General features: G+C 42.3%; 1 protein-coding gene across 1 annotated transcript; it reads right to left on the bottom strand.

The window, feature by feature from the left end:
* Positions 1-54,724: 54,724 nt before the first annotated feature.
* On the bottom strand, positions 54,725-114,243 carry LOC147419046 (uncharacterized). Its single transcript, XM_086505699.1, has 4 exons — positions 113,719-114,243; positions 57,122-57,388; positions 56,965-57,052; positions 54,725-54,964 (listed from the first exon to the last, which is right to left on the bottom strand). Exons 1-4 carry the CDS (start codon positions 114,122-114,124, stop codon positions 54,949-54,951), a joined length of 777 nt encoding a protein of 258 aa, XP_086361825.1. The 5' UTR covers positions 114,125-114,243; the 3' UTR covers positions 54,725-54,948.
* Positions 114,244-136,023: the final 21,780 nt, after the last annotated feature.

The raw sequence follows: 136,023 nt of genomic DNA on the forward strand, positions 1-136,023 counted from the left end.
CTAATCCTTGCCCCATGCACGCCATCACCTTCCATGCCCTTGTTTCTTGATGCATTTACACATGGTAGTCCCTATATGTCCCCTCCTCTCATGAGCATCCGTGCTAACGAGACTAGGGCAAGCTAACAACCAAGCTAAGAACCTCCCTCTTTGGTGTTGCTAGCTTTACGAGGAAATTGGTCAAATCTTATGAGCAAAAGGACCCATACTCTCACATTGTGACCCTTCTCAACTACCTACATCTTGCTTCTCAATATTTTGTAGGGTTCATGGCTTCTTTGCCTACTCTATGCTTGGTTATACAACACTATAAGGCCCGTCGACCCATACCATAAGGCCTTTATAGGCAAGGTTTGATCACTCTCTAGTTATGTCCTTATCTCACAGCTTTTAAGATATGGCTAGTGCAATGTGTTCAAGAGGGGACGCTTTGAAGCATCCAAGAGATTAATATCCAAGAAGCTTTTCATGGATTGTTGTAATAGACAAATATGATAATTCATTTTTTGATATTTTCATGGAGTTAAGTGTTTCAAGTTATGATTCAGGAGTTTTAGAGTCCATAGGAAAAGTCAAATTTTGATTTAAAAATTTCCAAAACAAATTTCACCTTGTTTAGTAGCTATTTTGCAATAGGTTTTGAGAAATTGAAGATTTTTTGTATAAGTGAAATATTTTGTTTTTTTATGTAGTTTTTCTCTTTGAGAATTTTTGTTTCTATGATTTTCATGTTTGTTTGGTGCTCTAAACATGAGTCATTGCATAGATTGACGTGTTTTGAGGCTATTTTTGAATCGTCCATTAGATTCTGAGAAATGAATCATGAATTTCTTTTGTAGACCATCTCACAATAGTTGTTAAGCTTCCAAAGATAAATATCTAATATCTCACAAGCTAATTCTCAATCTTTGCTCTTTTTTAGTTATAGGCCTCCAAATAGGGCGATTTTCAACCTTTTATCTTTCTCTTGAGTATATGCCTTTTGGTTGCGGATGTGTTTTGGCTATTTTTGGTAGGTGATTGATGTGTGAGCGGTGTACCTATTTATGGGGCTAATTTTGGAGCTCATATGAAACTGCCTTTTAACAACAAAACCACATGTTACTGGTGAGACTCTTATGTGATTGTTAGCAGCAAGCTAACACGGACATCATTTTTCAGAGTTTCTTTGTAAAACATTTATCGGCTACAAGCTTCCAGATTGTATCAGCCAATCAACACCCAGCTTTGGTAGAACTCCAGGATATTAGTTTTGACCACCAGAAAACCTTGGCTAAGGTATAAAAGAAAATTCTTATAAGTTTTTGGAGAAGAAATACACAGCATGAGCTAACGACGCTCACTTCTCTCCTTCTTGCGCTTCCTACTCCCTCTCTGGTTGTCACATTGCGATTGCGTTTGTTGCATTGCAACCGCAGGTAAGAGCTCTACACATTGACGTAAGCCATTCACAGTATTTCGTAGCTTTTGGCGTCGCCTAATTTCATCATAACTAAGAATTTATACTTTTAAATCAAAAACTAAGCATAGGTGGGATATTGGGGTATCATTGCTAAGCATTTAGATACATTTTGGGTAAAAAACAACTAGGTTAAAAATCCACTGCTGTTAATAATCGCGATTTTGGAACTTGACCTAAAGTGGTGTTTGAGACCATAAGCATGTGTGCTTAGGTCATATAAACATGTCCTAGAAGTTTCGTTATGTTTGGATGTCATTTGATGCTGTAAACAGATGTGATTTGTTTGTCGATGAGCGATTGGCTTTTGGTGATTTCAGTCACTTGACTGTAGCTTGAGTTAGATGCGAGTTTTTAGTTGTTTTTCGAGAGATTGACAACCTCTTGTAGCCTCTATACACTAGTCGAGACAGCTTCATCCCATGGTTTAACAAATTAATCGTGGTTCTCGCTAATACTGCAATAAGATAGGATGGTGAGGTTAGACACGCGTCCCACATTTGGCACCGTTGCCAGGGATCAAAGAGACCTAAACTAAGGAAAAACAAAAACGTCTTGTGTAGTTGTCCTTTAACTTCCTCTAGGTTCACCTAGAGTTCAAAACTTTCTTTTAAAAACCGCATAGCTTAAGATTGTCGTCTTTTGCTGTGTGCAGAGGTAGCTTGGAAGTAATCGTACTTGCTGAGTACCTTTAGGATTGTAGAATTGTAGATATAGATTAGGATTTGGAGAATGATTGTACTGACTTTTTGAATCTTGAGTATAAATTGGGAGAAAATTTATCCAAACTTGTTGAAATTTGATTCATAGGCTTATGTTGATGTGATAAATATGTGTACATGTTCAGTTGACCAAAAATTTACAAAAATTTATCAAACGTAAATAATCGCGATTATTTATATTTGTCCTATTTTTAAACTTTTTTAACCAAGTCAGCATACCACTAGTTTTACTATGTTATAATAAGCCCACAAACCAAATTTGGTAAGATTTGGATCACTGGATTGAAAATTGTGACTACAATTACAAAGTTAATTTGCGGACAGATAATTGATGACCATTTTACCAAAAAAATATCCAAACTTGATGAAAATTGTCTAGTGACCTTAACTTAAGGTGCTTAATAGATCTGTGTCAAAGTTAGGGCAAAAACTTGCAAAAATATAGATAGAGTAAATAATCGCGATTATTTACATGTGCTTCAAAACTTGACGGTTTTGCAAATTTGAGTATACCACATGGTCAAGCACATCAAGTAGACCTCACAAATCAATTTTGGTGAAATTTGGATCCCAAAAGTAAGACTTAAGCCAGATTCTCGAAATCCGAGTTTGCGAACACCAAACAGTTGATAAACTTAATCATATTTTGTCCAAACCTGTTGAAACTTGTCCAGGGACTCTAACAAGTTGTATACTTGCCAAACCAATCAAAAAAGTGCAAAAAACTAACAAAAGTAAATAATCGTGATTATTTACTTTTGCTATCTAGAGATATCAATTTTAGCTTTTGAACTTATACAGTGATAGACCAACATAACATAATGCCACAGGGCAATTTTGGGCTCAATCGGATCAAAATTGATACATGTACACTTAGTTTTCAGGTTGCAGATCAAACCTGTGATTTTTTGCTAAAGTCAAATTTGAAAGTGAAATTTTGACTCTCATAGCTCGATTTGAAGTGATACACAGAGACCAATTACGAGAGTTAGCAAAAACTCTACTATATTTATAGAAGAATAGCTAACTTGATCAAATTTATACAGGAATCGGGTTGCAGACGAGGAATCAGTGGCTTGACAAAAAGTTGCAATTGAATCAAGTGAAAATTGACGACAAGTCAATCCAAAGGTGAGTACTCTATCCAGGGCTTCATAAGTCTATATGAACCTTAGATCTGGTCGTGTACTAGGAAATCAAGGCATACTCGGAGAAACCTCCATGTTAAGCCCACTAGCCTATTCTGAATCAATTTGGAGTTCAAAATCTCAGGTTTCCTTTATATCTACTGTTTCAGAGACCTAAAGCCAAAATCTGGTACCATTTTCACCCTGTGCATCCAAATGAGCCCATATTTCACTCAGAGCATGTATTTGGTATATACTTCAAGTCTATAAAGCCAAGTTTGCAAAAAGTTGAAAAGTTTTCTTAGTTGTAAATAATCTCGATTATTTACTTTGATTGTAAATATTTGTTTTGACCATACAGTTTTGTTCCTTGCATGTTTTTATGCATCTTTGCTTGTTCAAAAATTGATTTGAAGAAAATTGGACCAAATTATCAGCATTTCAGCCTAAAGGAAATTTTAGAGAAAATTCCAACAAATCTCCTAACTTTGCACTCTATTCATAGATCAAGAGCCATGCAAGCAGCGGAGAGGGCCAAGAAGAAGCTCAACCAAAAAGAGAAACTACAGGAACTTCCCACTTATCAACTAGACCCCGAGTCAGTCAACGCAGCAAAGATGTTCTACCTCTCCAGAGAACAATTAGAAGAGCACCACACTACGGTTTTCACTAGCAGGTTCAAAAGTGAAGAGGGGCATCAAGTGGAGTTGCAACTCCTGTCCAAAGAAGTCTATGATGTAGCCGCCAAGCCAGAGACAAAAGAGGCTAACCGCAGGCTGGGGCTCAGGGATTTCTACGAACAAGAGCCTTGCGGAGTAGATTTTCAGAAGGCTTATGAGCTTCTATCCACAATAAAAGAAGATGGAACTGCACGGATATCCGAAACCCATGGGAAAAAAGTCGAACTAGTGATCACAAAAGAGATAGTGGTAGAGGTACTCCTATTGCCCACAGAAGGAATGACCATGCGAGCAAGGGATAGGAAAACTGCAGGCACATTTACCAAAGAGACAGCCGTGGCTACATTCACCGACCTAATTCACAAACAAGTGGAAGAGCCAGTCCGTTTGTACCACCAGCACTTCCATTTCTTGGCAAAAAGGCCACCAAGGTACACTACACCAAATCACGCCCTGGCCACCACATTCACTCAGGTTCTCAAGTCGACAACAAGACAACCAATGGACCACGCACAGTATGTCTTGACAACCTTGAAGGGCACCAAGAAGGAAGGCAAAATCACATACTTGGGTGCGCTAGAGGTCTTGACTCGAATAGCATATCATGCGATCGGCATGGCCGACAACCTACCGCCTGCTCCAGATTAGAATACATGGATATTGGCAACACAACCCTCTCCAAGAGCTACAAGGTCAGGAAAGATCATATAAATCTGATGAAGAGTCAGCTGATAGCTCGCCGGAACGGCACAGCAGCGAGAGCTTTGACAACAACGAAAAGAGAGCTTGGAGAGAAGAGATGAAAAGAAAAGTTGTGGCCTCACACCAAGAAGAGCCAGCTCAAAAACAAGCGCGCTTTGAAAGAGAGAAACATGCATACCAGCGTAGTAGACATGCACAAGGGAAGGACCCAGAAAAATGGGTACCTGCTGGACTTAAAGGCCCTCGAATGAAGCATCATACAAGAAAAGAGGCGGATGATCCAACAGAGCGTTCAAAAAGAAGGTACCAAGAGGCTGAAGCTCTAAAGCTGAAGGAGGCAGAAGAAGCTGCTAAGAAAGCCAAGGAGGAGGAAGACCAAAGGCAAGCCGAGGAAATGACTAGACAAGAACAAAGTTATGGATCTCCCCGATCCACCTCACTGCATACAGAACAACAAGACCATCCCATGCCTAGCCCACCACCATCACCTGCAAGCAAAGACACCAATAAAGAAGCGGAGCCTGAGAAAGACAAAGATTCTGAGTCCACCAAACAAACAGAATCCGCACAGGAAGCTGACCAGCACAACAGACAAAAAGACAAAGAGGCCGAGCCGGAACAGGATAAGTCCACCAAAGATACTCAACAAGCTGAAGAGAAAAAAGCACGTGACTCTGTACAAGAGTCTGATAAAGAAGCAGATGCGGAAAAAGAGTCTACCACTTCACATGAGACAGAACCCGAGCCAGAAGAAGGAAGAAAGGCCGGCACCTGAAGAGACAGCAAGGTCTGAGCCAACACCCTCTACTTCTACTCAGCCAAAAACTACTGAGGCATCAAAGCCTCAGGATACCCAAGAAGAACACCAACCATCCACCTCCACAAAAGAACCACCAGTAGTTACGACACAGCAGGAAACCACACATGAGGCTGCAGGCACATCTCAGCTGGCAAGACAAGAGCAGTGGCAAACAAACAACGAGGTAATAGTCCAAGTCAATGAATATGCACGAATGATACAGGAAATGACGGAGAGACTGCGTTCAGCATCATTAAACCGCATCACAAAGGCCAAGGAACTTGAGATGGTGATCGAAGCTCTCCAAGGAGAGTTAGAAGACAGGATGACTGTCATCACCGATCTTCAAAGGCAGGTGCAAGAGATGAAGGCCGAAGCAGAACAACATTAGTTAGCCAGAGATAGGCAACAAAAGGAAATGGAGGAATTAGGTGATTTACTCACCAAATTATCTGATGCCTGCAAAGCAAAAGACGAGCAGCTGACAAAAGTTACAAATGAACTTCTTACAACATCTTTGTCAGCTAAGAAAATTTAGGTGCAATTACATGTTGCCAATGCTTCTCTGCAATATTCCAAAGAGCCGATCAATGATCACGCAATTTTCTTACGGCAAATCAGAGAAAATCCAGCCATGGCCTCGATCAAAGGAGTTGACAAAGCATACAAGGCACTCGAGAAGAAAAACAAAGACCTTGAATTGGAATTAAAGCTAGAACAATCACAGTGCAGGGACCTGGCACTGATGCGAGTTCAGAGAGAAGAGGAGCTCCTAAAGGAGATAGCAGAATTCAAGCAAATTAATCAACTCCTCAGAGATGGAAAACCAGACACGCAAGAAGAGGCAGGCACTTCAAAGCCGCCACAGATAGATATACCCTCGGTCGATTTCCTAAGTTTGAGACACATTTCACAGCAGAGCCGAGTGGTGATGAAGATTTTCAGATTAACATCATAGATGAAGACACAGGGCCAATGGTCTAGCTGTCAAAAGCTGAAGAAGACGCACTGAAGAAGAAGATCACCCTAGAGGTGGATGAGCAGTGGAGAGCCGCAATGGATTGGGAGTTGAGAGTTTTATACTCTGTCAACGTCACTCAACTCACTCCCAATCAAATCAACGCTCAATGGCACCAACAATCCTTGTCGTACCCTCTCACCAAAGTAAAATTATTACAGGTAAAAGAGAGGATGTACAAAGATATGCAAGAAGATGGCGCAGATAAAGACCACCCAAAGTGGAGGTTAAGCTGGCCGAACAAGAATCCGAGATACCTGATTCTGTTCACAAGAGCACCTGCAATCCTTCAAAGAGATCCAACCTTCTGTCTTGTACCTAGAGTAAGGACATGGCAAGCGCATGAAGCACTACAAAAGAAGAGGCCAACTTGCTTAACTTCCCAAGGCTGCTAGCTCCAGAGAGAGGCCAAGGGACATAGGAATACATGGTAAAAACCCTAACGGGAGCCATGTCTTTCTTCAAGAGTCTACCATATCTCTCCTATGCCATGTTATATAAAATTTGCAGAATGCTGCTCACATGTATATAAGTTTTTAACTATCATTTTTGGAAGGAAACAAAGGCTTATGCTACGATCTCACTGGGCAACCTTCAGAAGAAGTCCTTTACGGATTCTATGCCAGGTGTATGTTCTTGCCATCGAATAATATGTTGGCCTTTGAAGAAGCCTTCTACACTGTATTCCTCACCTGGAAAACGAGGATATTTGCACCGGTGATCAGCAACCTAACAACCAGGTTTGTAGGCTACTAAGTGGTGGAGCTGAAGAATAAAGTGACAATGCAATTTCTGCAAGTTCCCGACAAAGAACAAAAGATCAGATACCAAAAGGCACTGGACGCGCTTAAAGACCGCCTCACCAGCCCTAACCCCGAAGATTATTTCAGCCCATAAAACTGTGTCAACGGACGACACAGGCGAGGAGGGGGGGAATGTTACCAGCAAGCTAACACGAACATCATTTTTCGGAGTTTCTTTGTAAAACATTTATAATTTTGATATATCTAGAATATAGTAACTCCTATTTTCTCGGATAAACTCTATAATTAATGAGCCGCGGCTACAAGCTTCCAGATTGTATCAGCCACTCATCACCCAGCTTTGGTAGAACTCCAAATTATTAGTTTTGACCACCCAAAAACCTTGGCTAAGGTATACAAGCCAATTTTTGTAAGTTTTTAATAAGTTTTTGGGTAAGAAATACACAGCGCGAGCTAACAGCGCGAGCTAACAGTGCTCACTTCTCCCCTTCTCGCGCTTCCTACTCCCTCTCCGGTTGTCACATTGCAATTGTGTTTGTTGCATTGCAACCGCAGGTAAGAGCTCTACGCATTGATGTAATCCATTCACAGTATTTCGTAGCTTTTAGCGTCACCGATTTCATCATAACTAGGAATTTACACTTTTAAATTGAAAACTAAGCATAGGCAGGGTATTGCGACATCATTGCTAAGCATTTAGATGAATTCTGGGTCGAAAATGACCAGGTCAAAAATCCACTCCTGTTAATAATCGCCATTTTGGAACTTGACCTAAAGTCGGGTTTGAGACCATAAGCATGTGTGCTTAGGTCTTATAAACATGTCCTAGAAGTTTCGTTACATTTGGATGTCATTTGATGATGTAACGGATGTGATTTGCTTGCCGATGAGCGATTGGCTTTTGTTGATTTCAGTCACTTGGGTGTAGCTTGAGTTAGATGCAAGTTGTTAGTTGTTTTTTGAGAGATTTACAACGTCTTGTAGCCTCTATGCACTAGTCAAGTCAGCTTCGTCCCATGGTTTGACAAATTAATCGTGGTTCTCGCTAATACTGCAATAAGATAGAATGGTGAGGTTAGACATGCATCCCACAATGATTGAGATTGCAATTGTGATTGTGACACAGATTGTGACTAGGATTGAGAGTGAGATTAACATTACAATTGCAATTCAGATTGGCTTGGGGGGGCGGGGAGGAGGGGCAAACTCTACCGCGTAGAGTGCACCTATTAATTGGCTGTAATCATCAACTCTATAATTCAAAAAGTTTCTCCTGCTTTTGTACTGCAATTTTCCTCTCTTCTCATACCATCCCAACCAGGGGACTTCTCCTTGCCAAGAGCTTGCAATGCAACCCAACATTCATCTTCAACAGAAAAGGCCACCTTGAGACGATTGGCTTCACGTTGGGAAATTTTCATGTTGACACTCCCGAGCAAGGTCACACTCATCCACTTCTTGAGAGTGGGTCTCTAGCTGGCCAATGATTTGTCTTAGGTGATCAAGCATCATCCTAGACATTACGTCTTGGTCTTGTGTAGCATTCCCATTCTCATATGCGAGCGAGTGGACAGAGCCGCGACTCTTACTGATTTCTAGGGCCCTAAATAAACATGCTTGATTAGAGGCCTCTGACTGGAGAAAGGTTTCCCTAAATATCCACCTCGCCCTCCTGACCTCCTCAAGCTTCTACTCAGCCAGGTTGGCTTTAGCTTCTAGCCACCTTTGTGTTCTTCTTCACACGCTAGCCCATTAGCCTTTTTGGAAGTCGGAATAGCAACCTCCTCTTTGATCTGCTTCTAATGCTCCTCCCTAGCCTTTTTCATCCAAGGGCCTGAGCTTTTGATCGCTTTCTTTTTACTTTGAGCAAAGAGGTCCCAATCTTTATGTTTTTCAATATTGACATCTTTATTGAGTTACCCAAAGCTTTTTTGGTACGCCTTCTTAATAGAGCGCCTTTAATAGGTGTGCCTAGTAACAAGTAGCTTCTTACTTCCCTTGGAGGCCTAACTCTCCCTATTGGATTTCTTGAGCATAGGTGTAACGTTATATGGTCTGACATACTCTTTGTTGTCAACACCTTCATCTTAAGTAGCAACGGGATCCAATCAGCCTGGTGAGAGCAATTGTACCTGTCAGGCTAGGAAGTCCTGCTCACATACTGTAAGCTTGTGTACATGAAGCCTAGTGTGATGTTCTAGGGACCCACCTCCCACAGGTCCATCATAGCCCTTTTCTCATAGAGACTCATCCATTTAGTTTTTAAGAAGCTGCCATATAGACTGGTTGAGCCTATTAAGTCACTGCTCTTCTCCATCATATTAAATTCACCCATAAGTAGCCACTCTCCTTCAATAGGGGAATCCCTAAGGTGCATCCACAATTTGTCTCTATCCGTAGGGGCCATATATGTTGACTATCATGATAAACTGATCTACCACATGACTCTCACTCCTAGGGCTCTCTTAGAGGGGTGATTAAGGACCACCATGGGCTTCAGTTCCTTGTCCACAATAGATAGGACGCCACTCAACCCATCCACTCCCTCTCCATAAAACACCAACTTCTTTCCCCATGCCCGTTTTCTCTTGCTACAAGCATCCAGATGATGGTCTTGGATAGCCCAGTAATTAACGTCCTTCTCCTTTCTAACTTCCTCCTAGAAGAGGGCGTGCTTCTTTCTAGTCTTCAATCCTTTCACATTCCATGACTTAGCCAGGACTTCCATCATTGAGAGAGGGGGAAAAACTCTTTAACATCTAACCCCTGCCCGATCTACACCTCCGTGGCCCCGAGAGAATCCGGAGGAACCTCCGGGTTAAGGGGATTTCTTTTCTTGTAGTTCTTCAAATGGATTATGCAGTGGATGACATGATTCACCACTATTAATAGGGTGGGGGTGTAGAGGAGCCTTTACCTTTCACATCTCCCTTAGCCTCTAGTGATATGGATTCTCTTGCCACACCTTCACCCTTTTGCCCCGTTCAATCTTGGAATTTCCACAGTTGACGTAGTTGCTACTGTCAAAATTAGGTGTCGATGCATGGAAAACAAACAGATTTTCTTTGCGGGGGCGTTCGGGGGTTTGTAGTGTGAAACTCCGCACCTCTCTAGTTTTCTCTTGCAATTTGGTGACTTCATTGTCAGAAACCATAGCCTCTTTTCCCTCCCGTATTCTTGTCCCTTCGTAGATCTTTACCCATTTCTCTCCCTCTTCCGCTGATGTTTCCTTGATAGGAACATGATTGACCTCCCCTAAACTAGAGGCCTGGGCTATAGGCTCAGAGTTCACTTTAGTTCTCATGGGGAAATCCTTGGCAAAGTGCCCAAATTTGTTGCACTCAAAGCACGCCCCAAAGTAGGTCCTGAAATTGAGCAGAATAGTAACAAGTCCAGTTCCAACATTGATCACCATACGTTTTGGTGGTTTCATAGACCCAAATAGAAGACCTGCCTAAAGGAAGCTGAATTCATTTACGAAATTGAACACACCGATTGGGTGTCTCCAATTGTGGTAGTACCCAAGAAGAACGAAAAACTACGAGTGTGTGTTAATCTCAAAAAGGTGAATGCAGCTACCATTAGAGACAACTTTCCTCTTTCGATAACTGAGCATGTTTTAGAATGAGTTGCAGGAAAAGAAGCCTATAGCTTCTCGGACGGCTTTTCGGGATACAATCAACTTTTGGTTGACAGAAAAGATCAGCAAAAAATTGCTTTTGCAACAGAATGGGGTAGATTTGCCTATCGGGTTATGCCGCTTGGGTTAACTAATGCTCCAGCCATGTTTCAAAGGTTGATGAGCCATGCTTTTAAAGAATATCTTAGGAAATTCTTAGAAGTATGTATGGATGATCTATGCGTACATTCATCAATCCGAGCTGATCATATTGAACACCTCAAAAAGGTATTCGAAAAATGTAGACTTTATAGGATTTGCTTAAATCCTGAAAAGTGCACATTCATGGGTAGACAAGGAAAAATTATTGGACATATAGTGTCTAAAAATGACATAGCTACTGATATTGAGAAGATTCATGTCATTGTTGATTTGCCTAGACCAACAACAGTAAAGGGGGTACAAGCCTTCATGGGACATTGTGGATATTACCGAAGGTTCATCTACATGTACGCTATAATTGCAAATTCCATGTATAGCTTGATTACGCACTTTGAATGGACCGAGGCGTGTGAAGAATACTTCATGAATCTTAAGCAAGGTCTCACCTCAGCTCCAATATTAAAAGCACCAAATTGGGATAAGGTGTTCCACGTACATGTAGATGCTTCTAAATTTGCTATCGGTTGTATACTAGCTCAACCATGAGACGGGAAAATTGACTTTCCTATTTCTTATGCTAGCCGCCAATTGAACATGGCGGAAAATAATTACACCACCACCGAAAAAGAAGAATTAGGAATGATCTATGCCATTAAAAAGTATAGACATTACCTATTAGCCAATAAGTTTGTGTTCTTTGTGGACCACCAAGCCTTGTTGTATTTGGTTAACAAGCCATGCAGCACAGGGAGAATAGTAAGATGGTTTATCATTCTCCTCGAATTTGATTTTACTGTGGTTGTAAAAAAAGGCACTACACATCAACGAGCAGATCATTTGTCAAGGATTGTTTCAAGAGAATCACCTAAAGGGATAGACGATGATCTACCAGATGCCTATTTGTTCTCCGTAGAAATGATACCTAGATGGTCGAAAAGCATTGTGTCATTAATGAAAATATCTCAAGTGCATTCACAAATACCACTTCCTATCACAATCGGATTAATCGAGCAATCAGCTATGTATCAAATACTAGCTGGAAGGCTATGCAAAAGAAATCGGGACGGGATATTGCTTTTATGCATTAACCCTAAAGAAAAAGAGCAATACCTAAGTAAAGAACATGTTACCATAGTATGACTTCACTTTGCAGAAGAGCAAAGTATGCAACAAATCTTGAGACTTGGAGTATTTTGGCCGACTATGAGGAGAGATGTTCAATCTTTTGTAAAAGATTGCCCTCAATGTCAAAAACAGACACCCATACCTCATGTAACATTGTTTCAAATGTCACTTGTTCCTAAGTGGAGTAATTATTTGGTTACTTACTTATCGAGCCGAACATTTCCTGAGGATATGAATAAACACCGTTAAAAAGCAACTGAAAATGAAGCAAAAGACTATGCTCTTATTGGGAACCAATTGTATCGGAGAGGTAAATATCAACATTTACGTCTTTGTGCAAATGAAAACGAATATATTCTAATTATAGAGCAAGCACATGTTGGATTAGCTGGAGGTCACTTTTCTAGTGAAACCACCGCAAGAGTAATCTTGATGGCAGACATATGGTGGCCAACACTTTTTGCAGATGCTAAAGAATATGTTCAAAGGTGTGATGCTTGTCAACGAGCAAAATGCCAACACCAGTAGATAGCATGCCCTTAAGACCAATGATGGGGGCTAGAGCTTTTGCAAAATGAGGTATAGATTTTGTTGGACCAGTACACCACCTGCTTATACAACCCAAGCTCAATACAACATTGTAGCTACGGACTATTTGACCAAATGGCCCGAGGCTAAAGCAACTCAAAAGAATGATGCCAGAACCACTGCTGCATTCTTATATGAGTATGTATTCATGAGATATGGACTGCCAATAGAGATTGTCAGTGATCAGGGAACTCATTTCCTCAATGAGGTAATAGAGTATTTTCTTAATGAGTTTATGGTTATCCATAACAAATCAGCTCCCTATCACCCACAAGAAAATGGACAAGCTGAGCATACAAATAAAATTCTTAGCTCGGTACTGACTAAAGTGGTTAGTTCAGGAAGGACAGACTGGAAAATGAATCTCCATGCCACTCTATGGGCTTATCGAGTTTCATTCAAAACAGCTCTAAATGCTACACCCTTTAACCTTGTTTATGGTCTTGATGCCATACTGCCAATAGAATTTCTATTGCCGACATTAAGGGTAGCACAAAATCTTGAGTGGACTGGACATGAATTGTCAGAAAGACTCAAAGATTTGGAAAAGCTAGACGAGCAAAGGCTAACTGTTGTAGCTAATATCTATGCACAAAAGCGGAAACAAAAACAGTTTTTTGATTCCCACTTAATCACAAAGATCTTCAAGAAAGGGGACTTAATTTTAATCTATTCCCTTAAGCAACATATTCCCAAGTTTAAGAAAAAGGGAAACAGACCATTTATCATTGAAGATGTATCTCCAAGTGGAGCAGTAAAATTGTACACCCTAGATGGTGAACCAATGGCTAATTGGATTAGTGGATATCATTCAGAGAAATACAATTTGCCACTAATCAATGAATTGCTAGAAAGAATGCATGCAACCAAACAAAGAAAGATCAAACGATAGCAGGTTATTGATGAAGCCCAAGAGGAAGCTAGACTTCGGATACTCAAGCGGAAATCTGCTCTCAAGAATCAACAGATACCGATTCTCATCAACACTTTGGAAATAGATGATCGACAATGGGAATTACCTAAAGATGCAGTTTCACCAGATGATTATTGGTTAGATGGAATGGACCTGCACATCAAAGTATAGCTCAACAATCATAGCACCAATGCTTTGGTCGACATAGGAGCTAGAGTAAATGCAGTCACTTATTCCACATACAAGAAGGCAACAAGTCAAGCATTGATGGCAGGAATAGCGACCATTAAAGGATGCAACAAGAACCCAACTCCAACATTGGGAGTAGTCAACTTGAACGTGATAGTACATGGATGTTCATGTCCTCATCAGTTTGTATACTTGCCAGATGAACACATGAATGAAACGATGATTCTTGGAATTCCCTGGATGCGTAAATACATAGCAGTACCACATTGGGATACGAATTAGCTAAAGCTATCACCTAAAAGAGGGCAACTCATTGTTCCAATTGCACCGAGCAAGGAGGAATGGAAAAGACGCAATCAGCAGACCAAACCACGAAGTAGTCAATCTTATCCATCCCCGCGACAATCAAATGCTACAAGTAGCATGCAAGGAGTCAGGAAAATTTGGGTACCAAAAGCATAGCTTAAGGATAAGCCAATTAAAATATGGGTGCCTAAATTTTCACCGACAAAACAAACGAAGGTTCCAAGGGTTAAAACACAGAGATGAGCATCTCTGAGCAAGGAACCTAACATGGAAATGGTTTGGAAGGAAAAGGAGCACTTATCTCCCCAAACCGCAAAACCAATCAAGCAATGGCGAGTTAAGTCTCAAAATACTCCACCCATGCAGCACCAAACCGACCAAGCTACCAATCGCGAGAAAAAGCTCGACAACAGTCAAAAGTGCTACCAACAACTCAAGCAATCAGTGTGCTAAAGCATCCGGATGGTACAATCAAACAGAGAGCACACAAGCTACAAGATTGCTCTTTGGAAGACATCAACAACAAACCTCAACATCGGAAACCCTTGAGTTAATTGCTCAAGACCCAGCTCTTGCACAACATATTAGTTTAAATTGCATTGATCTTCATAGCATGGTAGAGCCAACCACAGCTATGCAGATACACGATTGTTCCACCCATGCACACAGTCGTCCCGGAGTATTCCATCTAGGAGGGGTGGAACGGCACTAAGTACCAAGTACTGAGTAATTAAGGGCAATGTTTGAAGAGGGAGGAAAAACTTTGATGTTAACGTTTGATTTTTTGTAAAATTACCTATTAATACCCTTATAATTCATCATCAAGGGAAAATTCACTGATAATATCTTCTCGATGAGTGTAAATAATGTATATACTATCAGAAAATCATTAAAAATAGTCCTTTTTTGGGTATTTTTCATCATTTTTGTTAATAATGAGGCTTTAAAAATAGAAAAATCCAACAAAAAACATTAAAGCTGTGCTTTTAAAGGGATTTTCTTAATTATTGGATTTTTACTTTACTTTTAGAGCATTTTGCTATTTTCTTTGATTTTTCAAATGAACAGGTCAAAAATTAATAATAAATAGCAGGGAAGCTCAGATGGAAAAACGGAAGACACGATGGTGATCACAAAGACAAGGCGGACAAGCACAAAAATTCCAACCTGACTCCACAGATGGCTTGCTATTGAGGTACAAATACAATGTATATGATTGGTTTGATGAAATCCATCAAGCAAAGCCCTCGAAAAGCAGAAAACGGCTCGAAAGTTACAAAGCGTCAAATTCTACATACGAGATGAAACTGACTTCAAATGAGCCAGAACTGGACATGTTACTTCACAACTATGTTGCGGACAAGTCCAAAGCCTCAAAGTTGACCGACCAACCCAACAGATAGAATAGTCACAAAAAACGGTGATTTCAAAGTCAACAAAGCACAAAGTAATGCCGGCATGACCAAACTTGACCAAATTCAATTTAGGACTTGTATTAGGTGTATGAAACATGTCTAGGTCAAAATTTGTAGGTTTTGCAAAGAGTTTGTCACTGTTGTAAATAATTACGATTATTTATTTTTGCATTAGTTTTTCTTGGAAATTGTCACCTCACCTCACCTATCATGTGTACATACCTATTACATGCCAAAAATCAAGTATGAGCCAAAATGACCACCCATTACTTGGAAAATTGTCAAAAAAACGCAAAGAAGTCTTTGCAAGCCAAATTCTGGGTTATGGACAACATTTCTTGATCCAAATGACCTTATCTCTCATAGACAGGGTCCATACAATGCCTAGAACCAATTTGTACCAAAAAATGTCAATTTTTGAAACAAAAGTTAATAATCGTGATTATTTACTTTCTGGTTGGAGCTCAAAATCTCAAATTTCCTTTATATCTACTGTTTCAGAGACCTAAAGCCAAAATTTGGAACCATTTTCACCCTGTGCATCCAAATGAGCCCATATTTCACTCAGAGCGTGTATTTGGTATATACTTGCAGCCTATAAAGCCAAGTTTGCAAAAGGTTGAAAAAAATCCTTAGCTCTGTAAATAATCGAGATTATTTACCTTGGTTGCAAATATTTGTTTTGACCATATAGTTTTGTTCCTTGCATGTTTTTATGCATCTTTGCTTGTTCAAAAATTGATTTGAAGCAAATTGAACCAAATTGTCAGCATTTCAGTCTAAAGGACGATTCAGCGAAAATTTCGACAAATCTCCTAACTTTGCACTCTATTCACTGATCAGGAGCCATACAAGCAGTGGAGAGGGCCAAGAAGAAGCTCAACCAAAAAGAGAAACCACAGGAACTGCCCACTTATCAACTAGACCCCGAGTCAGTCAAAGCAGAAAAGGCGTCCTACCTCTCCAGAGAACAATTACAAGAGCACCACACTACGGTTTTCACTGGCAGGTTCAAAAGTGAAGAGGGGCATCAGGTGGAGTTGCAACTCCTGCCCAAAGAAGTCTATGATGTAGCCGCCAAGCCAGAGACAAAAGAGGCTAACTGCAGGCTGGGGCTCAGGGATTTCTACGAACAAGAGCCTTGCGGAGTAGATTTTCAGAAGGCTTATGAGCTTCTATCCACAATAAAAGAAGATGGAACCGCACAGATATCCGACACCCAAGGGAACAAAGTCAAACTAGTGATCACAAAAGAGATAGTGGCAGAGGCACTCATATTGCCCACAGAAGGAATGACCATGCGAGCAAGGGACAAGAAAACTGCAGGCACATTTACCAAAGAGATAGCCGCGGCTACATTCACCGACCTAATTCACAAACAAGTGGAAGAGCCAGCCCGTTTGTACCACCAGCACTTCCATTTCTTGGCAGAAAGGCCACCAAGGTACACTACACCAAATCACGCCGTGGCCACCACATTCACTCAGGTTTTCAAGTCGACAACAAGACAACCAATGGACCACGCACAGTATGTCTTGACAACCTTGAAGGGCACCAAGGAAAGGAAGGCAAAATCTTGTACTTGGGTGCACTAGAGGTCTTGACTCGAATAGCATATCATGCGATTGGCATGGCGGACAACCTACCGCCTGCTCTTCATATTAGAATACATGGATATTGGCAGAACAACCCTCTCCAAGAGCTACAAGGTCAGGTAAAAGATCATATAAATTTGATGAAGAGTCAGCTAATAGCTCGCCGGAACGGCACAACAACGAGAGCTCTGACAACAGCAAAAAGAGAGCTCGGAGAGAAGAGATGAAAAGAAAAGTTGTGGCCTCACACCAAGAAGAGCCAGCTCAAAAACAAGCACGCTTTGAAAGAGAGAAACAGGCATACACACTTAGTAGACATGCACAAGGGAAGGACCTAGAAAAATGGGTACCTGCTAGAATTAAAGGCCCTCGAATGAAGCATCATACAAGAAAAGAGGCGGATGATCCAACAAAGCGTTTAGAAAGAATGTACCAAGAGGAGAAGCTCTAAAGCTGAAGGAGGCAGAAGAAGCTGCTAAGAAAGCCAAGGAGGCGGAAGACCAAAGGCAAGCCGAGGAAACGACTAGACAAGAACAAAGTTATGGATCTCCCCGATCCACCTCACTGCATACTAAACCCAAGACCATCCCATGCCTAGCCCACCACCATCACCTGCAACCAAAGACACCAATAAAGAAGCAGATCCTGAGAAAGACAAAGATTTTAAGTCCACCAAACAAACAGAATCCACACAAGAAGCTGATCAGCACGACAGACAAAAAGAAAAATAGGCCGAGGCGGAACAGGGGAAGGCCGTCTAAGATACTCAATACGTTGAAGAGAAAAAAGCAAGTGAATCTATACAAGAGTCTGATAAAGAAGCAGATGTGGAAAAAGAATTTACCACTGTACATGAGACGGAACCCGAGCCAAAGAAGGAAGAAAGGCTAGCACCTAAAGAGACAGCAAGGTTTGAGCCAACACCCTCTACTTCTACTCAACCAAAAACTACCGCTCGGCATCAAAGCCTTAGGATACCCAAGAAGAAGACCAACATCTACCTCCACAAAAGAATCACCAGTAGTTACGATCCAGCAGGAAACTACACATGAGGTTGCAGGCACATCTAAGCTGGCAAGAGAGGAGGAGTGGCAAAGAAACGACAAGGTAATAGTCCAAGTCAATGAATATGCACGGCAGATGTAAGAAATGATGGAGAGACTCCGTTGAGCAGCATTAAACCGCAGCACAAAGGCCGAGGAACTTGAGACGGTGATCGACGCTCTCCAAGGAGAGTTAGAAGACAGGATGACTGTCATCACCGATCTCCATAGGCAGGTGCAAGAGATGAAGGCCGAAGCAGAATAGCATCAATTAGCCAGAGATAGGCAGCAAAAGGAAATGGAGGAATTAGGTGATTTACTCACCAAATTATCTTATGCCTGCAAAGCAAAAGACGAGTAGCTGATATAAGTTACAAATGAACTTCTTACGACATTTATGTCAGCTAAGAAAATTCAGGTGCAATTAGATGTTGCCAATGCTTCTCTCCAATATTCTGAATAGCGGATCAATGATCAAGTAATTTTCTTACGGCAAATCAGATAAAATCCAGTTGTGGTCTCGATCAAAGGAGATGACAAAGTGTACAAGGCACTCGAGAAGAAAAACAAAGACCTTGAATTGGAATTAAAGCTAGAACAATCACGGCGCAGGGACCTGGCACTGATGCAGGTTCAGAGAGAAGAGGAGCTCCTAAAGGAGATAGCAAAACTCAAGCAAATTAATCAACTCCTCAGAGATGGGAAACTAGACATGCAGGAAGAGGCAGGCACTTCAGAGCCGCCACAGATAGACATACCCTCGGTCTCGTTTGTTGAGTTTGAGACACAATCCACAACACAACCGAGTGGTGATGAGGATTTTCAGATTAACATCACAGATGAAGACACAATGCCAATCGTCCAGATGTCAAAAGCTGAAGAAGACGCACCGAAGGAGAAGATCACCCTAGAGGTGGATGAGCAGTGGAGAGCCGCAATGGATTGGGAGTTGAGAGTTTTATACTCTGTCAACGTCACTCAACTCACTCTTAATCAGATGAACACTCAATGTCACCAACAATCCCTACCGTACGCTCTCATCAAAGTGGAATTATTACAGGTAAAAGAGAGGCTATACAAAGATATGCAAGAAGATGGCGCAGATAAAGACCACCCAAAGTGGAGGTTAAGTTGGTTGAACAAGAATTCGAGATACCTGATTCTGTTCACAAGAGCACCTGCAACCCTTCAAAGATATCCAACCTTCTGTCATGTACCTAGAGTAAGGACATGATGGCAAGTGCATGAAGCACTACAAAAGAAGAGGCCAACTTGGCTTAAGTTCCCCAGGCTACCAGCTCCAGAGAGAGGCCAAGCGACAGAGCAATACATGGTGAAAACCCTAACGGGCCCCATGTCTTTCTTCAAGAGTCTGCCAGATCTCTCCTGTGCCATGTTATATAAAATTTGCAGAATTCTACTCACATGTATACAAGTTTTTAATGAGCCTAAGAAAACAAGAGCCCCATGGCTATCATTTTTGGAAGGAAACAAAGGCTTATGCTACGATCTGAGTGGGCAACCTTCAGAAGAAGTCCTTTACGGATCCTATGCCAGGTGTATGTTCTTGCCATCGAATAATATGTTGGCCTTTGAAGAAGCCTTCCACACTGGATTCTTCACCTGGCGCACGAAGATATTTGCACCAGTGATCAGCAACCTAACAACCAGGTTTGTAGGCTACTCAGCGGTGGAGCTTAACAATAAAGTGACAATGCAATTTCTGCAAGTGCCCGACAAAGAACCAAAGATCAGATACTAGAAGGCACTGGACGCGCTTAAAGACCGTCTCACCAGTCGTCAACCCGAAGACTATTTCAGCCCATAAAGCTGTGTCAAGGGGCGACACAGGCGACGAGGGGGGGAATGTTAGCAGCAAGCTAACAGGGACATCAATTTTTGGAGTTTCTCTGTAAAACATTTATTATTTTGATAAATCGGGAATATTGTAACTCCTCTTTTCTTGGATCAACTCTGTAATTAATGAGCCGGGGCTACAAGCTTCCCAATTGTATCAGCCAGACATCATCCAGCTTTCGTAGAACTCCAGATTATTAGTTTTGACCACCCAAAAACCTTGGCTAACGTATAAAAGCCAATTTTTGTAAGTTTTTTGTAAGTTTTTTATAAGTTTTTAGATAAGAAATACACAGCGTGAGCTAACGGCGCTGACTTCTCTCCTTCTCGCGCTTCCTACTCCCTCTCCGGTTGTCAAATTGTGATTGCGTTTGTTGCATTGCAACCTCACGTAAGAGCTCTACGTATTCACGTAAGCCGTTCACAGTATTTTGTAGCTTTTGGCATCGCCGATCCGCGACCTAATTTCATCATAGCTAGGAATTTACACTTTTAAATCGAAAACTAAGCATAGGCAGGGTATTGGGGCATCATTGCTTAGCATTTAGATGCATTCTGGGTCGAAAATGACTAGGTCAAAAATCCACTGTTGTTAATAATCACGATTTTGGAACTTGACCTAAAGTGGGGTTTGAGACCATAAGCATGTGTGCTAAGGTCTTATAAACATGTCCTAGAAGTTTCATTACGTTTGGATGTCATTTGATGATGTAACGGATGTGATTTGCTTGCCGATGAGCGATTGGATTTTGTTGATTTCAGTCACTTGGGTGTAGCTTGAGTTAGATGCAAGTTGTTAGTTGTTTTCTGAGAGATTGACAACTTCTTGTAGCCTCTATGCACTAGTCAAGTCAGCTTCGTCCCATGGTTTGACAAATTAATCGTGGTTCTCGCTAATACTACAATAAGATAGGATGGTGAGGTTTGACATGCGTCCCACAGTGATTGAGATTGCGATTGTGACACAGAGTGTGACTAGGATTAAGAGTGAGATTAACATTACAATTGCAATTCAGATTGGCGGCCGGGGGGGGGGCAAACTCTACCGCGTAGAGTGCACCTATTAATTGGCTGTAATCATCAACTCTATAATTCAAAAAGTTTCTCCTGCTTTTGTATTGCAATTTGCCTCTCTTCTCATACCATCCCAACCAGGGGACTTCTCCTTGCCAAGAGATTACAATGCAACCCAACATTCATCTTCAACAGAAAAGGCCACCTTGAGACGATTGGCTTCACCTTGGGAAATTTTCATGTTGACACTCCCGAGCAAGGTCGCACTCATCCACTTCTTGAGAGTGGGTCCCTAGCTGGCTAATGATTTGTCTTAGGTGATCAAGCCTCATCCTACACATTACGTCTTGGTCTTGTGTAGCATTCCCATTCTCATATGTGAGCCAGTGGATAGAGCCGTGACTCTTATTGATTTCTAGGGCCCTAAAAACACATGCTTGATTAGCGTCCTCTGACTAGAGAAAGGTTTCCCTAAATATCAACCTCGCCCTCCTGACCTCCTCAAGCTACTCCTCAGCCAGGTGGGCTTTAGCTTTCAATCACCTTTGTGTTCTTCTTGAGAGGCTAGCCCATTAGCTTTTTTGGAAGTCGGAATAGCAACCTCCTCTTTGATCTGCTTCTAATGCTCCTTCCTAGCCTTTTTCATCCAAGGGCCTGAGCTTTTGATCGCTTTCTTTTTACTTTGAGCAAAGAGGTCCCAATCTTTATGTTTTTCAAGATTGACATCTTTCTTGAGTTACCCAAAGCTTTTTTGGTTAGCCTTCTAAATTCAGGGCCTTTAATAGGTGTGCCCAGCAACAAGTAGCTTCTTACTTCCCTTGGAGGCCTAACTCTCCCCATTGGCATTCTTGAGCATTAGGTGTAACGTTATATGGTCTGACATGCTCTTTGTTGGCAGCACCTTCATCTTAAGTAGCAATGGGATCCAATCAGCCTGGTGAGAGCAACTGTACCTGTCAAGCTAGGAAGTCCTGCTCACATACTGTAAGCTTGTGTACATGAAGCCTAGTGTGATGTTCTAGGGACACACCTCCCACAGGTCCATCATAGCCCTTTTCTCATAGAGACTCATCCATTTAGTTTTTTCAGATGCTGCCATATAGACTGGTTGAGCCTATTAAGTCACTGCTCTTCTCCATCATATTAAATTCACCCATCAGTAGCCACTCTCCTTCAATAGGGGAATCCCTAAGGTGCATCCACAATTTGTCTCTATCCGTAGGGGCCATATATATTGACTATTGTGATAAACTAATCTGCCACATGACTCTCACTCCTAGGGCTCTCTTAGAGGGGTGATTAAGGACCACCATGGGCTTCAGTTCCTTATCCACAATAGATAGGATGCCACTCAACCCATGCACTCCCTCTCCATAAAACGCCAACTTCTTTCCCCATGACCGTTTTCTTTTGCTACAAGTATCCAGATGATGTTCTTGGATAGCCCAGTAATTAACGTCCTTCTCCTTTCTAACTTCCTCCTAGAAGAGGGCGTGCTTCTTTCTAGTCTTCAATCCTTTCACATTCCATGACTTAGCCAGGACTTCCATAATTGAGAGAGGGGGAAAAACTCTTTAACATCTAACCCCTGCCCGATCTATGCCTCCCTGGCCCCGAGAGAATCTAAAGGAACCTCCGGGTTAGGGGATTTCTTTTCTTGTAGTTCTTCAAACAGATTATGTAGTGGATGACATCATTCACCACTATTAATAGGGTGGGGGGTGTAGAGGAGCCTTTCCCTTTCACATCTCCCTTAGCCTCTAGTGATATGGATTCTCTTGCCACTCCTTCACCCTTTTGCCCCTTTCAATCCTCAAATTTTCATAGTTGACGTAGTTGCTACTGTCAAAATTATGTGTCGATGCAGGAAAAATAAAGGGATTTTCTTTGCGGGGCATTCGGGGGTTTGTAGTGTGAAACTCCACACCTCTCCAGTTTTCTCTTGCCGCATTTGATGACTTCGTTGTCAGAAACCATAGCCTCTTTTCCCTCCCCTATTCTTCTCCCTTCGTAGATCTTAACCCGTTTCTCTCCCTCTTCCGCTGATGTTTCCTTGACAGGAACATGATCAACCTCCCCTAAACTAGAGGCCTGGGCTATAGGCTAAGAGATCACTTTGGTTCTCATGGGGAAGCCACCATGAAGGGCCATCTGCCACCTCGCCCATCATGCCCACCATGCAATGGATCCCTGCACATTGGGACCATACATGCAATCGAAGCAACCACATCATGAAAATCCACAACAGGCAGAAGGGTTGCACCAACCTCCCATGCCATCCCGAGCATCACAAGAGACTTCCATCCTCAAGCAACAATCGCCCGAAACACCCCACCTTCCAAAGTCTCAGGCCGCTCCGACATTGAGGGCCTGGGGACGGCGCGGTGGCCCCCGAGCTTTGGCTCCCCACACATGCCCAGCCACCCCCAAGGTGAGCTTTGTCTGAAGCCCAAGACCAGGGACATGAAATGGTTTCTCACGTCTTTGCAGGTGCATGATTCCTCTTCTCACCAGTCCGTTCCTCCGTCGCCATGTTTCCAAAAGTGTAAGGACAAGGAAGCAGGTTCTGCGGATCTGCGGCCCATACAAATAAGCCTCCTTCCTAGGGCGAGTTCCTTTCCATGTTTGTTGCAATTCACACTAAGTGCGGACAATAATAAAAAATTTGCTTGGCAGCTTTTGGAACAACGAATCGTGTTGGCGTCCTATTACTTTTGTCGTCACGTCGGTTGCGTTACGTGTTCAAAGCCTTCCCCAAATTTTATACTTCAAAAGTGTTGGACATGGCCGACGTCCGGGGTGGTATATCCGCCCTTTCTATGGTGGGTCCGGAAACGAAGCTGCTTCTATTTTCTCCAATAATGTTTTGCCACGGTGGATATGCGCTTGAAGGAGAAGGACTTGGGCTAGCTGTCTACACCCAGCCTTAGGACTCTCCTCTCCTCACCTTCATCCTCCATGCCATACATTATGCAAACCCTAGAAAAGTGAGAGGTAAGTATTGATCTCACATCGAATAGGAAGTGCTTGTCAAATCTACCAATAGGAGTGAATCTAAGAAGCCACCAAGCATCTAACAAGCACTAATTCACAAGCCACCCCATAAGGCTCACCAAGGAAAAAAAACATGCTTGAGCTCCTGGCTACGCGATTTAGCATGAGGGCAATGGCTTGGATCTTGCCAAACGGCCACCTGTTGGCTCAAGAATCAGAGAAACTATATAAGGCTCTCTGTAGACTTTGGAACCATGCTTGAGCTCCTGGCTACGCGATGCGTTCCAAAGTCTACAGAAACCATGCTTGGCAATGGCTTGGATCTTGCCAAACGGCCACCTGTTGGCTCAAGAATCTGAGAAACTATATAAGGCTTACCGAGTAAACAAAGGATTTGTACTGAAACATCATTTAGCTTTTGTAGGTTGTTAACAAACAAAGCACGATGATCTCCTGTGTACATTATTGTTGCAGGCAGTGTGGCTTGGTGACAAGACACGGGATATCCAATTGAGGCCTCTATAATAAAAAATGCACCACCTCTCTCGCCATCAAGTGGACGCTTGTCTATATTCTTCTGCGTAATAGTCTCTCACAAAGAACATGCACCATTTCTTTAAGTAAAAATGAAAACTTGTGAAGAAACTAATAAGCTACAAGGTCCTTTACTTGGTTGTCAAGCAATTGAGGTAGGTTTACTTGCTGGTCTGTTGTAGATTGCATGTCGTAGGTGATATTCACAGATTGCTTCTATTGCAATGCTGCTGGAGGGGTTGTTGCTTGCAAAATTTTAACGGATTCTCCGATTTTAAAGGTTACACCATTAGCTTCAACATCACTATCTTTGATCAAGCTTTTGGAAAACGGTTCCTACTTATCACTCTTTTGGACGAGGTCAATGATAAACTCACTAACACTTTGTCAGAACAACAAATGTTGGCTTCCAGCTCTCTGTAGACTTTGGAACGCATCGAGGTCGTCCTTCTTCTAAAGCATACACAAGGTACACACCTGCTTGTCAATAGAAAGAATATGCAAGGTCATTATTAAAAGCAAGCTTGAGCTCCTGGCCATGCGATTTGGCATGAAGGCAATGGCCTAGATCTTGCCGAGCGGCCATCTATCGGCTCAAGAATATAAAAAACCATATTAGGCTTACCGAGTAAATAAGAGTTGCTTAATGCCTATCTATTGGTAAGTATTAATCTCACATCGATAGGAAGTGCTTGTCAAATCTGCCAATAGGAGTGAATATATGTAAGCAGCTAGCAAGCCTATTGACTTGAACAATATCAACACTGTAAAGTCATTTCCACTGCTCACCATAAACACTTGGCTGTAAAAGTATGGAAGAAAGAAAATTTTTGTCATTTTGTTGATATATTTATTGGTTTTCACATTAGAAGGATAATTACATTTAGATAGTTTCTTCAAGGCAAGCAAGAAATCTTGCCATACATTTTTTTTTTAATTTCTTTAGTTTTTTTTTCTTTTTTTTGGGGGGGGGGGGGGGGGGGGCGGGGGTGGGGGGGGTATGTTATGAAGATTATTCCTTGGATTACCATGGTTGTCCCTCGAGAGCATTTGAAGCAACGACTAAGAAAGGTCTGCATCCTCTTAGCATAGAGCCGGTTGAAAATTCAAATTAGCCACTTCGAAATTAGGGTAAGAGCAAGAAAGTAAGTGAAAAATGCAAGGAAATAGTTGAAAAAAGCTTACAAATGTCCAAAATTTATCAATACTTCTAGTTTGCAGTATTACAGGGAGGAAACTTGACCAGCTAAGCACACTGATACGAAGGTCAATGATGGCCAAAGTAAGGAATGAGTGTCATATTATATGAATTAGTGCTTGTAGCTTCCAAAATGATTGAGTAGTTGAAAAGACGTTTTGTTGAAATTAATGTCGATCTTAATATTAAAGGGAAAAAAGATTTCTTGAAGGAAAAATTCAAAAATCTTGCAAAGATTTTTGAGATTTATTGAAAGGATACACACCTTGAGCAATTGAAGGCCAGTGGAGATCATTGGCATAAAATGAGTGCTATTTGAATTGTTGCATCTAGTTGAAAAGATGATTGAACATTTTTTATGTTAAGAGTAACAGGTCATGAGATTTAAAAATGTATGATCTTAGAATAAAAAATATATGATATTATAACAATCATAAATTCTCAATAAAAACCCACTTAACTTTATGGAAAAAAAAGGTTGGTGATTAAAAAAGCTCTCTAGTCTTAAGCAATTGCTCCACTTAGATATTTATTTTATTTTATATAATGCAGCACTACATCTACTTTAGAAGCCAATCATAACTTTTATGTACAATTATCTTTGAGCTTCAAGCTCAAGTAAGGATTTCAAAAGCTGACAAACCTATTAAAAGAAATGAGTTTTCTTCCAAAATCCAAAAGAGATATCTTTATGTCCTAGTAGGTTACCAACCAACCTAGTATTAAAGCCACAAAATTGGCTTTCTTTTTATAGGATTCTTGTAATTAGTTCTTGTAATTGAAGTGACAAACATTATAAGGCCTTTAGCAAGCAAAGGTATAGTCTTTTTATAGGATTCATTTACTGTTAGGTTGTAAAGTAAGCATTTTCAAGCTAAGATTGTGGAAGTGAAAGAGCAATGTTTGTGAAGCTATGCTCATGATTTGCACTAAGGATAAAATTTCTTCATACAAATTGGTTTTTTTACTCTCATAAATAGCCATAGAAAGTGTCCAATTTTTTTTTCTCACATTAGTTTAAATTTAAACATACTCATAAAGCACTTAAACTCTATTTATGAGAAATTTGGCTTGAACAATGCAGCTTCTACAATCCCTTAGAAAACTGTCAATACATAGCCAAATTGCAAAAGTATCCTAAAATTTTCACACATGGTATATAGATATGTTGGAAGGGAGTGTCCTTTACACGTGGCGTAAGCTATGAGATGAAGGCTAAATTCCAAAAATAGGAGTAGCTCTTGGACACGCGATAAAGAGGGAAAGAGAAAGAGAGAGAGGCCGCCGCTTCGGCGGCTGGCCGTACTAGTAGATATAATGTTGAATTTGTCACATGTCCATTGCTGAAGAGATTATACTCATCTCATAATAAGTATGAATTTGACAAAAAAAGAAATAATAATCCCAATGTTGCATTGTTAGTTGTATGGGGTATTAGGTGCTATAAAACTCAAGATAAAATAATCATATTATACCAAAGCCATATGAACAAGGACACATGTTTAGATTGTATCAATTTGACTAAGACATTCATAAAAGTGCACACTTTGTTAATAAATCAGGATTAGCAATCGTTCATATATCGACCATAAATTCAACTCCAAATATGCTCTATCCTTTAGAGGCATGAAAATATATTGATTACTAATAGAGCTAATTTTTTGAAGCAATTTAGATCGAAAAAGAGTTTCCAAGTGCAAGGTGAAAGGCAAAATTTATAGACCAAAAAGGCCAAAAATTTTCACCTCATTAAACAACTTTACAAATATAAATGGTTACATTTTGCATCTCTGGGAATAATTCTAGAAATTTTCTTGCTTAAAAGGACATAAAAGTGTCCCATTACCAACATACTGGTAATATATTAATTAGATACGTGAAAAATATATTATATTTGTGAAGAGATTTACTAAAATATTCCAACATATGGGACAAAGTGATAAAAAAAATAACAAGAAAAAATTCAAGGACTACGGTTGGCTTTTCATATTGGCCATCTCAAAGAAACATTTATCTAAATATGGTAAATTTTTAAAATTATCTCAAAGGGAGATTGATTGAACTTTAAGCAATCTCAACTTCTTCAAAAAATCCATTTAGAGCTGTTAAACTTCCATGATAGTTGAATAAAGACTTTTGCTAGTGAATACTGATCTAAGTTAAGCAAAAAAAAAAGAAAGATGAGTGTTACAATATGATGGAAAATGAGCTGCAAAGTGTCATTGGAAATTTGGAAAGTTTATTAGGATCTTTTCGAAATGTTCACCTCACCTCTATAAAGATAAGCTAGGCTTAGCACACCGACTACTTTATAAGCTCTTCCCGCTCTTATAGAGCTTTTGCACGCTGTTGCAACATTGTTTTGGATGATGAGAGATGTCTTGACTCATCTTCTTCATTGCACTCATAACGGCAAGGCTTACGAGAGAGAGAGAGAGAGAGAGAGAGAGAGAGAGAGAGAGAGAGAGAGAGAGAGAGAGAGAGAGAGAGAGAGAGAGAGGCAAAGTTAGTGTAACTTTGCCAAAATTGGTAAGAGTGGGGATTGCGTGGGCTTCATTCTTGCCACTAGACAAAGGTTGGTGATGGTAGCAAAACATTGCCATCCCTTTCGTGTAAACTCATCTTTGATGGAGGCTACTTGCTCTGGTCTACTAGAAGGCGGAGAGGCAACTTGTTCAAGGCCACAACACTAAATCACACGAGGTCTTAAACGTGATCGAGCGGTGTGATCAACGGTGATGGGTTGAGGGCGGGGATCTTGAAGCAGACGGACGGGTGAAAAAAAGCCATGCGGGGTGACTCGAACCCATGACTTGCTCGTTGACAGACGAACACCCTTACCACGTGGGTGTGCAGCTTTTGATGTCATCCATGGAAAAACATACCATTATATAGTAAACACAAATAAGAAAAAAGCGACTTCGAACAACAGAAGCAATCTCGATCACAATTTTGATCTGACAATGCATGCCAGTTTTGAATCACGCGCCCTAGTTGCCACTGCCAATCCCACTGTTTGATCTTCATTGAAGAACCCATGTGATATAGTGCTGAGACTAGAGCTCCTCTTTTACTTATGTTGGGAATAGGTTTTGTCCTATGATCCTAGCCTTCTGTTTGAACCTCTCTTTAAGAACGAAATGATCATCACCCATATGATACATCTCTATCCTACCGGAATGTAAAGGTGGCATATAAGCATGTGTTCATAGGTGGAATAGAAACATATGGGCACATGTGGAAAAGAACCCAAGGTATGGAGTAATCAATGATGCTAAATAAGCAACTTGCACTAGCTCTATATAATGAGTCTTTTCCACATGTGGGCACATGTGGAAAAGGACCCAAGGTATGAAGTTATCAATGATGCTAAATAAACAACTTGTAGTAGCTCTATATAATGAACCTTTGCATACCCAGTTTATCAATATAAGATCAAACTATCTACTTTTTCTCTCTACACTCTACTCAATTTTTCTCCCTTGTGTAATCAACATTGTCATTAGTATGTTAACACTATGAATGGTTCTCTTCTTAATCCTCCCTAAACCCAACAACTGGTATGAAAACATGTGAGGGATTAGCATCTCCTAATCTTTGATCCTTGCATTAAACTTTTAATCTAAGTAGCATAATAAGCCTATTACTAATCCATGCAACTAGCAAATTGTGGGCAAGTTCATGAAAATCCATAGAGCCACTATCCTCCTTGGTAAAATTGCCATCGATTAGTGTATGTATATATATTTTCACTTGCATTTAGGTCGTTTTTGGTATTTCTTTTGCATGATCTTTTCTCCTCTAATTACTCTCTATTCGAGCTCCAAACTGTCGCATTGACAATGTGTGGCATTAGTGCTCTGCGATCTCTTCTTGACAAGCTATAGAGCTCCCCAATTGGACTCCTGTAGTGCAACTAGTTGCTCAATTAATTTAGCCAGTCAAACTCCTCTAGTGCAACTAATTGCTCAATTAATTTTGCGAGAATAGTGTAATATTTGCCCCCTATTTTGCCTTGCAACAACTCCTATGATAGATTAAACTCTAGGTATGAATAATTTTTTAACTCTAGCTATTGAGTTATATTGTACTCTTAGTTGAATTGGGTCTAAAATCTGGGAAAGGAAGCCAATTGCTTCTGAATTTTGGAGTTTCTATATTACGTGGAGTTTTAGACTATTGGTTGTTCTAGACTAAGCTCTGTAAGAATTGGTGATGGTTTCTATTGCTTAGGGCTACTGGATGCTTTTCACTGATTGTGAATCCCCACATTTAGATAATCTAATGTTTCATGGATTATGAGACTTGATAATCATACGATATGGATTAGTTGAAAATGTTAGGTAAAGATTTTTCACCTAGGCACGATTGGTTTACAAAACATCTTGTGGATATTAGTTGGTTGATGATCCTTCTTATGACACATGTGTAAAAACTTAGATCTATTTCTTGATTACTAAAACCATATTAAACTGTAAGTGGTTTAGCAAGAAGGCTTCTTGGAAATATGCCACCTGCTGGTTCGGAATACCTGTTGTTGGCCACATGGTGGCTCGGAATACCTAGTTGATTTGGGGCTGTTAGGCTCTCCTACTTTGTAATTTTTTGATGTTAGACATGTTAAATTGTTCACTTTAGCCCTTTTAGGTTATAAAGGGGGTGTTTCATCTCAAACCTAGCTTACTAGTGGCACATGCTTTGATGACTGTTGGTTCATAACTTGCCTAGTGCCTGGTTGATAAACACCTTTTACTACCTAGCTTCTGCTGATGATATTGACTAGGAATGATTTAACATTTTGTAACTCTTGAACTATATTTCATAAAACCAGTCAGTTGTATTGCATAGATAATGATTAAACCATTTTTTGACTAAGAAGTGATTAAACCATAGATCTTTTGACTAAAGAAGTGATTAAACCATTTTTTAATCTTAAAATTCATTGGAAACAAGACCATCTTAAAGTCAGAAGTGGTTTGACAAAAAGGTTTCATGGGATAAAAATGGATCAAACACTTGGATCAAAAGGGGTGTTGGCCTTCTTATTAGAACTTAATCTAATTAATATGTATATTTTTTAAAAAAAATGGGGTAACTACTTACTTTTACAACCTGTTATAAGGATTCCACTTGGATCAGAAGGGTTGATGGCCTTCTAATCACAAGCCTATAATGAATTTTAAAGAAACACTTTACACTTGATAAAGAGGAGTAATGGCCTCCTGATCTCACTGTGATAGCCTCATAACATTTTTTCTGAGAATGGATACTTGTTGTATTTAACTCTTCACGGATGGTAGGTATAAGTTAAAAAAGGTTTTAAGTAGGACATGAATAACAAATGATAGGGTTCTTTGACACCTGTAAAACATATTCAAGGCTGAGGAATATGATGTCTTGTTTATATGGATGCAGGCGAGGACTCTATCGTTACTTAGGATCTTTTTGGCTTAGCTGCTCCGTCCTCATTCTCACTATGATGTACAAAAAGGAATCAAATATACTGAGTCATTTTTGTGCTAATCCTTGTCCTTTGTATAAAGCTAGTTGTCTTTTGAACTGTTATGTGCTTTTGTGTATAAGTATAAGTCTAAAAACAACAACACACATATAGAGAGCTCTTTCTCAATTTTCTTGGTTGATGGATATCTAATAAGAGTCACGTGTTTTGTGTACAAACAATGGCAGCAAATTCACCACGGAAAATCCAAGAAAAAAACAATATTTGGTAGACAACTAGAGCGTAGATAGGAAGTGCATGACTCAAGAGTCAGAAGCAACGAGTTTTTCTTTGTGACTAGAATAAAAGCTTGTTTTCAAAATCAGGATATGTACCAAGCTAGTAGGAAATGAACCGGTGATAGAGCTCCACAATAGTGGGCTACCTAAAAAAGAGGCATATTTAGAGAGCACATTGGTTTGTGTGCGCATGCCAATTGTGTTAACCTCATGAAAGCATGAGAAGCTCTTAATGGGCTTCTTATCTAAGATGTCATCTCAAGGTCATCTCTTGGTATGCATTGATTGCTTGAATGCACTAATGGCTGTGGCAAGGGAGCGGTGTGTGGTTTTCATTGGTGGATGCACCTTTCAGAAGGCACATTATGGAGATTTGAGGTCATTTTTTCGTCCCATAAGAAATGGTACAAAGAGAAAATATTTTTCATTTTTGAAGATGTAGAGAAGAAATTTAAAAACAAAAGAATTGGGGTAAATCCTCAATCTTTTTACCATTTGCATAGGATGTCACTTTTCGGGGCCTCACATGAAGTATCGCTTTCAAATCTTTGGGAATGTGTCCCTTTCCCAAAAAGTTCTCCCTCCCAAAGCATCGATTTTTGACTTTGGTCCAAATTACAAAAATTTCCTTACTCATTTTATCTCTTTTTAGCACCATATCCAATCCATCATCTTCTTCCCCATATCCAATCTTTGGTATTGGTATTATAGCCATGAATTCTGCTTAGAGAGGTATCTATCATCTCCATGTTGAGTTGGATAAAATGAATATTCTCCCCTTCGCAAAAGAAATAGGGTTCATGAAACTCCTCCTTTTGCCATTGAAATAATGAGATCAAAGTGAAAGAAGCACATTGGCGTATGGGCAGATGGTAGATTGTATCCTATAGAGCCCATCACCAAATGTACCCCGTTATTTCTCAACTGTTCTTCATTGATGAGATTTGTAGGAGATGGCATAAAAGGGCTATTAGGCTATATAAGAAAGCATTGTAGTAGAGAGGTTCATTCTTAAACTGGAGAACCATTTGCGTACAATAGTTCAAGGATTGTCTTAACCATCAACTTCAGGAAATCAAGAAGAAGATAAAGAACCTGTAATCATTGCTGAAACTTCTTTAGACTATAATTTTGATTTGAGTCTAAAATTTGATGAGTTTTCTTTTTATGTTCATAGAATTGGTCTTCAAAAGCAGCTGCACAAATTTTTTGACTATCAACAACAAGTAAACTTGGGCATACATAGAAACAAGTTTCTTTCAGAGAGAGGGTAGAACCATTAATTGATACTTCAGGGCATTTACTACTCTCGTTAAAAAGATAATTGAAAATATCTTCAATTGAATAACATTTATTAGAGTTTTATCAGGCATGTGACATTTGAAGTTAAATGTACCAAAGTTGATACTCTGGAGTACCACATTTGGTACTGTAGGGCATCGCACCACATTTTATCTAAATCTCATTAATTTTCTTTGATCTGTTTCACATTTCATGTAAGAAAAAAATGGAGGAGTATCCTCAACAAACCAAGTTCTCTTCCACAACACAAGACTTGCATGAGGAGTACGGCCTCAGTCTCTAGAACGCAAATTCCCTAAGGAACTGATTGATGAAGACTTGCCACCTGAATAGTGGCTAACTATTTTTAAGTACAAGTACCAAAATAACAACAAGATCTTTTTAAACCATTTGCAACCACATCTGGTGGAAGACACAAATTTTTATTCTCCAAAGTTTACCAGGGGTCCCCTTCATGTGGTGAATTGACCAGCAAATTTGCTAGGTGCTATGCTTACGAGAAATGTCATGCACTAAAAAAATACTTAGCAAGACATAGAGTAGCATGGGATGGATGTGGGGAAGGAGTGTTGCAGACGATAACCTCTAGGAATCGCACCCTTGACCGTAAAATTGAGGCATGGAAGAGCCAGTATGGTTCCTCCCCTGGAAGTGTCCTACATTCAAATAAGAAGGCACAGATGACTCAAAATGGCAGCAACATCTGCACAAAACCAGAGTAATCTAGCAAAGGGGCATTGGGGTGGTTGACTACCTACCCGATTTAGAGACATTGTCGCAAAGAGTGCTAAAGTCGGTTTCACATCCAAGGTTGTCAAACCTAACATATCTGATGGCATCTATTCAAGAAAACAACGACCAATTACTGGTATATGAAGGTAAAGAGGGAATGGAAAAAGTTTGATGGAGGACATTAACACCCTAGAAGTGTGCATTATTTGGCTATGACAACGAATCTTTGTCCCTGATGAAGAGATCAGAGGCCAAGCTAGGAGATACTCGGTGCTTGTTATGATGACACGGGGTTTTTGAAAATATCAAAAATCTCCAAGCTGTGGTTCTACATTAGGAGGTATTGTATTTGGCTTATTGCATTGTGCATGAATGTTAAAAGTGTTTATTTTGCACATGGTTTGGTGATATGTCTCACTTCTTCAATGGTTTATTTGCTGACATTTTCTAAAAAATCCAAAAGCTCCAAGCTGTGGGTCAACAGTAGGAGGTATTGTATTTTGGCTTTTTGCATTGTGCATGAATGTTTATTTGCACATGGTTTGGTGATTTGGCATGTCTCACTTCTTCACTGGTTTATTTGCTGACATTTTTAGGGATTTTGGTACTTTCTTCAACTGTTTGTTACTTTGTTCAGCTGGTTTGGTACTTTCTTTAATTATCTTGGTATTTTTATTAACACTAGGTGTTGTGATGTTACTTTCTTTGGTACTGTACGATGCTTCTTTATTTCATTTAGTATTCTCTTGAGATATTTTGGTACTTTCTTGTCACTAAATTTTAAGTGTTATAGGGTATTGTTGGTTTGTCTTGGGTGCTATGTTGGCACAATCCATGGTACATTTGGTGCTTTTTAATTCATTTGGTACTCTTTCGACCTATTTTGAAACTGCTTTGGTACTTTTGAGTTTAGTGCTTAAGTAATTTATTGAACTGTTTTGGTACTTTCTTGAAATATTTTGATAGTGCTTTGTAATTTCTTGTACTGTTTTGATACTTTATTTAACTATTTTAGTACTATTTTGAACAAAGGTGCTATGTTGGTACTTTCCTCAAAATTTGGTGCTTCTTTATTTCATTTGGTAGACTATTTTGAAACTAGTTCGGTACTTTTTCGGTACTCATATATGGTACAATTCGTTAAGTCCTTGGGCGCTATGTTGGCACAATCCTTGGTACTTTGGGTGGTTTTTTGTTCATTTGGTACTCATTTGACCTATTTTGGTATTTCTTTGATACTATCTAGTTACAATGTTTTGGTCTTATAGGGTGTTGTTGGGTATGTCTTGGGTTCTATGTTGTTACTGTCTTTGGTACTTCTGGTGCTTCTTTACTTGATTTGGTGCTCTTTGAAAGTATTTTGGTACTACATTGGTATTTTTTTGTTACAAGTTTTTGGGTCTTATTGGGCACTACTAAATATGTTTTGGGTGTTATGTTGGGACTGTCTTTGGTATGTTTGGTGTTTTCTATACTTCATTTGGTACTACTTTGGTACTGGTTTGGAATAGTTTTTTGACAAATTATTGGGTCTCATTGGGTATGCCTTGGGAGTTTTGGGTTTTTTGTTGTGCCAATATAGTGCTATTAAAAATTGTTTTGGTAAAATTTGACTTGTTTTGGTACTATTTTGTTACATATTTTTGGTACTACGTTGTTATTGTTTTGGTATTGCATTGTTGCCTATTTAGTACTATTTTGGTACTGCTTCAGTTTGTCTTGGAAGTTTTTGGTACTTCATTGTACCAATTTACTGTTGTTTACAACTATTTTGGTACAATTTAGCCTGTTTTACTGTTTTGGTCCCTGTTTGGTACTATTTTGGATTTCTTTTGGTATAGGTTTGGTATTATTGTGGTACTATTGTAGTGCCTACTTAGTACTATTTTGGTACTGCTTGGAAGTTTGTGGTACTTTGCTATACCACTTTAGTGTTGTATGGAACTGTTTTAGTACAATTTGACCTATTTTGATACTGTTTTTGTACCTATTTAGTACTATTTTGGTATTTTTAAAATAAATTTTTGGTACTTCTTCTGTTCTTCCATGCTAATTGTTTGTTTTGGTAGATAAGTTAATAGAATATGTTTTGCAGATGGAGTATACCAAGCTCTGCAATGAGTGGTTGGAGACCCAAGACCAAAGTTGTAAGCAAGTTGTGTGCTGATGTGAAGAGGGGGATGACATACACATTGACTCCAAGGCCTCACGTTGTGGACCTTGAGAACACAATTCATGTGTTTGGTACTTGTGTTGCATGCGGGGAGGCTTCTTATGTGGTTGGTACCTTCATACTTCCCTATAGGAACCAGTACCATCCACTATGTTTTGCAATTGTGTTGAGAATGAAAACTATGTCCACGAAGGCACGTTGCAACACCGCAATCCGTTTGGAGGCAAAGGCATGGAGGTCAGGGAGGTCATTATTGAAGAGTAAGTGGGGTGCTTGTGTTGCACACTATATACTTCTATCATTTGAATTGATGTTCTAATATTGTCTTTGATCTTTGTGTACATGTAGGTAGAGGATCGTTTGTGTGGACATCCATGACAACACCCCAGTGGATCGGAAGGATCTTGTTGGTCACAACAAGTTAGATGCCACTCAAAGGTTCCAGGAATATCCTTACAAGTCAGTGCATGAAATATTGCAAGACCTTGATGCTAGCACATTGGAAGGGAAAGGGGCTGATCTTGCTATAGACTCAAGATTGGGAAAAGATCAGCTGAAAGCCAAAGTGCATGAAATTCTACAAGACCTTGATGCTAGACGGTGGAAGGGAAAGGGGATGAGCCTATAGTAGACTCAAGCTTGGGAGAAGATCAACTGAAAGTCAAAGTGTAAGAGAGGGTTAAAGAGGAAAGGGGACCGTAGGAGAATCAACAAGGGCAAAATGATTCGATTGAGAAAGTTGTTGGAATGGATATTGAACAAGGCGAGAAGATCAACGAAGAAATGCAGGCTGATGAGGAGGTGGAAATTGAAGTTCTCTCGGTGGTAGAGTTTTTGGATGCGACATCAAAATTTGCATAGGATAAGGTAGGTAGAAAGTGGAGGATGAAGGTAAAGAGGGTAGTGAAACCTACTAAAAGTGCATAAGTAGGTGCAAAGGAGCCCAAAGATGCGTAGGAGACTAAAGACGTGGAGGAAGCCAAAGGGGCTAAAGGTGTAGAGAAGGCTAAAGACATGGAGGAGGTCAAAGGTGTAGGGTGGCCAAAGATGCAGAGGACTAAAGGCTTAGAGGAGGCCAAATGTGCAGGGAGGCCAAAGGTGCAGAGATACCTGATGTGATGCCCTTAGAAATAGTAGATAGCATTGACTCAGCCGCCCTCTCTAAAATATTCCTTATAAAATCTAGAAAGCACCCCATTGGTCGTGGTCTCAAGCTGCAACCCTGCAAGAATTAGCTGCTGTTGGGATCACATTTTGTACTTTCTTTTGAAAAAATATGAAATACCAGCCAATTTTGCTTATGTCAATGCATTTGGTGGCATGTCACTCTATTCTTGAAAGATATCAATGTGTTGGTATTGTTTGCACAATTTGGTATTGTTATGTACAAAATTAGGTACTATTTGGGTTTTTGGTACTCTAGTGCTATGGTACTGTGTACACAAATTCGTACTATTTTGTACTTTGGTTCTTTGGTACTTTGGTACTGTGTTATACCAAGTTTGGTACTATGTCACTACTCTGTACTATTTTTGGCTTTGGTACTCTAATTTGTATAGATTTCCTAAGTGCTTAGTTTACCTGGCACATAAATTTTTAATCAATCTCAATGTGAGATGTGGGCTCCCACACTCAGATATGTGCCAACCCTTTTGGAGGAGTTTGATGACAAGCCTATTTTTATAAAGCTCCTAAGAAGAGTGTGGTGCAAGCATATGATGTTCAATGAAGCGAACACCCTCCTTGTGGAAAACACGAGATACAAGCCCTTGAAGAATGATTACGCTCATACTGCTGCATCGGTCGTATGAGCCAAAGTATTATGACCCAGAAAAGTCGAAGTATCTTATGAAGGTCATTTTTCCATGGATCTGTGGGTGGCTAGCTGAGAAGTTCCCCACTGCTTACAACCACCACGTACCCCTGTTTGATGTCAAGGATGGCCTTTCCTTGTACGTTTTGAACTAGTTTGTATCTTTGGAGGCGTATTTGTATGGCTTTGACTCCCCTGATTGTGTAAAAGATTTTGTAAGCTTGAACATTGCCTCTGTCATTTTCATGAAAATTATGAAAATTATCATTGTGCGTGTACCTTGGTCCTTCAATTTTTTTTACTGGTGCACTTTATCTTTTTGTAGACATACTTTTTCTTGCTACTGCTTTGGTACTTTTTTGTTACTGCTTGGTGACAAGGGTAACTTTGGAGTTAGTGACAAGTTGGAGTTGCTAGGATGTCTTGAAGCAAGAGGAGAGAGATGATGAGACCAAGAAAGGGAGGATGAGTGAGAGAAAGTGGATAGTTATTGCGGGGTACTAGAAAGGCTACTTATTACCTCCATATTGTTGGGCTTTATAACTTTGGCTACAAAAGAATTGTACACAGCAGTCAGCTAAAACTATTTAGCACAATACCAAAATTTGATACTACATTACCAATTTTGTAAGTGAATGATTATACAGGTAGTAGATAGTACCAAAGTTGGATAGTATAGAATATCAAATTTGGTACTATAGTACTATAGAGTATCAAATATGGTAGGAGATAGAACCAAATTTTGGTAATATAGAGTATCAAATTGGTACTACAACACTTAGCTGAAAACAAAAAAGTATAATACCAAAATTTAGTGCTACAGTAACATAGTAATCAGTTAAAAACTATAAAGCACAGTACCAAAGTTTTGTAATGTAGGGTACCAACTTTGGTATCAAAACTTGGTATTGTAGAGTACCAGATTGATAACAAAGAAACAGTATTAGATAGTACTCATCACAAGTAAGATTCTATTCAAGATAATTACAATTGTTTTGCCAATTGTTACAATTGTAGTTGGTGTAAAAACCATATGGATCCCCTCCTGATCACTTCTTTCTTCATAAGGCATACTGCTGTAGATATTTTGATATATCTATGAGGATAGTTTAAAGTGGTTATGCAAGCCATGGTGAACAATATGGCTCTAAGAAGATGGGAGTTGATTACCATCGATGGTTTCTGATTCAATAGGGTATAGGTATCAACTTTGCCCTCAACCTGGGCATAGTACAAACCCTCAACTAGAATTCCACCTTTTATAATCTTGTTATGTCAAAGGTTCTTGAGTACTCTTGGTGCATGGTATATGGTTTTTGTGTACTTTAGAAGGTAGAATTCCTCTTTCTCCTCAATTGCATTCACTGCAAAATTATCCCCAATGAACAGTAATTGGCTCAACACTTCAGGGTTTCCTTCATAAACATGCTTTGGGAGGAAAACAAATCATTTTAGTTCTCCTCATCATCCACATATCCTCCATTGCCCATTCAAACATGGATCACAAAACATGAGAATGTCCACAAAAACACATCACAAGGATTGTGCGTTGAGTATCTGTCAACATAATGGAATGCGCAAGAGCCTATGATTGGTTTACAGCCCATAGTGGATGATTCAACACATCATTTAGTGAAACCAACTAGAACACTCTCTTTGTGGTGACACTCCCAGCTTCCCTTGCTAGTTGAAACCTCGCATTCAAAAAATTGACCACGTTAGTCACACATTTCATGGGCCAACCATTGGGTTTTAGCTCCTCATGCATTAGGGTTCTCTTGATAACAATATCTGCACCACCATGCTCTCCTTTTCCATGTCCTAAAGCAGAGAGAAGTTAAACATCATATAAAATCTTGTCAAATGATAGTACTAGGCTAAAAAGTAGTCTGGTTGTCGTGCCTTGAATTGTGAAGCGGCACCATTTGACCATACCCAATGATAACGCAAATGGTGTCCTTATTGTTTCATTTAAATGTCCTGTATCACAAAAAATGTTGAACAAAGAGTGTGTCATGGAGTTTATCATCTAATAAGTAAAAATGTAGAGTCTTCTCAATAGCTCCTACTTAATTTTTTGATATAAGAGATGAGCACCAATATTGTTACGTATGTTCACCAGCAATGCATGGACTGGATCTCATTTTTCACGTTAAAGCTGTAATTCTCTGCAAGATTAACAAAACTACATCTTTGGAAAACTTAAGCAAGTAGTCTTTGAATTGTTGGGCCTACCACCACCTAAACACAAAGTTATGCTTGACGAAGCTTTTCAACTGACGTGAGAAAAGATGAATGAAAGTTACACTTTTCATCCTTTCCACGACCAACCCCTCCTTCTCTTCTCTTTTCCTTTGGTATTAACTTGTTCAATACCCACATCCTTAAATATCTTAACAATGACCTCCCTACTATCTGTTGCAATCTTGTCTGGGCAGAATGACAACTTTCTTACACCACATCTAGGGCACTCTCCAAGCAAGCATCTCTTTGCATGATATCCATGATCCTCAGGGGGTGAGGGCGTAATATGGAATTTAACAAGTTACTTATGTGCTAAAAATCTACTTGGTTTGTAGAACAATGACCTGCGTCACTATGTGTACCACAAATGGAGCATGTACATGGATGTTCTTTTGCATGATGCCCAAACCTTTTTTTGCACATTTGATTGAAAGCATCCTCAAAGTATACTATATGGATATGGTGAATACAACAGTAAGTACAATGCTCTTTCAATTCTTGGACAAAGAATGGCTTGAGTGTCTCAAGGACCTAAGTGAAAAATTCACCGCAGGATATGTGCTCTTAAATTTTTTGTAAAGATCCACCTATAAAAAAAAATGATCCACGTTAGAGCTTAGAATATTGCAAAAAAACAGCAAAGCACCAAAGTAGTTTATAGTACCAAATTTGGCACTGTATTTCTAGAAATCAGACTATAGTACTAAATAGGGTGCAAACAAGCATCAAGTATGGTTTTATGTAACCTATACAAGTGCCCTAAAAGTAGCAAATCTATTTTTAGAACCCAATTTTATACTATACTACCTAGAGTGATTGGTGCCCAAAAGAATTAGATTGCTCGACTATGCATATAATCTTTGGTACTATGCTACATAAAAGCACCAAATTTGGTACTATGGATTCCATACGGTACTATGCAGACACACTAAAAGCACCTTGCATGGTACCAAAATGGATCCACAGTACCCAATTGGGTAGTTTTTTTTAAACTGCATAATACCAAATTAGAATTTTCTTTTGTATACAAAAAAGTGCCAAAGTTGGTACTATGGATCCAATTATGTACTTTGAACGATAGATTGAAAGCACCAAATCTATTTCCAAAACCTAATTTGGTATTTAATATCAAATGTGAGTGGCTCCCAAAAGTACCAAATTGAGATCGTGGATCCCTAAGGTACTATATAGGGACACTAAAAGCACCTTGCATAGTATCAAGCTAGATTCATAGTAGCAACTTGGGTACATTTTTGTACACTGCATAGTACCAAATTGGAATTCATAGTACCAAACAAAAAACTTTTTTGCATAATGCATAGCACCAAAGTAGATTCATACTACCAGATGGGTACTTTTGAGTATTCAAAAAGGCTATGTTTCCAAAATCCAGTTTGGTATTGTACTTCCTGTTGGGGTATAGGCGCATGTGCCTTGCCCGACCGCCCAGAGTCTGGGCGCCCACTGACTTGTATACCTTATACATAGCATAAGTGTATAGGGGGCTGCTCACTCTTTGAGTCTCCCCACCCACATCGTGTGTGTCTCCTTCTCTCTCTCTCACTCTCCGTTTGTGGTGCTCCCCGATCCCCTTCAATTGGTATCAGAGCTATGGTGACCGCGGAAAGCACGATAGCTTTGAGAGCTTTGAGGCGATAGCTCGCTCGCTCTCGACGGTAGAGAGATTAAGAAAGCTTGGAAGCTTTGTGAGAATGCAATGCAATGGGAGCTTGTGAGCTCAGTTGAGAGTGATGTATGCTCTTGTGGAAGCTCAGAAAGGAGTGTGGAAGATTGTGTGTAAGTGAAGGTGCTGCCCTAAAACTGTGTGCGCAGCAGCACAGTTTTCAGATTCATTTTTCTCCTTGCAAAATGCAGATCTGAGAATTCTGCTGAAGTTGCCCATCCGTTTCGACGTGGTCTACAACTTTGCAGAAGAAACTTTTTGTAAATTCCTCACCGTTTTGCTGATATTCAGCTCAGACTGACTATATACAGAAATTCTAGATTTTCTGTTGTCGCATTGTGTGCGAGTTTGATGCACTTTTGGAAGCACGGGAGATGCTTGAAGTTGAGTGCATAAATTCTGAGCTGAAGATGCAATTGCAACTTCTGTTAAGCTTGTGGTTCGAGGGTTTTTGGTAGACTTGGGCAACGAAGTACGGAGGCGTTTACACACCACCGAAGCGGTCTCTTGAGAGACGCAGGTTTTTGGAGCACACAGTTGGAGCTTCTTTCACTGGTTTTCACAAAATACTTTGGCAGTGATTTTGTGCTTGGATTCATGGTCTTTGCAGATGGTTTGCATATGGTTATGGCACATGGTTGATGCCCATTATATATGCATTTTGGCGAGCACTTTCAAGTGCCGGTAAGCTCTCTTGAGAGCATTGTTTTCGCATTAATCAAGTTTGCGGATTGCAAATCTTTTGGCGTTTGCTTATGCGCAGTCACTCCGTTGATGTATGTTGAGTGTAGTTTGATGCGCATTGATTGCTCATTGTATTGAGCTTGCAAGACAATGGTTATTTTGTGTTGATAGCCATTGTGCGTCAAAACTCTGGCGAAATTTTCCCAGAAGTTTTATGCGTATCATTTATGCGATCTAGGTAGAGATTCCAGGTTGCACTCAGCATTTGCGTGCGGTGTTCTCTGCAGGTGGGAGATTTGTGTGTGTGTATGCATCGATACCGCACAGTGTGGGCTTGGTGATTAGCTCACAGATTGGAGTGTGATACTAGAGCATGCGAGGCTTGTATTGACATTGCGGGAGCTCTATTTTGGAGTGTGTCTCACAGGTTTTACATTGTGTTTCTGGCCATATTTGTAGACAGTTTCCAGGTGTTGTTGGTGAGGTGGTTTTGCTATCTAGCTTGCTACTTGTGCTCATGGCAGAGACAGGTGATCGATCAGATTGTGACCTCTCACAGATGCGCGTGTTTGATGGGTCAGACTTTGCGGCATGGAGAGATTGTATGCTTGATGCACTGACACAGCGAGGGTTGCATCGACCATTGAGTGGTGATGCAGGTAGACCTTCAAACATGTCTGACGATCAGTTGGAGGAGCTAGAGGAGATGGCACTATCTACACTCTCTTTGCACCTTGCGGAATCTGTATATGCTCTTGTTATGTATGAGACTACTTCGAGAGCACTTTGGCGCAGATTACATGATATGTTTGATAGATCTGAGTCATCAAGGACTCGTGTGAGACATGTACATTCACGAGCACGCCGACAGGTGACATGTTGGTATTGTGGCCATTCTGGACACGTTAAACGGTGTTGTTTTCGTCGTATGCGACATCGTAGGAGACATGGCAGTCTCAGAGATGTATGTAGTGATGCCATGGACTCAGTTTCTTTGACAGTTGAGGCAGATGTAGTGTCGGAGTATACTAGTGACGGGGATGTCACTTTTACCTCGAGCTATGCACGAGATGCTATACATGTGGATAGTGCACCCCCTTCGCAGTGGTTGCTAGACGCAGATGCTATGTTTCATGTCACGCTGCATCGTGAATGGTTTTGTAGCTATTCTAGCGGGATGCTTGGCAGTGTACGTTTGACCGATGGATCGGTGCATGCAATAGCAGGTGCAGGAGATGTGAGACTGTCATTACCGAGTGGTGCATCTTACTTGTTACGACATGTGCGCTATGTACCAGATTTGACAGTGAGTTTGATCTCGATCGGTCAGCTTAGAGATTGTGGATGTCAGATTTCGCTACGAGAGAGAGATTTTGTGATGCATTTGGGTTCGCTAGTGATTGCGAGAGGTGCCAGGAGTGGTACAGGTTACCCATTGCATGTGGATCACGGGAGAGACAGTGTTGTCTCTGTGATCACGCAGCCAGGTAGAGAGCGAGAGAGCAGGCGAGTCTCTTTTGCTCATGGGTTGCAGGGTACTTTGCATGGAGTGCAGAGTAGTGAACTCGTTGTGCACACAGTTGGGGCATGACTTGAGCAGTCACACAGAGAGGTGACAGAATTAGACATGCATGCTTTGCTAGTGACTGAGCAAAGCAGAGAGTCAGTTGTGCGAGATACTTCTATGCAGGATAGACAGGTAGAGCGGTCTTGCTCTAGTGAGTCACGACAGGAGGACGTTGTGCAAGAGTCTATGCATACGGAGTTAGAGCATGAGAGCTCTAGTGAGTCACAGTAGATTGAGTGGTCATGTTTGCAGTGGATGATTGCAGAGGAGACTGAGATGTCAGTGATTATGCAGTCATTCCTTTCTATGCTCGACAGTGAGCATGGGGATATAGTTGTGCAGGATATGTCTTCGAGCAGACACCTAGAGCAGCTGGTTTGCTCTGAGGTTGCACGACAGGTTGATGCGTCTTTTGCGGACAGTCAGGAGATGCATGTGGCTGACACGCCTTGTCAGTCAGAGATGCCTATTGCCAAGGATATATATGTTGATGCATGCTCCGTAGAGCTAGCAGGGCCCGCTAGCATTGCATCGGCATTCGGTGGTCTCATGTATGAGATGTTGATCTTGAGACCGGATATCGCAGCTGCAGTGGGAGCATTTGCAGTTGGGGTTGTCAGTCGTTTGTTGACTGATGATGGCATAGTGCACGAAGGAGATATGCAGGTATTGCGTACATACTTGCAGTACGTGTGCGGTACGTCTGGTGGTGTATGGACTTACACGGGAGCAGGACAGCCGGATGCACACGATCATAGCCAGCCAGTGGGCATCGGTTGAGAGCAGTTTTCTCTCGCCTTTTGTAGTCTTTAGATTGATTCTCTTGCTTAAAGGCACAGTCGCCTTTAAGTGGGAGGTTGTTGGGGTATAGGCGCATGTGCCTTGCCCGACCGCCCAGAGTCTGGGCGCCCACTGACTTGTATACCTTATACATAGCATAAGTGTATAGGGGGCTGCTCACTCTTTGAGTCTCCCCACCCACATCGTGTGTGTCTCCTTCTCTCTCTCTCACTCTCCGTCTGTGGTGCTCCCCGATCCCCTTCACTTCCAAGTGCAAGAAGTATCGACAAAGATCAAATTGTTACTATGGATCTCATTAGGTATTATGCAGACACACCTCAAGTATCCTACATAGTACCAAATTCAATGCATAGTACCAAAGTGGGTGCTTTTTTGTATATTGCATAGTTACAAACTGGATCCATAGCACCAAACTAGAAATTCTCTATATACAAAAAAGCACCAAAAATTGATACTATGCATCCAGTTTGGTATTTTGCAGGATCCACTGAAAGCACCAAATCTGTTTCCAAAACCCGATTTAGGATTACACCACCAAGTGTGAGTGGTGATCAAAAGTACCAAATTGGGACTATGCATCCATATTTTTGGGCATTGGAACCCAAAAAATTGTAATATGCATCATGTTTGGTACTGTGCAAAATCTAGAGAAGAACCAATTTGGCACTATGGAGGTAGGAATTGGTACTCACAACGGTATTATGGAGCTGGGATTGGTATCGTGGTACTATGGAGATGGAAGTTGGTACCTATAATGATTGTTGCCCAAAAAGTACCAAATTGGTACTGTTTGGCCTAGAGTAATTGTTGGCAAAAAACTATCAATTTGGTAATCTACAACTAAACGTGAGCGCTACCAAAAGACTATAATTTTTGTGCTATTCCAGCAAAGACCAAGGCCACCAAGGATTGTATTGTAGGAAAAACATATTAACTGAGAGTCATCTAGAAGATGTATGGGATGTTTGATGACACATTTTGCCTCGATCTTGTGCTTAAAAATATCCTTTATATTATGTAAAACTCTTGTCTTGGATTTCTAGAAAGCGGTCACTAAATCTCTAGTTTCACTTGTTATTCTTGTATGCAAATGCAAATGTTTGTGACAAGGACTAATTGGCAACACTTCATCCTCATCTTTCATTTCTAGTCAATTGCTTGCTCTCGCTATATTCCATTAATGAACACCCAAGAAAACATTAATTTTGGACTAGTTCACTGATGTTGTTCTTTGGTCACCATTGTTTAGTATCATTGTCAAAGAGGTTCTTTTCACAAAAAGCTCACTTGAAGAATGGGGTACTTTTAGCTGAGTCAATGTGTTGCGAACATCAAAAAGAAGACTCAATTATACATCTAAACTCCTCAACTTGGAAAATGGTTTATGATGCATGAGCTACTTTAGAATTTCTTGTTGTTCTACTATTGTTAGTCCTTGGGTTTGCGGACGCCAACATCTAGCCATGGATTTGCATATATTGTTCCTTGACTTGGTTCTAGAAAGTTCAGTTGTCTTAGTAGGTTTGCACTCCTTGCATCATTGCTCACGCTTCTTTTGTGCCCAATAGCCCCGTAGAAATTCTTGGTTGCTGACAGGTTCATGAATCCTCATGTTTTCCATGATAGTACCCTCTGTAAATGCAGGTATGCTTGACTCTAGGTTGGTGAAGGGATCACGCTCAGCTTCCATCACCATCTCTGTAGATATGATACTAGCCAGAGCTGCCATGGACTCAGATGCAGACACATACGCGTGCATGCATGCACACAAACACACACACACATACGTGCACACGCACGCACACGCACGCACGCGCACACACACACACACACACACACACACACACACTCACTTGTAGTTTCCCCGTGCTTGCTACTACTTGCAATTCTAAAGTTTCTTACTGAAACTTACAAACTTTGAAAGATTCTCCTTCAAAACTCAGAACCCTAGCTGATAATGGGATGAAAAGGTAGATACATTAAAACTTTTTGCTACCCAGTACTAGCCACTACATACAATTCAAAAAGTTTCTTTTCCATATTGAAACTCACCTCAAAATTTTCTGCTTTAAAGTTACAAAGAACCCTTCTCTAGTTCTCAAACAAACCTAACTAGTAATAGTTTTTTTTTTAAAAAAACCCACCCAACCCACCTCACCTCACCCCACCCCAAATCAAACACAACCAGTAAACAACCCCCCCCACCCCCCCTCTCTCGTTCACTTGGGAATGTGCATCTTTCTGGGTTCCAAGTGGTTGAATATGCTCTCAATAAAATACCCTATGGGCACAAGCCCTATTGCCTTGGTAAAAATCAGGTGGTGACCCTTTTACCCTAGCCTTAAATAGTACTAGGGATTTTAAAGCCTTTCTCTTCCCCCAATCCGGAATGATTATTATTCCCCTCCCTCTTGTTGTACCACCGGTCTGCCCCTTTACTTCATCTGCAGACTGCATACTATATGAATCCTCTCCCTAAGGGGATACACTGTGGGGTGTTCTCGACATCTGATGCATCTGCCTCCTTTGCCCACTCTATGTATGATTGCTTAAACTTAAGCACTATGGAATTGGTTGAGCAAAATTCGCCATCACAGGTTGGTGCCACACTGACTTTGAAAGCATAAAATGGTGTTTTCTATTACAGTAAATTGTCCTCTATTTTCTCTTTTCTGTAGTTCACAAATGTATATATTATTTTTCAATTATTTTTTTGGTGTTGGGGAATTGATTGAGCAAATGCAACTCTGTCCCTCGGGTTTGATGGCGAGCAACTTGTTTAGTAGTTAAATGAGGTTTTGATGGCGAGCAAATGCAACTTTGTCCCTCGGGTTTGATGGCGAGCAACTTGTTTAGTAGTTAAATGAGGTTTTAACTAGGATCTACCAGTGTGTGCTTATTCCCATGTTGAGTTTGTCTCGCCCTTGAAATTACTAGCTAGCATTGAAAAGGTTGATACTGGTTCATAATTAAATCACTGTGCTATTGAGGATTTGATAGGGCATTACTTACTCGCGCCTGACATTGGTTTGTTTATAAAAAACTCTCATGAGATTAGTTAGTGGAATTTAGTCGATCTACACATAAGTTTTTTAGTTTCGCAATTAGACACAAATTTTTTTGGAAGCTTGACCAGTATAATACTTACTTTAATGGACTATTATTGGTTTGTTTGGGAAGACTAATCAATTGTTATCGAGCATTTACTATTGTATTTCTTAGAGCGCTCATACTACTATCTCAGTCTTATATGTGCAAAGACTCTCATATGATCTTCTAGGGTATAGTAGTCTATCACTTCTCATCACACTAATCATTGGTTTTCTAAAAACAATTGCATATTACTTGTAAATAAAGCATAGAGCACGTAATAATCTTGCTTGGTGTTCTTCCATTACGATAAAAAATAGTAATTATTTTTTCACCTTTACTTACTTACCTAATTACATCTTCTAAGCTATCATTTCTAAAGCGATGATTCGTTCTAAACTTATACCATACTTTGACTAAAATCCCCAGTGTTTTCTTTGACTAATACTACTTTTTAGGCCATGCTCTCTCTATTATATCTCTTACGTCTCTAAAGTTATAATAGATTGTTTGAAACATTTTGTACCCTATTGCACTTAAAATGAGGCAAAGAAACCTTGTGGGATAGTGATTTTTGGTAAGACATTTGGATTAGAATAGGTAGTGGCCTTCTGATTAAAATTTACTCTATTTAAATAAACAATAACTCTTTCCTAAAAAATGGAGTCACTTACTATCTTTGTAACGTATAATCTCATTTCAAAGAAGAAACTGAATGAGTGATGACCTTCAGTTCATTAAAGGAGTAAAAAAAAAAACCCCTCTCAGAGAAGTCACGTGATAGGAAAACAACAATATTGGATGTTAGTAAGTTTAAGGTAAAAAGATTTAAAGTAGGACATGGATGACAATTGATAAGTTCTTTGACACCTGTAATACGTATTCAAAGATAATAAATCTGTTAACTTGTTTATATGGATGCACATGCGGACTCTATCTTTACTTATGGTCTTTTTGGCTTGAAGCTGCTGTTTGCCATTGGTGCACCTTAGCGACATCACTTATCATAACTATCCAGTGTACAAAAACATTAGAGTGATAATTCATTCTCATTGTAAAGTGCAAATATGAATCAAAGACTGAGTCATTTTTGTGCTTCTCTTTGTTTTCCTTTTTCTAAAGATGGCTATGTTTTGAACTGTGATGTTATGTTGTGTATAAGTATTAGTTTAAAATAGCAAATCACATGTCCTAAACACAAGGTTCTCCCAGATATTTGGAAGACTCCCCAGACGCTGGTTTTAGAAAACTTTTGAACTATAAAGCTTAGATGGACCCACTGTCTATAAGTCCCATTTAGGTTGACTGGTGTTAGGTGGTCCTTCTTTGACTATAGTTTTGGATTCTTGCTCACGGCTATAGTAGTCTCTGGACTTTGCCAATTTTAGGGTTGGAGGTTAATCCATACACACTTACCCTGATTTTGATTGATATTTTAGGTACACAATACTGACAAGATGACTGCTCATATGAGAGTCAGCTATGACCCACTGAAACATGCAAGGATGATGAAACAAATTACACGCACAATACTTAAAGGATCATCCTCTTAAAAAAGCCTTGTCAACTAGAATCAAACCTTTCCTTCCTAGAAAATCTAAAAGAAATACGAAGTCGTATCCCAAATAAAACCTTTGTTTTACAGGCTTTATCCCTATCCTAAGGACTTGAGCTGGCCTCTAAACCCCCTGGGAAACTCATCAAAGCTCCTTTTAACCTCAACTTTATTGATCATATTAAATGTGCCTCTAATGCTGGCCTATACATCTACGCTAAAGGGAATATGGAGTTTGCCAAAAACAACCTTGACTTCTACACTGAGTCAATCTGGAATATCTTCAGACTTACGTAAAATGTACCTATAAATTCCTTGACCCTAAGGCTTCATGTGAATCCAACATTATGTGGTTTGATCATGCTTTTTGGTGCATTCTCAACCATTTGGAACAGATGTTTTTAAAAAAACCAATAGATTTCCATTTATCCTTAATTTTCTCTTGGCTTGGTGGGCAAGCCAAGTCCTTGTAATTGCACAGATTGCTTTCAATGCCTTTAGAAACTTGATGCTAGAATTCTCAAGGAGCTAAAGTCTCACGAGCTTGGCACTTATCTCACCACATAGAATGACTATAAAGGCATCAAGATTGCTACTAGTCTGCTCAAACCTTGCATCAAAGATGATGACTCCACATCTCTCAAAAGGCCTAACTCTCTAACCACCCCTAATAATTCTTTTACATCATTTTTAACACCCAATAGTTTGACTAGCTATAATAGGGGTAAATCCCTCAGTTTCACGAGAGGTAGAGGGAGAAATACCCCTGTTCAACAGCTCCTTGACTTGTAGCTTATTGTGATATGCAGGTGATTTCATGCCCTTGCGAGAAAAAGACCATTGCCAGCCATACTTCTGCAGGAAATTGTATTTATATGCACTATTTATAATGAACTCCTTGATTGGTTTTCTCCTAAATCTATCTTTTATGAATGTTTTAAACTTCTTTTTGGTAATCATAACATGTTAGATAATGTCTTGATTGGATGGACATATCATCAACCCATCAAAAGTTTAGTTTGCAACAATGACTAAACTAGCTATCTACTGATAGTACTTGGATTACTCTAGATTTAAGTTTGAAATTCCAAAAACTTGCACAAAATGGTTCATTATTGGTCTTTATAAAGCTGCTAATTGTCCAATTTTTATGTGCAAAAATCATACTTGGTTGGCTACATAATCAAGACTTGTTGGAAATGAGTTTTCACTACCTAACCTTTCTCCTAGGGAGACCACGTACGAGCCGTATCATTAAAAATTGTTTAGATCTTGGCTATTCTATTGACTCTGTCAAACTATGTATGTTCTTTCCAACTTATAAACATCACAAACATAAAGTCAGATGGATTTTAGATGCCTCAAACTATGTCTTTACTATATCACGTCCTACCTGGATCTCATATCATATGGATTTGAAGTAGTATGTGCAGTTAAGCAAAAGGTGTGTTTGGATTTTGCTTAAAATCCATTATAACTCATATTGGATTGTAAAAAAATTCACAAAGGTTACACTCAACCTCCCCAACAAAATTTCCATCTATTTTCTGCAACAGATATCACCCAGTGTTACGAGAATGTCCCCCTCTATGGTGATCTTGAGCTAAAACATGTCTTGAAAAATATGATTAAGATTGCATTTTATAATGCTAGCATGAAAAATCTCTCATTCATTTCTCTTGTTAGTAAACCTAGATGGATTAGAAAGACCAATTCAACACATAATGCTGACTACATGAGACTAAATTATGCAAACTTGTCTCATGGCTTCTTGCCAACTGCTCTGTACAGTCTGGGGGTAGGTGCTACAATCAAAGCCTAGGTATTCCTATGGGGGTTTCTTGGTCCCCCCTCATGTGTAACCTATACCTAGCCTACTTTGTATACAAATGGTTTCTTAATACCATGAGAAATCCAAAAGCAAAACATAAGCTTTTAGATTTTAATCACACCTATAGGTATATGGATGATATTCTTAGCCTTAATAATATATCATTTCACAATGAAATTTCATCTATTTACCCAAATTATCTTAAGATTGAACCAACATTAGGGAAAGGTTTTGATACCCCTGCAAGGTTCTTTTCTACTTCTATACAATTCTTAAACTTTTGTCCCAATAGCCCTACAAAAATTCTTGGTTATTTACATGTTCATGAATGCTCATAATTTTCATGCTAGCACCCTCTATAAATGCAAATATGCTTGACTCTAGATTGGTGAAGGGATCACGTTCAACTTCCATCATCATCTCCGTAGATATGGTACTAGCATGATCTACCATGGACACACACACACACACACACACACACACACACACACACACACACATAGAGAGAGAGAGAGAGAGAGAGAGAGAGAGAGAGAGATGCTTTCTTGCACGCTGCAAGTCCCCCCCACGTCTTGCACCGACATCGATCTGTTATGGATCATTTCAAAAATAAGACTAAAGTATAAAACTTCTGAGGATTTCCACTTTATTTTCTCTTCTTTATTTCCTTTTTCCTTCTTTTCTTTTAGTCTTGTTCTACTTGGGAAACCCGTCAAGTGTAGGTGGTGTCAAAGACAACCAAGTTTGTACCACCATCCCTTGCTTTCAGCCAGCTAGCTTCATGGAGATTATCCAAAAAAGTAGGGAGGTGATTATTGCCATTGGTAAAAGGAATAACTCCAACAAGTGGAATATGGAAATCATTGCTTTCATGATTGCAAATCGCTAATGATGTGTAGGGGATCATGGATAATGGCTCACCTTCGTGTAGGGCCTTGTAGCTTCTTGGTGTATCACCTAATCCCTCAAGGCTCTAACACGCTTGAGGTTACTTTGTACATTTCTTTCTGGAGAATTTAATGCATTCACTAACAATTGTGATTTTGGAAAAGAAAAAGGATAAATTAAGTATAACCACTCATGTAGGATAAAATGTTGGTACAAAGCTTCTAAAGAATTCAATGATATGATATGTACATCTATTGATGATTAATGTTCACAATGAATGGTAGGGGAGCACAATTTTGGCCTATTTTAATGAGGATAATAAAGAAAGATCCCTTGACTCTAAGGCTAACGCTAAAGCCACAAATGCTGAGACTCTAAGTGATATAGGCCATGAAAGTCTGAAGAATGTTAAGACTTGACTTGAACAAGAGCTAAAGGAAGTTAACAGGCAGCTAGGTAGCGGCCCTAATGGTAATAAAAGAACCTACTCACATGTAGAAACTATTTATGTCGTGATTTTGCTAACTCTTATGTCCCTCAAGGCTCTAACAAGCTTGAGCTTTTTATGTAGAAACTATTTATGTCGTGATTTTGCAAACTAAGCTGACGTTGGTTTTTGGCTTCAGTGGGAGAATCCAAATAGCTCTGAGCTGATAGAATGGATTCTGGGGCCACAAATCCTTGGGCATGGAGGAGCAATTGTAAATACTACTTACCTAGCCAAGGGTTTTTTCACAGTTAGATTCAAGGAGGTAGCAGACATGTCAAAGATCCTAGACAAAGGTCACCTTACATTTAACAAGACTACAGTCTGTGTTGTACCATGGGAGCCAGTGTTTGACTTGACGGAGTCCCTCCAGTGGATTAATCATGTCTGGGTTGAGTTTGCAGGCTTGCTTGGTTGGCTTTGGGATAATATCAGGATGCTTGCTAGTCAACTGGGCACCCCCTTGTTTGTTCCTAGAAAGAGGGGTCTAAGTAGGTCTTCTATTTGGGGATGGAATATGTCTAAGAAAGCACCAAAATGTATGGTGATCAATGTTGGAACTGGACTTGTTACTATTCTGCTCAATTTCAAGACCTACTTTGGGGCGTGCTTTGAGTGCAACAAATTTGGGCACTTTGCATGAGATCACAAATCAAGAGGCGGGAGGAGACTTTTGTGCTAACGCTTTTCCTCTTTTGGAATGCATGTGGTGTGTGTGAGCATAAAGCCCTTACAAGTTAGTTTTTGGTGCTTGAGCTTACTATAGAAGAGTCTTTAGGTGTTTCAATTTTCTTTGAGCAAGTCAGGTAAGTGCAAGGTTTTAAGTCAAAGCACTAAGACTCACACAAAGTTTGCCAATTGTACTATTCATATATTAAGAAATACCAAATTGGAAAAATGAATCCAAGAATCAAATCAAACACTCCAAAGCAAAGAGAGAAAACACTACCAATTCTTTAGATATATAGAGTGTTCACCCTAATAGATCTAGGAGGGAATCTAGAAAGTCTTGAGAGGAGGTGCAAACAATACTCTAGAACAAAGATGAGCTAGCCAATATCAATAAGCATGATGAAAGACAAGTAAGGTGTCGTACTCACAGAGCTACAGTGTAGCTCGATAACATGACTAATTATCCATTGTGCCTCGCAAGTCAAGAGGTTCAACAAGACCAATACAAGGTTGAGAGGAAAGCACTAGGCTTGGTATCCACAATGCCACCAAAATCATGCATTACTTACTTGAGAAGGTGTCCCTATTTCTATGTTGATTATCAGGCACTTCTTTACTTGATAGATAAGATTTTCAACAAGAAACTATGATTATGTGGTAAATATTTCTCTCAAGATTTAAATTGAAGATCTTGCACAAGCCTAGAGATACATACTGTGGAGTAGAATCCTTGTCCAAATGTACGAAATTGATGAAAGAGCCCTTGCTAAAGGATGAGCCAATAGATGCTCAACTCTTCCAATCAGAAGCAACAGGAGACCAAGAATACATTTAAATGTCCATGTTTTTTATGATGGGCTAAAGAGAAGTAAAGCTAAGAAGAAGGTAGTAATTTTGACGGGTTTGAGGCCCCGAGTATAAATAGGGTGATACACTACTTTAGGGAAGTTGTCTTCATTACGAGACTCTAAACCCCAACATCGAATAAGCCACAAACCTAGAAAGTAGCTATATCTAATCACTGCAAAATCTCAATTCCTAGAGGACCCTATGAAACATACATCCAATATGAAGACCCTTTTGAAATGCCTTACCCTTTCCCTTGATAACAAAATGGACTTTGCTTCCATAATTCAACCTTGGGATTGAAAACCCAGCAGGATAGCAATGAGGATAGGTTTGCACGATAACATTCATATGCCCATCAATGACTTTGACATGGTCCTATCAATAGGCTATAGGATGGTTGTTAAGTCTTGATACTCTCCATGCAATCTCTTAGGTGAACAAATTTGTGCATAGCCAAGCGTTCATCATCAGCGAGTCCATGAGAACATTTCCTATTAATGACTTGCACTAGACACCTTTTGTTGTTGTATCTCAAGGGAGGTACCTTATCACTACAATTTCATGCTTCTTTTTATTAAGACTGCTATGACACCTTCAATTCCTTGCACCTACATATAATTTGCAAAAGATGAGGATTTACACCTACCTCTTTCACCTTCAAGATTAGTGCACCTTGCATACAAACATTCCAAGATTTTGGCAAATATTAATATGAGCTATACCACCACGCAAGTGATATGGCCCTGGCAACATAACTTGGCCAAAAGTAAACTAGTTGTCTTAGTCTTCCTGCAGATAATTGGGGCTTATATTTCCCTTTCTGTGAAAATGAGCAGCTTATCATGATGTACTTACGAAACTCGTGAAAAAAATATGTACATCGAGCACAACAAAAAGCCTTAGCCATAACCATGTGATCATTTTTCATGGGCATTACCATACACGATATGCCTTAAGTTGAAACACATTTCATGAGCGATGAGCCTCCATGGTCTACAGCACTAACTAGTTCATTCATACGGAAGGCCCCCTGTAGATAGCAAGCAATTCAATTTAGTAGTGCCAAATACAACTGTTTCCATCTTTGCTAAGTGTATATTAAGAAGCTTTGTGATATGGCTTAGGATTTTTAAACAACCTTTACTATGTATTCTACAGTATGCAGATGTATTGTCAAAAAGGAAGGAGTGGCTTGAGAGAATTTTAAATACATATATAGCTCTTTGAAAACAAGAGTGTCAACAATATCATTTCGGACATGCCCATTAATGATCACAGTATATTGATCCACATTGGCGTCTGAGGGAAGGGTGAGCTACTGTATAGCGAACTTGAACATCAAGCCTTTATATGTATTGCAAAAAGCCAAAAAACATCCAAGCATCTAAGATCACATTTCCTCCAAAAATGTGTTTTTTGCAAGAAATCAAACAGTATATTAACAACATGGTAATGTATTTTTTTTTGGCCCTGCCTTCCAAGAAAAGGGAGTTAATGCTGAGGTTTTTTGAGCCCGTGTAAACCGGGTTTTCTTCTTTTATCCATGCCATGCAATGAAGCATAAAAAGAGAGAGACCCTCTCTCTCTCTCTCTCTCTCTCTCTCTCTCTCTCTCTCTCTCTCTCTGTTATGCCATTTCCCTCTTGTCTTGAGTTCAACTCTCCTCGTCGGATAGATCTTTAAGGTCTCTTGGGATAGTTTCCTACGACGTTAAAACTCTCTTCTTCTTAGGTGTGTGTGTGGATGTGTGTGTGTTTGTGCTAATAAAAAGAGGAAAATGGTATAACCTTTCTATCACCCAAGCGTGGTAAGACTGGTTATGCCATTTCCCTCTTGAATAACAAGTTTTAAGTTCAACTCTCCTCCTCAGATAGATCTTTAAGGTCTCTTGGGATAGTTTCCTACGACGTTAAAACTCTCTTCTTCTTCTTCTTCTTCTTCTTCTTCTTCTTCTTCTTCTTCTCTCTCTCTCTCTCTCTCTCTCTCTCTCTCTCTCTCTCTCTCTCTCTCTCTCTCTCAAGCCGTGCCATCATCTATTGCAAACATCTTGTCATACACAAGAGTCAACAACTAAAGGATAGCACATTTTTTACTTCAGAATATGCAGGTTTTACTCAGTAAGAAAATTTGAAGAAGCAAGTAGGTGCAACTCAACCAAGGCTTTTGATAGTGTCAAGCTCATGATATTAGATATGTTGTAAATATAAGAAGAAAATATTGGCTCTCCCTCGTGCCATGGCACCACAAACAATTTTTTGTGCAAAACTTATGATGATCGTATTTGTTTCCTCTGAAATAACATTTCAATCCTATAAATTGCATATGCAAACGAGTGCTCAAAAAAAACCCTAGGATTCATGTAGTTCCACCTACAAATATTTTGAAATTTACCTCTAAATTTTCAATTTGAAGGGAGAAAGCCTACAAAATTTAAAGAAATGTAGGCCTTAAATATGTCAATACACGTCTACAATGTAGGTTTTCCAAGTTTTTGGAACAAAGTTTCTCTCAAGCACTGATGCAATATATTCTATGTTGGCTCTTATGTTGGCTCTTATTCTGGTTAACTTGTCAAAGCTCACACCTCGTACGGCCAAGCCTTGCTCCACATCCATGGAGATGCTAGAACTTGGAGGTCATGTAATAATTAAAATCCTGTCTCTTACTTTTTCATGAGGAGTCGTTAGAATGACAATTTGCTCCATGATGTCCATAATAAATATCAAACTACCACTAAAGACAGACCTATATTCTCGTGATAACGTCCCTTGGCTAGTCCTCAAGCCTGAATATAATCGTTATTAACTTCAAGAAGTGGGCCCCTGTACTAAAAACCAACACTGCAAAACACACATCGGCGGTCTGTCTCGTGATGTCATATGATGTATAAAGTTTCTTTTGTCAATATATTCTCACATATTTACGAAAAACAAACACATGGCTTGTGAGAAGGCTGTATTCTACCAGTTTCATAAAAAGAAAGCCTGTGTTTCGAACAATTTTACTTCGGCAAGGGAAAAGCTCAACTCACATTTTAGAAGGTGACATGAAGACTACCCCTCTGAGTTCTTGGCCCTCGATTGCCAATACTGAGCGCTTGGAGTCGTCTCCAGAGAAGGCTGAGAAAGTACCCTTGAAAGTTAACACACCACACAACAAACTGCCACCATATGATAATGTAACATTACCTTGAAAGACCATGATGGAAACGAAACAGATGGTAATTATCAAAGCCCATATGAAAGTGGCATTTGAAGTAGACTTGCGCATATTGTTCTTCTTCATTCCAACAGTGTCCACCATAGCTCTTCGTGTGGTGGTTTTGAAGCGAACTGCTCGATAAGAGCCTGAGCGCAGTAGCACTCCATTCCTTGGAGGACGTGGAGGTTTCTTTGAGGTACGCTTGGGAATCGCATGGCTGGAGGATGCTTCACGGAGTTGGTCCTTAAGGAACCCTAACTCCAGCAATAAGGAAAAAAAATTATACACCTTCATAAGGTTTGAGCAGTATGAGCTTACAAGCTATGAGAGGGCACAAAAAACAGAATCAAACAATACATACACGCTTAAGAAAGAAATGAAATAAAAGAATTATCTGGACGAAGCATAACAATCTACAATTTGAGCACCTAAAGCATCCACCAGCAGAATATATTTAACTTGACAACACTAGCAATATCCTAAAACATAAAACACCATGAGCATCATATTTTACATTAAATTTTGACATATAATGTATACTCAAATTAAAAAACTTCTACAAGATCTTATTTCAAGTTCCTGATACAAGCTTGATAAAGATCGGTGGCCACCAACTTTATTCACAAAACCAAAAGGACACTTAGTCTGGCTATTGTGATGTTATGGGGCAAGGCATACACAGTCCATAGTGTCCGAGGAGAATCGCAATCTCTCTAAGAGCAGCCCTTCCACTATAGTAGGCTACGGCTAATATCACCCAGAGAAACAAGTAAGCCAGTCCACCCCTTGAAACGGCCAGGAATGTTCGAGCCATCTCCCAAAGTAGCCTTTGTAACCACACTGACTCACATGTAGCAATACAAACAGCCATGTACTCTGCCTCTGTGGAGGATAAGGCAATTGTCGGTTGTTTCTTGCTACTCCATGAAACTGCTCCTGAGCCAAAAGAAAAGGTGTAAACTGTAGTCGATCGTCGTCCACCTGGATCTTCACCCTAAACTGAATCACTCCATCCTCAAAGAATGATCTTGGAGTTTGTACCTCCAATCGCATAGTGAATGCCTAATGACTTGGTCGCCTTTAAATACCGCAGAGCCCAAAGAGCCTGCTCCAAATGTGACTTGGCGAGTCTCTGCATGAAAGAACTGAGAAGTCCCACCACGAAATTGCCATCAAACCGGGTGCTGAGAACTCAAATAAGATAACTGAACAGTTTCTAATACTTTGTAGCAATGTGATTCTAGTGCATCAAGATTTCTATCTAGATGACATGACTGGATACTGTTGTGAATATATCAAGAGTTGCGCAAGGATGAGATGGCTACACAAGGATCTAGATGCATCAAGAGTTCTGGACTAGATGAGATGGCTATATTGAATAATTAAAACACAGTGTTCAGTGTGAACTAAGTGTCTAATTTTGTGAACTGCATGCCCTGTGAATGTACAGTCTTGTGGGGATGGTCATGGGCATGGTTTGCTTGAAAGTGAAATGAAAGGATACAAATTTGATAATAACAAGATTTAGTAGATCGACACATCCATGAAAAGATCGGCGCGGTCTGGATGTGATTGCTTATTGTCACGTGTGCACTTCACTTCCGCTACATGGACATGCTTCAGCTACAGTCTAGCATGAGTTGTTAGCTTAGGACCTAGCCTGACACTTTGTGAGCCTCTAGCAGAACGTGCATGTCCAGGCCGGTCATAGTTGCATAACCTCTCTTGCATAATATAGCATTTTAGCCTACAGGCATTACCGCGTGTGAACCACCTCTTGTGTACTCATTGATTTATTAAAGTGACCCTTGGCATTCCAAATCGTGGGATTTCAGCGAGCCCTGCTCGACCCAGCCCTTATCACCTATATAAGGAGCCCTTTGGGCGCTCGAGACACCACAAGAATGGGAGAGTAGCACCAAACGGTACCCGCATGACCAAGCAGATCTCCAGCGTTTTCGCAACATGACCCAACGTTTATGATCAGCGTTTTCAGCCCTTGATCATCAGCATTTTCAGTCAGAACAGCAGCAAATTTCAGCCCGTCCTCGTCCTCGTCCTCGGCGATAGCATTCAGCCCCTAGCCTCGTCATGGTTGCATATTCTAGCCATCGACATTGCTAGCCCCTTTGGCATTCAGCCATAGCCTTGTCGTCGTCGTCGTCATCGACACCGACAAGTACTAGATCGTCCCTTGTTACTATGCTTTCAAGTGAAGTAAAGTGTCCTTTGTGTTTGTGCGGAGTACTAGACCCGAGCTAAATCCTTGAGCACTTCCACTGCACATTACAATTACAAAGATCATGATTTGTATATGAGACCTTTGACAAAAATGTGATTTAATCAGTGACTGATGCCTTTGTGAAAGTGCTGATGGGGAGTCTAGTACCTGAGTACATAGAGTTAGTGTCTACTGAAAAAAGTGTTTGTCCTTTGGCTGTTTTGCACGCGTAATCGAGGGCGATTACAATTAGTTCAGGAGGGAGGAATGTCAAAAGTTGGTGATGTGGCGTGCCCAGCCTGAGAAAATGGCCAAGAGAACAAGGAGTTAGAGTTACAAACCTCTAACCCAGAAGATGTGGCGGAGAGGCCTAAGAGGTTGGGGTTTAAAAACCTAACCCCCTGCCAACTTAAGGAGCACCGGCTGAGGGGCCTAACTGTAACGGGAGGGCACCACGTGCCAACGGAAAAGAACAGACTTTAGACACTTCAAAACAACTAAAATGAAAAGAGATACACTGCACACGAGACACGGAGTGGCTAAGTCCCACCCCAAGAGAGCACTGGCCCCAAACTGTGTCGACCCTGGACGCAGAGTCTCAGAGAGAGTTGGACCCTCAAGGAGTTGTACTATTATGAAGCAATAATAAAGAAACGGCAGAAGGGGCACCAGCCTTTGGGGCCAGTGAGCCTAGGGACGGTACTCCGCCCTTCCGTGTCGAGTCTCGACTCTCCTCTTCTCCCTCTCAATTCAAGTTCAATTCAGTTATTTGCAGTTTTGTTCGTGTGTTGCTAACTTGCAAATTGATTTCTCACTTGGAGTGTCCAAGCCGATTACAATCAAACTTCTCAACATCAAAATCTAGCTAACAAGCGGGCCCCAACCAAAATAGGAGATCGGCTGAGAAGCAGCTCAGAACAACGCTCGTTTGAAGCTGTACCAAAAAGATGCCACGGCCCATGATCAGCTCCAGAATGCTACCCTCGAAACCGCCAAGTGCAGACTGAAGCCACTCACGAACTCTGGCGCGTGAGGGGGAGTCTTACCATCGCGCCCAATCAAGGTCCATCCCAAGTAGTGTCAAGTAGTCATCTCAATGTTAGCAAGGTCTTCTGCTGTCAAATTGTATGTCCACATAAGAGGTGCAGGAGCACCATCACGGCGCCCAGTGCTAGTATGGTGGCTGCCATGGAGCAAAACCAACAAGAGGGCACCAATTGAGTGTATCAAATTGTAGAGAGGAGGGAACTCCAGAGAAGTAGCAAAATTCTCTCTCTCTCTCTCTCTCTCTCTCTCTCTCTCTCTCTCTCTCTCTCTCTCTCACACAAAGTGATGACATGGCATGACCAAATGGAAGAGAAATGGCCAAGTGGACAAGAAACTCAACCGACCAACTTGAAGAACTTATGAGCATCGGCCATGGGGCCAAAAACCCAAAGCTTGAATTCTGGAGGAATTTTTCGTAATCGCACTGATGACGTGGCAATTGTACGGACGCCCATGTTTTGCACTGATAACGTGGCAAGCTGTACGGATTTCTGCAAATTACGTTGGTTGATTTTAGCGCTAGCTTTTGGAAACAGACGCTTTTGGGGTTCAATGCTTTTGAACCTGATGCTTTTGAGGCTCTGCTTTCGGGCATCCCTTGTATTGTTTAGAAGAGCCCTTAGGGCCTCACTCTGCAGAACATCTGGACGCAGAGTTTGAGAGCAGAGGACACTTGGGATTTGCACCTTGATGTGATCAATAATTAAGAAATACCGAAAGGGGCGCAAGCCTTTGGGGCCAGTGCTTCTTGCCGTCTCTCTCTCTCTCTCTCTCTCTCTCTCTCTCTCTCTCTCTCTCTCTCTCTCTCTCTCTCTCTCACACACACACACACACACACACACACAAAAGTTTAGTATTTTAAAATTTTTGTTCGTGTGTTGCTATTGATTTCTCGCTTGGAGTGTCCAAGCTTGTAACAATGGTATCAGAGCTCAGGAGGATCCGATCCCTTCTGCAGCACACACAGATTCTTGAGGAGATCTTCGTGCCCCGACCTCGGACTTACTAGCCACTCCCACCCTTTGTCCATTATTACGCATCAAGCGCACTCCCGTCTTCATCGCTCTGTCTTAAAGGGCATAAGCCAAAACGAACCCAAGAGTACACATGGGTTCTCGCGAAGAATGTTACAACAAAGATAACACCTCTCGGTGGGACGGCAAAGAAAATTTGAAATCCAATATGGGAACTGAAGAAAAGAATGAAGATATGGGAAATTTTTTGGCTGGGAAATTTTTTGGCAGGGAAGTTTTCCAGAGCGGAGTACAAACGTCAACTGCAGGTTGACACGTGTGTGAAAAGACTAATCAAGTACTCCAGAGACCCAGGATTTGCAAAACACCTAAAGGATTACCCAATTGATGAGATTCACTCGAGATGGCGTGAGGCCATTAATTCTCCTCACACGTCGGGGAGAAAACTGAAAGGACAGATGAGTGCAGAAAAAAGGAAACTGTACTCACAGAAAGAGCTGCACAGAGCTCTTGACAAGAAAATGAACAAGATAATGAAAGACTTGAAGCACTCTCGGAAGAAGAGGAGATCGGTGGATTTCCCGATTATTTGGGCCGGAAGTCGAGTATCGAGGTGGCAAGCAAATCCAAGAAGCGTGCTCATTTCAAGGATGACTCATATTTTTCTTCATCTTCAAAGAGTTTTGACAGTTCGTCCTCCTCTAGTTCCAGAGAGGATGAGAAAAGGCAAAAGAAGCGGAGAAAAAGCAAGAAAAGCAGATTTTTGAAAAAATCTAGAAGGCATGGGAGGCCATCTAGCAGTTTGGAAGAGGAGAGCTCATCCTCTTCTCACAGTGAGCAGATGAGCAAGAAGACCAAGGAGTTCAAGGGGGTCAGGCCGTCAGGTTTGAGACATTTTCAGGCTACACAAACACCCATCGAGCCCTTGAGTTTGTACAACAGTTTGAAGTCGCCTTTTCTGGAGGTTGCAACGTTCATGGAACACTCCAAGGTGCGAAGGGCAATATCTTACTTAAAAGGAAATACACAGACATGGTGGTCTACTCTGTTGTTACGCAGAGAAGCACCTACGACGTGGTTAAAATTCAAAGTTTTCACGTCAACTTGGATATCAGACGAATATGAAAGAGATGTCATCATGGCTTGGCATCACTTGAGAATGATTAAGAAAGATACATTGGATGACTACTGCCAAAGGGTTTGGGATACTTATTTGCCAATGTCTTCATTTTTTGAGGGACTAGATTAAGAGGTTTTGCTGTGAATTGCCAAAAGAGATTAGAGGATATTGTCTAAACCAAAAGTCTGACTCTATTCAGAGACTTATGGGACATGCTAAGCAAGAATTTGGAATGCATGTCTGCTCATTGGCTTATCCTATGGATAGGATAGTATCCACCTCAACAAGGTAAGAGTCTGTCGGTGAGGAGAATGAATTAGGGGAACCGGATGACGGCTCGTCACAGGATTTTGGGACAGTAAGAGAATCATATAATAGCGCATCCGAGGGTTCCAACGAACTAAGGGAACCAGATGCAAGTTCATCAGATAACTCCGGAGAAGAAAGGGGCTCAGATGATAGTGTGTCTCGGGGTTCCGGCCATTGAGACTGATGTGCCAATAAACAGGAGAGGCTAGCGAAGTTACCCACAGGTCCCAGGACACAAGGAAAGGAAAGTGAAAGGTAAAGTGATACGGCGGTTCATAGTCAAGTTTAAGAATTATCCGGCATTGGATGCGAAGTGGATGGAGGAGGACCTAGCAGATACTCCTCCGATTTTAGAACTTTACCTTGAGGCTTTTGGTCTAGCTTCAACTCTTCCAAGAGTTCCCCATGATCTGCGGGTTGAATCTGGTGCAGCCGGGACTGCACAAGAGGGGAGTTACTCCGGGACTGCACAAGAGATAACCCAGATGCAATAAAGTCATTGATTTCCTTTGTGATTTCAAGGATACTAACAGGCTGACAGTATTCTGTTGTATGACTTTATGGAAGAAGTACTTCAAATTGGAAATTTATGTGGATGAATTGTCTTGTGGGGATGGTCATGGGCATGGTTTGCTTGATTGAAATGTGAACTGGAAAAGATATGAATCTAATAGTAACAAGATTTAGTAGATCAAGACATCCGTGAAAGATCGGCATGGTCTGGATGTGATTGCTAAATGGTTACGATGATCAAAATTTGAATCTGAGACCCTCGACAAAAATGTGATTGATCAGTGACTGATGTCTTTGTAGAAGTGCTGGATTGGTGGAGTTCGGTGCATGAGTACATAGAGTCATTGTCTACTGAAGAAAGTCTCTGTCCTTTGGCTGTTTTTGCAGGCGTAATCGAGGGCGATTAAGAGAAGAGAATGTCACAAAGTGACGACGTGGCATGACCGGCCGAGTGGACGAGAAACTGAACCGACTACCTTGAAGAACTTACGAGCACCGGCCGTGGGGCCAAAAACCCTAAAAACCCAAAGCTTGAACTCTCCAAGGATTTTTCATGAATCGCGTTGATGACGTGGCAATTGTACGCACGCCCGTGTTTTGTGCTGATGACATGGCAGGTTGTACAGATTTCCGCAAATTGTGCTGGCTAATTTCAGCGCTAGCTTTTGAGAGCAGACGCTTTTGGGGTTTAGTGATGCTTTTGGGGCTCTGCTTTTGGGCACCCTTGAGCTATTTATAAGAGCCCTTGGGAACTCAATTCGCAGAGCATCTGGCCGCAGAGTTTGAGAGCGGAGGTCCCTCGGGAGTTGAACCTTGATATAATCAATAATAAAGAAATACCGAAAGGGGCACCAGTCTGTGGGGCCAATGCTTTTGGACGCGAAACTTTGTCGTGCCGTGGAGACTCTCTCTCTCTCTCTCTCTCTCTCTCTCTCTCTCTCTCTCTCTCTCTCTCTCTCTCTCTCTCTCTCTCTCTCTCTCTCTCTCTCTCTCTCTCTCTCTCTCTCTCTCTCTGTGTGTGTGTGTGTGTGCGCGTGCGTGCGTGCGTGCGTGCGTGCGTGTGTGTGTGTGTGTGTGTGTGTGTGTGTGTGGTATTGTATCTACTTGAAATACACAGACACAGAGACAATTCACTGAGGAGTTCTGGAGAGAAACAGTCCCAGAGACAAAACCTTGATTTATTCATACAAGGCACTAGACAGGTAGAGGAGCAGCCACCATGGCAAAGCTCAAGCTCATACTCGCACCCGCGGTACTCTCCTTGACCGAGCATTGGAGCTAGGGAGATCGAGACGCCCTCGACTGAGGAGAGGAGCTTCACACCATCGACGGAGACTACAGCAAAGGATTCGAGCCATCCTGGCTCAACACCCAGAGTATAGATGAGGATGGATTCATCACCCATTGTATCACCCTCTTGTATTGGGAACCCATTGTATCAATGATCACACTTACCCCACACAGCTAGATAGTAGCACTTATTCTTAGTACCTCTTTTCTTTTTGTACCCAGACATATATCAGATTTACCAATTTGTAACGGTTTGGTCTCATAGGTCATTTTGGCCTTTTGAAGACGTTAAGCTAGGAAGGAATTCCTGAAGAAGAGACCAACACTCAAGCAAATTGGGATATTTTTGGATGATGACCTCACTCTAATACAGGTAGCACACATGCAAGAGCTAATGCCAGAGATCAAGGCAGCGAGGGAGAAAGGAAAAATTGCTTTCTATGAGGGAGGGAGAGTAGTGTGTTGGAAAAACGCATCGCATGACGGTGCGAGACCTATGGGACCAACCTTAAAATGGCAGCATGGAATTGTAACGGATCAATGAAGCTAGATGTAGGCGCATTTAACGATAGCTTTAAGGTAAGAGACATTATTTTTTACTCGGAAACGCATCAAACTCCTGGTGGCACATTACCTAGAGTGACAAGATACCACTGGGAGACTACTTGTAGGCAAGAAGTGGGATCAACGCATAGAGGACAGGGTCAGGAGGTGTGGCTATCCTATTCAAGGAGGAGTTGTAATCCCTCATTCGTATTGTTCGGAGGGATGAGCAGGTCAGATATATGTGGGTTAGAGTGAGAGCAGAGACAAGGAGGCCACTCTGTTGGTACTCAAGGCTGAAAACGAGCGTCCTTTTGATATGATGCTACGCTCTCACCAGCTTTCAGAGCTATATGTGCAATAACCAACAACGACCACCCTCGTTACCAAGCTTCTTAAAGACTTCAATATGACATCAAAAGTCGACAAATTCAATGGATCCGGCTTCCACACTTGGCAGAGCAAAGTTAAAGGCTATTTGATGCGGAAAAACTTATGGAATGTGGTCAAGCCTCTCGCAGCCGACGAATCTGGAACATCCACTGCAGTTACAAGGGCATTATCAACTGAGCTACAAAGGAAAGACGAACAAGCTTTTGGTATTATCCTAACCTCCTTAGAAGACGATTTTATTCATTATTTGGACGATGTTGATTCTTCAAGTGCTGCCTGGATAGAGTTAGAGAAGCTTTTCGGTGCCAAAGCTAAGTATTCAAAAATGAGTTTAAAAATGGAATTATATTCCATCCGCATGCGTGAAGATGAAAATATTGCAGCTTTAGCCAATAGACTGAAGAGTATTAGAACTCAACTTGTTTATGTCGAAGCTTCAGTACCAGAAGAAGATCTCATAGCCATTTTGTTAAAAAGTTTGACTGACAAATTTCATCAGATTGTTACTGTTTTAAAAGAGAAAGATCCGCTGCCCTCCTTGGATGGTATCATCAATTCATTGCAGGAAGAAGAACGCAGGGTACCTAGTACCAATTCTACTATTATTCCCAGTGCATATATAGTCTCGAATGCCGTATCCCCCACCGATTCTTCTGATACTTCCAGTGCATATGCAATCACTAAATGTGCTGCTACTATAGCAGCTTCATCTCGACCATTCAATGGAACCAGAACTTGTGCCATTTGTGGACGCAACAATCATCAGACGAAAAACTGTTTCAAGAAAATCCTTGTGTTCACTGTGGTAAAACAAATCATCCGTCAAATAAGTGCTTTCAAAAGGGTAAAACTCAAATTCATGTGGTTGAGGGAGACACTGAATCTCCAATATATTCTGTTGATGAGGAAATTTATTAGATCAACTCTTTTCATGTTGTTTTTAGTCAAAATAAATTGTACGGGTTATAGACACTGCCACAAAAATAAGTGGTAAGACCTCCCAATTTTTATCAATTCTCAGCCCTTTTTTGTTGCACTCTCATGAGGTTACTGGGTACACCTTAAACCGAAGGTTTGGCAGTGAACCAAAAACTCCAATATTTTTTGGTAGCTACATATTTCGCCTACACCCTATCTGTTCAAGGGAGGGTTACTGATCTAGCACCAAGTTATGGATAAACCAAAAATCCTTGGTTGTGAGAAAACCTAATACTCACGGTTGACGAGTATACCAAAAACTCGAGGTATCATGAGTTGCTTGTCCAGTTCGGGCTTGAGGGGGGGATTGTTGGGTTCAAGCCCATGTCGGTTAGCCCGTGAGAACAGGACTCAAAGCATACCGCTATAGGCCATCAAATTAGTTGAGTTTGCATGTTGAAAAGGTGAGGTAGACATCAACCTCAAAAGGCTATGTAAAGGTTTCCTTCAATAAACTTAATGTAGCGTGTTCTTTTACTTCACAAAAACTGTGTCGAATCTCTCTCTCTCGTCTTCTGCTGCTCAGCACCACACCATGGCTATCCTCCGGCTCCACCCGCCCTAGCTCAAGTTACAACACACTCTACATTGCAATATGCTATTTTGCCCCCAGCACATCTCATTATGCATCGCCCTAGGGGGAGTCCCCCTACATGATATTGGATGAGAACAGATGGGAGTTCTCCAGGAATGGAGATGTCATTCTTTTGGGAGACTTCAATGCCAAGACGGGTCAGTCTTAGACAGGTTTCTACGATATCTCAGAGGAAATGTTAAGGGAATTGGATGTCAGTGATATCGGATTGGCCACGTGTTCGCAAGATGAAGAGCATACTAGATATGGGGGATATCTGACAGATTTGGGGACTGCTCATGGACTGGCCATCTTGAATGGCCTCCACAAATTTCCAGTGTCGAGCGGGTTCACTTGCTTTCCTCATAGACATGGGGCCAACACAATGGATTATGTTTTGGCTCAGCCCAGTTTCATACCCTCTTTCAGGACTTTACAGTCGGACCTAGCCCTATTGGGGTAGCAGTAGATCATGCTCTCCTCACGTTTACCATCTCATTCCAGTTCAGCACAGCTTGATTGGCACAGACACCTATGCATACCCAATACACTTTTACTTCACAGATTGATTCTGTTTACATAGATGGTATCTACAGACGCTTATGCACAGAGGATCCGGGGAGACCTTTAGGGGAGCTCACTTATTGTTAGGGCCAAAAACGTTTAAAAAAGGGTTGTTTGGTAATCCGCCGATTAAGAAATAGGCCAATACTCGCTTGACACGTATACAAAAGTATGGCATCCGTGTCTCCTCTAGCTTGAGCTTTTGCGCTTCTACTTTAGCGGAAACGTCTAAATGTCACTTTCATTTGGCTGAATTGCCTATACTTGATGGCGTTCCTGTTGTTTTTGATGGATAACATCATAATCTGGGCCTGATGTACAAGTGTTCTTTTCTATTTGATATTGTACAATATTAAGCTAGAAGATACAAAATCTTCCTTTTCAAACAATGATGATGACACCTATTAATGACTAATCCGTATTTTTTTTAATGTCTACTTTTCACTTACCCTCTACTTCTAAGCACCACATCAAGAGCTTGCACTCATCACGTGCATACATAATATCTACATCAACATGGGACCACACCTGAAGACATCCTTTCTCACATTGTTTTGTATCAATGACCACACTGTGCGATTGTGGCTTGATTGATCTAGTCACTCTACCCCCACTCGCCTCGTTTCGGTAGCGTACCCACATCGTGCGCAAAAGGACTCAATAAACTTTTCACTCCTCCCCCTATCACACCGGTTCAGCTCTTGCCCACACTGCGCTTGTCATGTGTGAGCTTGTCACCCTCCTATCATGTTGTTCTACCTCTGCGGCCACACCACATAAGAACCTTGAATCACCTTGTTAATTGGATTCCTAAGGTTTTTCTAAATCATGTGCAAAAGCGCTCAGAGACTTTGACACTCCCTATGTTGCGTCATTTTAGCTCCTACCCACACTGCGCGAAGAGGGCAGGGCATCATAGAGCTTGTCACTCCCCCCCCTCATCGCGTCGTTTTGGCTCCATGCACGCACCATGCAAAAAAATCTTGAGTGACCTTATTATTTGGATTCCTATGGTTCTTCTCATACGTACAAGATATTATTAGCAAAAGGCCTATTTGGTGCCACACTATGCCTTGCTTGCACAACGGGATAGGGGGTAGTTTTAGAATCTCACTACCCTAACCCTCATGTTGTGTGGGTCATTTTTGGGGCACCAATTTGGTGCCACACTATGTCTTGCTTGCACAACAAGACAGTTTTAGAATCTCATTACCCCAATCGTGACGTGTGGGTTATTTGCATTCACAGATTCACCTTTCGTGCCTACTATAGATCTCTTTTTATATACAGACCTATTAAGCATATTGGACCCAATCATAGTCACAAAATTACTCAATTCTATTTTATAATATATAATACTCGTAACCGATAAAACCTATATTATTTGTTTGAAATCACAGATGCGTCCAAAATGCCCAAAAACCCCGGAAACGACTGGCTATATGCCTCCTTCTGACACCCGGAGAGGTCGGTATGGCCAAAAAAGGCCTCCGGAGACACTATCCCGTACTGTGCCTACCCCTCTCCTCGCACAGTACGGGATAGTGCCTCCGGAGGCCTTTTTTGGCCATACCGACCTCTCCGGGTGTCAGAAGGAGGCATATAGCCAGTCGTTTCCGGGGTTTTGGACGTATCTGCGATGTTAAAATTTTGTCATTTTGCTCTATTTGAAAGTTAGTTGAGTCAAAAGAGCTGAAGCAACAAAGTTTTATTAACATGGCTTAAAGGAAAAGGGGCTCGAGAGTGATGAAGCTTCTAATAATGCTGGTCCATGCCAATGGTTTCTAAATGTCATGTTATAGGATCATGGTCACATGGAAGTCTACATAGAAGAGTGAACAAAATTCAAGCTCAAGTTTGATCTCACACAAATGTTAGAATAATTAAAAGGAAACTTGTCTTAGGAGTTATAGATGAGTAAAATGATTGTGTGACAAAGGGGAAATAAAGTGTTAATCATGGTGTTGCAATGTTTAGAGGAACATATGTTGTAACTTTACAAGGTATTATATTGTGAAAATGAATGTTTTGCAAGGAGATTTAAAGTAAATTTACAAGGAATTATATTGCTAAAATGATAGTGTTTTGCAAGGAATGATATTTTAACTTTGCATTTAAAATAGTCTCCTCCTTGGAATGATTGTGATGTTCACAACAAGGTGGTTGTTGTCGTTTCTTTGATCTCATCCTCTATAATTGCCTCCCTTGGTACCGACTGATTAGTTATTTTAGTGCATTGCTTCTTCTTTGTCATCCTCCCTTTCTTGTTGATATGGAAAATGAAGTTTGTGCTTGATAATGAGACTTCAATGGGCCCTTGTTTTGCAAAATATGGTCCATGTAGATAGAGCATATGTTGCAGGATATAATGAGATCCAATTTCCAACTTAGAGAAAACTGAGTGAATCTTTTCGCTTTTAAACCTCCTATTGAAGCATCCTTCAAAACATTTCCTATCCCCTTAGAAATAGTTGGATCCTTCTCCAAATGCAGATGGCCACCATGGAAAACTATTTATGAGAGTAAAGCTTCAAAAAAAAATTATTTACCTTCCAGTTCATGGATCAACAGGATACAAGTTGACTTCTGTCCATATCCATTTGCTTGCTCCCTTGGCTTTGTAATGCTTGAGCTCAGACGCCTGCAGCCTTTGACACATAACCTTCACGGTGATACATAACCTTCACGGTTTCTTACACTTGGTTGAGCTTGATTTCCATATGGAACAACTTAATGAGTTTCTAGGCAGAGTGGAAATGGTGGGAAAAGCTGAAGGGAGCTTCTAGCCAGAGCAAAAGTCGTAATAAAGTTTGGAAAGCTTGTGAGGCTGAAGTGAGGCTGAAGTAGTAAGAAAGTTTGGAAAGCTTGTGAGGCTGAAGTGAGCTTCTACGAAGAGCAAAACTAGTGAGAAAATTTGGAAATCTTGTGAGGGTGAGGGGAGAAAAATGGTTTCCATGCAGAGTAGAAATGATGGGAAAACTTGTGAGGTTGAAGTGAGCTTCTAGCCAAGCAAAACTAGTGAGAAAGGCTTGCGAGGGTAAAGAGAACAAAATGGTGGTTCTCTTGCAATGGTGAAGAGAGCAAAATCGCAGTGGTCCTTCTAGCTAGACCAGAAATGGTCGTCCTCTTGCGAAGGTAGAGAGAGCTTGAAAAGCTTGTGAGGGTGAAGAGAGCCTAATGAAATGGCTTGAGAGAAAGAATAGTCAGGAAAACCATCATTCAAAAGTGAAAATTTTGTATTTGCCGCCAAGTCAATAAAATAGGTTGAGTAGGGGAGAAAATTGTGTGAAAATGACATCTTTTTTTTATATTAAGATCTGTACCAAGATACTCTTTAAATGCTCTAGATATGCTTTGAATACCCAAAACGATCAAATTTGGAGCCGTTTTGACCATCAAATGCTCCACTAATTAACAAACTGACCAATTCCTTACACAACCCTTTTTGAGGCCCTTTTTGGCCCTAATGATATTGACAGAGACACTACAATCTACATGATGCAACAGCAGAGGCATACCCCCACACTGAGCCTGGGCAGCGCCGACGTTAGCAAGATTTATATCATTTGTTTTTGAGCCAGGATTCATGCAAGGCAGGGCGACTCTTCCATGAGCACTCCCCCCTACCGGTCATCACTTCTATGTAGGTATGGGGTCAATATGCATCATCTCTCTACACCATCTCGAGGCAGCCACCTCTTCCAGATCCGCCAGAGCCATGACCACACACGTGCTTTCTTTACCGCCGAGATGGTAAAGAAAGCCATTGATAGGATGAAGACTAGGAGAGCATATGATCCGAGGCCTGGTAGCAGAGCATTTTATATATGCCAAAGATTTGCTTGCAGAGCTTTCTAGCAGTGATGTTCAACCGTGCCATGTGCGAGAGCCTACCTGATACTTGGAGTTTGTCCACGATTGTACCTATCTTCAAGTCAGCAGACCCTATGAAGCCTCGGAACTACCGCACTATCATGATTGGACACACATTGGCACGGTTGTACGCATCCATCCTTGAGTAGCAGTTGAGAAAATGGGTAGAGAGAGAGGGTGTCACGTGCACATCTAACCCTATGTGCATGTGGACAAGCTACTTCATGACAAGGGTTCAGTTAGCATAGCTTAGGAAGTGTTTTGGCACTTTTGTGAGTCTGTTCGCAGATCGTGCATGCCCAGGCACTTAGAGTAGATGCATATCCTCTGGTTGCACACAGCATGATCATCAACATTACCATCAGAATCCATCGGGAGCATTTTCCAATGCATTAAACCTATTTTCCCTATTTTAGCCATTTTCACTTATTATTTTTAAGTGACTTTTGTTGGGAACTGGGTAGGGCAAATGAGCCAAGGCAATATAAAAGAAAACCTAGTGCTAGCGAATTCTGGCAAAAGAGGAAGAAGTGCACAGGCAAGTGACTTGCAGCAGGCATCTCTCTCTCTCTCTCTCAAGCAAGAACCTTGAAGGCCTGGCGTTTTTCCAACAAATAAAGGCCAGCGTTTCAGCAGCCCTTTGACCAGCGTTTTTTAAGGCAGCACTTCAACATTTGTGATGCCCAGCATATCAGCGTTTGAAGCCTCTCACATCAGCGTTTTTCATGCAGCAATTCAGCTTTTGGACAGCCTGCATCAACAGCGTTTTTCAGCCCCATTAGCCAGCGTTTTTCAGTCCCCCATCGGTCCAACAGTCTCAGCCCAAATTAGCAGCAGATTCAACAGTCTACATCAGCGTTTTTGCCACGCTGTAGCAGCGTTTTTGCCAGCCCTAAAGCAACGTTTCCCATCAAGACATCAAGTACACAAATCAACCCCAACTTGGTGCAACAGGGACCGACTCATAGCATTCAGTTTTCAGCATTAGCTTCGTCATCGTCGTCCGCACCGTCGACTTCAACATAGAAGCACTTAGACTCACACCATCACCACCTTGTATCAGATTTGTGCAATCAATGGCATAGACCTCTCTCGCCATCGAGAGAGGGGCCCTTGGAGGAGGGTTTGACAACTTTCTTGTGTCGTATTCTTCTCTCTCTATCTCTCAGTCTCAGCACCTTCATTCACAGTGTTTATCCACTCTGTTTGTGATCACTTGCACTCTCTCATTAAGGAACAGAAGGCTCTCCCTTCCGTAAGTAAAGGAACCTTGAGCACAATTCAGAGCACTCATCTTGAGCAAAGTTCAACTTTCCCTTCCGCTGCACCTTACATTGGTATGAGAGCTTTGGCAGTGTTTTGTATCACTCAAGGAAAGAACCACAAGAATTATTTTTTTGCTTGTTGTGGTCGCACGTAACCCAAGAGGTTCCTAATTGTGTTTTTGAAGAGTGACAGGAAACCCAAGAAAGAAGGGCTTGTCCAACCTCCCCTTGTTTCTCTTTTCACTCATTGAGAGCGGACTGTGCACTTAGCGGCCGGCCAATCGACGTGAGGTGGGAAAAAGCAACCTTGGTGTGAGCGCAAGGCAGCCAAGGGGTGCGCCCGCGGAAAAGAGAAGAGCTCGGGTGAAGAGAAGATCCTTCTCAAACACGGATTGCAAGCGAAAGAAGAACCTCAAGAACTCAAGCACCTCAAGAACCAAGAACCACAAGAACCCAAGGAACCACAAGAACCCAAGTTCTTCCTGAACTTAAGAACCCACCACTTCAATGTATATTGCACCAACTCCTATGGAGGCTTTGATCAAGTCGATGATATACATGATGGCACAACAACAAGAAGCAAATCGCGTTGCGATGGCACAACAAGAAAGAAAAGCAGAACGACAGGAAGCCGTGGAGCGTGAACGCCAAAACAGACAAGAAACCTTGGATCGCGAAGCACGCTTGGCGGCCGAGGAACGAAAAGAACAAAAAGCAGAAAGAAGGGAATCTTTGGAGCGTGAGCGCGATCAAGCGCGCTTGGCGCCGAAGCAAGACAAGCAGCTATGGAGTGTGAGCGTGAGCAGGCGCTCATGGAGGCCGAAGCAAGACAGGCAACTATTGAGCGTGAGCGTGAGCAAGCGCACGAAGCGGCCGAAGAAAGACGAGCGGCCTTGGAGGCCGAGCGTAAGATACGGAGAGACCTACGCATGCAAGAGTTGATCTGACAGGTTCTCACCTCGAAGTCCGAGCCGGCCAAAGGTGTTGGTGGTTCATCAAGTGACGCAAGCCGAGATTCGGACTCCAACAACCCAGTCACATAGAAGTTGACTTTCAATAAGTATGATGGTAAGATGGATGCTATTGTTATTCATTCTTGGTTGCATCAATTTAATGCTTATTTTGCAACAACTAAGAAGACAGGCAATAGCAAGGTTTTGACGGCAGCCATGTACCTTGCCGGTGATGCCATTAATTGGTACCACGCATGGCAAGAGGCACAGTTGGTCACGCACCTAGAGGAAGCCGACGAAGACGCGCCCCTTTCCTTCAATTAGGCCGACTTCCAAGACAAGCTCAAGGCGCGGTTTATGCCACCACATCACCTAGCGCGGTTGAAAGAGGATTGGCACAATCTCAAGCACAATGGTATGCCAGTCATGTCTTTTTCTAACCGTGTTTTGCAGCTCGGCACACAATTACACAAAATCGGATGATGAGCGCAAAGAGGCTTTCCTTTTTGGGTTGGACGAATATATCAAGTTTGATGTAGAAGTCTTCGACCCCTCGGATCTCAACAAAGAGGTAGCAATTGCTCTCTCCCAAGAGATGAAGCACAACAAGGGCAAGCCCAAGGAAAACAAGTCGTCTCAAAGTACCTCCTAGACTTCTCAGAACCCTCAGAATGATAAGAACGGTAAGAATGGTAAGAACGGTAACTCTTCTAGCCAATCTTTCTCTAATTCTTCAGAAAAGAACTCTAACAATAAATCTAAGGGTAAAGCTAAAGTACCTGCAAAACCTAAGCTAACCCCGGATGAAAAAGCCGCACAAGGAATTATAGGAGGATACATAATGGCTGAAGAACAAGTGATTTATGCTAAGGAAGGTAGATGTTATCAATGTCATGTCAAGGGTCACATTAAGAAGGCCTGCCCTAAGACAGCCCCACCTAAAGAACCTAAGGCACCCACAGCAACCACAAGCACTTTAATGAACCAAGCTGAATCTTCTCATGTCTCTAACACACACATTGATGAGTCTCTCATGAAGTATTATGGTCATGTAAAGGGTCAGCGTTTTATCATATTGTTTGATCCAGCCAGTATGCATGATGTGATTAGTGCCTCTCTTGTTAAGAGAGCCCGCCTAGAGGTTAGTCAGACATCTCCTCTCGAGGTGTCTAGCTTCGCTCCCGGTATGGACTCTCTCATCACGAAAGAGTGCCTTGATGTGTTGTTTACAGCTCAACAAGCTGGTTTCCATAGGAAATTTCTTGTGTCCTCTTTCAAGATGTGATATGCTTTTGGGCATTAGATAGTTTCGTGAGCATAACCCTCTTATTGATTGGGAGGTTCTCATGTGCAGGTAAAGCATGAATTACGACGAGGAGCACAAGCGGCATTTATCTATGCTACTCCAATTTCCCAGAGCATTCACACTCCAAACAGGTATTCACATTTGTTTACCAAGTTCAAGCATCTCTTTTTGAAGGATGATCTTCCACCTCGTCTCCCACCCAAGCGGCCGGAGGACCATCGCATCGAGCTTATGAAGGGGACACAGCCTGTCAGCAAGGCTCCCTATCATTTGAACAAGACACAAAAGGAAGAGTTAGAGCGGCAACTCACTGAGTTGGTGGCTCGAGGATTCATACGTCCGAGTGTAAGTCCTTTTGCTGCTCCTATTTTGTTTGTCCGCAAGAAAGATGGTTCGTCTCGTTTGTGTGTTGATTACAGGGCATTGAATAAGATGACCGTCAAGAACAAGTTTCCGATGCCTCGCATTGAGTATATCCTTGATAGGCTCAATGGGGCAAAGGTTTTCAGTAAAGTAGATCTCAAGAGTGGATACCATCAGGTATGGGTATTCAAAGGCAACATCTTCAAAACCGCTTTTCTCACAGAGCGAGGGCAATGGGAGTATGTGGTTATGCCTTTTGGATTGACAGGTGCCGTGGGTATATTTAATCGTCTCATGGTAGGCCGTTTCGACGATATGGTTGGTGTATGTGTGTTCATCTTTCTTGATGATATTCTCATTTTTTTCTGCATCGTGGGAACAACATGAAAAGGATGTCGAAAGGGTACTAACCCGTTTCGATGAGTGTCAGTTTAGATTGCAGCTAAGAAATCTGAGTTTTTTCTCACTGAAGTTACTTATCTGGGTTATATTGTAAGGTGCAGTGGAAGTGAATGTTGAACTTTGCTCAAGATGAGTGCTCCGAACTGTGATCAAGGTTCCTTTTACTTACGGAAGGGAGAGCCTTCCCTTCCTTGAATGAGAGAGTGCAATGGACACAAACAAAGTGATGAACACTGTGAATGAAGGTACATGAGACTGAGAGATAGAGAGAGAAGAGAATACAACACCGGATAGTTGTAAAACCCTCCTCCAAGGGCCCCTCCCTCGATGGCGAGAGAGGAACATGCTATTGATTGCACAATCTGATACAAGGGCTGATGCAATGAGTCTAAATGCTACGATGTCGAAGTCGACGGTGTGGACGACGATGACGAAGCTAATGCTGAAAACTGAATGCTTGAAACACTGGCTTACTGCTCATGAAAAACGCTGCTGCTGGTCATGGAAAAACGTTGGATCTGATGGTGGATAGATCGCTGATTTGCTGTCTCTAATTGCTAGTCCTTCTTGCTGAATAACGTTGGCTGTCCAGGTCCAAAAACGCTCCTATTGGGGTGCTGAAATCGTTGGGACAGCGGACTGAAAATCGCTGGAAACTACAGCTTCACGAACACTGGCTATGGTGCTGGGAGCTATGGACTGAAAAACGCCGAGTCTAAGTGCTGAAAACGCTGGCTCTGCTCATGAGAGAAAACGCCAGGGTTCTTGGGTTGGTCTTGCTTGAGAGAGAGAGAGGTAGATGCCTGCTGCAATTCCTTGTCTGTGCCCTGCCTCTCTTCTGCCAGAATAGCCTAGCACTAGGTTTGCTTATATATTATCTTAGCAAAATTGCCCTACCTAGTTCCCAACAAAAGTCACTTAAAAATAATAAGTGAAAAATGTCAAAAATAGGGAAATGGGTCTATGCACTGTAAAAATGCTCCTGATGGGTTCTAATGGAAATCTTATGATCATGTTGTGTGCAACCAGAGGATATGCATCTAATCTAAGTGTCTGGACATGCACGGTCTGCGAACAGACTCACAAAAGTGTCAGATCACCTCTTATTCTAGACTCACTTGACTGAACTGAACCCTGGTCATGTTGTAGCTTGTCCACGAACACATAGGGTTGGATGTGTCACATGACATATATCATTTCTGCAAACGGCGTCAAGCTAGACCCCGCGAAGGTGGAACAGGTAACGTAATTGTATGACGACGTCAAGCTAGATACCGCGAAGGTGGAACCGGTACGTAATTGTATGATGTGCATTCTTTTCTTGGTTTATGTCAAGCATATAGTTCGCACATAGAGAATTTTGCACGCATTGTCCCACCTATGAATGATGTTTTGAAAGGGGTTAAGACTCGTTGTCAGTGCGTAGACTTGCCCAAGGCAGCCATTGAGGCCTTCGCAGCTCTCAAGGTTGCAGTGACAGAAGCAACGTGTCTTATCCTTGCCTCTTGGGATGACCCCTTTGAGGTATGGACGGATGCGAGCAATGTCACCATCGGCGCTGTGCTTCAGCAGCATGGTCGTCTAGTAGCTTTCCTTATAGTTCGCACAAAGAGAATTTTGTACGCATTGCCGAACCTATAACTGATGTTTTGAAAGGGGTAAAGACTCACCGTCAGCGCGTAGACTTGCCCGAGACAGCCATTGAGGCCTTCGCAGCTCTCAAGGTTGCGGTGACAGAAGCATCGTGTCTTATCCTTGCCTCTTGGGATCCCTTTGCCCTTTGAGGTATGGACGGATGCGAGCAATGTCGCCATCGGCGCTGTGCTTCAGCAACATGGTCGTCCAGTAGCTTTCCTTAGCCGAAAGCTCAATAGTGCAGAAAAGAACTATTCAGTTTATGATAAAGAACTTTTGTCTTTCATTCACTCTCTTAAGCATTCAAAGCATTTTCTTTATGGTAGAGAGTTCACAATTTGCACAAATCACCAAGCCCTCAAGTGGCTCCAATCTATGCCTAGTGCACATTGGAGAGATCGCCAAGCACGGTGGGCACAATTTTTTGAGCAATTTGGAGGTTTGATTGAGTATGTGCCTGGAAAAGCTAGGGTGTCTTTCAACAGCATGAAGAACCAATATGCGGATTCCAAGTTTGGTAAGCAATGGTTGCAGGCTCTTGCCTCCCAATGGCCAAGCAACTGTCTCATTCGTGATGGTTTGTTGTATTTTCGTCAACGTCTCTGTGTGTTGCCCTCTCTCAGGCCAACCATATTGCATGATGCACATGATTCTCTCACGGGTGGGCACAGGGGAATGAACACCACTTTGGAAAAAATAGAAAGATTCTTTTATTGGCCTAAAATGCGAAAGATGTGTTTCATTATGTCACACAGTGCACTATATGTCAAAAGGTAAAAGCTCCTTGAGGTAAGCAGCAAGGCCTCTTGCTTCCACTGCCTATTCCCGATAGACTTTTTCAAGATATTTCCATAGATTTTGTGACTAACCTTTCACCTAGTTTGCATTCAAGGAACACTCAATGTTTGCCAATTGTTAATCGTTTCAGCAAGTTTTGCATGTTGATTCCTTGTAAGGCCACAATCACTGCACAAGATGTGGCACGGTTGTTCATAAAGCATTGGTACCCCCTCTGTGGTTTGCCAAAATCGATTGTTTCAGATAGGGATGTTAAGTTCACATCCAATTTTTGGCGCGCACTCTTTCAAAATTTTGACACTAAGTTGGATTTTTCATCAGCTTTTCATCCACAGTCAGATGGTCAGACAAAGATTTACAATCAGTTGGCTTTTGATGTTTTAAAGTCATATGTGCATGCTCAACAGTCTCACTGGGAGCTCTATCTCCCATTGGTTCGGGCTATTTTGAATGACTCTTTTTCCTCTGCCATTGGTCGAACTCCGTATGAGGCAACTTTTGGCCGTCCGTTCCAGTCACTTTTGACTCACTCAGTCAGTCAAATGCCTGATGCCAACGCTGAAAGTCGGTCATTGGATGAGATTTCTAAGAGTGTGAAGCTTAGGCTAAGCAAAGCTCAAGAATCTTATTCACGGCAGGCTAATAAGCATCGTCAGGATGTTTCGATCAAGGAAGGGGATTGGATGTATTTAAGAATCACGAAGCAACGTCTTAAGCAAGTTGGAAAGAAGTGCCCAAAGTTGTCTTTTTAAATGTATGGTCCATTTCCAATCATTAAAAAAATAAATGAGGTTTCAATGAAATTGCAATTGCCTAACTCATGGTCAATCCACAACGTTTTCCATGTTTCTTGGTTGAAAGTGTTTCAGGGAAGTTGGGAACACCTCCAAAGGACATCTCGGAAGAAGAAGAGCCAGAGATCATCAATGAAGCAGAAGTCATGGAGCCGGAGCAAGTGCTGTTGCATCGGTTTCAACATGGTTTAAAGAAGCAAGTGAGACAATACTTTTTAAAGTTCAAAAATCGCGGAACCCACGAAGCAGTGTGGGTCGACGAAGAGTTTTTCAAAGATTATCCAGAGTTGTTGGAAGACTACAAGGAAGTCATGCAGATCGGTACCAGTACCTCACTTTAAAAAGGAAGGGATGTCACGTACACATCTAACCGTGGACAAGCTACTTCATGACGGGCTACTTCATGACGAGGATTCAGTTAACATAGCTTAGGAAGTGTTCTAGCACTTTTGTGAGTCTGTTCGCAGACCGTGCATGCCCAGGCACTTAGAGTAAATGCATATCCTCTAGTTGCACACAGCATGATCATCAACATTACCATCAGAATCCATCAGGAGCATTTTCCAGTGCATTAAACCTATTTTTCCTATTTTAACCATTTTTCACTTATTATTTTTTTGGTGACTTTTGTTGGGAACTGGGTAGAGCAAATGAGCCAAGGCAATATAAAAGAAAACCTAGCACTAGTGAAATCTAGCAGAAGAGGAAGAAGTGCACAGGCAAGTGACTTGCAGCAGGCATCTCTCTCTCTCTCTCTCAAGCAATTGAAGGCCTGGCGTTTTTCCAACAGATAAAGGCCAACGTTTCAGCAGCCCTTTCACCAGCGTTTTCCAAGGCAGCACTTCAACATTTGTGAAGATCAACGTTTGAAGCCTCTCAGATCAGCGTTTTTCCAGGCAACAAGTCAGCATTTTGGATAGCCTGCATCAACAGTGTTTCTCAGCCCCATTAGCCAGCGTTTTTTAGCCCCCATCGATCCAACAGTTTCAGCCCAGATTAGCAATAGAATCAGCAGTCTACATCAGCGTTTTTGCCAAGCTGTAGCAGCGTTTTTCTCAACCCTAAAGCAACGTTTCTCATCAAGACATCAAGTACACAAATGTCACGTGACACATCCAACCCTATGTGTCCATGGACAAGCTACAGCGTGACCAGGGTTAAGTTCCATCAAGTCAGTCTAGAATAGGAAGTGATATGGCACTTTTGTGAGTCTGTTCGCAGACCGTGCATAACCAGTAACTTAGATTAGATGCATATCCTCCGGCTGCACACAGCATGATCATCAGCATTCCCATCAAAATCCATCAAGGGAATTTTCTCAGTGCATTATACCTATTTTCCCTATTTTTGACATTTTTCACTTATTTATTAAGTGACTTTTGTTGGGAACTAGGTAGGGCAATTTTGCTAAGATAATATAAAAGCAAACCAGAGTTAGCACTTTCTGGCAGAGGAGGCAACAGGAGCATTGCTCAACAGGCCGATTCTCAAGCAAGACAAGAACCGCCATAGCCTGGCGTTTTCCCCCAGCTCAGCCCTTCAGCGTTTTCAGCCTTGGAAACCTCAGCCCTTCAGCGCTTGTGAAGCCCAGCAAGCTCAGCGATTTCACCTCAAAAGGCCAGCGTTTTTGCAGCAGTAAAGAGGACAGTCAGCGTTTTAGGGACTGAATTTCAGCATTAGAATACCCAGCGGAACAACATTTTGCACCTGCATGATTTGCGTTTTTATGACCAGCAGAAATCAGCGACAAACTGCATCAGACCAGCGTTTTCTGTCAACAACATTAGCGTTTTTGCAATAGCAGCGAGTCATCGTTCGAAGCATTCAATTTCCAGCCATAGTTCCGTCCTCGTCGTCCACACCGTCGACATTGACATAGCACGCATTTAGATTTGCATCAGCCATTGTACCAGATTGTGCAATCAATAGTAGACCACTCTCGCCATCGAGAGTGGGGCCCTTGGAGGAGGGGTTTACAACTCCCTGGTGTCGTATTCTCTTCTCTCTCTATCTCTCAGTCTCATGCACCTTCACGCACAATGTCCATGCACTTTGTTTGTGTCCATTGCATTCTCTCATTAAAGAATAGAAGGCTCTCCCTTCCATAAGTAAAAGGAACCTTGAGCACAGTTCGGAGCACTCATCTTGAGCAAAGTTCAACATTCATTCCGCTGCACCTTACATTGGTATCAGAGCTTTGGCACTGTTCTGTATCACTCAAGGAAAGAACCACATAATTTTTTTGCTTCTTGAGGTCGCATGTAACCCAAGTCCTCTTGGGCGTGTCGATTCCTAATCGTGTTTTTGAAGAGTGACAGGAAACCCAAGAAAAAAGGGCTTGTCTAGCCTCCCCTTGTTTCTCTTTTCACTCATTGAGAGCGGACCGTGCACTTAGCGGCCGGCCAATCAACGTGACGTGGGAGAAAGCAACCTTGGTGTGAGCGCAAGGCCGCTAAGGGGTGCGCCCGCGGAAAAGAGTAGAACTCGGGTGAAGAGAAGATCCTTCTCTAACACAAATTGCAAGCGAAAGAAGAACCTCAAGAACCCAAGAACCAAGACCCTCAAGAATCCAAGAACCAAGACCCACAAGAACCCAAGTTTCTCGTGAATTTAAGAACCCTAGACTTCAGTGGATGGTCATCACTCGAAGCGGAATGGATACTTCGCTTGGAGGTGGTGAGCATGGGAGTGGCGAAGAAGAGTTTTCCTAACCAGGAGGTTTTTCTGACCCTTCCCCATCTACGCAAAGAATTGCACTAACTCCTATGGAGGCTTTCGACATGATGATGATGGACAGGAAGTTAGAACACGAAGCAAGAAGAGCAGAAAGAATGACAAAATTTGATCACTAATGCACAAAAAGGAAAGCAGAAATGGATCGCGAGAACAAAGCAAGAAAAGCCATAAACGACCGACACATGAAAGAGATGTTGCGACTCTTTTCTGAACTGCAAGCACAGATGCAAGAGATTCGGGAAAAGGAGACTCTCTCAGTCTCTTCTTCTCCAAAGCATGACTCTAAGGTGCAACGGAATGAATGTTTGCGCTTTGCTCAAGATGAGTGCTCCGAACTGTGCTCAAGGTTCCTTTTTCTTAGGAAAGGGAGAGCCTTCCGTTCTTTAATGAGAAAGTGCAATGGACACAAACAAAGTGAATGGACACTGTGCGTGCAAGTGTATGAGACTGAGAGATAGAGAGAGAAGAGAGATACGACACCAGAGACGTTGTAAAACCCTCCTCTGAAGGCCCCACTCTCGTCGGCGAGAGTGGTCTACTTATGATTGCACAATCTGGTACAAATGGTATGCATGAGACTGATGCAAGTCTAGGCTATGTCGGCAATGATGACAGTGATGACGAGACCGACCTAAGGGCTGAAAGCTGCAATCTTTCTACTGCTGTCCAAAAACGCTATGGGCTGAAATCTACGGCTAGTCCAAAAACGCTGATTTGGGGGCTGTTTTCTGTGGGTCTTTGACGCTGAAAATCTGCAGGTTTAGGGCTGAAAACTGAGGTTCTTAAGGCTGAAAACTGATGGTCTATCCGAGCTAAATCTGCTACTCTTCAAGGGCTGAGTCTGCAACTACTTCATTGCTGAAAAACGCTGCAGCTGTAGCTCTTCAAAAACGCTAGGCATGCTGAGTTTCCAAAAACGTTAGGGAAGGTCTTCTGCTTGCGATGGTTACTGATGCAAAACGCTATCTGCTGAGGTCTTCCGGCGATGGCAAAACTGATGCAAACGCTAGGATCTGGAACTTGCTGGCGACGGCTTGTGGAAGGAAAAACGCTAGGGGCTGAAGTTCTTCTTGCTTGGTGGGGGAAACCAACAAGGTCTTGTTGAGAAGTTGCCTGCTGAGCTTGGCTCCTGTTACCTCTTCTGCCAAATAGTGCTAGCTCTAGTTTGCTTGTATACAAACTTAGCAAAATTGCCCTACCTACTTTCCAACAAAAGTCACTTAAAAATAATAAGTGAAAAATGTCAAAAATATGTAAAATAGGCTAAATGCACTAGAAAATTCCCCTGAAGGATTCTGATGGGAATGCTTATGATCATGTTGTGTGCAACCAGAGGATATGCATCTACACTAAGTGACTCGGCATGCACGGTCTACGAATAGACTCACAAAAGTGCCAGATCACTTCTAATCTAGACTGACTGGACTGACTGAACCCTGATCATGCCATAGCTTGTCCACGGACACATAGGGTGGGATGTGTCACGTGACATCCCCTCCTTTTCAAAGTGAGGTACTGGTACCGAACTGTATAGCGTCGAGGGAGATCGCCAATAGCATCCGGATTCCTCGAAGGGACTCTTCGCCGGCCCACTCTGACGTGTGGGTCGTGCGGTACTTGAAACGCTTGCTTCTTTGGGCCGCGTCGAAAGCGACAACTTCTTCTGTGGCTCCTTCAATGCTTAAACTTCGTCTAGAGTCATACTTCTTTCTTCTTCAAGAATCTCCATGGCTGAAAATTCCTGAAACCACTTCCAACACAAAACCATGAACATACCTATTCCATGTAAAGTGAGTGGAAAAAATCTTGTCTTCCTCAAAGACTGTGTATGCAATGTAGATGAACATAGAGACGCAGTGACAACCCGTTCATCAAACACATGCAAACAATGAGATTGAATCTCTCTCTTATGATCTAGAGCAATCAATTGTGGCAATTCACAACGGAAATGCCCATGCTTGGTGCTCATACTTTCATGTCCTCTTTCTACAACTGTGTCATGCCAAGGAAGAGACATGGAATGTGACTTCCTTACATACATACTTTTCAGCTTTTCGTGAGAAATCCGCATACATTCGTGCTCATTCATGAGTGAAACGTGCTCAACGTACAATATGTCATGCCTAGGAAAAGGGATCACATAACGACGTTGACTAAAATACAGGAAACGAGTGCGTATCAATCATGCGAACACATAATACTTCCTGTGAGGGTTCTTTGAACCTAGGCTCGAGAGCCAAGATCGATCCTTCGTGATTGATCGAATCTGCAACGAGGTTAGCTTCGCTAGAAAAAGCATCAACTAACACATCATCCTTGTGAACAATCACATCTTCTTCATGCAACTCATCATGCTTGTGAGAAATCACATCTTGATCATGCAAATCATCATGCTTGTCTTTATCATCCAAATCATCATGCAAATCATTGTCATTCAAATCATCATCATGCTTCTCATAATCATGCAAATCCTGTGTGTCATGCTTTGGAGAAGAAGAGACTGAGAGAGTCTCCTTCTCATGAATCCGTTCAATCTTGTCCTGCATATTAGCAATGAGAGATGGAGAATGAACAATGTCCTCTCCATGAATGACAATGGGAGAATCACTTTTGGCATTGAGAGTGAAAGTGTTACCCTCCCAATCAATGAGAGGGTTAGCATCACGAAACCATTGAATGCCCAATATCATATCACATCCTGAGAGAGGAGAGACAACAAATCTTCTAGTGAAGGCAGCTTGTTGAATTGCAAACAACACATCAAGGCACTCCTCCGTGATGAGAGCGTCCATACCGGGAAGAAAGCCAGAGACCTCGATAGGAGATCTCTGACTAACTTCTAGGTGGGGCTCTCTCAACAAGAGAAGGACTGATCACATCATGCATACTACCTGGGTCAAACAATATGACAAAACGTTGCCCCGACGTACGACCATAACATTTAATGAAAGAATCATCAATGGGAGGGTCATGAGAAACTTGGGGCACACTCGTGTTATCATTAATTGCATTGACAGAGAAAGTGGATTTTGTGGATTCTTTAGATTCATTCGATTCAAGCTTAGGACATGTTCTTTTTATGTGACCCTTAATGTGACAATGAAAACAACGACCTTCCTTAGAATAAGTGCTTTGCTCTTCCAATGTGATGTATCCTCCTACAATTCCTTGTGCTACCTTTTCATCTGGAGTAAGCTTAGGTTTAGCAATTGTGTTAGCCTTACCCTTAGATTCATTGGAAGAATTTTTTTCTGAGAGACTCTTGGAAGATTGGTTAGAAGAGTTACCATGCTTACCATTCTTACTGTTCTGAGGGTTCTGAGAAGTCTGCGAGGTACTTGTGGAAGTCTTGTTCTCCTTAGGCTTTCCCTTGTTGTGCTTTATCTCCTGTGCAAGAGCAATCGCTACCGCCTTGTTGAGATCGATTGGGTCGAAGACTTCTACATCAAACTTGATATAGTTGTCTAACCCAAAAAGGAATGCCTCTTTGCGTTTATCATCTGACTTGCGTAATTGGGTACCTAGCTGCAAAACACGATTAGAAAAAGACATGACTGGCATACCATTTTGCTTGAGAGCGCGCCAATCGTCCTTCAACCGTGCGAGGTACTGAGGTGGCATAAACCGCGCCTTGAGCTTGTCTTGGAAATCAGCCTAATTGAAGGAAAGAGACGTGAACTCGTCGGCTTCCTCTAGGTGCGCGGCTAACTGTGCCTCTTGCCATGCGTGGTACCAATTAATGGCATCACCGGCAAGATACATGGCTGCCGTCAAAACTTTGCTATTTCTTGTCTTCTTAGTTGTCGCAAAATAACCATTAAATTGATGCAACCAAGAATGAATAACCGTAGCATCCATCTTACCATCATACTTACTGAAAGTCAACTTCTTTGTGACTGGATGGTTGGAATCCGCATCGTGGCTTGCGCCACTTGAGGAACTCCCATGATCTTTGGCTGGTTAGGACTTCGAGGCTAGCACTTGTCAAAGCAATTCTTGAGTGCATAGCTCTCTTTGAGCCTCTCGCTCGGCCTCCCTTTCTGCTTTTCGTTCGTTTCGTTCATCGCACTCGCGTTCGAAAGCAAGGCGATTTGCTTCTTGTTGTGCCAACGCAACTCGATTTGCTTCTTGTTGTCGTATTGCATTTCTTTCATTTCGTTCTTCGCGCTCGCGTTCCAAAGTAATGCGATTCGCTTCTTGTTGTGCCAGTGCAATGCGATTCGCTTCTTGTTGTGCCGCCATCATGTCCAACATTGACTTGGCCATCATCTCCATGGGGGTTGGTACAAATTGTTGCGTAGATCGAAAAAATCTCCTAGTGGGGAAAATTCCTCGTCGCCTCTCTCATGCTCGCACGGTCCGCTCTCAATGAGTGAAAAGAGACACAAGGGGAGGCTAGACAAGCCCTTATTTCTTCGGATTCCTGTCACTCTTCAAAAACACGACTAGGAATCGACACGCCCAAGCGACTTGGGTTCGTGCGACCGCAACAAGCAAAAAAAATTCTTGTGACTCTTGGTGGTTCTTTCCTTGAGTGATACAGAACACTACCAAAGCTCTGATACCAATGTTTGCGCTTTGCTCAAGATGAGTGCTCCGAACTGTGCTCAAGGTTCCTTTTTCTTAGGGAAGGGAGAGCCTTCCGTTCTTTAATGAGAAAGTGCAATGGACACAAACAAAGTGAATGGACACTGTGCGTGCAAGTGTATGAGACTGAGAGATAGAGAGAGAAGAGAGATATGACACCAGAGATGTTGTAAAACCCTCCTCCGAAGGCCCCACTCTCGTCGGCGAGAGTGGTCTACTTATGATTGCACGATCTGGTACAAATGGTATGCATGAGACTGATGCAAGTCTAGGCTATGTCGGCGATGATGACAGTGATGACGAGACCGACCTAAGGGCTGAAAGCTGCAATCTTTCTACTGCTGTCCAAAAACGCTATGGGCTGAAATCTACGGCTAGTCCAAAAACGCTGATTTGGGGGCTGTTTTCTGTGGGTCTTTGACGCTGAAAATCTGCAGGTTTAGGGCTGAAAACTGAGGTTCTTAAGGCTGAAAACTGATGGTCTATCCGAGCTAAATCTGCTACTCTTCAAGGGCTGAGTCTGCAACTACTTCATTGCTGAAAAACGCTGCAGCTGTAGCTCTTCAAAAACGCTAGGCATGCTGAGTTTCCAAAAACGTTAGGGAAGGTCTTCTGCTTGCGATGGTTACTGATGCAAAACGCTATCTGCTGAGGTCTTCCGGCGATGGCAAAACTGATGCAAACGCTAGGATCTGGAACTTGCTGGCGACGGCTTGTGGAAGGAAAAACGCTAGGGGCTGAAGTTCTTCTTGCTTGGTGGGGGAAACCAACAAGGTCTTGTTGAGAAGTTGCCTGCTAAGCTTGGCTCCTGTTGCCTCTTCTGCCAAATAGTGCTAGCTCTAGTTTGCTTGTATACAAACTTAGCAAAATTGCCCTACCTACTTTCCAACAAAAGTCACTTAAAAATAATAAGTGAAAAATGTCAAAAATATGTAAAATAGGCTAAATGCACTAGAAAATTCCCCTGAAGGATTCTGATGGGAATGCTTATGATCATGCTGTGTGCAACCAGAGGATATGCATCTACACTAAGTGACTGGGCATGCACAGTCTACGAATAGACTCAGAAAAGTGCCAGATCACTTCTAATCTAGACTGATTGGACTGACTGAACCCTGATCATGTTGTAGCTTGTCCACGGACACATAGGGTTGGATGTGTCACGTGCCAATGACACACAGGAATTGCATGATAATGATGAGCATGAAGATTTGGATGATAAGGACAAGCATGAGGATTTGCATGATGATCCAGATGTGTTTTCTCACAGGCATGATGATTTGGATGATCAAGACGTGATTATTCACAAGGATGATTGAAACCGACCTGTTCAATCCAAAAAGGACGGTAGACTTTACTTCAAACCTTGATTTAGCTTTCACCCATTATTAGTCGTCTATTCTACCTGTACTTTCAAGACACAACAAAGGGGAAAGGGATACAAGCTGCTAGATTGCACCTGTATGAGTAGACCGACACCAGATTGGCCCCTAACTTAGGCGCCCCTTTCGGTATTTCTTTATTGTTTAAAAGAGGGAATAAACGATGTGGTTCCCTACAAGCTGCCCCGCACAAACTTGGCTGAATTTCAACTGTTCCGGCCCGATTTCGGCAAGATAACTGTACTAGGACCCTCTACAGTCAGTATTCCCACGCATTGACTGACTTTCCCGACGCATATGGGCAGTTTGCAAAACCTGGCGAGAATCTGCAGCACGCTGAATTCTCTGTTTTCAGCCCCGAAAATGCGCCAGATCACCTGTACAGCGGTCCCCTCGCGTCCCCGAACCTCCTGGGGGTATTAGGGACCGTTTAGGGCCAAAACCCTAAACCTGCAAAAATACACAGCAGGCTGTAATTTACTGTTTTGGGCTCCGTTTCGCGTGCTGGTCGCATCCGTAGCAAGTCCTCGAGCTCCCGCACTTGTAGGGCTACTTGCCCTTTGAATCGGACGAGATTTCTGGCATGAAACCTCTCCGAATTCACCTGTACTTGTGCAAGAGGCTCTTGCCTCGGCAATCGCGCATGAACCCACACAACTGTACATTGGTCAAATGAAAAGCCCACTAGAGGGGCATAACATACTGCCATAGAGGAGAGAGAGGGCAATGCGTAGCGTGCAGGGCATCACTCCTGGCACCGCACTGTACATAGGAGGAAAAGCAAGCACTCCATAGCTCTTAACCTTTGACAAAATCTGAAAATGAGCCTCTCCCAGCTTAAAATTCAGCGCATGAGGAAAGTGCACCAGAATGTGCCACTTGGCGCATTTACAAGCATTTTCTCGTTTCGGGGTTGCCGCCTAAAAATCTCCCAACCGGTCGCCCAGTTGACTTCACGACATAGTAAGAAAATGTTCTCCTTGTCATTCCGGAGGTCATGACGCAAACACATTTTCAGGTCCCAAAATAGCAGTTCCCTAAATTTTAGGGGATGCTGCCATTGTATCTTTCTAGGTCATCCGACCCCCTTTGTACACTGCAGCCACACCCAAAACTGAAATGTAGCCTCTGTAGCAAAGGATTCCACTTTGGCTAGTCAATGACCCCACTTTGGCTAACCATAGTCCTTGTCCAACCTTAGTGCTCTTTTGCCCTCAGGCCTGGACTCCCTCTGAACAGTTCCACACTAGCTACGCAATGCAGGGCAGTTAGATTTCCCGAGAGGTGTTTCCAAAAAGTGAAAGTAAATAAATAGCAAGAAAGAAATCAACAAAAAGGATAGATAGTAGTCACACGCTGGTGACATACCCTCCTCTTGAAATCTCAAACGTCCTCGTTTGCATCTATGTCGTAGATGCTCACAGTCAACATTGATATATTCAACACCTGTCGACACATGTACGACACATACATGCTCATTGTCAACCCTGGTGTATTCAACACCTCGTCGACACATGTATTGCCTGCGTGTGAACCCTGTCCCAATGACATAGTGGTAGCTTCGCACTCTGCCATTGCTTTGAGTCACTAACTTTCCAATGACAAAATGGTAGCCACACATTTTGCCACTGACTTATAGTACACGTTGGGCCCAGTAACACTTTCGAGCATACCCAAACCGACAGTTTAAGAATGCAGTTACACATGTACCCTTTAATAGAAGCAATTACTGTATCCTTGACAAACTGACAAGAAATACTCACTTCTATAGTACTAACCAAACTTTTGGACATTCCATAAGAGCAATTGCCAAACTGACAATCTGTACAGCTCTAACATTCGTGTAACATGTATTTGATTTGAGCTCACTTTAAATACCATGTACATCATTTGTTTCAGAAGCCATTGTCACACTGACAATCCATGTAGCTTTAAAACTCAAGGGGTCAAGGTAGGTTGCAAATTGAAGGCTTCAAGGTAAAGTGATAACACAGTTGGTGACTCTACAAGTTCACCTTCGTCCATCCACTTAGCATCCATTGGTGGATAGTTTCTGAACTTTACCAAGTAACGCCTAGCAACCTTGCCTTTCACTTTCCTTTCTTTGTGTGCCAAAATCTGTTCGGGGACCAAGATCTCGTCAAGTTCCTCGACTTCCGGCTGATCTTCAGCTGGCATATCTTCTGGCACATCACCCATATAGGGTCTGAGAAGACTCACATGAAACACATTGTGAATCTTCCAACTGTCAGGCAATTTCAGCCTATATGCAACATCACTGATTATGTCGCACACTTGAAAAGGCCCATAGTAACGCATGCTGAGCTTTGGAAACAGTCTTTCCTTGCCCTTCATCTTCTTTAACCTTGCCTTTTCAAAGCGTAAAAGCACCCAATCACCAAGGAAAATACCACTTGACGACGGTGACGATCAGCTTGCCTGAGTCTTTTCTAAGGCCACTTTGACCTTCTTGTACATTTCATCCATGTCCTGAACATACTTATCTGCTTCAAATATCTTGTCCTTTGTATGCAGTATGGGAGGAACTTTCTTGCCACCTTCAACTATCTCAAAAGGTGCCTTGCCAGTTGATGAATGCACTGTATTATTGTATGCATACTCCACCAATGGCAAATACTGCTCCCAATTTTCTTTATGCTCTGACACATAGCACTTCAGCAGATCTAGGACAGTAGAATTTTCCTCTTCTGACTGCCCATCTGTTTGAGGATGAAATGACGAAGAGAATTTGAGCATGGTGCCCATATTCTCAAACAAGCCTCTCCAGAACAAACTTGTCATGCGTGGATCACGGTCGCTAACAATCGACTGTGGCATGCCATGATACTTGAACATATTGCTCATAAACAAGCGTGCCATGTGATCTGGTTTTATCTTCTTCCTGAAAGAAATAAAATGAGCATGTTTGCTGAATCTGCAAATAATGGTCCAAATACCATTGTTTCCTGTCTACGTTCTCGGAAGATCAAAGATAAAATTCATAGCAATACTTTCCCATGGTTTATCTGGAATGGGTAGTGGTTGCAATAACCCTGGTGCCTCTTGCCTGTCAAACTTGACCTTCTGGCAAATTAGGCATTCTCGCACAAAGGCATCCACATCTCTTCTCAATGTACGCCAATAGAAGAATGTCTCAACCGCTTTAACTGTAGCATCGATACCACGATGCCTTGCATACGGTGAGACATGACTCTCTTCCATAACTTTGCGTCGCAATGGCTTTGTGACACACAATCTACCATGCATCATCATGAACCCATCTTTGAGAAGATAGTGTTCATGACGTTGTCCATCCATTAGCTGCTCAAAGACCCTTGCAAAATCTTCATCATTTTCATATTGTTCCCTCATATCATCAAGTGCATGATGATAAGGAATTGACACAGCTGAAATTTGTGGCTTCCTTGACAAGGCATCAGCCACAACGTTCTTCTTGCCTTCCATATGCACAATCTGAAAGTGGAACATGGACAAAATATTTGCCCATCGCATATGCTTCTCAGATAACTTTGCTTGTGTCAAGATTCAAGAAGTATCGCAAGGTCTGATGGTCCGTTTGGACAACAAAGTCTGCACCTAGCAAGTAGTGTTTCCAATTTAAGAGCGCATGAATCACATCCAGTAACTCTTTCTCATAGACCTGCATGGTCATCTCTGGCCCTTGCAAAATTCTGCTCTCATAGGCTACTACCCTACCATCTTGCATTAGCACTGCACCAATGCTACTACCACAGGCATCACACTCGACCACAAATGACTTCCTAAGATCTGGCAACACAATGACTGGATCTGAAGTCATCTTTTTCTTTAAGAGATTAAAAGCTGAAATCTCTTTTTGTGTCCATCTAAAGGTGACTGCCTTCTTTTGAAGAGCATGTAAAGGTGAAGCAATCTCAACGAAATTTCGGATAAACCTTCTGTAATAGGAGCATAGTCCCAAGAAACTTCGGACATCATGCACCGTCTTTAAATCTGGCCATGACTTGATCGCTTCAACTTTTGCAGGATCCATTCTGACACCATCCTTTGAGACAATGTGTCCCAAAAAGTGAATCTCTTACAGAAAAAATTCACTTTTCTTTGCATTGATGAGCAACCTATGAGTGCGTAGCTCTTTGAACACAATGGCGAAGTGATGCCTATGCTCCTCTTCATTCTTTGAGTAGACTATCATGTCATCAAAGAATGTACCAACAAACTGCTGGTGTGGATGGAAAATTATGTCCATCATCCTATTGAACGTAGCAGGAGCATTTGTGAGACCAAAGGGCATCACTAAAAATTCATAAAGGCCAAACGTTGTTCTAAAAGCAGTCTTGTGCACATCCTCTGATCTAATGCGGATCTGATGGTACCCACTCTTTAGATCTATCCTGCTAAACATAGCTGCTCCTTCTAATTTGTCCAAAATATCATCAATTCTAGGTATAGGGAACCTATTCTTGATGGTATTCTTGTTCAGTGCACAGTAGTCTTTGCACATACGCCATGAGCCATCTTTTTTCTGCACCAACAACACTGGAGAACAGAATGGAGATGAACTGGGCTGAATCAGCCCCTTTTCTAACAGCTCCTGTACTTGGCCCATTATCTCTTTTTGCTGAGCCGCACTAACCCTGTACGGAGGCTTATTTGGAGGGCTACTGCCTGGCACCAAATCTATCGCATGGTCCTCGGGTCTCTTTGGCGGTAATTGAGACGGTAATGAATCGAAAAAGTAGTCACTATACTGTTGTAAAAACATTGACCTTTCTTTATCTAACACAGATAAATTTGATTCATCACAATCTGACACTTCACGTGTAAAAACCAAGTACGCAGAAAGATGCTTTTTCATTACAGAAGTAATAGCAGAAGCTGATACAGTGGGAATAGACTCCCCTTTAAGCTTTACATCCAGAATGTGAGTCTTTCCCTTGCTCTGTACAGTGATCTTTTTGTTGTAGGCATCCATGACTCCCTGTACACGAAACAACCAAGGAATACCTAGCAACACATCACATCCGTCCAGTGGCATGATGTAAAATTCTTCAGCATCTACATAGGACTGGATATGTAGGCGCAACTTTCCAATGATGGGTGTCACAGCCTCTGTATGGCCAGGACATGCCAAACCTGCCTCTGCTGTATACCCCATCTCTTCAGGTCTGATTCCCAACTTCGAAGCCAATTCTGGGGAAATAAAGTTGGCTTTGGCCCCTGGGTCAAAGAAGATAAGCACTGTTTGATCCCTGACCTTTCCCCATGCTCTGCAAAGCTCACTTGCATCTGAATTTGGCTTGTCGCCCACCATATCTGGCACTAGACCAGCCATGGGCTTCTTTCCTTTCTTGTCTTCCTTGTCATCAGAATCAACTGGACTTTTCTTTGTAGGACAATTGTAAGCAATGTGGCCAGGCTACTCACATATAAAGCATTTGTTCTCTATCCTCAGGACCTTCTTTTGCTCTTCTGACTTGCGAGGAAAACGTCTTTTCCATTTCTTTGTTGGTCCCTTTTCTGATTCAGCCGTAGCTTTATCTTTCCCTGCGTTGGCTGACTCCTGAGTCCCTTTAGGAGCCTCATTGGGAACGTGCTTCTTGGCTGAATTTTTCTTGCCTGATCCTGGCTTGACGCCAGTGTTAAATTCACAATCTTCTCCCTTGAGCAAACCATTGCCAGTGTTTGCTACCTCGATTAGCTGCGTCAAAGTAGTGACTTTGGTCTTCGTGCAGTATTTTCTCAATCCTTTGGGTAGGCCACAACAGTATTTTTCAATCTGTTCTGTCAATGGCACAAACCTATAGGAAGTTACTGGAAGTAGAGCTTTCCAAAACTTCCGATTGTAATCATCCAGATTCTTGCAAGTGGCAGCATTAAGCTGGTGCCATTCTGTCATGACATCTACTTCAAAGTCATCAGATAACCACGCTGCTGCAAAAATCTGCTTGAAGTAAATCCATGTGGACGGAGTTTGCCCTTGAAGCAATAAAGTTGTCCACCATTGTCCCGCATTCCCTGTCAAGAAAGTGGCTGCCTTGCGGACCTTTGAAGCCTCTGTAAAGTTTCCCCCTGCATAGGCATTGTCAAACTGCTGGAGGAATGAGAGAGCCTTCTTCCTGTCATCAAACCCTGTAAAGGTCGTGAAAGTCACACCTTTGCCACCTTCTTTGTATGGAGTTGGCCTCTCTAGCGGCGTTAAATTGTCATATGGAAGTGACTGAAACATGGGAACACTATTAGGGTTCATTTGTGTTCCCTGACCGCAATTAAGTTGACCTGGAAATGCCATATTTGGCTGCTAATTTGTAATTCCAGCCATACCAAAATTTGCCTGTGGCATCCCAAATTGGCCTTGAGTGCTTTGAAACCCTGGTAGCATGCCCGTGACACCATACATGGGGTTAGGCATCGTCGTTTGAGCACCCCCGAACACTGTTCTTGGCGATAAAACTGATTTCCAGGTGCATGACCAGCCATGCTCTGGAATACCGATCCACCTCCAAAAAAGCCAGGGTGTACTGAAGGTGGTGGGAAGACTTGTTGCATAGCCTGTAGGTTGCTTCCCTGCCCATTAGAACCAGTTATAGGCTGCTGAAAGGTGGCTGGCTGAACTGGTACAGTTTGAAAGACTGGCATCTCAGCCACCTGTTCTTGCACCTTAGGCACAGGTTGTGGAGACTGCATATTCTCCGTCAAGCGTACAGGTGTTTCCATTGACTGTGCAGTATGAATCACCTGTGCTCAAGCCTTAACAGGCTTTTGAATATGATCCAGTGACCCAACTTGCTAAGACGGAACAGGAGGTTACAGAAAGGCTAAAAATCTCGGGTTCTGCATTACTTGTGTGAACATAGCCACAGCAGTAGCCAACTGGGTCCTGAATATATCATCATCCGTCTGTGGTGGTCTTGAAGACTCACCCACTTCATGTGTCCGTTGACCCTGTGAAGAGGAAACCTCTTCAGTCACATCATCTGGTCTGTCAGCCATAATTGCAATTCCCTGTGTCTGGTCTATGATCCCCTGTGTCTTCAAGCCCAAAATGACCAAGGCTCACTTCTATGGGAAAAAGTGATTTAATCCCGTCGATGGAACCATGAAACCGGCCTGTTCAATCCAAAAAGGACGGTAGACTCTACTTCAAACCTTGATTTAGCTTTCACCCATTGTTAGTCGTCTATTCTACCTGTACTTTCAAGACACAACAAAGGGGAAAGGGATACACGCTGCTAGATTGCACCTGTATGAGTAGACCGACACTAGATTGGCCCCTAACTTAGGCGCCCCTTTCGGTATTTCTTTATTGTTTAAAAGAGGGAATAAACGCTGTGGTTCCATACAAGCTGCCCCGCACAAACTTGGCTGAATTTCAACTGTTCCGGCCCGATTTCGGCAGCATAACTATACTAGGACCCTTCACAGTCAGTATTCCCACGCATTGACTAACTTTCCCGACGCATACGGGCACTTTGCAAAACCTGGAGAGAATCTGCAGCACGCTGAATTCTCTGTTTTCAGCCCCGAAAATGCGCCACATCACCTGTACAGCGGTCCCCTCGCGTCCCCGAACCTCCTGGGGGTATTAGGGAACGTTTAGGGCCAAAACCCTAAACCTGCAAAAATACACAGCAGGCTGTAATTTACTGTTTCGGGCTCCGTTTCGCGTTCCAATCGCATCCGTAGCAAGTCCTCGAGCTCCCGCACCTGTAGGGCTACTTGCCCTTTGAATCGGACGAGATTTCGGGCGTGAAACCTCTCCGAATTCACCTGTACCTGCGGGGGATTAGCCGCTAGCTAATCCAGTACCTGTGCAAGAGGCTCTTGCCTCGGCAATCGCGCATGAACCCACACAACTGTACATTGGTCAAATGAAAAGCCCACTAGAGGGGCATAAGTTATAACATACTGCCATAGAGGAGAGAGAGGGCAGTGCGTAGCGTGCAGGGCATCACTCCTGGCACCGCACTGTACATAGGAGGAAAAGCAAGCACTCCATAGCTCTTAACCTGTGACAAAATCTGAAAATGAGCCTCTCCCAGCTTAAAATTCAGCGCATGAGGAAAGTGCACCAAAATGTGCCACTTGGCGCATTTACAAGCATTTTCCCGTTTCGGGGTTGCCGCCTAAAAATCTCCCAACCGGTCGCCCAGTTGACTTCACGACAGAGTAAGAAAATGTTCTCCTTGTCATTCCGGAGGTAATGACGCAAACACATTTTCAAGTCCCAAAATAGCAGTTCCCTAAATTTTAGGAGATACTGCCATTGTATCTTTCTAGGTCATCCGACCCCCTTTGTACACTGCAGCCACACCCAAAACTGAAATGTAGCCTCTGTAGCAAAGGATTCCACTTTGGCTAGTCAATGACCCCACTTTGGCTAACCATAGTCCTTGTCCAACCTTAGTGCTCTTTTGCCCTCAGGCCTGGACTCCCTCTGAACAGTTCCACACTAGCTATGCAATGCAGGGCAGTTAGATTTCCCGAGAGGTGTTTCCAAAAAGTGAAAGTAAATAAATAGTAAGAAAGAAATCAACAAAAAGGATAGATAGTAGTCACACGCTGGTGACAATGATGGTTTAGTTGATGCTTTTTCTAGCGAAGCTAACCTCGTTGCAGATCCGATTAAACACGACGAACCGATCTTGGCTCTCGAGCCTAGGTCCAAAGAACCCCCACAGGAAGTACTATGTGTTCAAATGATTAGTCAGCACGCATTGTACGAGTGTTTCATTCGTGATCGTTTCTTGTATTTTAGTCAGCATCTTTATGTGATCCCTTTTCCTAGGCATGACATATTGTACGTTGAGCACGATTCACTCATGAATGAGCACGGATGTATGCGGATTTCTCATGAAAAGCTGAAAAGTATGCATTCAAGGAAGTCACATTCCATGTCTCTTCCTTGGCACGACACACTTGTAGAAAGAGCACAAGAAAGTATGAGCATCAAGCATCGGCATTTTCATTCTGTTTTGCCACAGTTGATTGATTTAGATCAAAAAGTCAAGATTCAACCCCATTGTTTGCGTATGTTTGATGAACAGGTTGACACTCCGTCTATATGTTCATCTACATTGCATGCACAGTTTGTTCGATAGACTAGATTTTTTCCAATCACTTTACATGGAATGGGTATGTTCATGTTTTTGTGTTGAAAGTGGTTTCAGGAATTTTCAGCCTCAAAGATTCTTGAAGAAGATAGACGCATGACTCTAGACGAAGTGGAAGCATTGAAGGAGCCACAGAAGACTCTATGTCGCTTTCGGCGCGGCCCAAAGAAGCAAGTGTTGCAGACCTTTATGAAGTTCAAGTATCGCACGACCCACACGTCAGAGTGGGCCGGCGAAGAGTCCTTTCCAGGATTCTGGATGTTATTGGCGATCTCCCTCGATGCCATACAGTTCGGTACCAGTACCTCACTTTGAAAAGGAGGGGATGTCACGTGACACATCCAACCCTATGTGTCCATGGACAAGCTACAGCATGACCAGGGTTCAGTTCCGTCAAGTCAGTCTAGAATAGGAAGTGATTTGGTATTTTTTGTGAGTCTGTTCGCAGACCGTGCATGACCAGTCACTTAGATTAGATGCATATCCTCCACTTGCACACAGCATGATCATCAGCATTCCCATCACAATCCATCAGAATCCATCAAGGGAATTTTCCAGTGCATTAAACCTATTTTTCCTATTTTTCACTTATTTATTAAGTGACTTTTGTTGGGAACTAGGTAGGGCAATTCTGCTAAGATAATATAAAAGCAAACCAGAGTTAGCACTTTCTTGCAGAGGAGGCAATAGGAGCAGTGCTCAGCAAGCCGATTCTCAAGCAAGACAAGAACCCCCATAGCCTGGCGTTTTCCCCCACCTCAGCCCTTCAGCGTTTTCAGCCTTGGAAACCTCAGCCCTTCAGCGCTTGTGAACCCCAGCAAGATCAGCGATTTCACCTCAGAAGGCCAGCGTTTTTCAGCCCTGTAACTTGCGTTTTCAGCCAGCCATACCAGCGTTTTTACATCGGCTTGGCAGCGTTTTCAGCAAGGGTTGGCAGCAGTAAAAAGGAGAGCAACCTCAGCGTTTTAGGGACTGAATTTCAGCATTAGCATACCCAGCGGAACAGCGTTTGCACCTGCATGATTTGCATTTTTATGACCAGCAGAAATCAGCGACAAACCGCATCAGACCAGCGTTTTTTGTCAACAGCATTAGCGTTTTTGCAACAGCAGTGAGTCATCGTTCGAAGCATTCAGTTTTCAGCCATAGTTCCGTCCTCGTCGTCCACACCGTCGACATCGACATAGCAAGCATTTAGATTTGCATCAGCCATTGTACCAGATTGTGCAATCAATAGTAGACCACTCTCGCCATCGACAGTGGGGCCCTTGGAGGAGGGGTTTACAACTCCCTGGTGTCGTATTCTCTTCTCTCTCTATCTCTCAGTCTCATGCACCTTCACGCACAGTGCCCATGCACATTGTTTGTGTCCATTGCATTCTCTCATTAAAGAACGAAAGGCTCTCCCTTCCGTAAGTAAAAGGAACCTTGAGCACAGTTCGGAGCACTCATCTTGAGCAAAGTTCAACATTCATTCCGCTGCACCTTACAACAAATCAGCCCCAACTTGGTGCAACAGGGACCGACTCATAGCATTCAGTTTTCAGCCTTAGCTTCGTCATCGTCGTCCGCACTGTCGACTTCGACATAGCAACACTTAGACTCGCAGCATCACCACCTTGTATCAGATTTGTGCAATCAATAGCATAGACCTTTCTCGCCATCGAGAGAGGGGCCCTTGGAGGAGGGTTTGACAACTTCCAGGTGTCATATTCTTCTCTCTCTATCTCTCAGTCTCAGCACCTTCATTCACAGTGTTTATCCACTCTATTTGTGATCACTTGCACTCTCTCATTAAAGGAACGGAAGGCTCTCCCTTCCGTAAGTAAAAGGAACCTTGAGCACACTTCGGAGCACTCATCTTGAGCAAAGTTCACCTTTCCCTTCCACTGCACCTTACAGAGGGCGTACGGGCAGCAGGACAAGCGGGTTTCAGGAGAGGTTTCTCTACTCTTGATCATATTCTAACACTCAGAGCCATTATTGAGGAGGGGAGATCACGTGGGAGACGGCTCTATTGTTGCTTTGCGGACTTCCGCAAAGCCTTCGATTTAGTGCTCAGAGCCAGATTGATGCGCAGACTGCAAGAGATGGGGGTTCCAAAAGAGTTGATTTTGGGAATCATGACTCTTTACAAGTCAGTAGTGGGGCATGTATGCACTCCAAAGGGGATTTCTGATTTGGTTCACTCCACTATTGGGGTGAAACAGGGCTGCACGTTATCTCCTACACTATTTGGCATGTATGTGGATGAGGTTGCTGAATACATTGAGAGGAATGGTGATAGAGGAGCACAGTTGGCAGGGACATGGATCCCACTATTGTTATATGTTGATGATATTGTGCTGATTTCCGACTCCCCGGAGGGGATGCAGCGTCATTTAGATGCTTTGTACACATTTGTGCCCACGATAGTGGATTGTTTGTTAACCTGGGGAAAACCAAGGTTATGGTTTTTAACACCACACCACAGTGGGTTAGGAGGTCAGCACCTACTTTTACATATGGCCAAGAGACGGTGGAGTACACATATGCATACACCTATCTTGGGTTAGTCTTCAATGGACAGCATTTTCATTGAGGAGAGCAGCAAAGACTAGATTAACAAGAGCTTATGCAGCCTTGGGAGGTTTGGAGAAGATGTGTTTCAGGAACTTCGAAGTTCGAACAAAGCTGTGGCTTTTTGACACTCTAGTGGCTTCAGCTATGCTCTATGGGGTTCAGATTTGGGGGCCCTCAATGGACCACCAGGGCAGATCTCCTAGCACTGATGGCTGGAGATGTATGGAGAGGCCTCTACTCTCTATGATCTCTCGGATGATTCGAGCTAAGGCCTCAGTGCCACATGAGATCATTCGGGCGGAGCTAGCTTCCCCTCCTCTCGTAGTTGAGGCCCTTACTAAATCAATCTCCTTCGTGCATAATTTATGGGACCTTCCCAGAGACAGATATGCTCGGCTAGCACTTGAGTCATCCCGACAGCTAGCGCTAAAACATGTTGGTATGGGCAGATGACATCATGGTTTCAGTCACATGGCTTCAGCATGGATAGACTGCCTCCATTCCAGTACTCCTTGGATGCAACCTCCCTCTATCTCACACGCACAGAGACCACTGGACTTATACGTCAGAAGCACATGGGGAGAGCCGGTACAAGAGTTGGACACCAAGATGGCTTTCTATAGAGAGCATCTCATCCAACTAACAGAGGATGGATATGTGATCAGACCATAAGATATGATGTGCTATTGGTCAAATGCGCACATCGTCGCATCAGCTAGAGATTGAGATTGGCACATTTAGAAGAGTACCAGCAGAAGCCAGGACATGCCAGTTGTGTCATATAGAGCCACAAACAGAGTTACATCACATTTGTCATTGTGCGGTATACTATGAGATACGAGAGCGCTTTCACTGACTGTTCAGGAGGTCTTTGGACTGTTGGCTAGAGTCATGACAGATCAGGATTAGAGATGCCTCGGGTTGTTTTTGCTAGAGTTGCGCAAACACAAGGAAAGTCTCTTAAGGAGACCCCGTAGTGGGAGACATTCACACTGCACAGAGGGAGATCACTGACTTCTTTAGAGCAGGGACTCAGCAACCAGATGAGCATGCTTCACAGTAGACTTCAAAGCCCACTTCTACCAGAGGTATATTAGTGGACAAAGCCATTGAGCTCGAGAGAGCTAGACGCCCACGTCTACGGGGGTGACCACGACATCGACGGAGGCTCCACCAAAGAATCAGGACTATACTAGCACGACATGGGAGACGCCCAGTACGACTATTTACAGAGGCGGACATTGACGAAGCTCTTCAGTGACCGATGCAATGCTTTCTCGGACAACGCCCGATGCCGGGCATCCTCAAGCATGGATGATGACGATGATGATTTTCAGGCTGACGGTTTTAGTCTTTTAGTTTTTAGTCTTATTTAACTTCATTTTATTTTTGTACATAAACATTGGATTAGATCCACAAGGATTGTATCAGTTTGGTCTCATAGGTCATTTTGGCCTTTTGAAGACGTTTAATATAACATTTCATTTCATTTCTCTCTCTCTCTCTCTCTCTCTCTCTCTCTCTCTCTCTCTCTTTTTTTCTTTTTTTTTTTGGAAAAATCAGGGCTGTATATTACTGAGTACAATATAATCCCCAGCGGATGCCAAAATAGCCTATCACGTGGGGTGTACAAGCTGAATGTAAGGGTGAGAGCCACTATAGTGACAACTCTCTCTCTCTCTCTCTCTCTCTCTCTCTCTCTCTCTCTCTCTCTCTCTAAGAAAATAGTAGCTAAGCCGAGAATCCTGTTGTCACGTGCGCATTGCACTTGGGCCACGTGGACAAGCTACGGCTACTCGTTAGCGTCAATCTTGAATAGCTTAGGACCTAGCCTGGCACTTTGTGAACCTCTAGATGGACATGCATGATCAGGCAGGTCAATAGTTGCATACCCTCATTTGCACAAAACAGTATAAAGTCAATTACTCAAGGAGGCATATAAACAATCTCTTAAGTTACTTATTACATTAAAAAAGGCCTCTTTTATGTGGAGTTGTGGAGTTTTATGTATTGCTCGACCCACTCTCATTTTCCTATATAAGTAAGCCTGGGGGCACTCCCTTGGGCATCAAGAGATCAGCACTCAATAAGGAGCTGATTTCTGTTACTCTAAAAACTCCCTCAAAACGCCCATATGGTGCCGATTCTGAGGGCAAGTACAAAACTGTTTACATAGCAAGCCCAAAGGCAACATCTGATAACCTGGATACAACTAGCCACATGGGTAAAACTGAGCAAAACCTGGAAAAACTGAAAAGCCAGGGGGGGAAACCTCTCTGAAAGACAGTAAAACGTGCCCAGGCAAAGCTTAAAGGAAAGAGGATGACAGCAACTTCTAAAAGATAGGCACTCCCACCAAAAACTCACTTGGCAACTGCATTCTAAGAATGAATACTACCAAGAGGACACCAACGGTGACATGGAGAAAGGAACAACTACAATGGCAATGCTGGCCAATTGGTATCATCTGAAAGCAAAGTTGTAGGAAAAGCAGAAGGGAGGGAACAGTCGATGACGAAAATGATAGAGAAGCGACAACTGGCATCACCAAGAGAGCTACCAAAGGAAAGCATAAGGGACTAGAAGAGCACTACGACTAGAGCAAACAAGGAGCTACCAGCCAGTGTAGAGAACAGTCCGCTTGCTGAAGGTGGCACCTTCAGGAAGTGGACTGTTTTCTACACTAGCACCTTCAAGACCCAGCTTCCACTTGCTGAAGGTGCCAACCCAAGGATCCCAACATCCCATCCCAATAACAACTTAGAAAGAAGAAAATAAAAGCAAAATCCAAATACAAAAACAACAAACAAGAAAACAAAACACAAAACACAAAACACAGCCTAAACTGAAAACAAAAGAAGAAATTTGTACTCAATACACAAACTCCATGCACCCCCAGTCTCACACACACACACACACACACACACACCCAAGAGGAAGTTTGAAAAAAACAAAAGAAAACAGGCACGCAGAACACAAAGAAGCGAGGAAAAGCATGCAAAAATATCGGAAAAATAAACCAAAACAAACATCTAGCCAAAAACCCACAATGTAAAGGACGCCCCGCCACTTCGAGAGCTTTGACACCACGAAAGCCACCAGACCTTGCTGCGTATAGGCTCCTATCCTGGCAGGGTCACTGCAGCCCCGACGGTTCTTGGAATGGGAAGGCCTTCGAAAGGCAATGAATAGCCCAATGTGATCCCAATATTTATTTTGTCTTTAGGTATTTATTTTACTTCTTTGACAAGATTTTGGGAGGGCAATTCTCTAAGGGGGGGTAATTAAGGCCCCCAAGCTGGTATATAAGAAACACCCAATCCACATTGTAATCACCTTTGGCAAGGGATCAGATGGAAACACAGAGATAATTGCAATCTATACGCTCGGCGATACTTTAGCACTTCAAAATACTTAAAACAATTGTGAAAGGAAGAGAGAGTAGGAGACACGACTCAGCAGAGTTCCGAGCCAAGACGTATTGGCCCCAAAGACTAGCGCCCCTTTCGGTATTTCTTTATTATTATTGCTCGCCAAGTCCGACTCCCAAGGGTCCGACTGTCTCCAAGACTCTGTGTCCAGATGCTCCCGAGGAGTGGCCTCTAGGGCACTTATAAATACAAGGGATGCTAAAAGCAAAGTCCCAAAAGCTTCATGTCCAAAAGCACTTAAACCTAAAAGCATCTGTATCCAAAAAGCTTGCGCAAAATCTACCCCTGGCTGCCAGAGTAAAAAGCGAAAGTCCGTATAGCATCGCCACATCATTAGTCAGCGCAATCTGTGGGGCTGTCCGTACGATCTTCCATGTGAGTATGTCAACACAATTTGCGGAATTGCCGCACAGCCTGCCACGTGTCATGCCTCTACGCCATTGAACTATGTGTGTGTCTTTTTATTGACTCAAGCCCCTCAGCAAGTGTCAGTAAGTTGGTAGGCTTAGGATTATTATTTCCTAACCCTTTGCGCCACTCGACAAGACTCCATAGCTTGGGTTTTCTGTTTCTTCTTCTTCTGCTAGTTTTAGGCCTCTCGAGTCTCGACTGGTTCCTCTAAACGCAGAGATGTCCCTAGTTCCACATAAATGACTTCCTCAGTCAAGTTAGTCCAAGATCTGAAGGTCACATAGATGTCCCTCGTTCCACGTAGATGACTTCACATGCAAAATACTACATAGAGAGAATTGTTCATGAGTCATGACACACTGGATTTCCGGCTTTGACCAAGAGATTAGCATGGATCACCTTTCTAGAGAGTGAGTCTGAGGCGCGCCGAACAAACGCATTGGACCAATTCGTCTATGATCTCAACACAAAAACCCTAACCTAAAACCCGTTACATACCACCTTCTAAAAATCAAAGCAAAATCAAAGCAATCGTCCTCAATTGCTAGATACAAAAATGTCCACACTTCTAACATTCACGCAACTTAAATCTCACAATTGATCATTGAGTCATGCATTCTCGTGTCATGATGTAGCGAGAGGGCACCACGTGCCAACGGAAAAGAACATACTGAACAGACTTTAGACGCTTCAAAACTGAAGATACATTGCACACGAGACACGAGAGGCGGAGTTCCACCCCGAGAGAGCACTGGCCCCAAACTATGGTGCCCCTTTTGGTGTTTCTTTATATTGCTTCAACTCTGTACAACGCTAGCAACACTGCTCTGCATCTCCACACGGAAGTATGCCAGAGAGTGAGCCCCTGGTTCGTTTATAAAGGCCCTCCGCCATCAAAAACAGTTACATGAAAAGCTTTATAGTCTAAAAGCATCTGATCTCCAAAAGCTAGCGATGATCAGGATTTGTATATGAGACCCTCAACAAAAATGTGATTGATCAGAGACTAATGTCTTTGTAGAAATGTTGGATTGGCGGAGTCTGGTGCATGAGTACATAGAGTCTCAATTGCCCTCAAAAAGAGCATCTCTGAGACAGCAACACAAGGTAAATTGTAGCACCAAGGCTAGGACCCCGTGTTACACAACATCTTATCGTGATGTATTTAATTTTTTATTTTGAAAATTTTGTAATATTCAAGAAAGGAAGACTTTGTTTGGTCCCATAATACCAAGCGATGATGGATCTGTTTGACACATCTCTAACCATTTGTTTGTTTCTTTTTGTGTGATCATAAAGTTCAAACTCTCAATAGTTTCAACCAAGCATAATTTCCTTGCCATGTACCTAGAAGTTCCCGGTATACGCTATTGGCACCAACCTATATTCAGATAGCAAGACCATAGCCTTTGAGAGTTGGGAACTCATGACGCCCTTACCTTTGTGGTGCATATGCATCAAGGTGTGGATTGACCTCCAATCTTTCATCTATATCTCTAACCTTTGGGGTTCCATGGAAAGATGGGTCGAACATGCACAAGTTCGCATCCAGAGTACTACAACATCCCCACGTCATCAATATCCAAACCTTCTTATATAGTGTTACCTGTTCTTTCAGCCCCTTGAAACCTTGGTACATCTCATTGCAATAAGTTAAGAAGAGTCTTTTCTCTAATCGTCTAGTGCTAACATGTAAGATGACTTAAATTAGCACCATCCAAGGTCTCATCAGCTTAAGGTTTGAGGGCCCAGATGGCCACATCAGTTTGCAAAATCTTCTGTTAAGCGCACACCTAAGGAGACAGGCCTACATAGATGATATCTCGAGAAATTATCCCCCATTTCTCACGTTTTGAATCGGAATCAAAATGACAAGCATATTTGTGTCAAACGACTCATTGGCTAATGAAATGTCCTTATGCATTGTGTTCTTCAGATTGATTGTTAGTAATTTTTCATGTTGTACTCTGCTAGTTTGCATGCATACACCACAAGTTGGCACTAAGGGGCAATGGTGGTATATTGTCAACGTGTAAATGTTAGGTGCAGCGGAATGAATGTTTGAACTTTGCTCAAGGAATGAGTGCTCTGAAGTGTGCTCAAGGTTCCTTTTGTTCTTATGAAAGGGAGAGCCTTCCGTTCTTAATGAGAGAGTGCAATGATCACAAACAAAGTGAATGGACACTGTGCGTGCAAGTGTATGAGACTGAGAGATAGAGAGAGAAGAGAAATACGACAACAGAAACTTGTAAAACCCTCCTCTGAAGGCCCCACTCTCTATGGCGAGAGCGGTCTACTTATGATTGCACAAATCTCTACAATGATTGGACTAACCGACGATCTCGACGACAATGAGGACGACGACAAGATGGGCTGAATCTGGAAATGCTAAGGGGCTGAAATCTGCAAATCTTTATCTGCTGAATTCTGACTCTATGTCGGTGACGATGTCGATTGGCGACGATGCGACGACGACGCGCTGAAAACGCAGATGCCGAAATCTGCCGTTTTCCAGGATGAAACTGTAAACCTTGTGGAAACTGACCGTGCGGCAAGGAACTGCTGCAAAAAGGTGAGATCTGCGGGATTCGGGACTTGCTCTACGGTGTCTAGGGGCTGAAAACTGAAAACGCTGAGGTTTCTTGATGTTCCGTCACGGAGAATCTGCAAAACGCTGGGTTATGATGCAAATGCAAAAACACATTTTCATCCCCATTGGTTGCAACAGTTCCCCCATTTTCAGCCCAAGAAAACGCAGCCAAAACAGACATTTTCAGCCACTGAAAGAGTCCCGAAAATCAGCAGATAGAAGACCTCAGATTTCAGCCACGAAGTCGTCGTCGTCATCACCGTCATCGTCATCGGCATAGTCCCATTGCATCAGTCCATTGCATATGCATTGTACACCTTTGTGCAATCAAAGTAGACCACTCTCGCCGACGAGAGAGGGGCCTTCGGAGGTGGGTTTTACAACCTCTCGGGTCTCGTATCTCTTCTCTCTCCTTCTCTCAGTCTCATTCACTTGCACGCACAATATCCACTCCCTTTGTTCGTGATCATAGCACTCTCCATAAGATGGAAAGCTCTCTCTTTCCCTAAGAACTAAAAGGAACCTTGAGCAATAAAGATCACTAATCTTGAGAAAATACAACATTCATTCCACTGCACCTTACATTGGTATCAGAGCTTTGGAAGTGTTCTGCATTACTCAAGGAAAGAACCACAAGAATTTTTTTGCTTGTTGCGATCGCACGAACCCAAGTTTACTTGGACATGGCGATTCTTAATCGTGTTTTGTTGAAGAGTGACAGGAATCCCAAGAAAGAAGGACTTGTCCAGCCTCCCCTTGTGTCTCTTTTCACTCATTGAGAGCGGACCAAGTGCTAGCACAAGGAATTGTAGGAGGATACATCATGTCAGAAGAACAAAGCACTTATTCTAAGGAAGGTCGTTGTTTTCATTGTCAGATTAAGGGTCACATAAAAAGAACATGTCCTAAGCTTGAATCGATGAATCTAAAGAACCCACAGCACCCACTACATCTGTCAATGCAATGAATGATAACACGATTGTGCCCAAAGTTTCTCAGAACCCTCCCATTGATAATTCTCTTATTAAATGTTATGGTCGTACGTCGGGGCACCGTCACATTGTTTGAACCAGGTAGTATGCATGATGTGATCAGTTCCTCTCTTGTTGAGAGAGCCCGCCTCGAAGTTAGTCTAAGATCTCCTATCGAGGTCTCTGGCTTTCGTCCCGGTATGGACGCTCTCATCACGGAGGAGTGCCTTGATGTGTTGTTTGCAATTCAACAGACTGCCTTCACTAGAAGATTTGTTATTTCTCCTCTATCAGGATGTGATATGATTTTAGGCATTAACTGGTTTCGTGAAACTGATGCTTTCATAAATTTTTTGGCTAACACTATAACTCTCAATGCCGACAGTGATTCTCCTACTGTCTTTCAAGGTGTGGATACTTCTCCTTCTCCATCTCTCATTGCTAATATGCAGGACAAGGTTGAAAGGATTCAGGAGAAGGAGACTCTCTCAGTCTCTTTTTCTCCACAGCATGACACACAGGATTTGCATGATTATGATTTGCATGATGATTTGGATGACAAAGCCAAGCATGATGACTTGCACGAAGATGATGTGATTGATGATGTGTTAGTTGATGCTTTTCCTAGCGAAGCTAACCTCGTTGTAGATTTGATCGATCAGGAAGATCCGATCTTGGCTTTCGAGTCAAGGTCCAAAGAACCCCCACAAGACGATTCGATCATTCAAGAAGCAGCGATCTTGGCTCTCGAGCCTTGGTCAAAAGCACCCTCACAGGAAGTATTATGTGTTCGCATGATTGATACGCACGGATTGTTCGAGTGTTTCATTGGTGAAGGTTTCCTGTATTTTAGTCAACATCGTTATGTGATCCCTTTTCCTAGGCATGACATATTGTATGTTGAGTACGTTTCTGTCATGGATGAGCACGCATTTATGCGGATTGTTCATGAAAAGCTGAAAAGTTTGTATGTAAAGAAGTCGCATTCCATGTTTCTTCCTTGGCATGACACGGTTTCCGAAAGAGCACATGAAAGTATGAGCACCAAGCATGGGCATTTCCATTATGATTTGCCACAGTTGATTGATTTCGATCAAACAGAAAAGATTCGAGCACATTGTTTGCATGTGTTTGATGAACAGGTTGTCACCCCGTCTCTATGTTCATCTACATTGCATACACACTCTTTAGCAAAGACAAGATTTTTTTCCTTCACTTCACATGGAATGGGTATATTTATCGTTTTGTGTTGGAGATGGTTTCAGGAATTTTCAGCCATGGAGATTCTTGAAGACGAAAGAAGCAGGATTCTAGACGAAGTTGAAGCATCGAAAGATGCCACAGAAGACTTTGAGTCGCTTTCGGCGCGGCCCAAAGAAGCAAGCATTGCAGACCTTTATGAAGTTCAAGTACCGCTCGACCCACACAGCACAGTGGGCCGGCGAAGAGTCCCTTCCAAGATTCCGGATGCTGTTGGCGATCTCCCTCGACGCCATACAGTTCGGTACCAATACCTCACTTTGAAAAGGAGGGGATGTCACGTGACACATCCCAACCCTATGTGTCCGTGGACAAGCTACACCACGGCAAGGTTCAGTCAGTTCCGTCAAGTCTAGATTAGCAGTGATCTGGCACTTTTGTGAGTCTATTCGTAGACGGTGCATGCCCAGTCACTGAGTGTAGATGCATATCCTCCAGTTGCACACAGCATGATCATCGGAATTCCCATCAGAATCCATTAGCATCAGTTAGGGGAATTTTCCAGTGCATTTAGCCTGTTTTCCTATTTTTTGTTATTTTCACTTGTTAATTTTAAGTGACTTTCCAACAAAAGTAGGTAGGGCAATTTTGCTAAGTTAATATATAAGCAAACCCAAGTTAGCACTTTCTGGCAGAAGAGGTAGCAGGAGCTTCCCGCTCAACAGGCAACTTCTCATCAGTACCTCGGCACCTTGGCGTTTTTGGACTCCCAACCTCGCCATACCCCCAGATCTCCCTAGCGTTTTTCTTCTCTAGCAGCAGAGCCATCACCTTGGCGTTACCCCACGTCAGCCTATCGCCCTCAAGCATATCTGCTCAACGTTTTGACATCAGCAACATCTCAGCTTTGCTAGCCTTTTTGGTCTCCACAGCCCAGCGTTTTGGCAAGGGAAAAGGCAGCCCCAGCGTTAGTGAATTTCAGCCCAAACCGCATCAGATCCACAACGTTTCCAGCCCTAGGATACAGTAGCAGATTCATCCCCATTGGTTGCAACAGTTCCCCCATTTTCAGCCCAAGAAAACGCAGCCAAAACAGTCATTTTCAGCCACCGAAATAGTCCCGAAAATCAGCAGATAGAAGACCTCAAATTTCAGCCACGAAGTCGTCGTCGTCATCACTGTCGTCGTCATCGGCATAGTCCCATTGCCTCAGTCCATTGCATACGCATTGTACACCTTTGTGCAATCAAAGTAGACCACTCTCGCCGACGAGAGTGGGGCCTTCGGAGGAGGGTTTTACAACCTCTCCGGTGTCGTATCTCTTCTCTCTCCTTCTCTCAGTCTCATTCACTTGCACGCACAATATCCACTCACTTTGTTCGTGATCATAGCACTCTCCATAAGACGGAAAGCTCTCTTTCCCTAAGAACTAAAAGGAACCTTGAGCAATAAAGATCACTAATCTTGAGAAAACACAACATTCATTCCGCTGCACCTTACATGCGGTACTTGAACTACATGAAGGTCTGCAAAGTCTTCTTCTTTGGGCCGCACCGAAAGCAACACAGAGTCTTCTATGGCTCCTTCAATGCTTCAACTTCGTCTAGAGTCATGCTTCTTTCTTCTTCAAGAATCTCCATGGCTGAAAATTCCTGAAACCATTTCCAACACAAAACCATGAACATACCTATTCCATGAAAAGTGAGTGGAAAAAATCTTGCCGTCCTAATAGACTGTGCATGCTATGCAGATGAACAAAGAGACGGAGGCCAAACCGTTCACCACACATACGCAAACAATGAGATCGAATCTTTCTCTTCTGATCTAAAGCAATCAACTGGGGCAATTCACAACGGAAATGCCCATGCTTGGTGCTCGTACTTTCATGTGCTCTTTCTACAAGTGTGTCACGCCAAGGAAGAGACATGGAATGTGACGTCCTTGAATGCATACTTTTCAGCTTTTCATGAACAATCCGCATACATTCGTGCGCATTCATGAGTGAAACGTGCTCAACGTACAATATGTCATGCCTAGGAAAAGGGATCACATAGAGACGCTGACTAAAATACAGGAACCGATCACGAATGAAACACTCGTACAATGCGTGCGTATGAATCATGCGAACACATAATACTTCATGTGAGGGTTCTTTGAACCTAGGCTCGAGAGCCAAGATCGATTCTTCCTGTTGGATCAAATCTTGGGACCTAGGCTCGAGAGCCAAGATCGGTTCTTCGTGATTGATCGAATCTGCAATGAGGTTAGTTTCGCCTAGAAAAAGCATCAACTAACACATCATCCTTGTAAACAATCACGTCATCTTCATGCAAATCATCATACTTGTGAGAAATCACATCTTGATCATGCAAATCATCATGCTCATCATTATCATCCAAATCATCATGCTTATCATTGTCATTCAAATCATCATGCAAATCCTGTGTGTCATACTTGGGAGAAGAAGAGACTGAGAGAGTCTCCGTCTCCTGAATCTCTTGCATCTGTGCCTTCACTTAAGAAAAGAGTCACAAGAACTCTTTCATTGTTAGTCGCTCTTTTCTTTTCTTGCTTGGTTCTCGCGATCAAATTCGGCTTGACTTTCTTTTTCTTCCAAGTCGTACTTACGCTCTATGGCTGCCATTTCTTCTTCATAGACTTTTCTGTCTGCTTTTCTTGCTTCGCGGTCTAACTTCATGCCATCACCATCTTGTCGAAAGCCTCCATAGGAGTTAGTGCAATCCTTGACGTAGATGGGGAAGGGGGAGGGTCGGAAAAACCTCTTGGTGGGGAAAATTCTTCTTCGCCTCTCTAATGCTCATCACCTCTAAGCAAAGTATCCATTCCGCTTCGAGTGATGACCATTCTGAAGTCGTGGGTTCTTGTGGGTTCTTGTGGTCTTGGGTTCTTAAGAACACGAGGAACTTGGGTTCTTGGGGGTCTTGGTTCTTGGGTTCTTGCGGGTCTTGAGGTTCTTGAGGTTCTTCTTTCGCTTGCAATCTGTGTTAGAGAAGAATCTTCTCTTCACCTGAGATATGCTCTTTTCCGCGCGCACACCCCTTGGCGGCCTTGCGCTCACACCAAGGTTGCTTTTTCCAACCTCACGTCGGGTGCACGGTCCGCTCTCAATGAGTGAAAAGAGGCACAAGGGGAGGCTGGACAAGCCCTTCTTTCCTGGGATTCCTGTCACTCTTCAAAAACACGATTAGGAATCAACACACCCAAGTGAACTTGCGTTCGTGCAACCACAACAAACAAAAAAAATTAAGTGGTTCTTGTGGTTCTTTCCTTGAGTGATACAGAACATTGTCAAAGCTCTGATACCAATGTTAGGTGCAGTGGAATGAATGTTTGAACTTTGCTCAAGATGAGTGCTCCGAACTGTGCTCAAGGTTCCTTTTGTTCTTATGAAAGGAAGAGCCTTCCGTTCTTAATGAGAGAGTGTAATGATCACAAACAAAGTGAATGGACACTGTGCGTGCAAGTGTATGAGACTGAGAGATAGAGAGAGAAGAGAAATACGACACCAGAGACGACGTAAAAACCTCCTCCGAAGGCCCCACTCTCTATGGCGAGAGCAGTCTACTTATGATTGCGCAAATCTCTACAATGCTTGGACTTGCCAACGATGTCAACGACGATGAGGACGACGACGAGACGGGCTAAATCTGGAAATGCTAAGGGGCTGAAATTGCAAATCTTTATCTGCTGATTTCTGACTCTATGTTGGTGCCGATGTCGATGGCGACGATGCGACGATGATGCACTGAAAACGCAGATGCTGAAATCTGCGTTTTCCGGGCTGAAACTGTAAACCTTGTGGAAATTGACCGTGCGGCAAGGAACTGCTACGGGAAGGTGAGGTCTGCGAGGTTCGGGACTTGCTCTGCGGTGTCTAAGGGCTGAAAACTGAAAACGCTGTGGTTTCTTGATGTTCCGTCGCAGAGAATCTGCAAAACGCTGGGTTATGATGCAGATGCAAAAACGCTAGGGCTGAAAATTTGCTTTGCTGCAGTCGGTTGTCCTGCAAATGCAAAACGCTAGGCTGATCTGATGTTTTGCTGTCATCGGAATCTGCAAGTGCAAAAACGTTGTAGCCGGTTGTCCTGCAAATGCAAAACGCTAGGCTAATCTGATGTTCTGTTGTCGCCGGAATCTGCAAGTGCAAAAACGCTAGTTGATCTGGTCCAAAAACGCTAGCTGGTTGCTGTGGAGCAAAAACGCTAGGGCTTGGGGTTCTGCTAAGAAGTTGTCTGTTGAGCAAGTGCTCCTGCTGCCTCTTCTACCAATTAGTGCTAGCCTAGGTTTGCTTATATACAAACTTACTCAAATTTGCCCTACCTACTTTCCAACAAAAGTCACTTAAAAATAATAAGTGGAAAATGTCAAAAATAGGAAAAATAGGCTAAATGCACTGGAAAATTCCCCTGAAGGATTCTGATGGATTCTGATGGGAATGCTTATGATCATGTTGTGTGCAACCGGAGGATATGCATCTTCACTAAGTGCCTAGGCATGCACGGTATGCGGACAGACTCACAAAAGTGTCAAAACACTTCTAATCTAGACTGACTGGATTGACTGAACCCTTGTCCTGATGTAGCTTGTCCACGGACACATAGGGTTGGATGTGTCACGTGACAGTAAAATGACCCAAATTGGCTAGACCAGAATTCTCTCCATCACATTAAGGTTTTGAGATCTAGGTGGCTGGTTTAGTATGGGAAATCGTTCAACTAAGCGTGCACATACAACGACGAAATTGGGATGGGTGAGCTTCCGGGAAGTTTTTTACAGTCTTGTATGTCTCTAATATTTGCAAGGCAATTTCTTGGATGATATTCATGGTGCTTACATTGATCTTTTATCTATCTTGCATTTATCGAGAATGCAAATAGTGGTGTTGCTGGACTCTGCGGAGATCTCAGCCAGGTACTAAGCCCAATACGACGTGCATGTATTGTGCAAAGGAATGTCATTTAGCAACACAAGATACCCTAAAAAGATGAAGAGATACCATTAACATCTCATGTGTAGTAAGTATGAATGGTGATTCTTTGCACTTTCTTCTCTTCCGCTCTTTATCTCACAGCTAACAAAGATTTTCACCTTGGATGTGTGAATTGTCTCATCTTTTGGCCCCTTTGTCCTTCGGTCACGCTTGTGTCTAAAGGAGCTCTAGGCTTGTGTGTTTGCTGAACAAAATAAAACTTCCACGCGTGTCAAAGTGTGGCATTTTTTAAAGGCGTCCTTTGCACCATGATTAAAGCTGGACACTAGAGGTCACCTTCTCTAATTTTCTAAGTTTGGCTCACTAATGCATATACCCTTAGTTGTTAACCACCTATCACTATCGGGCACACCAAGGAGTTGCACATGTTCAGCATTTTGATAATTTTGCCCATAACGTTTTTCACAGACTGTTGTGGAGCATTTTTTTGACCACGTCCTCTGGCGTTATGTTTTGCCCTAACTCCATTCGTCTGATCCTCACATTATTCCATTGCCTAACAAGTTTCTGCATCCTCTCAATAACAGCCGTAACCAACTCTGGGTGCTCCTGCACTGATGTTGTCTGGTAATTAATTTTATAATCTCTCTCTCTCTCTCTCTCTCTCTCTCTCTCTCTCTCTCTCTCTCTCTCTCTCTCTCTCTCTCTGTGTGTGTGTGTGTGTGTGTGGCATACCTCCTGAGGTAGCTAATGGAGACGCAGCATCAACATCAATAGTCACTTCATTGTTCCCTGTATGTGCATGAGAATCTCTGGCGGCAATATCATTAGAGAGACGGAAGGGCTGCTCTCTAGTGAGCGTATCTGCAGAGTGAGATAGCCCATTATAAAGGGAGACACTGGAGGGCAAAATCTTGAGAGGCCGACGTTCAGATGATAGATCGGTATCTTGAGAAACACTCCTTTTTTTCGCAACGAGGGATGTGGCCGCTGCCCTCCACATGCTTCGGTAGCGCTTGTACTTGGGAGTGGTACGCAGGGGTGGGGACGTAGAAGTATCATTGAACAGAAAATCGTTGATGAAGTTTACGAGGTCTACGTCCGGAGGAGCTCCTTGGTGCTTGGCAGGTGGACGTACCATTGCAGTGGTGTGTGTGTGTGTGTGTGTGCGCGCGCGCGCGCGCGTGCGTGAAGAAAGTCTCAAACTCTCGAGGGAGTGTGTGTGTGTACGCGCGCGCGAGAAGCTCGTAACTAGAACTCGGAGTGTGTAAAAGTCCTCATTTCCCTGTGCATACAAATTGTAGAGTAGACCAAACTGGCGGTCCCGATCACACCAGGAGCGGCACGATGTTGGCGCAATCAAACACTAAGACTATTAAGAAACGAACAAAAGGAAATATTTCAGCAACTTTTGGACCACCAAACATTTTTTGAGTTGCAAAAGTTAAATCTTAGCAATGTCAAAGAGACCGTTCTATCGTGTATGCACAACACTTTGATTCAAGTTAAGGTCTCGTACTCAGCAAATGAGCTTTTTGTGAAGAGAACCTCTTTGAAAATGATATTGAACAATAGTACAGGTGTGACCTTAGTAAACCAATCTAAAATTGTTAGTGTCTGGGATATCCATCGAAGAAATAGGATGAGGATGAAGAGTTGCCATTGCGTGCATGTGAGAGACAATTGCCTCGAGGAACCGTTATCACCAATGAAACACACATTTGGTGTATGGCTTTTGGACATCAAAGACCATAGTTTCACCTAACAAGAAGGACATATGCAAAAAAAGAATTGGAAGGATAGTGTCATCAAACATCATGTGCATCTACTCGATGACTCTCAGGTACCGACAACTCTTAGCAATTGTAGTTTGTTTGGTAATCCTTAAGGCTAATTTGGTCAAGACAATACCAAATTTGGTAGTCTTCTATACGACATTGGGTGTGTACAGTGCCTTACAAAGGTTATATATGGTACCAATGCATTCCTATGTAGTTCCAAACCTATTATGCATAGAAGCAAAGCCCCAATGGAGTACCAAATTTGGTGTTCAATTGTATACTAGTAATTCCAAAGCCTATCTATAGAGTACCAAAACCTCTGTATAGTACCTTTTTCCTTCCCTAGAGGCGCCATGGCCAATCTATAAGGTACCAAAGCCTCACTCTATTTTATCAAAGCCTAATGTTGAAGTACCAAAGTCTTTGTGTAGGACCAAACCTACTCCCTTTATAGTACCAAAGCATTCTTGTTTATCACCAAAGCATTTGCAAAGTACCCATATGGGTACTCTTCTGCAGGGAGTTCTACTATGAGCCAAAAGCAGACAGATAGTACCAAATCTGAATTTCTGTTATATGGCCCTAGTCCTCCATAGCACCAAAGGTCTTTGTATAGTATCCAAGCCGTTGTAAACCACCAAATTTGGTACTCTCTTGCATGCCAATGGTTGTATATAGTTCCAAAAGCCTAAAGACATCACTAAAATTATCCAATTTGGTACTCTCTTGCATGCCAATGGTTGTGCATTGTACCAAAAGCCTAAAATTGGTACCAAATATGGAAATAGTTTGTTATAGTACCAAAGGTTGCATGAATAGTACATAAGCATCTTTGAACTACCCAATTTGGTACTCTCCTACATGCCTATGGTTGTACATAGTACCAAAATCTAAAGAGTACCAAAAACTATCCAATTTGGTACTCTCTTGCCTGCCAATGGTTGTACATAGTACCAAAGTCCTAAAGACAGTACCAAATATGGAAATAATTTGTTATAATACCAAAGGTTGTATGAATAGTACCCAAGCATCTTTGAACTACCCAATTTGGTACTCTCTTGCATGCCAATGGTTGTACATCCAACCAAAAGCCTAAAGACAATACTAAATATGGAAGAACCTACTTTGTTGTGTATTGTTCTATATTGTACCAAAGAAGGTAGAAATGAATCATTTTGTTACCCAGTAGGACATTTTGCTACTCTAGATTTTTAAAGTTTGGTAGACCACTAAAGATGGTTCTACAGTACCATATTTGGTATTGTCTAGAGCCAGTTTGTTGAGATGTCGAGCTCTACACCTTGAGCTGGCATCCACTACGGATCTTGGCCGCTTACGGCATTTACTCACTGGCGCGTTAGGTGACCGACACGGAGGATCTCTGCCAGTGATTCTACAGCTGGACTACACTTATAGTGCCAGCCTAGTACGCTTCTAGCGAGTTCACACTTAGTGACCGCATGTACATATGTGCTACTTTTCAGCTTTAGCACTTAGTCATTTTGTACTCTCTTTTCTGTGAAGAAGAAGAAGAAGCTTTCCTTCTCTGTGTGCTTTGTGCTTGTCTTGTGTAGCTCTCTTGCATCCTCATTCTTTACATGGTATCAGAGCCTGGTGCAGTCAAGAGAGGCTAAGAGAGCAAGAGCATCACAATCCCTTTGTTCGCAATCCACGACCAGATGTCGAAGGCGCCTCGCGCAGCGAAAAAATTTTAGGGGTTTTTCGCACAAGTTTCTGAACAGGTCTCCAAAGTGCAGTATACAAAGATTTACTGTACAAGTACAGTGGTTGTATGTACGCTTGATTGTGGACACTCGTTGAGTGTAGAAAGCGTTACAGGTACCACGATAGCAGGTTCAGCAGATTTGCAGATTGCAGCTATTTTGTCTTAGTGCTTCAAGATGTCTGACGGTTTCAGTCAGATTGTCACTGAGAAGCTTGAGAAAAATAACTACCCTGCATGGAAGTTCAGAATAACAAATTTCCTAAAAGGAAAAGGTTATTGGAACTATGTAGAAGGAGACAATGAAAAGGAACCAGAGATTCCCGATGCAAATGCTACAGTAGAACAAAGGAAAGCTTTGAGAGACTGGCAACAAGGCCAGAGCAAAGTGATGTATTGGCTTTCTATGAGCATCACAGATGGCATGATGGGCTATATACAGGATGCTGAAACCCCCGCCATTGCATGGAGAAACTTAGGCAGAGTGTTCGAGGTGAACACCAAGGCCAGGAAGCTTCAACTAAAGTCGGAGCTAAATCAGGTTAAGAGGAACAACCTCTCAATCAATGATTATGCCTTGAAGATCAAGAGTATCATTGAGGCTCTTGGATCTATTAAAGTCTCAGTGGAAAACGATGACATTGTCCGTGCATGCTTGGATGGTCTAGGAGATGAGTATGTACATTTTAGGTCTTCCATGAATACAAGAGACGACATCCCCGTGTTCCAAGATTTGATTTCTATGCTTATTCTTGAGGAGAAGAACCTTGACACATCTTCTTCTCATGGCAGAAATAATTCTGAACAGGCCTTCTATTCTAACTCCAACAGAGGTAGAGGTAGAGGTCGTGGTCGAGGCCCAAGGGGTTGCAGGGGCCAATTTCTGGAAGGTCAATCAAATCAAAACAATACAGGTGGCAGGGGAAACCAGTCTCAAGGCAGGGGGAGTCAAGGAGGTCGTGGTGCACGATCAAGCAGGCAACAACATACTTTAGATAGCAGAGAATGTTGGACTTGTGGTGAAAGAGGTCACATGTCACGTGACTGTCCAAAGGGAAAAGCAAGTGGAAAGAGAGAACAGGGCAACTATGCATCTACTAGCAGAGATGCAGATGACAACAAAAACGAGCGCATGTTTGTTATGCAGCATGTAATGAATACAATGACTGCAGAGAATTCCACCCAAGATGATGTTTGGTATGTGGATTCAGGTGCCTCTAATCACATGACGTCTCATGGAGAGTGGTTTAGAGATATGCGCAAACCAGATGTGTCAGGCTATGTGCAGACAGGAGATGACACAGCTCACCCCATTGCTCATGTAGGGGACATACCTCTAAATACGAAGAGTGGGAAATCAAAGTACTTAGCAGATGTACTTCATGTCCCAAACATTATAAAGAATCTTGTTTCTGTTGGACAAATGGTTGAGCAGGGTTTGCAGGTTCGCTTCAATCCAAATGGCTATTATGTAGAAGATTTCCAGAATGGCTGTAAGCTGATCACAGAGGGCAAATGTGTGGGCAGAATGTTTACGCTGAATGTAGACATGCCTGAGGTAAAAGCTGCATTATTTGCACAGGGCACAGGTGTTGTGGCTGATGTTGACATTTGGCACAAACGCATTGGCCATGTCAATGAGCAGAGATTGCGCAGCATGCAATCAAAACAGATTGTAAAAGGTTTGCCCAAATTCAAGGTGGATGGTATGCATAAAGTGTGTGCAGCATGCCAGTTTGGAAAACAGTCAAAGGGCTCATTTCCACATGAGCGCAATGTATGTAAAAAGCCACTTGAGGTGGTGCACACAAATGTTTGGGGTCCAACCGATACTGCAAGTATACATGGTTGCAGGTATTATGTCTCTTTCATTGATGACCATACAAGGAAAGTATGGGTCTACTTCATGCGTAACAAAAGTGAAGTGTTTGGTCACTTTCAAGACTTCAAAGTCATGATTGAGAAGGAGACAGATATGCAAATCAAGACATTGAGGTCAGATGGAGGGGGAGAGTACTTCTCGAATGATTTTTCAGATTTTGTGCGAATGCATGGTATACGCAGGCAGTTTACATGCAGATATACTCCACAACAGAATGGGGTCGCAGAAAGGAAAAACAGGCACATTGCAGAGGTTGCACGTGCATTGATGAATGAGAAGAACATGCCTCATCATTTCTGGGCTGAAGCCGTAAATACAGCTGTGTACATTATGAACAGGACACCTACAGCTGCGGTGCATGATGTAACACCTGAGGAAAAGTTTACAGGTACAAATCTTGATTTGGCACACTTGAAAGTGTTTGGCTACATAGCTTACGTGCATGTACCAGATGAGTTGCGTAGGAAATTGGATCCTAAAGCAGAGAAATGTATTCTTGTGGGATATTCCCTTGAACAAAAGGGGTGCAGGTGCTACAATCCTACTACACGAGAATTACGAGTGAGTAGAGATGTAGTCTTTGATGAGATGAGCAGCTGGTACAGTAATGCACATGGCACTATTGGGGCTGATGTAAAAGATGATGTGGTTGTACAAAATGTGAGGCCACAGTCACAGGTTTTGAGTGGACCACAAGAGTCCTCTTCTCGTGGCTCTGTTGAGAAACCATGGAATGGTAGACTACGTACGCAGGTTACTCCACCAACAGGTACAGGGAATGTATCACGAAAAGGAAAGGAAAAGGTTGATGAACCTCCTCTTATGGTTGATGAATCATCAGGTTTTTCACATGTAAACATGGATTCAGATGGTTCTGAACAAAGTCTTGATGAGGAATTTGGAATTCCGGCTGTTAGGACACCTGGTGTAAGGAAAGTACAAGAAGATGCTAGAGGGCAAAGGAGTGACCTAGGACCGCGCAGATCTAATAGAGTTAGAAATCCAGTTCAGAAATTGACTTATGATGGGTATCTAGCGCATCACCAAGCCTACATGGCTAAGGTGATACAGGATGTGGAGCCCACATGTTTTGAGGATGCAGTTGGAAATGTGCATTGGGATGATGCAATGAATGAAGAGATGGCTGCATTGGAAGCAAACGACGCATGGGAGTTGGTGCCATTGCCAAGTGGCAAGAAAGCTATTGGCTGTAAATGGGTATATAAAACCAAGCATAAAGCTGATGGTAACATTGAGCGTCACAAGGCAAGGCTGGTCGCAAAGGGTTATGCACAGACGTATGGCATAGACTATGAGGAGACCTTTGCTCCAGTGGCAAAGATGACGACTGTGAGAGTTGTCATAGTGGTGGCTGCGTCTAGAGGATGGATTATACATCAAATGGATGTAAAGAATGCCTTCTTGAATGGTGAGTTGCAAGAGGAAGTGTATATGGATCAGCCACCTGGTTATGTCGATCCAGGTTACCCAGATTATGTATGCAGACTTCTCAAAGCTTTGTATGTTTTGAAGCAGGGCTCTAGAGCATGGTATGACAGGATTGCCAAGTATCTTGTCAGTATTGGTTTTAGGAGAGCTCATGCTGATTATTCACTCTATGTACGTGAGAGTGATGTGGGGATTGTGGTCATTACCATATATGTAGATGACCTTATTATTGTGGGTGACAATGCTATGGAGATTGACCATGTGAAGGGTCTTCTCAAACAGGAGTTTGAAATGAAAGATTTAGGCGAGTTGCGCTACTTTCTTGGCATTGAGGTGATCAGGACTCCAGAGGGTGTATGGCTGTCACAGAGACAGTATGCTTTGGACATATTGTCAAAGTATGGTATGGCTGATTGTAAGCCAATTTCAATTCCCTTGGATGTGAATGCAAAGCTGAGTGCAAAGAAGGGTGATGTTGTTGAGGATGTCAACATGTATAGGAAGATTGTGGGTAGTTTGATCTACTTGACTATCACGAGGCCAGACTTGAGCTACACAGTAGGCTTGGAGGGTCAGTTCATGCAGCTTCCGAGGAAGCCACATTTGGATGGAATACGACGCACACTTAGGTATGTGCAAGGGACTCTTGACTACGCATTGTTCTATGCAGCAGATGCACCATTAGCATTGTATGGGTATACGGATGCAGATTGGGCAGGTAGCATTGTTGATAGGAGATCTACGAGTGGCTTCATGTTCTCTTTTGGGAGTGCTGCTGTTACTTGGAGCAGCAAAAAGCAGCCTACGGTTTCTTTATCGAGCACAGAGGCCGAGTACAGAGGTGCAACAGTTGCGATGTGCGAGGTAGCTTGGCTACGCACATTACTTGAGGACTTGGGAGTGCAGGTGGACCAGCAGATTGTCATTCATTGTGACAACCTCAGCAGCATGCAGTTGGCTAGGAACCCAGTGTTCCATGCCAAGACCAAACACATAGAGGTCCATTACCACTACGTTCGAGAGCGAGTGTTGGCGGGCGACATCAACTTGGTCTATGTCAGCACAGAGGAGCAGATAGCGGATATCTTTACCAAGGCCCTCGGAGCTGAGAAGCTTCGACGTTTCCGGACTATGCTTGGACTCTGCGACATGCAGAGCTCGAGGGGGAGTGTTGAGATGTCGAGCTCTACACCTTGAGCTGGCATCCACTACGGGTCTTGGTCGCTTACGGCATTTACTCACTCGCGCGTTAGGTGATCGACATGGAGGATCTCTGCCAGTGATTCTACAGCTGGACTACACTTATAGTGCCAGCCTAGTACGCTTCTAGCGAGTTCACACTTAGTGACCACATGTACATATGTGCTACTTTTCAGCTTTAGCACTTAGTCATTTTGTACTCTCTTTTCTGTGAAGAAGAAGAAGAAGCTTTCCATCTCTGTGTGCTTTGTGCTTGTCTTGTGTAGCTCTCTTGCATGTAAAGAATTAGTGCCAGCCTAGTACGCTTCTAGCGAGTTCACACTTAGTGACCGCATGTACATATGTGCTACTTTTCAGCTTTAGCACTTAGTCATTTTGTACTCTCTTTTCTGTGCAGAGGAAGAAGAAGCTTTCCATCTCTGTGTGCTTTGTGCTTGTCTTGTGTAGCTCTCTTGCATCCTCATTCTTTACACAGTTTTGGCACTACTGCACGAGTGGCATTTTACCATCTGCATGAAGTTAGAATTTTCTAACCTTCTTTGTTTTGGTGCCATAGATTGAGCTATACCAAATATTCAAGAAGGCTCACCCTACAATGGGAGTGTCTCTTAGATGCTTTGAGGCATTAAAGTCATACTTTGTTCAGAAGCTGAATGAGCGATATACTTGTTGATGTGTATCCCATGTGCAGATGCTCTATTTCAAAGAGGCTTTTAATCAAATGTGCCAAAACAAGTTTGGTATCATGGGAAAGGTCACCTTTGCACTTGCTCCATATGTTGTAGAAATGATCATATAGGAGAGTGTTTTGCAAACCAAGAGCACATCATTGGTATGTGGGAATCCATCATGTGCCCAAAGCCTCCAAATAGTGAATAGCATGCCAAGAAGTGCTTGATGGGAGACTGCTCCCAATGTGGTGTACGAAAGTTGACATTTTGTCCCAATGAGATAACAGAGGATAGCATGGAGGTGTCTGTGAAGGTCTTCATGGAAGTTGGAAGGGGACAAGTTGATGCAGGTGGGAGTGAGAAGAAGAGAAAGGACTTGATTGTGCAACGAATGAAAAGTGCGGTTTTTTTTAGCCTATTTTCAACCCACCTCACAAGTTTTATCAAGCATAACTTTGTCTTCCGCTAGCAAGCCTAACAATTCAAGGATTGTTTGCTCAAGTTTCCTAGCAATGTCGTTGTATCAGTTATTGACTTTGCAGAGAATTATTCTTTTAAAATTCAGAATGAGATTCAATCAATGCATTGGTGGTATACTCAAGTCACATCACTTGTGCACGTCACTTCTATAAGAAATATAGTAGTTGATGCTCAAAAGATGCCACACTTTTACAAATCAGATGACAAATAACATGATACATTGTTTTTACAACATTGTTGCATGCTTCATGAAAAGCGCTTGAAACAACATGGACATTGTTTGCAGCACCATTGGGTGTGGTCAGATGGTGTTGCTTCACAATTCAAATCTCGTAGACTGTATTATTTTGTGGCCAGGTACTATCAGTTGACAGGATTGCACATGATGCATAACTTTTCAACAACCGGCCATGGAAAAGGAGAGAATGATGGTGCAGGGAAAGTCATCAAGAGAACCTTGACGCATGAGGAATTGAAACCAAATGGCTGGCCTATAAAGTGTGCGGTTGATGTAGTCAACTTTTTGTCTCATGAGTGTAGTACACAGAGAGTCTTCTAGCTTATTGGTGCGTGGAGAATATGCAAAAATAGAATTCACATAGAAGAATGGAAGTATGTTTCCATCAAACCACTACTAGAGTCTAATAATACAGGAAGGGATGACAAAGAGGATGAGGAGGAGGAGGATGGATATTCAAATTCTATGATGAAGAGCCAAGTTTCTAACCTACCATTGTAAGAAGATGCCCTGAAATGTTAAGTGGAATGTTGTCCATTGGCGATAACTTTGCAACCAAGGCAGCCGAGGCTAAAGAGGACTTCTCCCTTATCAAATGCACAAAATTGTTGTAGTAGACGGTGAAAGCACAAAAGGATAAGCGGCATAACAACATTGTTAGAGGAGGGAAGGTTGTTGAAGGCTTCTATTATAGCCAAGCCGAAGGAAAAGCTGATACATATAGCCTATTCGATCAAACATATCTAGTCACGATCTACTCACATCTTGTAAGGGCCATACGTTTCCCGATGGATCCTATTGAAGGAGTCCTTAATCAATTCAAGTTATTTATTGAGGTATATGAGAACATATACAATAGCATGCCATATGATGATGATGAGAGTGACGATGGTGCATCCATGATACTCGAAACACAATTTCAGAACCCCTACGTGGGCTTTTTCTCCTAGATAAAATACATCTTTTTCTCCATGATTTATTATTTTTCTTGTTATTCTTCACTTCCTTTGTTGAATATTTGAGATTGTTGTACGTTAACTGTTAAGCTCTATACTAACTTGCCCCTAACTAGTACCAAAGCCAAGATAATTTTTTGGTCCTGCTATAAAATGAGAAAATTGATAGATATGTTGAACGCTTGCTTCCCCCAACATGTGAGGCATAAGTATTTTGCATGTAATTCATGTGAGCCTTGAGTGTTTCAGAGGTACGCTTAAGTTACGCATGCTTCTAACCTTCTTTTGGCATGGAAGATGTACTCTCCCAAGAAGCCTATGAGACCTGGCGGAAGAGTATGGCGGAGGTGCCAGACGTGCCCAAAAATGTGGGTGACAAGCTTGTTTACCCAAAGAACCTACGGACATTGTGGGCAAGGCACCTGCATTTTGATGCTAGCAACACAATTCTAGTGGATGGCTGTAGATACAAGTCGCTCAAAAACAACTATGAGAACTATCTTGCAATCAGATCGTACTACCCTGTGGTGGTAGTCCAAGATTAGCCTTTTTATTTGTTGGACCTCATTTTATCATGGTTGCTCGGATGGATACGCGATCAGTACCCAACAATGTACACTCGCAAGAACCCAATCTTTGACATAGAAGATGTATTTCTGGGTATGTTGTTGATTACTTCATACAGATGGAGGGTTACTCTTACAAATTTGATCCCACTGACCTAGGAGATTCTTGAACTGTTGTACTAGTGACATTTTTTATCACGAGTATCATGATACATAATATATAATGGAAACCCACTTTTTTGGTACACTGTCTTGGGATCTAGTGCCTTTTCTTGTGTTGTCTAGTAGTTTGTATTCTAAAAGCATATTTTTTGAAATCCTTGACATTGGTGTTAATACAATGAGAAAATGTACAAAATTTGGGCAATCAGATCGTACTACCCTGTGGTGGTAGTCCAAGATTAACCTTTTTACTTGTTGGACCTCATTTTATCATGGTTGCTCGGATGGATACGCGATCAGTACCCAACAACGTACACTCGCAAGAACCCAATCTTTGACATAGAAGATGTATTTCTGGGTATGTTGTTGATTACTTCATATAGATGGAGGGTTACTCTTACAAATTTGATCCCACTGACCTAGGAGATTCTTGAACTGTTGTACTAGTGACATTTTTTATCACGAGTATCATGATACATAATATATAATGGAAACCCACTTTTTTGGTGCACTGTCTTGGGATCTAGTGTCTTTTCTTGTGATGTCTAGTAGTTGTATTCTAAAAGCATATTTTTTGAAATCCTTGACATTGGTGTTAATACAATGAGAAAATGTACAAAATTTGGTGCTAGAGCAGTACCAAATTTGTTGCTATGCAATACCAAACTTGAGCTATGAAGTACCAAACTTGATATTGCTTATCACCACTTTGGTACTGGTTAGATCCCTTTTGGTACATGAGCTTATGCAAAGAATGCTACAATAAAAGTTTTGATACTGCTTGTCATCACTCTGGTGCTGGTACCTCCCTTTTGGTACTGGTTAGTACCAAAACGAAAAATCCAGACTACCAAAGTCTAAAAACAACATGATAGAAGATATTGAAGCAAGAAACTAGAGCCCAAAAGACCCAAAAAATATCAGTATGAACAAAAACTACCAAAATGGCATAGGCAAAATTCAAAAAATCTACCTGAAGGTATGAATCTACCTAAACTATGCAACTACTATACAGAAGCCAGAGGAACAAACACTAACAAAACTACCAAACCATGATTTACAGATACTAAAAAAATACCAAGATCTTTCATGAATACAACAAACTACAAAAAAATTTAGAACTACCAGACCTGCTAGAATCTACCAATACTAACATAATTAAATGAAGTACGAGAAACTACCATAAACCACCAATTGTATTAGAACTACCAATGTAGCAGCAAATAGAATTTATTAACACTACCAAAAATACCAAAACCACTTTCTCATTGCATGGATGTCAAGAATAACTTATTGCAGATCAACCTCCTTCTCAAGCTTCTTCATGTCCTCAATGTTTCCAAGTCGGCGAAGCATGCATCGACTGGCTCCCAAATTAGCCTCCACCTCTTTGATGCCCTCATCATTGCAAGGGTTTTGGTGCTTTACTTTTGCAAGCTACATTTCATAGTGCTCTATGTCATCTTTTATCCGCTTCGCAATAGCATTGGAACCCTCTAATCTCAACAAAGTTTCCCCGTTCAGCTGTAGAGCTGCTCTGAACTCTTTCAGCCTATTGGATGCAGCTGCACATGTCTGAGGCACTCTCTCGACAATACTTTCTAGGTCTATAACATAGTCAAGTGTCCACACGTGATGTTGTGGGGGGTCTACGTCTGTACAAAGATTATTGCCACTTTGCGTAAGGCATGGTTTCATAATAGATGATGGGTGGCCTCCGTGGGAGGCACCGTTTTACCTTCGCCATGTTTTAACCTTTCACTCCAACCCTCCCTAGCGGCTGGCACACATATTGAGTACACTCTCTCCAAATCTTGCCCATGCGACCTTATGGCGTGCAAGGTCCTTTGTTGCCGCATGGCATTTCTTGAAAGCAAAGCAATGCGCAAACTTTGAAGTGATCTCCCCACAAGATGGAGGGGCTTGGTATACCTTGTGGAACAGGAATCTGCAATCGTCAACAAGACTTGGCTGCACATGATTCAAGTAAATCTTTGCATTCTTCTAGTATCATTGCTTGAAAACAGTCATCCACCACTGGTCATCAAGGAGGTGTTTTTTTGTAAGATCCTTTGGAAGTACATCCTTCATGCTCAAACCATACTCCTCATGAAGCTCTTCAGTTGTATAGCAAAACTTGGTCAGAAGAGGGTATTCCTTCATTTTGTTTTTTTCTTTTAATGTGGAAATGCGAAGCTCATTAGACATGCCCTCATTCTACCGAACAAGAAACCTAAGCATGCTTCATATATGCCTTTATTTTGGAGACATTTTAGTAATGTGAAATTCAACACATAGATTTTGAACTGCTCTTTATCACACGGATGACCTTTCCAATGCAAAATTTGGTACTACAAAGTGCCTCATTTTATATGCTAACCTTCACTACCCTATAGAGATTTCAATTTTTGTTCATCTCATAGCACATATACTTGCATGTATGCAATCCCAAAAAAAAAAGGCAAAGCTCTCAAGATACCATACATGCACTTGCTTGTATGCATGCAATTTTAGAAGAATACATGAATTGGCTCAAAACCTTAAAACCTTCAAATGATAATAGTGTTACCATATACATGTGGTAGTGATGTGTGTGAACACACTAGGACCGCCGGGGCATTTTTTCCCTCTTTAGGAGGTTTTTTCCCCCGTGCATTGTATATATGCCCATCACTCTAGGGCTATCTATCTTTCCATTGCACACTAAGTAACACACTCTCTATTGTGTGCCTGGAGCTTCCTTCGTCTTCTCCAAGCTGTGTGTGTTTCTCTGCAACCCTAATTCCAACAATTGGTATCAGAGCAGGTCACGTCCTCCCGGGGTTAGTCGCCAACTGCTCCAGCACACGCCTGCTCACTTTCTCCGATTTCAGTGAGCTTTGGCGAGTGTTTGCTCAGAATTTTGATTTGGGCTCATTTCGGCCTCCGTTTCCACTACAGGCAATACTGCACATGCTATTTCGTCATTTTGTGCAAAATTTCTGTCAGTGCCGTTTTTTGCATAACAGGTGCCTTATAGTCTTCTACGGTTTGTGCTATATAGCACAGGTTGTTCCCGCTCTGTTTCTCCTATTTTCGGGCAGTTTTCACATCAGGTGCAGCATTTACCATGGCTGACAACAACAACACAGATGTGTTCAAGATGTTTGCTGCTGAGGACAGGTTGGATGGGGACAACTACCCTATGTGGGCTTATATGATGCAACATGTTCTTGTGTCAAAGGGTGTCTGGAACATTGTGCAGGGCATTGATGTACGTCCTGGTTCTGAGGATGTAGGCAATGTTGAGGATGTTGCAGGTCTTGCTGCAAGGATTGCAGCTGTTAGAGTTGTTTTGCCTACGGCTGAACAAGCTCGTTGGGATGTTAAGGATGCGCAGGCTCATGCATTGATTGCGTTGTCTGTGAAGCGCACCATTGTTCCTAACATCCGTTCAGCAAAATCTGCAAAACAGGCTTGGGATATTCTAGCAGGTCTTTATGCAAGCCGCAATGAGGCTAAAATTGCTTTGCTGCGTAAAGAGCTGGAGTCGAAGATTATGCATGAGGAAGATGATATGGACACTTTCCTTGCTAGTGTCAAGGATATCAATGAGCAACTTATTTCTGCAGGTGAAGTCATTTCAGATAGTTCCCTTGTGTAGACGGTTCTTGATGCCTTACCAGATTCCTACCAGACATTTGCTAGTACTTGGAGACTGATGACCCAAGGAAATCCTGAAGTTGTCAAGTTTGATGCATTATGCACATTGCTGTTGCAAGAGTCACTTTCTAGAAAAAACAGGACTAGGCAGCGTGCAGTTGAACATGCCTTTATTGCTTCTCAAAGAAACGGTGGTAACAGTAATGCAGCCACTTCTTATGGTTCTACTGCAAGTGGCAAAAATTATGTTCCTAATGCTTCTGCTGGCAGTACTTCGTCTGGCAATTCTGGTGATAAGGGCAAAAAGAAGATGCGTTGCCATTATTGTAAAGCCAATGATCACTTGATCAAGGCGTGTTCTAAGTTGAAGGCCAAAGAGGCTAAGAAGAAAGAGGGTGGTTCCACTGCAAATGCTGGTTCCACTACAAATGCAGCCATTGTTGAGTCTTCTGTGAAAGGAGACTGTGTTGCTGATGTTGATGTAGAATGGGCTTTTAGCGCAGAGTGCACTTACAATCCTGCTGTCCATGATGCATGCTTGTCAGTTGCTGCAGATTCACATATGTGGTATTTCGACAGTGGTGCTACAAAGCACATTACCTCATATCGTGAATTGTTTACCTCTCTCGAGTCTGTCCCTCATGGGAATTCAGTCACTTGTGCCAACAACGCCTCTTATCCAGTTCAGGGAGTTGGAAAGATTGTGCTCACTGCTGCTAATGGCAGTTCCTTCACACTTATTGATGCACTTTATGTACCTGGGATCAAGAAGAATCTCTTATCTGTATTCGCACTTGCTAGACTTGGACTTGTAGTCAAATTTGTGGATGACAGATGTACAGTTCATGATCTCAATTTTGGTGATGAAATTGTTGCATCTGGGCTTCTGTGCCGTGGGCTGTATAAGCTCACTTTGTATGACAAGTGTGGACAAAATTTTGCAAATGCTGTTGCAGATTCAAGGGCTATTTCAGATGCAAAACTTTGGCATGCACGTTTTGGTCATCTGAATTTTGCTAGTTTGCTGCGTTTGCAGAAATCTGATATGGTTGCTTCTTTGCCGCCTCTTGAAGCACCTGTCAAACATGTTTGTGAAGGCTGTATTTTGGGTAAGATGCAGCGTTCTAAGTTTCCAAAGGATGGTTCAGTTCGGGCCACATGCAGGTTGCAGCTTGTGCATAGTGATGTTTGTGGGCCCATGCAAACTCCGTCCTTGGGCAATTACCTGTACTTCGTGACTTTCATTGATGACTACTCCAGGCATGCATGGGTATTTCCGCTTAAAGCGAACTCCGAAGTTTTTATGTGCTTCAAAAAATTTCTAGCTATGGCTGAAAATGTCTCGAAATGTACTATGGGCACCCTCCGTTCAGATCGAGGGGGGGAGTATATGTCTCATGAATTTAATGCATTTCTGGCTAGTTGTGGGATAAAACACCAATGTACAGTGCCTTATACACCTCAACAAAATGGTGTTGCTGAGAGGAAAAACAGGTCACTGACGGAAATGGCACGATGTATGGTCAAAAGTCAAGCTTTACCACATTCTTTTTGGCTTGAGGCCATCATGTGTGCCACTTATGTACTTAACAGGTGTCCTACGAAAGCTTTGCAGTCTATTACTCCATATGAAGCGTGGCATGATAGAAAGCCTTCTATTGAGCACATGCGTGTTTTTGGCTGTTTGGCATATGCTTTGGTGCCACAAGTGCAGCGCAGAAAATTGGATGATAAGGTTGTCAAATGTATTTTTGTTGGTTATAGTGCTGAAAGCAAAGGTTACAGGTTGTATCATCCGCAAACAAAACGTATTCTGGTTTCTCGGGATGTAGTGTTTGTGGAAGATTCTGTTCAGCCCTTGCTGTCATGTACTAGAGACGATAATGTAAGCTCACAGGACATTTATGACACTTTGTTGCCTCTTTTCGAGGGTGGAAATACGAATGTAAGTTCCAATGAGGCAAATGTACAGCCTATGGGGGTTTCTGAAAATGTTTTAGATCAGCCTATTACTGATGCAGATGTACATGATGTACTTGATGAGGAAAGGGCTGAAAATGAGCAGGCTAGAGGTATGCCAAAATGGCTGGTGCACACTTTGCGTGACAGTAAATTGGATGCACCTTTGTCTAGTCGTACTCGTTCAGGCTCTCGCCATGCATCTTATGCATCAGATTGTTATGCTTTGGCTGTGTCTAGCTTACATGATGTTGAGGAGCCTCGGACTTTTGATGAAGCATAGAATTCAGAAAATTGGATGGCTGCCATGCAATCAGAATATGATGCACTTATAGAGAATGACATGTGGACTTTATGTGAATTGCCTCCTGGCAAAAAGGCCATTGGTACGAAGTGGGTTTACAAGTTGAAACGCAAGCCGGATGGTGAGATTGATCGCCATAAGGCTCGACTTATTGCAAAGGGTTATGCACAGCAAAAAGACATAGATTATGAAGAGACTTTTGCTCCCACTTGTCGTATGACTACCATGTGCTTTCTATGTGCATTGGCAGCTCATTTTGGTTGGGATGTACATCAATCAGACATTGTTACTGCTTTCTTGGATGGTGTAATATTTGAGGAAGTTTATGTAACGCAGCCTCGCGGTTTTGTCATAAAAGGACAAGAGGATAAAGTGTGCAAATGTAACAAGGCTTTGTATGGGTTGAAGCAATCTCCTCATGCTTGGTATGAGAAAGCTGACACTCATTTGGTCAAATAAGGCTTTCGTAACAGTCCAACAGAAAGCACATTGTATGTAAAGCGTGAGGGTGATGTATTTCTCATCGTGGTTCTTTATGTTGATGATTTGCTGATCACTGGACCAAATGAGAGACATATTGCTGAATTCAAGGCTGATTTGAATGCTACTTTCAAGATGAAAGATTTGGGGCTGTTGCATCATTACTTGGGTATACAGTTTAAGCAATGTGATGGTGGTATTGCCTTGTGTCAGAAAAGTTACATAGAGACATTGCTATGTAAGTTTGGACTTGAGGATTGCAAACCTATTGCCACTCCCATGGAAACAGGTTTGAAGTTGAGTCTGCATGATGCTGGCGATCCTGCTGATGTCACTCTTTACCAAACTGCTCTTGGCTGCCTCATTTATGTATGCAACACGAGGCCAGAGATTCAGTTTGCAGTCTCACAGGTCAGCAGATTTATGCATAGCCCAGGGTCTAAGCATTGGTAGGTAGTCAAGAGGATTTTCCGCTACCTTAGTGGCACTTTACATCTTGGCTTGTTTTATCCCAAGGGGGGATCATTGCCGCCAGACGTACATGCTTTTTCGGACTCAGATTGGGCTGGTTGTTTTGACACGCGAGTGTCCACATCAGGTTTTTGTTTCATGCTTGGAAGTTCATGTATATCATGGTTGAGCAAGAAGCAACCTACTGTGGCCACTTCGAGTTGTGAGGCTGAGTACAGGGCAGTCTTCACAGCTACGGTTGAGTGTGTATGGCTCAGACGCCTTATGGCTGATTTGGGTGTTGGATAGGACACTGCCAACACTATCTACACTGACAGTCAGAGCGCATTGGCAGTTGCGAGGAACCCAGTTTTTCATGCTCGCACAAAGCACATTGAGGTGCATTACCACTATGTCAGGGAGAGGCTCTCAGCAGGAGAGATCAGCTTGGCTTATGTGCCAACACAGGACAACCTTGCAGATCTTTTCACAAAGGCATTGTCTCGTGAGAAGCTTGAAGCTTTCCGCAAAGCTTTGGGCTTACTCCCCTTTGTGGACTGATCCTGTCCTCAGGGCATGGCACTTCCCTTTACTCATGTGCCAGCTCTCGTTCACCGCATCACTCCAGGGGGGATTTGTTACCATATACATGTGGTAGTGATGTGTGTGAACACACTAGGACCGCCGGGGCATTTTTTCCCTCTTTAGGAGGTTTTTTCCCCCGTGCATTGTATATACGCCCATCACTCTAGGGCTATCTATCTTTCCATCGCACACTAAGTAACACACTCTCTATTGTGTGCCTTGAGCTTCCTTCGTCTTCTCCAAGCTGTGTGTGTTTCTCTGCAACCCTAATTCCAACAAATAGCTACCTTTCATGAAAGAAAATCATCCTCCAGTGACACAACACAACAATGTACACATGCAAAGAAGGAACATCGACCTCTGGATTTTGTAAATGATCGAGTCTCATCCTCGCCAAAAATTGCTTCAGACTTGGCTGATTTCTCTACGGAGAAGCTCCCCTTGCTAGCTCCTGTGTTTGGGGTGTTGATGCTATGAGGAGATTTTGTACCCTGTTAGGGGGTCTTGTGGAAATGGTGCACAATCCGAGACCTCGCTAGCTGGTGGTGCAAAGCCTTTGCTGCTTGTGCAAGAGGTGCAAAGCCTTTGCTAAAAAAGGCTTGACGTAGGTGCTGTCTGTGAGAGAGATGTGAAGCCACTGACGCGCGAGAGACAATGACATCCTCAATCACAAAAATTCAAATGTACAACTCCAGTGCATGATTGCCCTACCCATGTTTTCTTTCAAAGGAGTGGTGTTTCAATTTTTAATACATTCCCTCCTAGAGTGATTGAATTTAGAGTACAATAAAGGTTCCCTCCAAAACAGCCTGGACATATGTAGAAGTACCAGCTAGGTAGAAATAAAAAAGGTCCTTTTTTGTACCATCAATGCATGCTTTTAGTTAAGTGTGAGGGTGGTATATTCAACAAGGAAGAACACTAAAATACTGGACTAGAGAGATTAATGACCGACGACTTGAGCAGATGAGAAAGACGAGTTTCATCAAAATCTACACCTTGGGAATGTTCTTACCGAAAAAAGGCACCTCTACAAGAATGCTGCAGCAACTCCATTTGTCACAATGCTTCGATGTGATTGCGAGGAACAAAAAGGAAATTAGAAAAAATTTAGTAGCACTAGAAAGAAATAAAATGCCCTCAGGAAATATTGTAAGGTTTAACGAACAAGATTGAGCAAGTTGCTACTGGCGTAGAATGTTGCAAGAAAAATGGCAACATCGTATGGTCATTGCTGAGAATTGTGAGAGCACAAGAGGTCTTGTTGTGGGCACATATTGACGTAGTTGAGGTTGAGGGAGGTTTAAATAAGCATCATGCTTGGAGCTACGTGCAACATCATTAAAACAATTATCAATAGAGCTTTGAACGTTAGGGTCTGCAACAACATCGAGGTAGCTTTGTATTGTTGAGCTTCACAATTGTTTGGTGTTGCCATGATGTGGGGTATGCAACTAAGGCTTGGTGATGATGGCCTCACCACAATACTGGGCATGCCATTGAGGTTTGATCTCCACCTTAAATTGCACGCTTTATCCATGTATTTTCTTGCATCGTCAACTCAGTAAGATGAGGAGCTTCAAACACGCAAGAACTGAGCATGACACATGACAAGGGATTGTTGGCTACCATCTACGCTGTGTAATTGAATGGGCAATGCTCAAAGGAAAAGCCTTCGTTCTCTCTCTCTCTCTCTCTCTCTCTCTCTCTCTCTCTCTCTCTCTCTCTCTCTCTCTCTCTCTCGTTTGCATGGGTCTAAAATCTTCATAAAAATGTTCCTCAAGTATGATATTACCAAATAAGGTAAAGGGAAGAATATATACCCAAGGCAACTGTAAACTATAGGCATGGGCAATACGAGTTTAAAGTAACTTCCTTTGGGTCGACAAATGCTTTTGCAACTTTCAAACAGTTAAAAGCTTTGAATTTGAGAAGGAGCTAGAGAGATATGTGCTACTCTTCTTTTACAATATCCTCATCCACTCTAAGGATGAAGATGAGCATGAACATGATTCGTGCTAGGGAAGCCTTAGAGATTCTTGGAGAGCGCCAACTCTTTACCAAAAGGAGCAATTGCACCTTCTTTGTCAAGCAAATTGACTATATTGGATACAATGTATCTGACAAGTGGATATTTGTTGATCCAACAAAGGTCGTGCATATACACTCTTAATTACTCACCGTAAAAGAACAGCAAGGTGAAAATGGAGTGGAGAATAGAGCCAAACCTTTAAGGATTTTGAGGTGGACTTGTGTTGGAATTAGGGTTGCAGAGAAACACACACAGCTTGGAGAAGATGAAGGAAGCTCAAGGCACACAACTGAGAGTGTATTACTTAGTGTGCAATGGAAAGATAGATAGCCCTAGAGTGATGGGCGTATATACAATGCACGGGGGAAAAAACCTCCTAAAGAGGGAAAAAATGCCCCGGCGGTCCTAGTGTGTTCACACACATCACTACCACATGTATATGGTAACAAATCCCCCCTGGAGTGATGCGGTGAACGAGAGCTGGCACATGAGTAAAGGGAAGTGCCATGCCCTAAGGACATGATCAGTCCACAAAGGGGAGTAAGCCCAAAGCTTTGTGGAAAGCCTCGAGCTTCTCACGAGACAATGCCTTTGTGGAAAGATTTGCAAGGTTGTTCTGTGTTGGGACATAAGCCATGCTGATCTCTCCTGCTGAGAGCCTCTCCCTGACATAGTGGTAATGCACCTCAATGTGCTTTGTACGAGCATGAAAAACTGGGTTCCTCGCAATTGCCAATGCGCTCTGACTGTGAGTGTAGATAGTGTTGGCAGTGTCCTGTCCAACACCCAATCACAGCCATAAGGCGTCTGAGCCATACACACTCAACCGTAGCTGTGAAGACTGCCTTGTACTCAGCCTCACAACTCAAAGTGGCCACAGTAGTTTGCCTCTTGCTCAACCATGATATACATGAACTGCCAAGCATGAAACAGAAACCACTTGTGGACACTTGCGTGTCAAAACAACCAGCCCAATCTGAGTCCGAAAAAGCATGTAAGTTTGGTGGCAATGATCCTCCCTTGGGATAAAATAAGCCAAGATTTAAAGTGCCACTAAGGTAGCGGAAAATCCTCTTGACAGCCTGCCAATGCCTAGACCCTAGGCTATGCATAAATCTACTGACTTGTAAGACTGCAAACTGAATATCTGGCCTCATGTTGCATACATAAATGAGGCATCCAACAACAGTTTGGTACAAAGTGACATTAGCAGGATCACCAGCGTCATGAAGACTCAATTTCAAACCTGTTTTCGTGGGAGTGGCAATAGGTTTGCAATCCTCAAGTCCAAACTTACATAGCAATGTCTCTATGAACTTTTCTGACACAACGCAATACCACCATCACACTGCTTAAATTGTATACCCAAGTAATGATGCAACAGCCCCAAATCTTTCGTCTTGAAAGTAGCATTCAAATCAGCCTTAAATTCAACGATATGTCTCTCATTTGGTCCAATGATCAGCAAATCATCTACATAAAGAACCACAATAAGAAGTACATCACCCTTACGCTTTACATACAAGGTGCTTTCTGTTGGACTGTTACAAAAGCCTTGTTTGACCAAATGAGTGTCAGCTTTCTCATACCAAGCACGAGGAGATTGCTTCAACCCATAAAAAGCCCTCTTACATCTGTCATCCACAAATTTGACTACAAGTCCAACTCTAGCAAGTGCAGATACAGACAAAAGATTGTTCTTGATCCCAGGTACATATAGTGCATCAACAAGTGTAAAAGAACTGCCATTTGCAGTAGTAAGCACACAATCTTTCCAACTCCCTGAACCGGATAAGAGGCATTGTTGGCACAAGTGACTGAATTCCCATGAGGGATAAACTCGATAGAGGTGAACAATTCACTATGTGAGGTAATGTGCTTTGTAGCACCACTGTCGAAATACCACACATGTGAATTTGTAGCAACTGACATGCATGCATCATGGACAACAGGATTGTAAGTGCACTCTGCACTAAAAGCCCATTCTGCATCAACATCAGCATCACAGTCTCCTTTGACAGAAGACTCAACAATGGCTGTATTTGTAGTGGAACCAACATTTGCAATGGAACCACCCTCTTTCTTCTTAGCCTCTTTGGCCTTCAACTTAGGACACTGCTTGATCAAGTGATCATTAGCTTTATAATAATGGCAACACATCTTCTTTTTGCCCTTATCACCAGAATTGCCAGACGAAGTGATGCCAGCAGAAGCATTGGGAACAGAAGTTTTGCCACTCGTAGCAGAACCATAAGAAGTGGCTACATTGCTGTTATCACCCTTTCTTTGAGAAGCAATAAAAGCCTGTTCAAGTGCACGTTGTATAGTCCTATTTTTTTTTGGAAAGTGACTCTTGCAATAGCAATGTGCATAAAACTTGACAACTTCAGGATTTCCTTGGGTCATAAGTCTCCAAGTACTAGCAAAAGTCTAGCAAGAATTTGGTAAGGCTTCAAGAATAGTCTGCACAAGGGAACTGT

Source organism: Adiantum capillus-veneris, chromosome 29 (assembly GCF_014529385.1).
Source record: "Adiantum capillus-veneris isolate H3 chromosome 29, ASM1452938v2, whole genome shotgun sequence".
Taxonomy (NCBI): Eukaryota; Viridiplantae; Streptophyta; class Polypodiopsida; order Polypodiales; family Pteridaceae; genus Adiantum; species Adiantum capillus-veneris.

Coding starts and splice junctions, on each gene's coding strand:
- LOC147419046 (XM_086505699.1), bottom strand. CDS start 114,124: ATGGTACGTCCACCTGCCAAGCACCAAGGAGCTCCTCCGGACGTAGAC. Junction 57,389..113,718: donor TCCATTAGCTACCTCAGGAG/GTATGCCACACA, acceptor TGCTGGAGTTAG/GGTTCCTTAAGGACCAACTC. Junction 57,053..57,121: donor TTCCATCATGGTCTTTCAAG/GTAATGTTACAT, acceptor GTACTTTCTCAG/CCTTCTCTGGAGACGACTCC.